General features: G+C 44.8%; 4 protein-coding genes across 13 annotated transcripts; 2 read left to right on the top strand and 2 right to left on the bottom strand.

Annotated features, from left to right (window-relative positions):
* Positions 1-33560: 33560 nt before the first annotated feature.
* Positions 33561-65038, bottom strand: ARL15 (ADP ribosylation factor like GTPase 15). Of its 2 annotated transcripts, none has more exons than XM_061553611.1 (5): positions 64749-65038; positions 57514-57658; positions 54379-54438; positions 52851-53059; positions 33561-40824 (listed from the first exon to the last, which is right to left on the bottom strand). In XM_061553611.1, exons 1-5 carry the CDS (start codon positions 64800-64802, stop codon positions 40660-40662), a joined length of 633 nt encoding a protein of 210 aa, XP_061409595.1. In that variant the 5' UTR covers positions 64803-65038; the 3' UTR covers positions 33561-40659. The 2 variants fall into 2 exon arrangements, with proteins under 2 accessions (XP_061409595.1, XP_061409596.1); XM_061553612.1 differs by lacking the exon at positions 33561-40824 and adding an exon at positions 45824-48356.
* Positions 65039-68749: 3711 nt separating this feature from the next.
* Positions 68750-84762, top strand: NUDT17 (nudix hydrolase 17). Of its 3 annotated transcripts, none has more exons than XM_061553608.1 (10): positions 68750-68890; positions 72779-72883; positions 75380-75484; positions 77089-77214; positions 77704-77887; positions 78857-78882; positions 79585-79677; positions 81203-81301; positions 81864-82009; positions 83759-84762. In XM_061553608.1, the coding sequence occupies exons 3-10, from the start codon at positions 75419-75421 to the stop codon at positions 83925-83927; spliced, it is 909 nt and encodes a 302-aa protein (XP_061409592.1). In that variant the 5' UTR covers positions 68750-68890; positions 72779-72883; positions 75380-75418; the 3' UTR covers positions 83928-84762. The 3 variants fall into 3 exon arrangements, with proteins under 3 accessions (XP_061409592.1, XP_061409594.1, XP_061409593.1); XM_061553610.1 differs by having other exon boundaries at positions 75377-75484; XM_061553609.1 differs by lacking the exon at positions 68750-68890 and adding an exon at positions 69079-69100.
* A 2893-nt stretch (positions 84763-87655) lies between these two features.
* On the bottom strand, positions 87656-99236 carry FEM1B (fem-1 homolog B). Its single transcript, XM_061553606.1, has 4 exons — positions 98728-99236; positions 95274-95639; positions 93629-94114; positions 87656-91717 (listed from the first exon to the last, which is right to left on the bottom strand). Exons 1-4 carry the CDS (start codon positions 99187-99189, stop codon positions 91004-91006), a joined length of 2028 nt encoding a protein of 675 aa, XP_061409590.1. The 5' UTR covers positions 99190-99236; the 3' UTR covers positions 87656-91003.
* Positions 99237-117168: 17932 nt separating this feature from the next.
* On the top strand, positions 117169-143968 carry LOC133343591 (uncharacterized). Of its 7 annotated transcripts, none has more exons than XR_009755267.1 (5): positions 117169-117399; positions 118581-118724; positions 119204-119319; positions 129024-129131; positions 132818-133394. XR_009755267.1 is itself a non-coding variant. In XM_061553279.1 (5 exons), the coding sequence occupies exons 1-4, from the start codon at positions 117191-117193 to the stop codon at positions 133030-133032; spliced, it is 648 nt and encodes a 215-aa protein (XP_061409263.1). In that variant the 5' UTR covers positions 117169-117190; the 3' UTR covers positions 133033-133039; positions 143727-143968. The 7 variants fall into 7 exon arrangements, 6 of the variants coding, with proteins under 6 accessions (XP_061409263.1, XP_061409264.1, XP_061409265.1 ...); XM_061553279.1 differs by lacking the exon at positions 118581-118724 and adding an exon at positions 143727-143968 and having other exon boundaries at positions 132818-133039; XM_061553280.1 differs by lacking the exon at positions 118581-118724 and adding an exon at positions 135641-135761 and having other exon boundaries at positions 132818-133039.
* The last annotated feature ends 211 nt before the right edge of the window (positions 143969-144179 follow it).

The raw sequence follows: 144179 nt of genomic DNA, 5'->3' as shown, positions 1-144179 counted from the left end.
GGATTGGCACGCTTGCGTGGCCGCACCCTTTGCGCACCGACTCTCCCGTCCGCTCCGATCCAGGGGACGCGACAGCGCGCATCGCTTCATCCCAAGCGCGAGGCAGCCTTGCGCGAGTACCTGGAGCGGCGCGTACACATCGGCACTGGGGAGACAAAGACGGCCGGGCGTGCTATTGACCAACCACCACCCTCCTCATGTGCCGTGCCGGCCTGTGCGTAGGGTGCCGCTACTCGCTAACAGCAATTGCTCCAACCGCCGCGTGTTAACGGGCTATAGGGGGGCATCTATGTCTTTGTGTTTACATCGGCGCATACGTGCAGCGCTCAGTGGCAGCTGAGGTCGATTTCCAGTCACACGGTTAGCATCAGTAACGGTCCTGGCCCCATCCTCTCCATTACCACCCACGCTTGCCAGCGTGGTGAAGCGTAGTGAAGTTACCCCAAGGACTGACCCTGCGTGGTAATGCGGCCTTCGTCCACCAGCAGCGCATCGACAAAACTTTGGAAGTTTTTATTATTTTTATTTACGATTGTGTTCACTTGTTACACACCGGGTGTGTATGAGAGGATAGCCTGGAAGGTTTGAGAATGGCCACAATAATTACTTTGTTTATATCTATTACATACATTTATTGTACGGTTTTATATATATACAATTCGGAACGTAATAGTGAAAAGCAACATACATATGTTCCCACAGAATAACGCGTTAAATCCATGCTGCCACCGTGACATATGAGAACCCTGGCCCGTTCACAACAACAGCAGCAGCAACGAAATGGAACAAATAAGTCGACGGTCTGCTGAGATGCGCACGCGCGGGCTTGGGGGATTGCAGCTGAGAGGACGCACGGATCGGGCGAGCAACGTGCGAGTTCGTGATTGGCAATCGTGGCGACTCTCAATAACCAGCAGTCGCGGGGAGCTTTGGGCAGGACGCGTCGCCAGAACGGACGACGGCTGGCGGTGTCGACAAACGATGGGATGGTGACAAGGGAGGGGGGCGCGGCTGGGGGGGGGGGAACACGACGAGAGAAGGATGTCCATCGGTTTGTTTTTTTATTCCCGAGGTGCCATGCGAACGATTGCATCGCGACCGCCGGCTTCTTCTTTGTCGTAGGCCGCCGATGCAACACGCAGGAGCAACAGCGACAGTTCCACAAGCCAGGTGTGGCCAAGCCGCAGACTACGGCATCGGGAGCAGCAGAGTGCGATCTCCGTGATGTATCCTTCGTATTCGTGGATCTGACATTGCGTCGTGAAACGCTGTACGGTCTGTTCTGGATGACCACAGACGCACACGGGAGAGTTTTAAAAAAATTGTGCATCAGGCAGAGGTGGGACAAAGTCATTGTTATGCAAGTCCAAGTCGAGTCTGAAGTCATCAAATTCATGACTCGAGTCTGACTCGAGTCCAAGTCACATGACTCGAGTCCACACCTCAGAGGTGGGACAAAGTCATTGTTATGCAAGTCCAAGTCGAGTCTGAAGTCATCAAATTCATGACTCGAGTCTGACTCGAGTCCAAGTCACATGACTCGAGTCCACACTTCTGGCATCAGGTATCCGCATCTGCCATGGGTTGTTTCATCAGCTGTGTCGATCAAACAGTTCTGTGAGAAACGGTGACGGCTTGGGGAGGCCTCCATCCAGCAGTGGAATTGATCATTGCTGCTGCTGCTGCTAATGACGATGAATTACATAATTCGTCCATCGAGATAGAAACTCAAAAAGAGCCGAATATCACGTTGATGAAGATCATTTCTGTACCTCCTCATCAACACGTGCATGCTGTTTTACAACAACAACAACGTCATTGGCGTCATCTGGTCCAACACCATCTGAGACTAGGCTCTAAGGAAAGCTGTCTCGGGTGTGGACTAATCAACTTCAAGGACATGGCATACATTATTAGAGTTATGTTTTTTGCTTGCATTATGACTGCAGGTATTGTGGTCTATGCAAACATGACTCCTTGTAAAAAAAGGTGTCAGTTTTGTTGCCAGATAAAAGGGTAAAAAGCCAATTATCAACAACAACGATTGTTCAATGTTAAAAAGGTTCATTTGAACTTGGATCGACTCCAATGGGAGTCACCAGCAACCCATGACCAGGCAGTGCGCGCGCATTCAGGTGCGCGCGCGTTCAGGTGCGCGCGCGTTCAGGTCCGCGCGCGTTCAGGTGCGCGCGCGTTCAGGTGCGCGCGCGTTCAGGTGCGCGCGCGTTCAGGTGCGCGCGCGTTCAGGTGCGCGCGCGTTCAGGTGCACGCGCGAGAATGCCGGAGTGCCGACTCCTCGTGAGGTTCCGTGGCCACTGCCTCCGACGAGACGAAATCGCCCGCAGTGTGGCCCATCTCATCCGATCGCAGCAGCTGAGCGGCATTGGAGCCTTCGTCGTGCCTGCAAGGGCGACCACAGTGCATTAAGCAGGTGCTCGAGGCTGCCGTGGAGCCAACGTGTGTGTCTGTGGGCAGTGGAGCAACATCCGACGTTGAGCTGCACTCATCTCCCACTCATCTATGCTCCTTTCATCTTCTTGGTTCTTTCGGTAAAGTCACGTAGAAGGGAAATAATAAAATAATACAAATAAAACATAATAAAATTATTTTATTTCATTGTTTTATTTTTTGTAGAAGGTAAATAATAAAATAATAAAAATAAAACATAATAAACAACAGGCTTTTGTCAATCCACCGCTGGATGAGGACCTCGCGATGCCGTGCGGATCGTTGGGGCTATATGAGAATAATTCAGCAGGCTGCCTCGTGCGCGTTGGTGAATGAAAGGAGCATAACATTTCGATTTAAAGCTTTCGTGACTGCAGGGATTCATCTTCTTGGTTCTTTCGGTAAAGTTACGTAGAAGGGAAATAATTAATTAATAATAAAATTTACATTATACATTTATTTTGTTATGTTTTATTTCGGTAAAGTCACGTGTACTCGTACCGGTTACGGCGATATTTCCCATCGCGTGCTCCCAGAGGGGAAAGCGAACTTCGCACGAGGGCTCGTTTGTCAGTGGCTCACGGCAAGTCTGCCGCGAGACGCACTCCCGCGTGCCAACATCTGTCTACGCAAACCAAAGGGAATTCCTTCCACTGGAAACATTTTTTTGTTGCAATGCGCCAACACCTTATCAATGTCGTGCGCCACCGCCGCGCTGTTTTGTATTTCAATTCGCTCCTGGAAAGTTAAAGTTGTCCCAGAGGATGGCGAGGATGTATTTTTGGTTTGCCCGAAGACAACTTTAGTTGTCCGGGATGTCCTTGGTGGCGGCGTGATTTTGCACGCCGGTGGAAGAAGGGACACGGAGGGGGGTGGCGCAGTGCTGAGCGGCATAATCGACCTGTGTCCAATGCCAGGGCCACGGGTAGTAACGTCAGCGGCGAGTGAATATCTGAACTGGTCCTGGATTCCCCCCCACCTCGCCGCCCCAAACAAAACCACATAAAATGTGGCGCGGACCACAATTACGATATTAAATCTGCGCTGATGTACGCAACCTCCTTTGCGCGGTGGCCCAGGTAGAGATCGAGAAACTCATCGCCCTCCCCCCCACTCCACCCGGGCAGGTATTCTCACTGCGACGTATTCTCTGGATGCCTCTCTCGCTCTCTCCGTTCCTGTTGTCGCAGCCAGCGGAGTTTCTAATGTGCGGTATGCAGCCACAAAGTCCCATACATATATTCTGGGAGCGCTAACAGGTATGCAGCCACAAAGTCCCATACATATATTCTGGGAGCGCTAACAGGTATGCAGCCACAAAGTCCCATACATATATTCTGGGAGCGCTAACAGGTATGCAGCCACAAAGTCCCATACATATATTCTGGGAGCGCTAACAGGTATGCAGCCACAAAGTCCCATACATATATTATGGGAGCGCTAACAGGTATGCAGCCACAAAGTCCCATACATATATTATGGGGAGCGCTAACAGGTATTGCTAATGTGGTATGGACAGTGGCGGCGCAGTGCTTAAAGGCATGCGCTTCACAGCAGACGGCACATCAAGAATTACAGGACAGCTGTGCGAATCAAACTGCTGGCACTGAATAAAGTGGCCCGGTGGTGAGGGCATATATACGTATATATATATAGGTCGACTCAGCCTCAAATGTGTACTTGGCATGGTGTGTAAGCATCACCACTGAGGAGACAAAGGCGGCCGGGCATGGTGTTGGCCGTACGCCTACTCGTGTACTGTGCCGGCCTTCATAAGTGCTCGCTCACAGCACTCGCCCCAAGTCTGTTCTGGCTACACGGGATATTTTTGGCTATAAATATGCACACATCCATGTTATTGCTGTGATGATTATGGAGGTAGAAGTCTAACTTAGAACAATCCAGAAAGGGAATGGGCACATTTTCAAAGGTGACAGCTTGATGAAGGAAGTTCTAGAAGGAAGGACGTCAGACAAGTGGAATACAATAAATGCAATAAATGCTGCTCGTTGACTTGAAAGGGTGGACGCGGACCAAGCAGTGACACGATAAAGAAGAAAGCTCAAGATCGGGCAGGATGCAGGAAGCTCTGAGTCAAAACGTCTGCCCCTGGGCAGAGGACTCACGCAGAAAGCCGATGAAGGAGGCGACACCGTGCGCGACAGAGCCGTGTTTGTTCCCTTTCACCGATTCGGAGATTTCCGAGGCCACCGGCGCTTTGGTATCCCACGTGGTGCAACTCTCGAGCTCACGCCAGTAATAAAATAATAAAAATAAAACATAATAAAATAAATTCTCACGACGTTTCGACCACAACGCAAGCAGCCGTCCTCATGTGGAGAACAGGTCTGTCGAGAAGACAGAGTCTGAATGTTTTATTTTTATTATTTTATTATTTCCATTCTACGTGACTTTACCGAGAGAACCAAGAAGATGAATCCCTGCAGTCACGAAAGAAGCTTTAAATCGAAACTCACGTCATTCGTCGCTCAAAAACACCCAAAGCGCAATGCCACACGAGACCAATTTCATGCACTGATTAAAACAGCAAGAAGTAATCCGTGCGATGTAAAACATGGGATGCGATGGGAAAATGTTCCCTCGGGGATGTTTTGTTCTGGACTGAAGGCACGCCTGCCTATCTTGCAACCCTCAGTCTTCCCATGTCGGCAGAATTTTCTGGAATGGGCCACATCCACTGACTTCACTGCAGCTCTGCACAACAACAGGCAAAAAAAACACATATTCCACACTCCCCAGGCAATGTAGATTATCTAATAATGCGTAAAAAGGCTAATGCACAACAGCTGCAAATTTTGTGAGTCCAAACGAACTCAGCATTCGTCGCCCCACAGGTCAAATGAGGCTTTTGCGAGGAGACTGTCAGGTGTGGAAAATAGATTAATTGGATGATGAATAGGTCTGCATTCTGACGGCGCGTGCATTACATTCGCTACACATTGACGATGGCAGGTTCCAAAAAGCTCGCATTGGCACTGCGATCGGTTGCACAGCACCCCGGTACCAGCCCTCGACTGAAGCAAATGGACGCAGATGAACAGACAAAATAAGCGCCGTGAGAGTGAAATAGACAATGACGTATCTTTGTGCCGTTCCTACATTTTCAGCATGGTCTTTAAACGCGCGAAGCGGGCGCAAAGGTGACACGTGCACAGGAAAAAAAGCGTTATACCTACTCACTCACTCTGCCGATAGGGTATAAATATTTTTTATTGTAAACTTTTCGAGTTGGCATTATTATTAAACCCCAGTGTGGCATTAAAATGTCAAAGCCCAAAAAGCGTGTCTTTGATTTGTCTCTGGCTCTAAAAAAAATCCATACCTTTTTTATGTTCCAGTAATGAACAATTGGCAAAACGTAGAAAAAAAACTAACTCGTGGCCTTAGAGGATTTTGAGCGTCGCGGAGAACAGGTGGGAGCTGGGATTGCTGGTGTTGGATGTGCGCGATGCTAATCGCCGAGAAGGTCGTTAACAGACGTCCAATCCCATATTACGTCAGCTGCCTCTTATCGTGATGACTCCCACAACTGCTGTCAATTACTTCAGCGGCAGAGCGAGAGAGACGGCGAGGGAGGGGGGGTGGGGCCTTTCCCGTACCGCGCGGCCACACGGGTAAGCACCCCGGCACCACCATTCCACCCGTTTCCAGAAGAGACGCTAATCCCGTAGAATCGTGTGTGGTATATTTGTGAAAGACGATGCTGCTGCTGCCACCGCCGCTGTTGCTGCTGCGGCTTTCATTTTCCAGCACTCCGAATGGGGGGGGGGGGCTTAACGTTTTAACCAAAGATAACAATGGCTAATGCCCCAGCCCGTGCGTCTCGGCGTGGCGTGCTGGACACGGCGTCTCAGCACGCGCCGTGTGGACGTGGTGTGGGGTCGGAACGTCGGTAGCCCACCACCCCCCCCCCCCAGTGTTGTTCGCAGCGTTAAGTGTGCTTGCGGAAAGGAGGCAGAGCGCCTCCGTGTACTCCACTCCCTTTCAGCGGAGAGCTATGGACTGCTCAGTAAACCAATTAAAACGTGTAGACGTAGAGACTCGTGGGTGTATATGAGACCCATGCAGCTACATTGAAGACACAGGTCACAGTATAGCGCGACCGTGACAACGCAAGCCAAGCCGTGGACCATTTCTGTCGCAATTGTGTGACGAGACGTTAACTACCTCGCCTGGTATATCAGGAGGCCGTGGGTTTGATCCCGACCCTGACGTCTGCACATTTGGAGTTTGCGTGTCCTCTCTCCGGGTCCTCCGGTTTTTCCATTCCACATTTAGAAACACGCGTTTAGAGGATTTGGCAGATATACATTTCCACGTGATCAGCCGCTTCGTTGAGCTATCATTTGTGGCCAGGTCGCTTCTGAAAAAAAGCGTTATAGCTCAGTGGGCCTCACCTGGTAAAATTAAATATATCTTCATGAACCACTGTCGGCTGGGCTCCTTCAGCGGAGGAGGAACAGCAGCATGACACGAACTCTGTCCTAAAGCCCTCTCGTCGTGGCTAGCAGACATCGATTTTGGCATTTAGCACCTGAACTAAATTAGAAATAGTGGATTGCTCTTTTTTTCCAAGCTAAGCTATGATCTATGACTACGACTACTACCACCTACAATGACATACAGTTAAGAGACGGGACCGTCGAGTGGAAGATGGAACAAAACCGAACAGCGTGCGAAGAGGCGTGGACACACGGCACGGTTGGGATTACACTGGACAGACGCGAACACGTGAGATTCGAGAACGCGCGCAGGTTAATGACTTGGTCCAGACTGTCACCAGGGACGTCGGTTGGCTTTGAGCAGGACGCGTGGCTCGAAGGGCCCGCGGCGGTCCGATGTGTCAAGAATGACGATGAAGGAGCAGCCAGGCAACGTGACCGCGGCGATGGAGTGATTCAATTCATTCCAGATTTGAAGCTTTCGTGACTGCAATGATTCATATTCTTAGGTTTTTTTCGGTAAAGTCACGTGGGTAAAAAATTAAAATTAATAAAAGTTAAATAAAAAATAAAATAAAAATCACGACGTTTCGGAGGCAACACAAGCTTCCGTCTTCAGGTGGAACCGTCACAGCACGATTGCTGTATCACTTGTGTTGCCTCCGAAACGTCGTGATTTTTATTTTTATTTTACTTTTATTAATTTTAATTTTTTACCTACGTGACTTTACCGAAAAAACCTAAAAATATGATTAAATTCAACTCATGTCAAGGTGACAGATGGATTGTTACATCATAGCAGCACAGTGAGAGATGGCGACGGCTCGGGGGGGGGGGCGGGTAGGCCTTCATCTGGCAGTCGATTGACCATGGCTGATGATAACGATGCTCCGATCATTTGGTCGTTGGGTTCTGCGTAACACATGGCAATTACTAACTCGCATGGCACGTGCCACCATGGGGCAAGGTATACGGATTCCTCAAAAGCATCAATTACTTCACGTGGAAGAGATTGGCGAATGTCGAGAGGCAGTGGAGAGTGGTGTTTGGGAACGGCTGATTTCCCACTTTTCGGCAGCGGCGGCGGCGGCGGCGGCGGCGGCGGCGGCGGCGGCGGCGGCGGCGGCGGCGGCGGCGGCGGCGGCGGCGGCGGCGGCGGCGGCGGCGGCGGCGGCGGCGGCGGCGGCGGCGGCGGCGGCGGCGGCGGCGGCGGCGGCGGCGGCGGCGGCGGCGGCGGCGGCGGCGGCGGCGGCGGCGGCGGCGGCGGCGGCGGCGGCGGCGGCGGCGGCGGCGGCGGCGGCGGCGGCGGCGGCGGCGGCGGCGGCGGCGGCGGCGGCGGCGGCGGCGGCGGCGGCGGCGGCGGCGGCGGCGGCGGCGGCGGCGGCGGCGGCGGCGGCGGCGGCGGCGGCGGCGGCGGCGGCGGCGGCGGCGGCGGCGGCGGCGGCGGCGGCGGCGCGGCGGCGGCGGCGGCGCGGCGGCGGCGGCGGCGGCGGCGGCGGCGGCGGCGGCGGCGGCGGCGGCGGCGGCGGCGGCGGCGGCGGCGGCGGCGGCGGCGGCGGCGGCGGCGGCGGCGGCGGCGGCGGCGGCGGCGGCGGCGGCGGCGGCGGCGGCGGCGGCGGCGGCGGCGGCGGCGGCGGCGGCGGCGGCGGCGGCGGCGGCGGCGGCGGCGGCGGCGGCGGCGGCGGCGGCGGCGGCGGCGGCGGCGGCGGCGGCGGCGGCGGCGGCGGCGGCGGCGGCGGCGGCGGCGGCGGCGGCGGCGGCGGCGGCGGCGGCGGCGGCGGCGGCGGCGGCGGCGCGGCGGCGGCGGCGGCGGCGGCGGCGGCGGCGGCGGCGGCGGCGGCGGCGGCGGCGGCGGCGGCGGCGGCGGCGGCGGCGGCGGCGGCGGCGGCGGCGGCGGCGGCGGCGGCGGCGGCGGCGGCGGCGGCGGCGGGGCGGCGGCGGCGGCGGCGGCGGCGGCGGCGGCGGCGGCGGCGGCGGCGGCGGCGGCGGCGGCGGCGGCGGCGGCGGCGGCGGCGGCGGCGGCGGCGGCGGCGGCGGCGGCGGCGGCGGCGGCGGCGGCGGCGGCGGCGGCGGCGGCGGCGGCGGCGGCGGCGGCGGCGGCGGCGGCGGCGGCGGCGGCGGCGGCGGCGGCGGCGGCGGCGGCGGCGGCGGCGGCCGGCGGCGGCGGCGGCGGCGGCGGCGGCGGCAGCAGCGGCAGCGGCGCAGAGATTCCCAGGAGAAGAATTCCCCCCCCCCCCCCCCCAACTCTGCCGGCAATTTGAAGAATTGCTGTGATGCAGCATCGAGATTCTATAGCAGAGTCAATTCCTTGTTTGTGTGTGTGTGCTGCCATTGCCGTGAATAGTGGCTGCTCGAGTAGCCGCCGGATTTACGCAAATCCGTTGCAGATGCAACGCGAAGCAATTTATGAATCTGGAAACGTTGCTTAAATTACACAAGCGATTTGACGTACGTATCATAGATAGCTTAAGAACGTATATGAATCGATTGCTGTAATCGATGCATCATTGCACCCCTGTGCACGCCCTGTGTAATGGGTGTACACAAGTGTTTGTAGACGAGGGGGTGTTCGGGGGAGCCTGCGGTGCCCCTCACAACCATTTACGGACTTCGGCCTGGAAAGTCACGAAACAAGTAAAACCCGTAAAAACAAAGTTTTTCACTATAAATCCTTTATATGCGTGGCGGCTAGAGTCCTCTCGTCCTCTGGCTTGAGATGGCTGCAATTGGTAATTAAATATATTTTTGTCCTAAAAAGTGTAAAATTTTGGAAAACATGTTTCACGAACATTAATTGTCACGCACAACGAGTCTGTGTGGAAAATGTCAGCTCGATTGGATCACGGGAAATGGGTTAAAAAACGACTGAAAGATTTGCACGGTCCTAAGCAAGTAAGCAAACTTAATATAAAGGATTTAAAAAGTTTCATACGAACGACGCATTCACGCAAGCACCCGATTCTCCGTTTTGAAGTTTTAAAATGAAACATCTTTGAATTGTGTTATGTTTTTAATTGGATAATTTTATTTCTTCATTAAAAGTTTATATCGTTTTACATCTGGAAGACTTCATTGAAAAGGACATTTCGTGCGAATTTTCTCTCGTCGTTAAGTAGATGGCCTTGCTGGGGGTTCGGTTCGATGCGGACTTTCACCTGTTTGGGAATGCGGGATCGAGATAAGGCGACAGACCTGGCCGTGCGAGAAGACTGCCGTCTGCAGATCGATTCCAACGTAATCGAACGTCTGTCCCTGCGCCTCCGTCGTTCATGCAGGGGGTGCGTAGGTTTGCAGCGCCCCCTGCATGAAAACTACGTAAAGTGCAGCGTTCATCACAGATAAAGTTGTGCGCTTATATAAGAGTATAAGAGTACAGTATAGTGAACTGCTTTTCGTGCTTCGTTTGTTGTCTTTCCAACGCGCCTCCGATTAGCACCGTTGGCAATGTAGGGTGCAAAAAGACGTTCACCATACATGTCAACACGGCGCTTGTGCCAGGCTAGGCCACGTGAATCGTGGTGTCGAAGGCTTGTTGGTGGGACAGGTCCAGGTGTAACCGGTTATATGACCGGCAGATGCACCACGTGTACTTCCCAGTGTGCCAACTCGCTGTGGTTTGACCGTGCAGTGCTCTGGTCCTTGGCTAGAAAGCCATGCAGACGCACACAACAAGACAAAGAACCCCCTATAGTCTGAACAGACTGTTGGGGCAAGTGCTGTTCGCGAGCACCTATGAAGGCCGGCACGGCACACGAGGGGGTGGGTGGCCAGCACCACGCCCGGCCTCCTTTTTCTCCCAAGTGGCGATGTTTACAGACCACACCAGATACTAATTTGAGGCTGAGTCGACCTAGAAGAGGCCCAGGACGAGTTTAGATGTTCGTCGCTCGGTGTTGGCTGTGAGCGGCAATCGAACTCGGGTTACTGGGTTTGTAGCGCTCCCCATACGCACACAAAACACACACACACATGCTGCACGCAAGCACTCGTGACAGCTTGTGAAAATTAATGCGTATGGAATATATTTACGAGTGGAGATCAAAACGTTTGGGGGGGAAAGCGACGGTAAAAATTTCACACAAGCGTACCGTCAGGCTTATTTTGAGAGCCGCTCTTCCAATGTTAATCATGAAACGTAATAAGTGTCACTGAAGGCTTGTCCTGTATTGAAAACGAGCAGAGTGAGAGTTTGAGCATACATTCTCAAATCTTTGTGACCGCTCCTGACATTCACACAGGAGTGTACATGCATGCATACAGCACATAAGCTAAGAAGTAAAACTTCCATGACGTTCCTTTGAAGTATTATGATATTGACTTTTGACCTATGATCTGTTCACCTACACAGCAATTGAAGACTAAAGTGTGTAAATCTGGACTCTCACCGGTAATTTGGTTCTGGATGGCTGACAAGTTCCACAGATACAAGTCGGGCCACTCACACGTGGCTTTCAGGGTTAGGGAGGGTTGACCTACCGTGACACCGACACTTTGACCTAAAAAGCAATCTTGGTTGAAATATTGTCGGCATGGCTCATCGGCAAAAATTTCACCGCTGTTCATGAAATAAATAAATAGCCGCCATAAAAAGGAGACAGATGGGTGCAGTTAAAATTGATGACATCATCATCATCACCACCACCATTATTAGTCCTCATCATTACGACCCAGCGTGAGTTACGCTTCAACGTCAATGCTTTATGAATGGAGAAAAGTGTTGGACGAATTGGGGTGGCGTAGCCACGCTGAACCCACAATACGTTGCTGATCTCGTTAAGGCGCATAACCCATCACGTGGACTCCGGTCATCCTCGCAGCAACGGCTTTTGGCTTAGCCATCGAACAAAGACGGTCGCTGCATCGCGCGCTTTCAGATGCGCTTCTGCGGCCGTCTGGAACGCTCTTCCTTCTGATATTAGGAAGCCACTGGAGCTATGCATTTTTTAAGGTAGATTGAAAACTAATTTCTTGAGAACTGCTTTTTGTGATTAGTTTGTTGTCCTTCCCCCGCACCTCCGATTAGCACGGTTGATTACGTATGGTGCGAAAGAAGTTCAATATACAAACGTCCAAGCTGCCACTCGATGCAGGTTGCACTCATGTGCAGTCGCGTGGAGTCCTCGGTGGATCCTGTGTAAGAGACGACATTTGATGAAACTCTTGCCGAAATAACAGAGTCAGGTATGGTACATTTACGGGTGTTATTTTGTTTAACCGAGTGAAAACTCAAGACAACGGGATGAGTCTCATTTGCAAGTGTGACCTGGATCACCAAAAAAAATACAAAATGGTGTAGCGACGCATCAATTCACCAATTGATATTATAAAGCTTGCAATACATGCATAGAATTAATTAGAATAAATAATTTGAGATTCATATATGTTGTGCGGAATAGGTTCACACGACAACCGAGAGCAGTGGTTCTTAACCTTGACTGCAGCCTTGCACCCCTTTAGTTCTCAATCGGTAAAACATGTACAATATTAATAAACACAGAGGTTTGATGAAACAAAGTAGTTGTAGTATTTACGTGCCCCCTGCTTAATTTGTTTCGATGATTGGCCTTCTAAAAGAAATCTGGCATTTTTCGCAACCCCGGAAAGGGCACCAATGGCCAAGAGCCACAAGAATCATCGACACTCTTCACAATGGCAACATACAAATATAAATATATTCTGGAATGTAATTGTAGCTGGATCCCAACGACTGATTGAATCGTGGTGGTGGTGGGGATGGGGGGAATTGTTGAACCCCCATTAAGCGGCGTAAGCATGGGTGGCATGGGCCATGGTGTAAGCAATGATATTGGGTCCCATGTCCGATTTCCATCCCCTTCCTAGACCAGCGCATGGGCCCCCTCTGGATTGTGGGTTATAGCGCGGCTGCACCAGCCTGCACACCCTCCCAACTCTCTATCACGTCTTCATCATCGTCGTCGTCATAATCATCATCACCATACAGCATGCGTGCGATTCATATCAGGGAAATAGACTAAACTAAAACTAAACTGTTTTATGATAATTGTTGTTTTACCCTTTTATCTGGCAACAAAACTGACACCTTTTTTTACAAGGAGTCATGTTTGCATAGACCACAATACCTGCAGTCATCATGCAAACTAAAAACATAACTCTGATAATGTATGCACTGTCCTTGAGACAGCTTTCCTTAGAGCCTAGTCTCACATGGTATTGGACCAAATGACGCCAAAAGGCGCACAACTCAAAGACAATGCACCATCAGAGTATGAGAGCTCGGGGTAAGCATTTACACCATTGGAACCTCATTTGCCAGTAAAAAAATATGATAATTAATTTTTTACACTTTAAACTGTTTTTATTTTTTTTCTTTTATCAGGTAAGGACCATAGAGCTATTCAGTTATTTTTTTCAGAATCAACCTGGCCACAAATGATAGCTCAACGAAGTGGCTTATCATGTGGAAATGTATAGCAGTCAAACAGTCTTATGTGGAGGGGGCGGGGGGTGGGGGGAAACTGGAGGACCCGGAGAAAAATCCACGCCACCACGGCCGGAGAGACATGTAAACTCCAAATATACAGCAGGCGTCAGGGTCGGGATGGAAACCCACAGCCTCTCTTGTACACCAGGCGAGGTAGTTAACATTTCGCCACCGTGGCGCAGAGAGGCGTCGGTGTGGACGGTCACAGGCTGCTCCCCATGCTCTCACCGGAACGAGAGGAATAACACTAATCGTGAGGAGTTGTGTTTAATCTTGAAATAGAACGACCTCCAATTCTCTTAATCTCGACACGATGCTGATTTTAGTCTGAACAATGTTCTCAACGCGCAACGTGTGGCTTCTCGCCACTGGCGCGTCTCGCAATATTTCACTCTTATATATATTTATTTTACAAGGCCAGCCCTTGGGGAAACTAAGTCATTTATCCACAAGACCCTTCTAAGTTGTGTTCGCGCAACAACAAAAAATGTGAACATTAACTCTCGCTTGGAGTGTTTCGCTGCATAATGCAGTTCAAAACATTTGAACTTAGCCAAAACACAGTCTGGAGGCTGCCTTGCCGTCCCGTGGCAATCGGTTGCAGTGGCCGACTGTTGGCAGCGTGTCAGTATTCGTGAGTCCCACAGCTCTGTGTGGCCATGCATCCGTCCTTTCAGCAGAAACACAACTCTCTCAATCAGCATCATCATCATCAGCATCATCCGTGGATAATCCAATGCTGGATGATAGCCTCCTCAAGCCATTGTGCGGATGATAACTTGTTAACAATGTCTCTGATTTTGATTTAAAGCTTTCGTGACTGCAGGGATTCATATTCTTGGTTCTTTCGGTAAAGTCAGGCAGAAGGGAAATAATAAAATTATAAAAATATTAAACAATACAAATTCTCACGACGTTTCGACTGCAACACAAGCAATCATCATCACCTATTATTTTCCTTCTACGTGACTTTACCGAAAGAACCAAGAATATAATGTCTCTGATGTTTTTGTGTGTGTGTGTGTGTGTGTTGGACCGTGTGTTGCTTGGCAAGATGCCCTCAAATTTTATCTAATCGATTGCAAAAGTGAGCGACTCAAACCAATGAAAATGGAGATGCTTTCGGCGTATGGAGCAAAACGTCGGACATCGTGCCGGACAACACGAGGTACGACCCAAAAACACAATCGGAGAGGTTATACAGTGCAACAGTGAACACCTACGCAATGCTTCGTATAAACTAAATACCAGCGAAGCTATAACTAACTAATGGTAATACAATATATATTCATATTCCACACCTCTGTCAATTCATTGCTGGGTCAAGGCCTTCATGCATTGTGCAGATAATCGATGTTGTTTAGTAATACTTCCCCACTCTGGCCAGTGCGGTTTTGTGAAGTTGGGGCTCAAGACTGGTTCAGAGATCAATCGCCACTATTGTTATTAGGCATGGCTGCGAATTTAACCCGGGTTGTCGGATTCATAGCGCAGCGTGCAAACCGCTGCGTCGCTGCACCACCCCCGAACAAAAGGGTATTTATTACAAACGAATTCTTTTCTCCTTTGATGAAATCGTTTATTTAAAATGAAGGTGTTGTTTACCACAGGAGGACGTGAAAGATGTAATTAGTGTCATCTCCTCATATACTTTGGGGTTTCTCCAGGAGCCTTGACTTCATGTGACACAAAACAAAAATGCCAGAACGAATTTAGCAAACAAGTAAAATCCTTTTTTATATATATATAAAAGTCCAGTGGCTCAGTAAATGTTCTCCTGGGAAAATGAATGACTGAAATTATTAATATATTTAGCGTATTTATGTTATTTATTTCTAGGAATATTTAATATTCGGATAAATAGCTGCACATCTAAAGTACGCAAAACACAGAGAGAACGAGTTCTGTGCACGCTGCACATTGAAATCGTAAACGACTGGTTTTATTTGCGAAGGGGAAAAACAATGACAACCGCATCGCAAGACAACAGTCAAGGCTGTGTCGTGTAGAATCTAGAAGACAAAAAAAAAACACAAATCTTGGTCACAATCTGTTTCTGAGAAAAACGCAGTCCTAAAAAATGTGCGGAGCACATTGCATTATTGCGCCCGGAGTTAAAGATGCTGGTGGCACGGGGGGGGGGGGGGCAAGGCGGGGGGGAGGGCTGTTGTTTCGGAGACAATGCCCGGAATGTTACCCCTCAACAACTCTACGGCCTTTTGTGGCAGGGCGCAATCAGTCACTGGTGTATCGGGCGTGCGACGAGATAGCGGCGCGCGGGCTGCCACTGACGGTGTCCGCACCAGCTGGGGAGGGAGAAACTACAGCCGGGGTGAAAGCAAAGCTCCCCCGCCCCCCCACCATCGGCTGCCCGGTGGCAGGCGGTGGGCTAAGAAAGAATAACACTGCTGTCTAGAGAATGGGCCTTTAATAATTATTTGGCACCGACAGTTTCTCCGTGAGAAGTCGTCTGCGTGGAGGGGAAAATGGGGTGAAAAAAAGTGAAAAGTAACGGAAGTCCTGTTCCGTTGGTATTTTTTTTGTCGGGTGAATAAGAGACCAGACGTCAAGTAGTACGAGACTCGTGGAAACCACCCCCCCCCCCCAAAAAAAAAAAAATCCGTGGTTTTATGCCCGCAAGGAAATTGTGCAAGTTGCACGACACATCGAATTGTGTGCACCATCGTCCTATCATTTAGCCATTCAGATGATCTCTTTCGCAATGCAGACCCGAGTCATCTTGGTTAACGAGGGGCAGATCATTATTTGTTGAATACATTTGTCATTTGAAAGTTTGACCCCATACACGAACACAACTACTGGCAAATGAAGCCACGGGCACTTGAACATTCAGTAAACAGGCGGTTGCCCGTGTCAGTATTGACTGGCGTCAACTTGGCTGGAGCAGTAGACACGGTGGTGGTGTGTCAAGGAACGGTGCCAGTGATGACGACCTCCCGAGTTCAATTCCTGCCCACCGCTAAGAGAAGTCGTCGGAATGAAATCTTCACCAACTCGACCAGCGAGGTGAAATTACGGCCTTCATCCGTCCGAAGATTTTTTTTTTTCAAAGGGCCGATTTGTTTTTTCAGAATCTACATTTTCTGGCTGGACCCAGGAATCGACACAGCAACACAAAGTGTCAAAATAAAGAATCGCCACGTGTATCTATACTGGAGGAATCCGATCAGCTACGAAGCTCTTTATCACAGGGACCCAGTTGGTGCGGTTGAGCACATCACAACAACCCAGGATGTGACCTAGGATGCCCAGTCGCCTGCCGGCACGAAAAGTGTGTTGGTTGCACGCACCGATCGGTCGGTCGGTCGGTCGGGCGGTCTAATGCGCAAGAAAGCAAAGCGTAGGATGCGCCGCGCAGAGTTTGCGGTGAGTAAGACTGTTTAGTGCAGCCATAACAAATTGTGCAATTTCCCACCCCTCCACCCACCCCACCCCATCCCATCCTAATTGAACGTATCTCATTATCAGCATAATGAAACGGGAAAAAAATACGTGGGGAGAAAATTTTGAGTTGTCAAGAAAGTTACACGCTACGAGCTGATGAAGGTCAAGCAAGGCTACAAACTTTCGGTAACGATGCAAAGCCGCGGCGCATTGTTTGCACGGAGTATTTTTTTTTAAAGAAAAAAAAACCCCACTAAATTACAATACCTACAGATTTTAATTAAAAGTGTAATGCATTCGCCGGGGATTGTGAACGGTAACTTTTTACTTTTTACCATTTTAACGCGACATTGTCACACGTTTTGTTGAAAATCATCTTCTTGTTACAATGACCAACGTTTGGGTTGAACTCTGAGTGATTATCCTGGCTCCACAGCCAAATTTTACACACAGAAATACCACGCTTGCATATTAGTTTTTTACGTTTTAATATTATTATTTTTTTAAACAAATTTGGCCAAATACATTTTGTTCAAACGTTCGAGCAAACCAAAAAAGTGCGATCCTTTAAGCGTTGTCTTGTCAAACTCGTATTTTGCACGTCTGAAGTTATTCCAATCCATGCTATGTACGTTGGAAATGCTTAAAGCATAACAGTGCCGTGTGTAACATTTTAAACTTGTATGTTGCATCTTGTGAATGAATGCAATTGTTGTAATTATTATAACAATAAGCCTTTTGTTTCACCCAAAAACACCTTACTCAGTTTCAAGGATATCCAGGAGGGTCCGGTGAGGAATGTTGGACCCATTTAAAAATTCTCTCGTGAGTGTGTTGTACGGAGCAACTGGAATGACTGCAGAACACCCACTCATTAACAGCCTATTTGCTGTACTGCCTGCAAGTTGGGGTGTCTCGTGCACACGATGGCTTCTGCGTGAAAGTCCACGTAGCTTTCCCTAATTATGCGTGCACCTTGTATATATTCACTGCACCCCCATGACATCATAAACATCAGCCAGTATCTATCTACTGCTAGATGAAGACCTCAATCTGTCACCATTTCGCGATGTATGGAATCCTGCACACGAACCGACGGAGCGTCGTCTCCTTTGATCGCCACTCCATTATTAGTCCCGACCGCCGGCCACCATCAGTATTGTCACATTCGATACTTTCAGCACATTCAATACCAAACACGTACACATCACACATATCCATTAGAAAACCCCAACACGTTGGATACAACCTCGGGGATGGCGACGGAGAATTTTGATGTGGGTTAGATGACCCCTTATAAAAACGCCCCGCGGACTCACGGTGTTGCATCCCCCGAGATATCACGCGAGACTCGTGCGAGCGGGAAGCCGGTTAACTTTATCATCTTATCCGTCATTAAAGCCACTGACCCCGCGACTGGCCTCTGGGTAACGTGCTGACAGAGATCACCGACGGAACAAGTCTGGCCGACGCTCGCACGAAAATCGGGCGGGAACTTGCAAACAAGAGAGCAGCAGAGGGAAGGAAGGCTGTCTCCCAGGAGGCCGGGGTCAAAGCCCCCCCCACCCCCCGCTGCTCCCCCCCACATGGCACAGAGAGGAGCCCTTGTTTTTCTTTGCCGAATTTTCCTAATGAACCCAGTTTCCTCCCTGGTCCCTGGCACGGCCCTTTGACGAGTGCGGCGTGCTGCCCGAGGCCTCTGCCCGCTGGCTGCCCCGAGCCAGGCGAGAGGGGATTACCCTGGAGCCGCGATGTTTGCGAGAGGCGAGAGGGCTCCCAGATGTTGGATTATCCCACTCGTCTCGTCCCCCCCGGCTGGCCACAGAGGCTGGGAGAGAACCAGGATTTTTGTTGTTGTTGTATTCTTCCTTCGCGTGCGTTCGTGGCGGGATTTGAAACGGCCGTAATGCTACACTCGGGGTATTTGTTTTGCTTGCCCCGTGCATTCCCTTTAGACGGCCATGAGCACGAGGTATCATTGCTTCTCTTAAGCCACGGCTTAATCCGTCTCGGACCTGAAGAGCCGCCTGCAGGCTGGCATGGCAAGAAGGAAGCCGCTCATCTCAGGGCGTGATAGGAGCCTGCACAAGCACCGACTTAACAAAGTGTCACTCGTCTCCCAGCACGACAAAAAATACATCCTTAGCAGACGCACAAAGTTTGCAGAGTTTTGAACTGTCTCTTAATGCCCAAAAAAATCATTCCGAATGTACAGGCATAATGATTAGGTGGGAAATGATTCACGCTGTGAGCAGTTTGATGAATTGTCAAGATTTTGGGGTCACGATTTGATTTTGTTGCGTAGTCACGTGTTTACTATCTCAGTTGTATTGTTTCTTGTTCTATTGACTAATTATTTGTATTAATCGTCATTGTTTATTCCATTAGCCTCAATGTAACAAAGTAATATAATTTGCATCAATCATAACAAAACTGAATCTCAGGTGCACAATTCAATGCAAGTATCATGAGCATAATAATGGCTTTTAATCCATAAATCGATGTATGGCACATGCCTAATAATGAGTGGACGTCTTGATGTGTTTCTGTTTATTTCTACCCTGGCATGAATAACGCACAATGGGAGTTTAACATTCTTTGCACCTGCTCGTCAATCATCACAATTTAGAATTCATATAATTAAGTAATTGTTAAAGTAGTCTGTGTAGTTTCTCAGCAATTGTTAAATTATCCATAATTGTTTAACAACATTCTGAACTTCCTGCAGGCACTATATCAAAAATAAATTAATTCGGCATTCATATAAAGTGCACATATCTGCAGGTGTGTTTCAATAAACATTATTATTAAATACAACAACCATTAGCACAGGTGAATTTTTTTTTACTTAATATAACATACAGGCCTGCAATAAATCACCACTCTAGCTCATTGCTCCTTTTCTCTCTCTATCTAAAATACGGCTCGATGCCAGATTTAAACGAATGCAAAAATTACGCTTTGGCTTCCAGTGAGAGCAGTAAATACACCCAAATACAAACGCAGCTCACGTGTGCTTCGTTTCTGGAGGGGGGTCAACCGAGAGGCAGGCTGACCGTCGGACGAAAACACCACGGCCACACCAGCCGGTCAGCCAGCCGGCCAGCCAGCCAACGAAGCCCCCCCCCCCCACACACTCCAGCCCCCATTGCTGCCACGACTCCCGCAGCACCCTCGAGAGAGGGGGGTGGGGGGGGGGCACCGTGACCCTCAACAGCAGCAGCCGATGCCATCGCACGCGAGGAGGAGCGAGAAGGAGGAGGAGGAGGCTGCTGCCGCGCACTATCAATCTTTTTTTCGTTCACACAGGAGGCTCCACGCCCGTCTCCTAATGACTTCCCCATGCACGAGCGCGCCTCGCCGAACGGCGTCTGCGCCCGGGTCCCGCAGAGATGGGAAATCCAGAAGCGGAGGGAGCCGCCGTCTATTTCGGCTTGGGAAGATGGGGCATCCCACCGTTCCGGTGATTGACCCCACTGTCTGAGCGCAGGCAGACACGGGGGCAGCGAGAGGCTTTCATCTCTCGAGCGCCGGCATCTGTGAGCCACCGTTCCCGCGCCAATGCGAGGAACCGGGCCGGGGTGCGTGGGGCCTACGGGAGGGCGAGCCTTCGCAGAACGTGGCACGGTGGAGGCAGGCTGGCCGGCCGGACACTGTTATCATCGCAGCGTCATCACAATTTGATCCGCGTGAAGTGGCGAACGCTGACAAGGGGTTTTTTAAAAATCGTAATCTTCATATTCGTCGTCATCATCAGCGTTATCAGCAGGGTATGCCACGGATGGTGCCAAATATTGGGACCGGAAGGTCTGGGAAATCGGCTCTGACACGAAAGAATTTGCCCAAAGGAAAACACACAATATTTAGATTTGATATTTGTGAGATATTTTCATTGTTTTTACATTCATGTGCCCAACAAGACAACACTTTTGCTGTTACGAAGCTAATGTCCTGCAGGAAATAACACAACCCATGTGGGGAAATGCATTCGCCATAGAAAAGCATCGCACACCTGTTTTACGAGTAAATAAAATGTTGAGATATTTTCTGATTTATATGTGAAAAAGAAAAAAAAGACTATATAACGATTTCACGGAAACACGTTCATTTTCTGTGACATCGCTGTTCTACTCGGGTTCTTTATTTATTTCGTGATCATCCGTTCCGCAGACATTGACGTAATTTACTGGCTTAGGACGTGCCTAGCCAATTTGTTTATCAACAGATGTGACTACATGTGCTGGTAATTGAAGGTCTTTTAAACAGATGGTTTATTTTTACCTAAACTATTTTTATTTTACCAGGTAAGGCCCACTGAGCTATATAGCTCTTTTTCAGAAGCGAACTGGCCACAAATGATAGCTTAACGAAGTGGTTTATCATGTGGAAATGTATAGCATTCAAACACTCTAAACGCAGGTTTCTAAATGTGGAGGGAGAAATCGGAGGACCCGGAGAAAACTCCACGCGACCACGGGGAAAGAGACACGCAAACTCCAAATATACGGACGTCAGGGTGGGGATCAAACCCACAACTTCCTGTATACCGGGCGAGGTAGTTAACATCTCCTAGCGCCATCAGATGGCTCGGGGGTCAGAGCATTGAACTAGCACCGCCGAGATCCTGGCTCGGAATCCGGAATTCATCTGTCCATCATAAAATTTGGTATTTAAGTGTAGCGAGTTGATGTTCTCAGCCCTGAAAAAAATTAACCAGTAAAAACAAAGTTTTTCACTATAAATCCTTTATATGCGTGGCGGCTAGAGTCCTCTCGTCCTCTGGCTTGAGATGGCTGCCACCTATGGGTCAGATGATTGCCTGCCACCATTAAGCAATTGGTAATTAAATATAAGAATTTTTTTCATAAAAAGTGCAAAATTTAGGAAAAAAATTTTCACGAAAATAAATTGTCACGCACAACGAGTCTGTGTGCAAAATGTCAGCTCGATTGGATCACGGGAAGTGGGTTAAAAAACGACCGAAAGATTTGCACGGTCGTAAGCGCGCAAGCAAGCAAGCAAGTGAACTTAATATAAAGGATTTTTAAAAAGCAATCCTTTTTTACACGCTTTTTTATTAACTCACTCTGTCTGTTGTCGTTGTAGTTGTATCCTCAAATCTTGTAACTCAATTTTAACCCATTTCCCAATGTGGTATCGACTGAAAACTTGATATACTTATGTCACACTGATGACAACACTATATTCTATCATAAAAATACAAAATATCTATTTTTAAACATTCTTTATTATATGGTATGTTTCGGCTTGGGTCTAATTTTCCATGGTCAAATGATGTTGGCTGTAATTGGCCACGTCCCCTGACGTGGCAAGCTTCGGGGCCACTTCCTGGAGTCGTGGAGTTCTGCCATTACTAGTACATCTAATAAAAGCGTGTTTTTAAAAAGTTATTTTTAATATATATTAGTTATTTAAATTTGGGTTTTCACCTACGTTGCTAAAAACAAGGATCCTAGTTCTGAAATTTGAAAAATGAGAATTCGGTTTTGACTGCCATGCGTTCAACAAATCTTTGGCACGACAAATGGGAAAGTTCAGCCCTTGGGGAGTGAATAAAAGTTCACTATATCGGATTTCAAAAGTACTTCTGTGATAGCACCTTCCACAGGCCGTTACACTGCTCTGCATACTTTGTCTTATGGTAGGAAACAGCACAGTTGGAATGAAATTGGAAAAAAATCAACCCTGCTTTTAATGAGTGAAAACTCTGCCTCATAATTGTTTGCTTTTTTGCTTGTTTAGATTGTGTAGGTATGTCAATTTGAGCTATAGCCCTCCACCAGCCAACACAGCCAAACAAATTGAGTTGTCACTAGCGAAAATGTGCCAATTGATTTTGTTATTCAGAAAACCGGTTACGTTCAAAGGCACAAGCAAAATGTTGACAATATTTTCTGACTTTCACACAGCATCACGAAGCATTGGCAAGAGCTCAGATCTAACTCGAGAACATTGACATTCTAGAAGGGAAGTAATAAAATAATAAAAATAAAACATAATAAAACAATTCTCACGACGTTTCGGCTACAACGCAAGCAGCCGTCCTCAGGTGAAAACCAGGTCCGTCGAGGCGACAGAGTCTGAATGAAACAGCACACGAGCTTGGAGCATATATATAAGCTGGGCGCATTGACAAAGGAATTTGCATATCAAAAGGAATTTAGCATATTTATGGGAAATGCAGGAATGTGATTAGTACTGCATATGCATGTGCATTATGCAGGATTAACAGCATCAAAGGGAGCTGCAGTTACTGCTGCTGCTGCAGTTGCTGCTGCTGCTGCAGTTTCTGCTGCTGCTGCAGTTGCTGCTGCTGCTACAGTTGCTGCTGCTGCTGCAGTTGCTGCTGCTGCTGTTACTGCTGCTGCTGCACTTGCTGCTGCTGCTGCAGTTGCTGCCTTATCCATTTTAATATAACACTATGTATTATTCTACCCACCCTAATGTGTATCACACTGCTATATGTTTACTATACAATTACGACACCATACATTACTCTGCACACTGCACCATGCCAGTGAGTGGAACGCGGTCTGAAAGTCACCGTAAACGTGAACACAATCAGTTAAGATCCGAAATGGTTTATTACGTCCTTCCAATGATTGCTAAGCCAGAATCCATCTTCTCGGTTGAAATTGTCTCTGTGTTTGTATATGTGGATCGCCTCATGAACGAATCTCTCATGATAGCCAGATGGCTTGCAGAGAACCTCTGTCTTGGAGAAGTCAATATCATGTGAGCCCACTGAGTTGTAACAGTGATCTGCCACGGCTGAGGTGTTTGTCCTACCGTGTTTCAGGTCTGCCTTATGTTCACGGATGCGGTCCGAGACATGTCGTTTGGTTTCTCCAATGTAACTGCTACCACAGAGGCCACTTAGTTTGTAGACGCCAGGGTACTGTATGTCTGGAACCACATCTTTTACAGACGGGACCAGATCACGGATTTTATGTACTGTGTTGAATCGGACCTGGATCTTGTGTTTAATCAGGATTTTGGAGATCTTTTTTGTGACCCCAGCAATGTAGGGTAAGGTGATGGTCTTGAAAGGCTCCTCAACAGGATCCTTCTTGATGGTTGGAGTGATGGCTTTGCGGATTGTGTAGTCGGAGTAACCATTAGCCTTAAGAGCTTGGCGTACGTGTTTGAGTTCACTGGAAATGTGTTCATGGTCGGAGATGCATTGGGCTCTATGATATAGAGTCTTGATGAGGGAATTCTTCTGGGATGGATGGTGGTGGGAATCCGGTTTTAGATAAGCATCCGTGTGGGTGGCTTTCCTGTAGACAGAGTGGCTCATTGAACCATCAGGTCTCCTTTTGATTAGGACATCCAAAAAGGGTAGCTTGCCATCATTTTCGACTTCCATGGTGAATCTGATGGCTGGGTGTATGGAATTGATGTGGTCGAGAAATTGGTCTAGAGCAGGCCGGCCATGTGGCCAGATGACAAAAGTGTCGTCTACGTACCTCTTCCATAAGGTCGGGCGTAGAGTGGCAGTCATGGATGGCGTCCGTCTCAAATTTCTCCATGAAGATGTTGGCTACAACCGGAGATAGGGGGGAGCCCATTGGGGTGCCCTCAATTTGCTTGTAGAAGGTTCCATTCCAGGTGAAGTATGTATTGGTTAAGCAGTGTCTCACCAGGGGGGGTACCCCAGCATTCAGTCCTTGATGAACCAAGTCTTCAATGATTGCGATGGTGTCAGGCACAGGCACCTTGGTGAACAAGGAAACCACATCAAAACTGACAAGCAGGTCGTCTGGGGACAGGGCAATCCCCTTGATTGTCGATACCAGGTCAGTAGAGTTTAGTACTGCAGAGGTGGTTTTTCCAGTGAAAGGCCGGTAGGATTTCGGACAAAAAACGAGCCAGTTTGTAAGTGGGGGAGTTGATAGTAGAAACAATGGGACGAAGAGGTGTATCTTCTTTATGTATATTTGGCAAGCCGTACAATCTTGGTGGCCTGGCTGCAGAAGGTTTCAACGAGAACTGTTTGGTCTGATCAATTAATGCGGTTGAAGCAGAAATTATGTTGTTGGTTTTGGAGACGAGGCTGTTGGTGGGGTCTCTTTTTATTTTTGTATAGCTGCCATCGTTGAGTAGTTCTTGAATTTTGTTGTTGTATTCTATTTTGTCCATGATGACAGTGGCATTGCCTTTGTCGGCTGAGAGGATGACAATGTCATCCCTCTTTTTTAATTGAGCTAATTCAAAACGCTCATCTTTGCTGATGTTGCTAGCTGGCATCTTAGCGTTTTTGAGGGTTACAGAGATTTCAGATCTTGCTACGTCTGCAGCGATGTGACTCAAGCCCTTGAGAGCTACATCTACTCGAGCAATTATATCATTAACTGGTATGTGTCTAGGTGTGACTGCAAAGTTTAGTCCTTTAGCTAAAACGGATTTCAAACCTTCAGAAATAGGACTGTTACTGCGATTAATTACGACTTTGTTAACATCTAGCTTTTCAATGTGTGGGTCCGGTTTCTTGTTTGAGAGGCGGTTGAATTTGGAAATCAAGTTGTCCTTACATTTAGTCGACATAGCGGCAGCTGAAGAGGCAGTCATTTTTTCCACATGTTCCCAATCCGATGTGGACATTGTTACACTCAAAGATAAGTGTGATTTGTAGAGTGTCTTGTCTAACTGATCTAGTTCGGTGCGCGTAAGTCTGATTTTCTCTGAGATAAGAGCTAAGCTAGTTCTAGACAGAATTCGTTTCGCATTAGAAGACAGAGGTTCTCTGCAAGCCATCTGGCTATCATGAGAGATTCGTTCATGAGGCGATCCACATATACAAACACAGAGACAATTTCAACCGAGAAGATGGATTCTGGCTTAGCAATCATTGGAAGGACGTAATAAACCATTTCGGATCTTAACTGATTGTGTTCACGTTTACGGTGACTTTCAGACCGCGTTCCACTCACTGGCATGGTGCAGTGTGCAGAGTAATGTATGGTGTCGTAATTGTATAGTAAACATATAGCAGTGTGATACACATTAGGGTGGGTAGAATAATACATAGTGTTATATTAAAATGGATACGGCAGCAACTGCAGCAGCAGCAGCAAGTGCAGCAGCAGCAGTAACAGCAGCAGCAGCAACTGCAGCAGCAGCAGCAACTGCAGCAGCAGCAGAAACTGCAGCAGCAGCAGAAACTGCAGCAGCAGCAGCAACTGCAGCAGCAGCAGTAACTGCAGCTCCCTTTGATGCTGTTAATCCTGCATAATGCACATGCATATGCAGTACTAATCACATTCCTGCATTTCCCATAAATATGCTAAATTCCTTTTGATATGCAAATTCATTTGTCAATGCGCCCAGCTTATATATATGCTCCAAGCTCGTGTGCTGTTTCATTCAGACTCTGTCGCCTCGACGGACCTGGTTTTCACCTGAGGACGGCTGCTTGCGTTGTAGCCGAAACGTCGTGAGAATTGTTTTATTATGTTTTATTTTTATTATTTTATTACTTCCCTTCTACGTGACTTTACCGAAAGAACCAAGAAGATGAATCCCTGCAGTCACGAAAGCTTTAAATCGAAAATTGACATTCTACCCACACGGTCATCTAACCCAAAGAACCCCATAATGAATTGTAATATCGGTCGCGAAAGCCAATGTATAAATTGATTCCTCTGCCGTAATTGTTTTGCATTGTGTCATTATGCGGGCTTAACCTGTGAAAACTTTAATCGTGAACAATTATTTAATTTAAAAATATAGATTCGTTTTTTTGTCATTTATAGGTTTTTATGGTAAAATATCTACACATCGTCCACTACGAGCTATTAGTTAAATATTAATTACTCTTCATTTAACTCTCCATTAAATTATCTAGAATTCTATTTGTTATTAACTTGCTATATTATACCTCCACTTTACTATTAGATGAATGTGTACACTCCAAATATATATGTATAGTCTACAGTATGCACGTTCACAAATAAATAGTGAAACATTACTTTAAGTACATAATACTTCTGTAACATAGACACATACATATAGATGATATACAAATGCAAACATTCACTCTTTAAAAAAACTCAACTACATAACAGCAACTTCAGATATAGTTGCTGCCCGGTAAAGGGTAGACTATACTGTATCTGAATCGTACGTTTAGAGTATTTGGCAAATACACATTTCCCCGCAACAAGCCACTTCGCCGAGCTGTTATTTGTGGCCAGGTCACTTCTGAAAAAGAGCTCAGTGGGCCTTAACCTCGTAAAATGAAATTACTTAATCAAATAAAATAGTTGAATCGTACGTTTCTGCATGGATAGAGTGCGAATGACACTGTATTCAGAAGCATAGAAGCAGCACCCACGGGGAAAAGTGACATCAGCATGGGAAGTTACTCGTGTGTCTCTATCCAACGCATTGTCCCCCACGTGTGTGTAAACATTGACATGCATGTGCACCTGGTGACCGTCAGATACATTTGTCAATCACGCTACGACATGAACGCCGAGAAGACCTCAGGGTTGAGCTTATGGCTTTGGCCCAGACGCTCATAATGAACGGCCACAAAAAAATGGTTTTGCACTCAATTTTCCAAAAATTCCGGCTCTTAGAATGTCACATATTGGTTTGACCGCCATGCAATAAGCATGTTTCTGTGTACCAAAAGGGAGGGTGGGAAAGTCCTGCCCTCGAGTGTGTGGATCAGAGGGCACTTGAAGAGATTTCAGAAGCAGTTCTGAGATTTCGATTTAAAGCTTTCGTGACTGCAGGGATTCATCTTCTTGGTTCTTTCGGGAAAGTCACGTAAAATGGAAATAATAAAATAATAAAAATAAAACATAATAAAATAATTCTCACGACGTTTCGGTCGAGGAGACAGACTCTGTCTCCTCGACAGACCTGTTCTCCACCTGAGGACGGCTACTTGCGGTGTGGCCGAAACGTCGTGAGAATTATTTTTATTATGTTTTATTTTTATTATTTTATTATTTCCATTTTACGTGACTTTACCGAAAGAACCAAGAAGACGGTTCTGAGATGTTTGCTTCTGCAAGGCTATTCTCGAGCATGGGGGTGAAGCACTGCCCCGTGAGTCCACAAATGTGTTCTTGGTCTCATGACGTGCTCGCCTACAGCTTAGATCGGTTAATAAAAACCTAACATGCAACCAAAGTAACCGAGTCCAAAATGAAAGCCGAGTGAGCGGGTGGATCAGCGGTCAGGGCACCGAGCCGGAGTCGTTGAGATCCAGCTCTTCGATTCCGGCTTTCAGCCGCCCGTGATTAAACTGGGTTCTCAAGTGTCGGGAATTGATGGTGTCAGCCCCGTCATGAAATAATTGCACAACATTTGGTTTTCACTTAATTCGGAAGGAGAAAAAAAAGTCCACCCTTGCGAATTCAAAGTTACATTTCCGTTTGACTGCCATGTGACTAAGATGTCTCTATATATCACGAAGCAGAGGAGAATGCCAGTTCCCGCGTGTGAACAAGAGGTCACACCTTCCCCGCGGGCTGTTCTCCGACACCGAGGGATGCACTGCACCGTGAAGGTTCCACATGGACGCTGTCTCGTGACACATAGCACAGTTGGAATAAATTTGGGAGCGCCCCCACACACATTTTGAACAACCACTACTTAAAAAAAACTTTTATATTCAACACACTCCACACTCAAATGAGTATTAGGATGCATTCATTGCTGGTGTAGATATTTTGAGCTAGCAATGGGAATTTCACATTCCTATGTGGACAAATCTCTCCATATGGCATCCACTGATGATATCGCGCAAAGTGGTATATATTTTTAATTAATATTTTATATATATTGCATACAAGTCTATATCAATGCATTTTGAACAATTTTAACGTCATTTTATTTGTGAAACAGTTATTCTCATATCATACGTATGCTCCTTAAATAGTTCTAGCCAATGTAGATGTTTTACCTTTCCTGGGCAGCAAAACATAAAATATTCGCTGCTGGTTGGAACAAAAATTAAATCACTTAGGGGCGGCGGGCGGGTAAGAAGCAATGTTCGTTTGCACGGGGTTCATGGCACAACGCATTAACCACTGTGGCATTGCTCCACCCAGTGCTATGAATGTAAACACGACAAAATATGTTTGCAATGCCGATATGGTGGTGTAGAAAATACATTTTTCGTTTTTACATTTTACTATTATTGCATTAATTAAAATAAATGTTGCTTCATCTTTGACTCCTGTATTCGCTTTGTTTTGCCGTGTACTTGTGCGTCGTTGTTATACTTTTGAGTTCTGTATTGGAATTGTGCTCCTGGCATCGTGCCACGTGATGAAGAATCGATTTATAAATCTCACGGGGCAAGGCACCCGGTATTTACGAAAATGGCTGCGAACGACGTTTTTTGTTTACAGGAATACACCCGAAAATATCCTTGAAGTGGTCGGTTTTTTAAATATCATTGACCACGGCAGGGTCATTGGCGAGGAACTTTCGCCACACACTCTGCTGCAAGACTGTTTGTCACGTTAGTGTCAAACCAATATTATTTTCTTTCTTCTGAGCTGGAATTTAGCCAAATTAAGTGTGCAACCAAATTGAATGTGTTTTTTTTGTGTGTATATTCATTATTGATGGGTCTGTGGCCCATCGACTCATTCTACTTGAGCACCCAGTTTATTCAAGGATGGCTGAAACCCAGGTTCGAACTCAGTACCTCAGCGTGCTCTGTCCTCTGAGCCACCTCTCACCACATTTCAAGCTGCTTTATTCTTTAGGTATTTTTTTTTGCAGTTTCTCTTCTTTTTTTTAACCGAGGGCTTTCTTTTGCAAAAGAGACGTTTATTCTCAACGAGCTCTCCCACCTGGCGATAAGCAAAGGGCCACTGACGAAGATGACGACCGTGCGTTAAACAACCTTACAAGGACCGCGACGATCGACTAATTTGACTTCAGGCAGAATTATTTTTTTTACTTGTAAAATGCCCTGCTGTTTGGTTTTCATCAAGAGAATTATAACGGAATGATAGATGCAACTGTTAGGTCATAATGTGTCCGTGATACATAGTTGCGATGCTACACAAATTGCTCTCGTTTATCAACCACTGCTGTGATATCAGAAGTTTTTAGAGGTTCTTGATAAAAGATAAACATTAAATTTAATTTAAAAAAAACTGTTCCGTTAAACGAAATTCCTCGAGTTAAAGTTGTTATAATATTGCATTGCTGTATTTGTGGGACAACCCCTCAGCCCTTAAGTCCTAATTATGGTGCTACTTCACACACACACAGATCATCATGTTTTCAAGCAGGAGTGTTAGGATTACACTGACCACCAAACCACACATTCACATTGGAATTCCCAACACACCATGAGTACATTCTCTCGAGTATGTAGTTTGCGTCACTGATTTATACAATTACATTCTTGAAATACTCTCAGCTAATACTTTGAATGTTTTTGGCGAAAAAAATACCCCCTAAATGTAAATGTTACTACAAATTGTAAATATCCAGTAAGGTTCAATAAGTTATAGTAATGCCATCATAAATAGAATGTAACGGACCTGTGAAATCAACATTTTTTTGCCTGACCAAAAAAAACATCTACCAAAGGCTTTGTTTTTCTTAGGTAAAGAAATGGACCTTTTAACTTTCTTAATTTACTACTTCATACTAGCACAACATTTTTAGAGTCAATTTGTGGAATGTTTAAGAATGTAGGAAGGGGTATAGAATTTAACACGTAGCGGGCTATTCAATGAACAAGGGGAGTTGGGTGTGTGTGGGGGGGGGCTAGGATGGAAACAAAACAAAAAAGAGTGAAATTGAGAAAGAGGGGAAAATCCCAATCTGATTGTGGGCATTAACCTCAGCACGTGTGCCGCTATAATCGGGCAATGCGATAAATACCCCTTTAAATTGCCATCCAAAAGGTCAAGTGATCCATGTTTAGGTCGGATGTGGTGGCAGAGACAGTGTGTGAGAATTGCGGGGCAGGCTATTGCACAACGGTGACCTGTGCTGGCCGTTCGTCATTCCGGGCTTGTGATCTAAGGGCCTAAGACTTCAGAGCTGAGACTGGGCGGTAGTGAGGGAGGTTTGGCGGTTGGGTGGGTTGTTGAGGGGGGTGCATGAACTGGGGTGGCGGGATGGAGAGTGGGGGGGGGGGTGTCTTGAGAAAACACAGAGTGTCTCAGACGGCTGGATCAAGTTCTGTCTGGAAGTGTGTTTTGTCTGCTCCTTCTGGTGAAATACAGAGCGGGCCTCTCAGGGTTCCGACAGGAGAATGGTGTCTGCAGTAGGGTGTCACAATGCAGCAGAACACACAGCCAACCCTACCCACCCACCAAGGGGCCCTCTGAAGCCATTTAGGGACCCCTAGATATTTTCTCTTTTATGCACCTACATTTATAGAAACGTTTTTTTACACTCGCTTCGCGATGACCTCTGCTCAACTTCACTGCGTGGCAAGACCTTTGCAAAAACAACACACTACCATCGAGTGTTAAGGTTTGACACTGATAGCCGGTCTGCAGCACTATTTACATTGCACAAGGAACACGACTTAAAACACAAAACCAACTTTGCACACAATTTCAAGTCAGGGGTAATGTATGTTTTTGTGTGTTTATAGTGAGCAACTTTCATTTTTTGTGCCATTAAATAATTTAAAACCTACAGCCATATTGCATTTCAAAAAATATATACGACCAAGTCATTATAATTCTTATGAGTTTCAACTTACGGTATGTGTCTATAGAATGTGGTATTTTTTTATCTCAAACAAAACCAACTATGGTAATTGTATAATTCTATTATATATATATCATTAAACTATACAAAGCAAATATGCGATGTGGATTTCGCAGATCGACTAAACACCACTGCACCTCAAGACACGGTGTAAATCTGTGCAACACCATGCAACGCAGGGAAGACAAGGGCATTCAAATACTAGTTCGCAAGAGAAGAGAGTCATGGGCATAAAATAATTTTTTGTATTTTTTCAACTAAGATTTTCTTTTACTAAAACACATTTTTTACATTTAAAGCATACCTATATTTTGAGAAGAAAAATAAGCAAACACGCTTCACCAGCGAGCTAAAGCCAACGCAAAGTGGCTGCGATTGTTCTGCACGTGACCTCCGTCGGCAGTTTGCGACGCACTGTGGGAATAAACTATGAACATGAGCCGAAGGCAATGAAACAAAAGTCAAGACCTGAGAACCTGCGGCTAAGAAAAGACGCGGCGAAGCTATTGTTGCGAGTTGATCTCTTGGAGAGCAGCTGTCAAGGCTTCCCTGTCCTTATTAAGATGAGTCTCGGCAAATGTATCTCTTCCTTTTGTGGTCTGTACGGATCGTCTCACATTCTCCTTCGGCTAATGTATAGCTCAAGAGGTGACAGGGCCCCTGACTTCCTCCTCCTTCAATCACCACCGGCGTACAACTTTGCCCTACAGCAGTCATCTCAACAAAATGAATCCAAAGCCATTCTTTGCAGAGATGGCAATTTGCGTGACCTTGCAGGCCTCAGGAAATAATTACGTACAGTACTTGGGTTATTCCTAACTAGCAAGTGCATTTGGTTGGTTTGCACAGCTATAATCACCATTAACGTCGGAGAAAAGAGTTTGGGGGGGGGGTGGATGGGGTGGGGGGCGTAAAACTTTGCAAGCCAACATCACCCTCTGGCAATAATGAAATCTGATCTGGGTTAAAAATGGCTCCGTTTAGGGCCTTCAATCTTGCTGCATCTGTCATGATTTGACCTTACTTGACTAACTGCGGCACCGCGAGGAACTCTGCGCTAACGGCGCAATTACACACGTTCGCAAAATGCAAAGCCGTCGCGTTGCACAATCAACAGACCGCACGTAGATTTGGTGGCCGTGGCTCGCGTTGGTATATGTTTGCCGCAATACCAAAATTTGTCAAACGGATTAAAAACAAAAAAATGGGCGATTCAGATTACACGTCCAGAGATCCGAGAGCACGTTGAAATAATCTTGATTTGAAGCTTTCGTGACTGCAGGAATCCATACTCTGTGGTTCTTTCGGTAAAGTCACGTAGGTATTAAATAAAATTAATCGTAAATTATTGTATGCCTACGTGACTTTACCGAAAGAACCAAAGAGTGCACATTGAAGTACCCGACTCAAAGCGAATAAATCAGCAAACGAGCAAAAAACTAAAAGTGCATGAAGTCAACACCTTTGCCTACTTTCAAGACCGAAAAGTTTTACAAATGTTTCTTAATTAAATCGCGTCTGTGTCCGCCGATTTGTGTGGGACGTAACCCTAGCAGCAGCGGTGGGGGAAAATAGTGCTGTGGCACTTGCGAGCAATGCAGCTAAGATGTCCATATGCCCCCCCACTACCCCCCTGTTGTGTGCACGCATCAAGGTGCAAAGCCTAAATAAATGTCGCTCTGACCGCAGGACACCGCCACAAAATCAAACGCAGGCTTCCGCTCGTGCACGTTAAGATATTTAAGCTGGGTAATGACTTCAAAAATACACCGCAGTGGCAATAACTTGAGTAAATGCATCCAATGACCAGGTTGTCGCCCCCATTAGTTTCTCTTCCAATTGCTTTGAGATATATGGAGAGAGAGAGAAAAAAAACACACAGCGGCAATGTTTATGGCAAGGAACGTTGCACACAAACTCATGAGGATCTGTGCTGCGTGCGTGCGTGCTCACTGCAATGCACCAGCTCGCCGATATACATTATCGTATTCGAGCGACGTAATTGAGTGTAAAAATGTAATTTGTGCAAATATTGAAACGTGCATATGTATTGTTTAAAAGAAATAATTAAAATTGGCACCGACAAAACAAAGTCCACATTTAGTTAATAAAGCGCTGCTACATGTGCTTTCTGGCTCACTCCCCGATATATTGGCATACTGCAACAATTACCGTCATGTGAGCTGGGAGGTCTGAATGAGAGCAGAACACCCAAACCCGTGCGTGCACCGCGGGGCCTACAGGCAGCTGCCAGTCTGCGGAGAAGCAGTAAATTATCCCTGTGCAAAGACGGAGGCCACATGGAGAGAACAAACAGGATTAAAACACCCAATGCCAAACAAAGCCACCAACTCTCTCGTAGCTTCACAATTAGTCACTGTGGGATATACATCGACATATGGCAGTCAAAAAGTTTTGAGAATTAGCAATGAAGATGCGAATTTTAAGCGGTTGCGTTGTGACCTAACACGAGGTCTCCTTTATGCACGAAGGGTATGTAATATTGAAGTGTGCTGCTGTATGGGGTGACTATTAAGAATGAGTGCACTATTTTGCATATCCTAACAGAAAGCTTCAACAGCCCCACATATCGACACACAATACCGCATCTGCAATGAGATGATGGTTATAAGTTGCCAAAATAAATCAAGGAAAATAGAGTAGACAATGTTAATGCCGTATTGCAAGTTTAAGAAACAATTATCATAAATATATAACGTAAAGAAATTGTAAGTCTGTTCATAATTAAGGATGCACTGTTGTATGAATGCAGCTCAAAGTATTATTAATGCAGGCCAACCTGCTATTGATTGCCATTCACTCAATATTAATACTTCCAAAGCAGTAATGCTGGTATTGCTGAAATTATTCAATAAAAAGTGGTTTTCATTACCCACCAACCTCCCAAAAATCCACCCCAGTTATTTAAATCAATTACGCTTCCAAAAGTAAAACACATTACATTGTTTCACATCAGGTGCAATGCGGCAGAAATTGAGCCTGAACCCTGCAAAAGTTGGTTTGAGAGCAAGTCAAATAAGGACAAGAGGCAGTCACCTAGACGATTGTTCAGGGTGGAATTCAACGGCGTGCCACATTCATGCACCTACAAAAGATTTTGTAAACGTTTAAAGCTACCACATGAAAAATGAGTCATAGCAGTTGGACCCCACAGCCTCAAGTAATTACAGCTCTTTTTTAGAAGCGGGATGTCACGAGAGGTTGGAGCTCTCATCAGTGTTAAGGACAACTGGCATTAGCATTACCAATAATGTTTCAGTCTGCTGCAAAAGGAAATGGGTTGAAACATGCTTTCATTCACGGAGGCAGAGACATGCTTTTATGTCATTTACATCGTTCAAACTTTTATTAAGTACTGCCTTGCTGTAGGGATAAAAGGTCTTATGGCACAAAAATATAACCCAATATAAACAATTATACACCGCTATACTATGAAGAATTTATCAACGTGGCTTGTAAGGAAATTAGATTAGTGCACCCCGCTCGCTAATATGAACGTATGCCCCTCAATTTTATTTTAAATGAGATCTATTTTAACCCCACGTTTTATCGCTACAATTTTCTCGAATGCATTTTTCTCACTTAAAGTTATTTGTGCTCTTGCAACGCATTCAATGCGTGTGAAAAGAAGAAAAAAATCGGAAAAGTGGAGCTCTCTAAATTTTGCATGGCGATAAAAAAAAATATGAAAAGCAGGTTTTGCCAGAATAGGTTCACATCAGGTCACGCCACGAGAAACTGCTGTGGATATGATAGAACTGCAGGCACATCCCAAGCTGACGTGATATATGTAGATGTTTTTGCCTGTGAACGCTATCTTTTCTTTGTTTTGTGTTAAACAGATTTATTAAAAATTCCCTGAAAACTGGTACGGTGGAATATTTATAATTCATCTGCAAGCGCACAGCATTCGTCCAAAAGAAGTAACTATGCATTTGACTAAGAAGTAGACGTCTATTGGAGTTGCCTCACCTCAACTCTTGTAATCCAGAAGTGTATAGTGTGAATTGTCTTCAAGGCAAAATTACTCAAACAGCAGTTTCAATTTCTCTGAAGATAGTAAATGGCTGTTATACCAAACAATAATTACGTTTCTAAAAAATAAGTTAAAAAAAATCAGACCCAATGGATCGTGTTTATGTATATTCAGTAACAACACAGATCCAAGGTGTTCTGAGCAAGCTCATGAAGAGCACTGTCTTTTAAACATTACAAAACAAATAGTACAATTAGGTTCCCATTTTGCACACAATTAATTTGACGCTGTGCAGATTCTAAGACATCCGCTGGGCAGACGATCACTGCCGTGCAGAACACTGCACATTACGTGAAGCAGCCTGACATTTTGCTCAAGCCAAAATGTTTAGTGGCACAAATTGCAATGCTGCTTTTAGAAGTATAGAGCTATGTAACGTCACGCATGGAACCTCCTTGGCTTTGTACTGTGAGCCAGACAAAAATAAAAGGTACTTTTACTAACATATACAACATATTAAGCGTGTACAATATATAAATGTACGTGGTCAGCACTTAGAAAATTTGTACGATTTTAACCGCACCAAGATACACTGTTTTTTTTATTACCATTTCTAGCAAATGTTACTTTTGTCCAAAAACATGCGCAGCTCATTTGTTTACGCAGCAGAATGGAGGGTTTGGATTAGGTAACAATAAGGTTCTTTTTTGAAAGCATAACTTTCATGTGTAGCTGTTGTGATTAAACATGACAGCGAGGCAATTCTGACTTTCTATGCAATACATGCATGTCTGAAACACAATACTGCCCGAGAGGTACCTTTACAATGTCGTTTCCCACACAGGGCATGTGCAGTTAGAATAAAACTAAATCCTGCAATTTCAAATAAATACTAAAAAAACCTGTCTTTTAAAATCAGTGTAAAACTATATATATTCAAAAAAAATGTTTTGTTGTTGTTTATGAGAGTGTTTGCAAGGTCCCAACTTGTGTTATTTAACACAAGAACGATGCACATATATATGCACAAAGCCCCATTGTTAAAAACAATCAAAGTAGCTGGAAATAGATGAAAATAAATTAGACATGCCGCAAAAGCTCAAGTTTTCAATGCTGGGTCTTTAGTATTGTCATTAAATTAGAGCAACACATGTGGAAAAAAGTTAAGAGATTGGCAATCTCAAGCCCGATATGATCCCATAAACAATCAGTAATATTATCAGGCCTGCAATAATTGATGAATACATTAAAATTGATTATGTTAATAATCAATTACAACTATAATTGGTCGATATCAGTCCTCGGGCACCAAAGGGAATGAGTAATTGTCCTTGTCTGTCTGTCCGCCCATTGCCATGGCATCTATTGAGCCATTTCACCAATCTTGGTCAAATGTTAAGAGATGTTCCCAGACCACAATAGCTCATAGTATTGATTTTTGTGTTACTTTAAAAGGTCAAAGGTAAGGTCACAGCCATCAAAAAACAGTTGCTGTATGTTCGTGCCCAAATGATCGGCGCCCCAGGTTCATGTTATATTGCTTTGATTGAGTTCAGTTGGAGGTGCAAATGTCAGTGCTGGAAGGTCAATGCCGTAATGTTGCATCACCACAATCCCCACGCGCAAAGCAGATGATTGAGGTGTTTGATATCTGCTACGTGGACGTGTCTGTATTAGTGTAGCACGGGCAGCCGAGTTCGCAGCAGCCCTTTTTAAACGCTGTACTCCATTTCACGCCACCAATTCTCCCCCCCCCCCGTGCAGATTTACGCGACTACCGAAGAACAGATGCGTGCAACGTGCTTTATCTATTTTAAATCTGAACACAGATCAGTAGACATGGGAGTTCGGAGGATGGAGTAAGGGGGGGGGGGAGAGACACCGCAAATGTCATTTGAGAACCACTGCTTCACAGCAGAGATTATGTTCATATACCTCTGAGTGTATGTACATATACCTCTGAGTGTATGTACATGCGCAATTTTTTTTTGTCAATCCACAGTTGAAGGAGTATTGCCTCGCATGTGCGTGTCCTCACGGGCCATTTAACCAAATTTCACCCAGCTAGTCAGTGCCGCCTGGAGGTATGGAGCATAGATGTGAATGCATAGAAGTACTGTACAATAATATAATGTGCTGCACTGCCATCACCCCACAAGCCTTTTGGCAACCTGTTGGTGCATGGTGGTCATCCATCCAAGCACTATCCAGACACCAACCTGCTTAGCTTCCGATACCTGATGAGGTGGAGCGCATTCAGCGATTTGGTCAGAGACGTCAAGTATATACTGCACATAAAACGCGATTTAAATGTTGCTGTTTAGGATGGAGTTTAATGCTTAAGGGGCTGTTTTAATTCCCCGTCCCTGTACAATTGACCAAGTCGTTAAATAACTTTAGTAACAAGTTAACAAGAATTAACATAAACCAACAATCAAAATGTGTCTAGAACTTATTTGGCACCGTATGTAGCCAACCGTGCTATCAGAGGTGCGATATCAAATACTCCAACATGGTATGTGCTGTCTGATAATACTCCTACATAACCACATTGGGGAGTTGTTGTTTTTGTTACACATGCAAAACAAATACGTTAAAGAAAAAATGTTAAACTTTATAGAAGCCATTGTCAATGCAGTACACCTTTTAAATTAACATGCTGACGAAATTACAGAACAAAAATCACCATTTAGTCACACTTGGGTAGTTCACACTTAGGTTTAGCATGTTTCTTGTAACCGTGGTATGAAAGTTCGGCATGTGGTTGACCCCGATCTGAAGAACACTTGCTTACTCAATATTAGCATCACTCACACCGTCGCTTGCTTTCTGCCAGGTTGCGGTGATGAAAGACTTTGCGGGCAACTACACCAAATGGAATTTCGTTTGCTCGCAGTTGCAATGCTGTTTTTCTTCACAGATGCGTCGACACGCTCGGTTTCCTCTCCCCCGCCCTCTCTTTCTTCCCCTTCAGAAGAATCCCATGAGGTAGAGGGCTGTGGAGTTAGCCGGTAAGACTCACACTGGAACAGACGGGCAGGTGCAAGTGGCCATAGTTGCTGAGAGTGTGAAGAGCGGCAGAGAATGTGGACGAGGAACTGGGTTTGGTGTCTGAAGAGAGCATCCAGCAACATCAGTGCGACTGCTGCATGGGGCATTGCCAACAGCTGCAGCAGCCAGGTAGTACCATAAACAAGTAAACCCGTAAAAACAAAGTTTTTCACTCTAAATCCTTTATATGCGTGGCGGCTAGAGTCCTCTCGTCCTCTGGCTTGAGATGGCTGCAATTGGTAATTAAATATTTAATTTGTTTTCCCTAAACAGTGTAAAATTTTGGACAAAAATTTTTCACGAAAATTAATTGTCACACACAACGAGTCTGTGTGGAAAATGTCAGCTCGATTGGATCACGAGAAGTGGGTTAAAAAACGACCGAAAGATTTGCACGGTCGTAAGCAAGCAAGCAAGCACGCAAGCAAGCGAACTTAATATAAAGGATTTAAAAAGCCCATTTACCTGCATTCGCAACTTTCATCGAGGACCACATTGAGCACTTTTGAATATATGACCACAGTTTCACTTACAAGTCCTGAACTTCATCCCATATCTTGACAACCTTTAAACAATACCACAGTTGAATCCACCTTTAGTCATTTCAGATTTACAATGACAAGCATTCATTTAAACTGGCATGAATACTTATTTCGCCGAACAGATTTCTAAATAAACGTTTACCATTTCAGAAAATGTGCGAGGTGTGTAATATGTATTTGCTTGTGTCTTTTACTTTTCAGATGTAAAAATAATAACTGGCTTAAAATTAATGTGTGTGCACAACGCATCATGAATCCACAAAATGTTAAGAGTCAGAAATGACAAAGTGTATGTTATTTTAAATAATATTAATAATACAGAAATAAATCAGCACAGTACCACAAAGTTTCCAACTTTTCAACATTGTACGTTTCTTCATCCAGAGATTAATTTCTAGCAAGTTCCCCTAACAGCGTGACAACACCCCCCCCCAACCCCCCTGCCGTCTTTTTGGATTCACCCCCTCTAAATGCAGCAGCCCACCTGGTACCAGACAATGCGAACATCTGCGCTGCAAATTGAGTGTAAAACACCAATGTCAACGGCGGCTCCATTCCCTCGTGGGAGGCGCGCGCGCCTGTGCTGGCCCTTACAAGCGTGCTCCAGCATGCTGGTATGCACAGGTGCTTTCACAGTTATTGTTACAATATTTCACGAGTGAACAAAGAGCACTAATTGGGGGCAATTGAGGACTCCGATAATTAAGGATGCATGGGCGCATACCAACGCTCAACTAGTGCACTGTAACGCACAGGCTGGCTACGCTGTCTGCATAGAATTGGGCCTCATTAACAATTACAGAGCCCTGTGAGCTGCAGTGATGGGAGCAGACAAGGAGGGGGGGTGTTGAGCAAGTCTGGAAGCTATACATGAAGATCCCACTAGTAGAAAAACCTACAAAAATATAAAAGACGTTTCGAAGACGAAAAAATCCGACCACTATAGTTGGAATCCACCAAATAATAGCCCGTCAATCTAAGTGCTGTTATGTACACTGCACGCACACATATTCGCCAACATGGCAAACGGTCAATTTTACCCCAAGTCCACACAAAGACCAGAGGAGATTTGTTGCAATTTTAGGTTTCAGTCCAAGGCAGCTGCAGTCATTTCAAAAAATGTAGCAGGGCAATTGAAAGTGCCCTCTGAACTGCCGATGAAGTAATCTTCTGGAAGGAAAAAGCACTTCTTGTGGTCGTTTATCGTGTTGGTTTGCGGTTTTCTGAGTGCCACCATCGTCTCAAGGCCCCCATGCATGGATGAATAGTTCAAGAAGCGGTGTGACGAGGCCTCAACATACATTGTGATGTCTATGCACACCTCATAAAATCGCCAGCTTGCGGAGGCTCATCAGTCAAAGCAGTCCTGGGTATCCTCGAAAGATTCCGGCTCTCCGCCTATGCTGCCCTGTGCCTTTTCACTTGGGAAAAGAAAATATATGGGCAGCCCAAGCAGTTATTCCCATCGGTAGATCCCAACAAGAGTAATCACTTTGTCCTTGAGCCCTCGAGACCAAAAACTGTACGATATGCAATGCTAAAGAAGTGATAGTGGCATCATATCCTGCCCGTGATGAGGGCGCCATGAAGCTGTTCTTCTTCCAAGAGCTGGAGGAACTGACAGACGCCTTCTCTGACAGCTTCCAAGTCCTCAAACGAACACGGATGCAGGATCCACTTCTTTCCTTTAGCAAGAGGCTCCAACTCCAGGTACTTCTTGATCTGCATCAGAGAATAAAAGGCATGTGTGTGTGTGTGTTAATTGCTGCATTCCGATTTTTTTTAGATGCTTGCAATTAAAAGTTTCATTGTTAAGTAGCAAAAATTATCCCTGAGAAACTATAGTGTATTTTTTTGTACATATTTATTGCTTGAAAGAAATTTAGCAATGATGGAAATTCGGAAGTATGCCGTATATAAAGCACTGTTGCTAAAAAAACAAACACTATTTTTACAAAACAAATACAATTACATCATGCGTATTATTTTAGAGCACCTGCGTGTTGGGAAAATTGAGAACCCTTGATGAGCATAATGTTTTCATTGGATATTTAGCAGAAATTGGTTGCAAGAAGCACGCGCAACCAATGTGCGTAAAGTTACAATCCAATTAATAGCCGCGCAAATACATTAGACCTTCAATCAGCAATTTGCTTTTCGCAGCTGTTGTTGAATCGTTTTCAGCCTCAGTTTCACCAAGTGCAAAATTACTTCAAGTAACTTGAGAGCGTATTTCCAGACTTTCGAACATTTCACACCACATCCGATACACGTGCTGCGTGCAAATGCGTGCTCGCGAAACATTAACGCATACAACAACGGGGGGAATATAACACTATGAGACCTCTCCTTTACCAGTGGCAAAATATAGTAGTAGGTTTTTACCCTTTCAACTGGTACAAAAACTGACACCTTTATACAAGGTATCATGTTTGCAATAACCATAACACAAGCAGTCAAAATGCAAAAAAAAGAAACAACTCTGATGATGATAATGATATGCAGTCCTTGAAGTTGATTGGTCCACACCCGAGACAGCTTTTCTTAGAACCTAGTCTCCATTGGTGTTGGACCAGATGACGCCAAAAGGCGTATAACTCGAAGACAGCGCACTATCAGAGTATTGAGAGCTCGGGGTAAGCATTTACACTATGAGGGGAAACTACAAAGAAGAGCATTCAACAATGGCGGTCAGCCCACAAGGGAGTGTGTTGTGAGCACACAGCCTCAACAGTTGGATACGCATCAGGGCGGTATAACCCTGGATGCTGTACAAAACTTTTAACATTCAAATATCGTTTTATCGATTCTGACGCAAAATCCTCATGCCGATGTTGCTGCCAGGATTGAGCCAATTTGCCAAAGAACAGGATGCAAACAGAAAAAAAAAACTTTTGTTTTGAAAAGTCTGAACTTGTAATTGAATGAGGGGGGGAGTGGAGCGAGGCGCTCAGCGGGTAAACGAAAGTCAAATTGACCTACGCAAAGGAAATGCAATTTAAAATATGCATTCCCTACAAGTGTGTAAATGTCGAGGCACAATTAACCTGATTTTTTTCACCTGCACAAGTACTTCGCAATTAACTTCCTATGAGTGAACCAATCAATGGAGAATGTTTTTGTAACCGTTCAGGTATTAATTACGCAGGTGTGACGCACAGGCTACAAAACAAGACCGTTGCGAATTGGCACTTTTAATGAAGACGGTTTGTTTTGTTACCGTGGTTTCATGGGAGCATCGAGCTACAGCTTGGCGTGCACCGAAGAAACAGCGGAAAAGGCGGATTCGGTGGCCACAACGGCGTGAGAGCGGCGCGCACGCACGCACACAGGCCCTGTGCAGGCACGCACACAGGCCCTGCGCACGCACGCACACAGGCCATGCGCACGCACGCACACAGGCCATGCGCACGCACGCACACAGGCCCTGCGCACGCACACAGGCCATGCGCACGCACGCACACAGGCCCTGCGCACGCACGCACACAGGCCATGCGCACGCACGCACACAGGCCATGCGCACGCACGCACACAGGCCATGCGCACGCACGCACACAGGCCCTGCGCACGCACGCACACAGGCCATGCGCACGCACGCACACAGGCCATGCGCACGCACGCACACAGGCCCTGCGCACGCACGCACACAGGCCCTGTGCACGCACGCACACAGGCCATGCGCACGCACGCACACAGGCCATGCGCACGCACGCACACAGGCCCTGCGCACGCACGCACACAGGCCCTGTGCACGCACGCACACAGGCCATGCGCACGCACGCACACAGGCCCTGCGCACGCACGCACACAGGCCCTGTGCACGCACGCACACAGGCCCTTTGCACGCACGCACACAGGCCATGTGCACGCACGCACACAGGCCATGTGCACGCACGCACACAGGCCATGCGCACGCACGCACACAGGCCATGTGCACGCACGCACACAGGCCATGCGCACGCACGCACACAGGCCATGCGCACGCACGCACACAGGCCATGCGCACGCACGCACACAGGCCATGCGCACGCACGCACACAGGCCATGCGCACGCACGCACACAGGCCATGTGCACGCACGCACACAGGCCATGCGCACGCACGCACACAGGCCATGCGCACGCACGCACACAGGCCCTGCGCACGCACGCACACAGGCCATGCGCACGCACGCACACAGGCCATGCGCACGCACGCACACAGGCCATGCGCACGCACGCACACAGGCCCTGTGCACGCACACAGGCCATGCGCACGCACACAGGCCCTGCGCACGCACGCACACAGGCCCTGTGCACGCACGCACACAGGCCATGCGCACGCACGCACACAGGCCCTGCGCACGCACGCACACAGGCCATGCGCACGCACGCACACAGGCAATGCGCACGCACGCACACAGGCCATGCGCACGCACGCACACAGGCCCTGCGCACGCACGCACACAGGCCCTGCGCACGCACGCACACAGGCCATGCGCACGCACACAGGCCATGCGCACGCACGCACGCACACAGGCCCTGCGCACGCACACAGGCCATGCGCACGCACGCACGCACGCACACAGGCCCTGCGCACGCACGCACACAGGCCCTGCGCAATGGCAGGCGGCCGGGGGATGGGGGGCCCACTCGCCATGTGTCAGCTGTCCAATTGATAACTGCCACCCAGCCAGACATGCGCTTCACCAGACTGTGCAAACAGCTTCTAGACCATCCAATGAACTGCGCACCAGCGAGCCATCTGATTATGTAAAACTCTATCACTTATTGGCCAAAGCATCCGTGTGCAAGAAGCCACTTACTGACAGACACACACACATTGTTCGTACGCCATATTGAGTCCGGCATATACTCTCCCATTTTTAAACACCGATAGGCACACAGCTACAGCTACCTGTGCTGAAATTGCAAATATGATCATGCAAATCACGACCAAGTTAGCCCCTGGAGGCAGACACGAGCAAAAACTATTTTGCCGAGAGCCGTGTAAATGTACGGATGTTTCAGTTTCTTCGCGAGTGTAAACCTGCAAAAACGCAGGGTTTGTTAAAAGGTGTTAATAATACAGTCTTTGGCACGTTGTTCATTACGAAGTGTCGGCAAATTAATTTTCCCAAAAAAAAAACCTCGCGTTAAGATTAGGCTCAAGAAAGTAGAAGGCAGAAGGGATTGAGAGCCCGGGGGGGGGGGGGGTAGTGGTGGAAATAAAACAAAGAGGAGCAGGTGCAGGTCAGCGCAAGGACACGCACCCATCAATACTCGTCTTCATGCACACACGCCGCACTAAACTGTCTCATTTCAGGCAATGAGCCGTCTTCCCCGCCCGTGTAATAACCTCCAGCCTAATTATAACGTCTGCCCATCTGGTGTCTGCAATCCTCCTGCTGGCATATATGCCACGCCTAGCACAACACAGCTCTCCCCAAAGTTGTTGATCTCATCCCCCAATAATCATAATTGAAAGCCTTCATCGTGACAAGTTGCCAATTCATTTAATGTACTGGGAATGGTGCCAAGCAACGCCGCAATACAGACACTGTCTGAACAACTTGCTCTGCTATCTTTCCGAATTGTGCATGCAATGCGTTACAATAGATATTTCACTCAGCCACGCAGCTTTTTTTCAATGCAGGCTATATAGGTATATGAGGTAATTTACCACCATTACTGCACAATTGACTAGCACAGGAACAACATATTAACACTGGAATAAAAGAAGTATATACGGGTAAACATTTGTCATCAAAGTTCGATAAATTATTACGGCTAAGACCGACTTTTTTCTTAGTTTTCATTGAACTTAATTCCGTTACTGTAAGTAAACACGTCAAATGTGGCATTTAAAAAATAAATCTAATATACTCCATTGAGTTCGTTTTCGTGGGTCCACAATTCTGCTACATAATATGTATACACGTAATTTAGTTTGTTTAGCTCAAGTCAGATGTTTCGTATAACAACAGTGGTGAATAACATTGGTGAATAACAAAATGATCTTCCAATTGTGACATCATACTCAGGCACTGCCAAACACTTCAGCTGTGCTACAAACTCTTAAATCTTGACTTAAAAGTTGTCGCGACTGCAGGAATTCATATTCTTTGGTCTTTCGGTAAAGTCACGTAGATAGGTTCAAAGAAAATAAAAAAACAAAAAGCTACTATCTCCGTGACTTTACCGAAAGACCCAAGAATACTCCAAACTCTGGTGTCTGTGGTTTGGATGAGCCTGCAGCGTGCGTTATACACATGAAACACATTAGTTTCATGTCAAATGAAAAGGGGCCCTTATGAGAGTGAAAGGATAACAAAATCAATGGAAGTTTAACGGCTCTCACAAAAATAATAACAGTCTTATTAGAAATGTATTTCTTGTGAAAAATTTAAGCTTATCTATTGTTTACTTGAAAATAAAAAATAAAATATTTTTCAAAAAACCTCATTAAGTTTTACAACATTCACATTTTGTCCTAGTCAATGGCTGATTAGATTTTTTTTTATACGCTCCAGTTTTTTTCAGCCACTCGACCGTGCGTTAGATAGATCGCACTAAAGTTTGGTAGCTGAAGCTCATGAGATCTCTCAACCATCCCCAAAAGACGAAGAGTATCACTTACGGGAACGCACGCCGCCTCTCGTAGCACAGAAGTGGGTCATTGTGACCACCGCAGGCATCACACGCACACCCAACACAACTAATGAACGGAACTGCTGACAAGTGTTCATCCAAAACAGACAACATTTTAATATCATCTTTCAGGGAACTGGGTTTCCATTTTATTTTCCGCAAGGCAAACACGGGTCACGAGATGTTTCAACGCTCGATAACGATCAGTCACCTACCACGAAAAAGCTATCCTAACCTCTCGCTCTTTAAGCATCTTTATCAGTGACCTCTGAAGACTTAACAATAATCCAGAGGCATGATCCACAATTATCATCGCCTTCGTCAACTGTCAAAAATCCAAAACCAACCTCTACTGGGCGAGCAGAGATCTTCTTTGTTTGCAATTATCATTGTCATCCCGACAGAATTAACTAACAAAAAACACTTTTTTCTGATACAACTAGTAACCTGCATTAGAGCCAATTTAAAGTGATTCAAATATGCATTGAACAAATAATATATTTTAAATAAATACTTTACTTGTGCCACGACCATAAAACGATTGGTTCAAATCTAGCTTTCAAGATGGCTTACAGACAAGGGGTGGCAACAAAAACACATTTGACAAGAGTAAAAATGGGTACATCTACCATTATTTAATGTTACAATATCATAACCCCTCTATTAGTTATTAAATTACATCATTACATTGGACTAAAAAAAGTGTTTAAAAATAAATCTAACATTTAATACATGCCAAGTTTTTAGTAAATATCGCCAACATGTTTTCAGTGTCTGCAGTAATTGTGTACTACAATTTGAGATTTAAAAGTCAGCCAAACACTCCACGAAAATTAAACTGAAAAACGTGAAAAAAACATTCTTCAGTGGTGAAAAAGTGTAATAGAAAACAAGAAACAAACATCTCTAGAGTCTCGAGTGATCGGAAAGGACTGTTCGTGTGTGAGTGGCGGCGTTTTATGCGCGCAAGAATGTTTCACCATGCAGTCTGCGTACCTTTCCTGATTTAGGAGAACGCACGACCAAGCCCAAAATTAGACAAGCACAAAGATGCCAGGGCATTCCTCCTTGTGCCGTCACAGAGCGAGCACAGATTTGCAGAGCTTCCCACTGCTTGTTCATCACGGCGGAGAACAAAAAGAAACATCAACAACCCCCTGAATTTGTTAACTTTAAAACAATATTTCTGTGCACCTCTACATGGTACGTTCTTGGCCATTCTTGGAAATAAGATGTTTTTAAACGTCATACTCCCCATGCTAACTATTGCAATAAAAATGCGTACAATACGCAATGCTTAATAAGTGGTTCAGCATTGATGGGTGGATATCCTAGGCTGCGTAGCACTTTAACAGTACACTTTCCAAAGCTTTGCAACAAAGCAACAGCTGAAAGTGTACTTTCTATTGTAAATAGGATTCCGAAGAAACACGAGACAAGAGCATGTTTTCTTTTGTGCCTTCATGAGCTGGTAGATGCATTTAGGAATAATAGAGGTTTTTGGGTTAGATCGCGTAAATATATAAATGTGTCGTTAAAACCCGCCACCACCCGACACAGCCAACTAGTAAGGGTTGTCACGTAAACAGAACATGCCAATTCGTCACTAGTACAGCACACCGATGTGTTGGAGAGCCGAAGCCACAGCATTTACAATCCGAGTACGACGTTTCGCCAGTAATTACAACTAGCTTCATGAGGCGACAGCCAAATCTGACTATATTTACACGATCTAACCCAAAAACCTCTATTATGGATGATATTGGTCGCGAAAGCCTACGTGTTAAACATTTTGGAATATTTTAATCACATGTCAGTGGTTCGTCAATGGCACAGAAAACATTGTCAGGCCTGGCTTTCCTCTAACAGAAACAATTTAGATACAATCAGTTGTGTTCAGTAAGACATCACACTTTTGAATACATGTGCAAGGCATTTTCCATTACTTACAAATATGTCACACAAAGATGATTTACTCAGCTGTCAACTTGAACATCCAGAAAATAAATTAGTGATGGCATGAAGAGTTAGTTATGCATACTTAAGCAGGCAATGTATTTGAAAACTATACAGTATTGCCATGTATGTGGAATGAAGTTGTATTACATTAACATTATGAATATAACAAAACTGAATGTTACAAGATGCAATAAATAGTGAACACAATAATTACTGCACATATTTAATGCCGCTGCCATTTGTGAACTGCCAATCATCCAACACTTTTGCGGATTACAAATTCCCATTGCTAACTATGACATCCTCAATCACTTTTGTGTTACGACATCTCCGATTTCACTGCAGATTCAATGTCCTACAATAAAAATTTGTCCCACCCAAACGAGCTTAACCAAGCAACATTTTCCTTCTTATTCGCGCAAAGGTGTCATGTGAAGTCTGCACAGTGTGAGCTGCCGGAAAATCATTTTGTAATATGTACGGTCAGGCGCGGGGGGCAAACCCCCTTCATCTTTCGCGCCTACGATTGGCGGCGTGCTTGCTCACTCGTCTGACAACCTGCTAGCCTGTCTGAGCATTTTTTGTGGGCTTTCTGCCAACCATCTGCAACTTTGCTCTCCGTCTTGCGCAGACACCACCAACTAGGCTGTGTGTCAGCTTCCAAAACCTGAAAGTTAAAAAAGATTTGTAGAAACAAAAATACAAATTAACATTTGTGAATGCTAATGAGATTCTGTTGCATTTTATTGCCGTTTCAGCTGTTTGCGTGCCAATCTTGACTGAGAATAGGCTAGGGGTTTGGCTTAGACATGACTTCAAGAGCTCTTCCGTATGTTTGGAAGTTGACGAAAGATTTTTTGTAACGGCTTCATGTCCACAGATGTAATAAGCGGAAAGATCTTAAGGGCCTGCACATGTGATAAACATTAGCTAAAATGCATGCATTAAACTCAGTCTCTTCATCTGCAAGCTAGTCAGCATTGGATATAAAATCATTTTTGTTGCCTTTATTCAATGATTTAATTATATCTTTTAAAAAACCGTTCTACGAACATATTACAGTAGATACAAATGTATACCCATGAGTAAATGCCTTTTATTGTGCACGATCTGATCAGATCTCAGAAGTTAAGGAGGGTTGAGCTAGGATATTGCTTGAATGGGTGACCGCCATGCATGATAGTTACTTGATGCAAGGCGAAGCTTTGGGCAGCAGAGAGCAGTGCAGAAAAATCCAATGTTGTACTGTAATTCTATGTTCCCTGCCTCCATAAATACCGCACCTCCGATTATCACGGTTGGCTACGTACGGTGTGAAACAAGTTCAACATACGTACAGAGTTTAAATTTTCTGTAACTTAATTTTCCTGTGATCAATCTAAAAAGAATCTGGCCAAGCCGACTTAACCTTCTCGGGAATTTATCACTTTATTTTATTTGCTTTGCCCCTTTTGGTGATTAGTCACTCTTGCAAATGAGACTATAGTGGTCTCGAGTGTTCAACTGGTTAAACAAAATAAATATAACTTGAGCAATGTTGTCAGGTATGGTCAGCCCACAATCTGTACAGCCTCGGGTTAGCACTCATCCAGGAGTGGATTGACAAAAATGCATAAGTTGTCTTGAGAAAATCACGTGTGAAGGAAATAAAAGCATAATACATGGGGGGGGGGGGGGCATGAATGAAGGTGCCCATGTATGTATGAAAGCAGGAAACTGTCAAATCTGCTCTACCACATGTCAAAACACACTCGCGCATAAAAAAACAACGTTTGTGCATGCATTGGCTTATATGTATGAATGTATGTTGAACTTCTTTTGCACCGCACGTAGCCAACCATGCTAAAATCAGGTGAGGGAGAACATACTTTAACAAGCATGCACAACCAAAGAAACACTCTCATACTTGCAAATGCGCATTCGTACTTAAAACATCTCCGGGGGGAACAAATGTTAGATAAAGATTCAAAGCCAAAGTTCTGCCTCGTTATAGCGTTCATCTTTAACACATCGTCGAACAAACAACAAAACACACACGTTTCATCCACTTCAAAAGGCGATCGCATTGCTCCCATTGGCGAGGCACCTGGTTTGGCCATTGGAGAGTCCAGCAACCAATGAGATCATGGCAGGTTAGAGTGACCCACCCGACCCATGCTCGGATCACGATGGTAGCCAGCAATCCCATTCCTCCCCTGCTGGGCTAGGTAGATCACACATCACACATTTGGTGTGGCACGAGAACCAAATAGCGCCAAAACTGCGAGTCGCCCATGCCCCCCTCCCCAAGTATTTTTATGCTCTCAGCTCCATTTCCCACAACACGCAGACACGAGACATACCACTCAGCCGAAGCTGCCATGTTTGCCAATTACTAAGCACTCCTTAGAATCCAAAACAAATGTGGCAAAGACCGGCCCGATGATGTGCTGGCAACCGAGGTAAATCAATTAGTACCGACGAGGAAATGGCACTTAGCAGGACTGTGTTTGCATCTGGCTTCTTTCACTGCAAATGTAACTCCATTCGCACTTTCTTATTTGTTACTTCTAGAATGAGTGTGACGAGTCACTTGAAATAATTGTGCACTCTTAAAAAAGTGATATTGGAGCCGAGAACTGTTGTGTAGACAAGAGACGTACACTGTTCTTCACCTGGCATTATCTTTTACGACCATAACTAAGGTCACAAGAGTTGAGAGTCTTGCTCGGTGTTAGCGCGTCTTGTTGATGGTTAAAATCAGTCGTGATTTGTGTCATGAATAAGCAACGCATTCAGAGTAAATCTATGGAAATATAAATGCTGTAGCACCAGACAGTACAAATAATCTGAAGTTATTTCAAGGATGTAGCTTTGAGCCGTCATCCAGTGTAAATTCCAAAATGTGGCTCTATGGACACGCAAGGTCTGGCTGTTATCAGACTCCAAGAAGAGACACAAGAGTTGTGGCAGGCTGTGGGAAAAGCTTGTATATGCTTTGCATGCTTGTGTCTCAGTCAACTGAAAGGACAGTATCTATTTGACTACCTGTATGCCATATTATAAGCCTGATGTCCCCCACTGTCTTTCTGTCGCAACATGACCATGACAGAGGTGCGATTCATTAAATGGAACTAAACAATTGTGATTCTAGATTTGAAGCTTTCGTGACTGCAAAAATTCATACTCTTTGGGATTTTTGGGTAAAGTCACGTAGGTAAAAAATAAAATAAATGCAAACAACTAAATTAAATCACGATATTTCGGAGGCCCCACAAACTTCGGTCTTCAGGTGGAACCGTTACAGCCAAAATCACTGTTGTTGTCGTTTTTTTACCTACGTGACTTTACCGAAAAAAGCCAAAGAGTATAAACAATTATGGCCATTAATGCAATAATTGAGAAGAGTTCAGTATTGTCTTGTTTGCACTGCCTTATTTTGATTTGCAGTTTCATATATTATTGTCGAAAAGTATATTAACATGTAATTTATACGGTGTAAATATAAATTCATTGGATGCACTATTTGATGCATGTATCATGAGCTTAAAAATCGATTTTAATCCGATTGATGAATTGTAGCATTCCTAACATAAAGTGGGTCGGATAATGGAGGTTAAATCTGACAAGGTTACTTCCTGATCACTGTAAAATATCAAGCTTGGTGGGAAAACGCACGAAACAACAGCATCTCCAAATGCAGGACAGGTGAAAGCATCACGTGGAAAGTGAAGCTCAACAGACCGTGCAGACCTAACTAAGCCACCTATCAGGTTAACACGTAGGCTTCCGCGCGGCCAATATCATCCATAATAAAGGTATTTTGGGTTCGATTGCGTAAATATAAATGTGTCGTTATGGTTAGCAACCTGTATTTATGATACGCGCCTGTTTTTAACAAATCAATTGTACTTTGGGCTCCATTCAAATGTAATATTTTTGATTAACGGTGACCAGACAGGAATTTAACTGTGGTGTGTGTATGGGGTTAATGTACACAACCCACACACAAAGAAGTGGGTGTGCACGTGCTCAGACAGCACAAACCACCATGAGACAGACAATGGAGTTAAACTGTCAACATTAGAACTTGGCAAAAGTAGTGAGATTTTGAAACTTTGTTTTTGAAACATCACAATAAATACTGAATCACTGCTTTACTGTATTCCAATCTTGGCCCACAGCTACATAACAGACATCAAAGCAACAATGATATACTGTTTGCACATAACCACTTGATAGGAGACCTGAAAATCAATTTTATGCACTACAGGGCAAAAACAATCCATGCCATATACATGATTTTTACCGTTTTCCTCCCCAACCACTCACAGCCACCCCACCCCTTAAAAAATAACTCTACAGCAGACATACATACCATAACCATATTCAAAAGTATGCTATTGTGCTGTACCATTTCAATACCTTGACCAAGGAGCTGACATTTATTTTAGGACTTTAAAAAAAACCTCTTAACACGTAAAATTATTGAGGGACAATGAGATTCCTATACTTTGTTGATGCCAAGTAATGCTGCCATTGATCATTTGTCATGAAGTGTTACGAGTTGAAATAGCCTGTCTGGACAGAATAAAAAAAACACTACGTAAACCCTTGTATGCCCAAGGCCCCCCCATGCCGACACCGTAAGCTTCACAAGCCCATCATTCATCTGCCTGCTGGGAGATCAAATTCCTCCTTGATGTGACACCATAACATGCACCACAGCATAGTGCGAGTGCTGTGTAAAGCAAGTTAAAAACCATGGGTTTACAGCAACACCTTGCACTCGTTATAGATCAGAAATAGATGTGTTCCTAAACTTCCTACAAGTTACCTGCAAATCCACGATATACATGCACACAGGAAAACTTAGGGAATTGCGTATACGGTGCTCCATTGCAATTTTATTCGGAGATATCACAACTAAAAATGACCTGCAATGATAGATTTAATACCTGCCTTTAGAAAAGGGCATTTAAAGTTTTATTCCCACAACACTATCTATTTCCACCTGGCAGCGAGCGGTAAAAAGATGTGACAGGCATTACGAATCGCTCCGCATTCAGAACCTTAACAATTTTCCCGTGGGATAATAATCCCGCGACACGGCAAGGAGACTCTTTTGTGGAAAAAAGCAAGGGCCCACCACCAGACTCTGTGGCCGGTGGCCGGGATTTACCTCCTGCTGTGACCGAGCGCCCAGCTTGTCCTGGTGGCTTGCCAGGATGAGGAAGGGCAAGGTGCAGAGCTGCGGATGGTGCAGTGCGGCGTGCAGCTCGGAGCGTGCAACCTCCAGGTCGTCCTCCATTGCCGCGCTGTCCAGTACAAAGATGAGGCCTTGCGAACCCTGGTAGTAGCGGCTCCAATATTTGCGGATCGCATCCCCACCTACCGGAGCACAGTAACGTCTTTCTCCAAGACTGCAAGCAGTGTGGGGGGCGGGGGGGTAGAGGATGTCGCTGTCTCACAAGTCGAATCAATCTATAAAATGTGCACGTGAGGACACATACTTCAATGCGTAAAAAGTCATTGAGAAGAAAAAGTTGACGTAAGGAAGAAAAGGAAAGGGAAAAAGAGTTTTTCAAAGTAAAACATCTGTAGCCACTAAACCTATGACATGGAGTTCCTTCCGATGCAATAAACATGTTCAGACATCTGAAAGTGCTGTCTATAAAATGTTTAAATAAACAAGGTATATAAAAGTGCCACGTGACAAACGTTTTTCCTTTTTAAATGGCAAATACTAAAAACTATTCAGCAAAATTAACACAAGTAAAAAAAACACCCACATAACACAAGCCAATTTATATCGACCAAAAAAACATTGACTACTTCATGGGAATTGGAGTGGTAGTAGTGGTTGCACACTCTACGATGACCCCAACCACAAGAGTTCGATTTGTGGCAATGGCTGACATCAGTGACAAGTTATATCTCAACAAATACCGAGTTTCCTGACCCGCACTGACTAGCGTGGTGATGTATAGTCAAATATCGTTTCTGACCAACACGGTATTCAGAGGCCTTCAACCAGCAGTGGATTAATAAAGGCCTGTAAAGCAAAACAAGTTAAATAATACCAAAGTTTGTGACTAAAATAAACTTTTGAAAAAGGAGATTTGAACATTGGTAGATTACGCAAGCAAAACTGACAATGTTTGAATGGATACTGTTAAAATGACTGGTGATTGTATGCCTAACATCAGTGTGAATATTTAGATGGACATCATGATACTCTACCCAAAGACGAATAGAAAACGATCATGCCAGTGCAATAATAGCATTATTTGTTAACAGTTACAATTGTGCAGTCTAAACCATTATTGCCAATTCTTGTGATCTGTGGTGAATGTATTTTCAATGAATTCCTCAAGATTGGTCTGGGAAGTATTTTTTTTCTTCCCCATTATGTTCCGTAACAAATGGAAAACCTATATTGTCCATGTGACATTTGACATTTAAAACAATTGTAACTGGCACATTGCAAAAGGTTACATGCTTGTTGCCAATAACATGAATGGAGCCCTGTTTTGATTATGATAGTTTACCCTGTAGAAAAATGATCCCAAACATTCGACTCTTGGTATGCACTTACTCGACTGCAAAAACTTAGCAAGTCGAGCAATATTTTAGCAAAAGTAATGGCAAATAAGTGCCTTATAAACGAGTTACATTTCAAGAGAAAAAATACTTTTTTCATGAATTACCTCCAAGTTCCTTCACATTGAGGATAACATTTTGCAGTGGGATGGCCTTTATACTAAAACCTGAAAAACGAACACATCACGTTAGATTGCCTTAAAGTAAAAAAAAATTGACATAACAAAAATGGGTTAATTCCTGCATTGTTTATGCAAATATGCATGCAAATATAATCTACACAATTTATAACACTAAATATACATTTATCAGGCAGGAACTAATCCAGAACAGGTTATTACTAAAATAAACTTTTAAGAAAGAGGATTTGAACATTGGTGGATTACGCAAGCAAAACTGACAATGTTTGAATGGATACTGTTAAAATAACAGGTGATTGTACAGCTCATTGAGATTTTGTGTTCTTGTTTTTTAATTCACCCTGGTGTGGAATTTCAGCTGTCTTGCAGATCTCATTACTGCTGACCACTGATCATTGGAGAACAATGCGGCCCATCCAGATCACAGTTTAATGCGTGCCTTTCCGTGGCCATCCGTACATCAGCCAAAGCAAGACAGCTAAATAAGTTAATAAAAACAGCTAATTCCTTGCACATGAAAATCAAAATCAAAAACAAAAGAATAACTGTCCAAATTGTGTTAACATTCTGCCGAGAACTCGCGTATATACATATTTATCATTCATTAACAATATATACAACATATTCATAATTAAAAGCAGTGGTTTTCTGAACCCTAGGAGATCCTGTGTTCAAATCCAGACAACCACCCCAGATTAAACCATGGCCTCAAGTATGATAAAGTTATGGTGTCAGCCATAACATTTGATTTGTCATTTATTTAATCTTATTCCAGCTATTTAGAATAAACACATTTTAGTTGTATTAATATGCAACAAACATTACTCAGGGCAAAGAAACATGTGGCCAAAGTTTGGATAAAGAGGCCCTTTAAAGGGACTTCGGAAGTCGATCTATGTCATCTTCAAGGACTCTTCTCTGATGCAAGGTGGTGCATTAACTGCAACACTTTTGAATGGAAATTTCTGTGTGTCATGACATGACACCAGCACTACTACTGGAATAAAGTTTTAGAAAAAATATCCAGACAACCACCCCAGATTAAACCATGGCCTCAAGTGTGGTAAAGTTATGGTGTCATCCATAACATTTGATTTGTCATTTATTTAATCTTATTCCAGCTATTTAGAATAAACACATTTTAGTTGTATTAATATGCAACAAACATTACTCAGGGCAAAGAAACATGTGGCCAAAGTTTGGATAAAGAGGCCCTTTATAGGGACTTGAGAAGTCGATCTATGTCATCTGCAAGGACTCTTCTCTGATGCAAGGTGGTGCATTAACTGCAACACTTTTGAATGGAAATTTCTGTGTGTCATGACATGACACCAGCACTACTACTGGAATAAAGTTTTAGAAAAAATATCCAGACAACCACCCCAGATTAAACCATGGCCTCAAGTGTGGTAAAGTTATGGTGTCAGCCATAACATTTGATGTCATTTATTTAATCTTATTCCAGCTATTTAGAATAAACACATTTTAGTTGTATTAATATGCAACAAACATTACTCAGGGCAAAGAAACATGTGGCCAAAGTTTGGATAAAGAGGCCCTTTAAAGGGACTTCGGAAGTCGATCTATGTCATCTTCAAGGACTCTTCTCTGATGCAAGGTGGTGCATTAACTGCAACACTTTTGAATGGAAATTTCTGTGTGTCATGACATGACACCAGCACTACTACTGGAATAAAGTTTTAGAAAAAATATCCAGACAACCACCCCAGATTAAACCATGGCCTCAAGTGTGGTAAAGTTATGGTGTCAGCCATAACATTTGATGTCATTTATTTAATCTTATTCCAGCTATTTAGAATACACACATTTTTATTTTATTGATATGCAACAAACATTACTAAGGGCAAAGAAACATGTGGGCAAAGTTTGGATAAAGAGGCCCTTTAAAGGGACTTCGGAAGTCGATCTATGTCATCTTCAAGGACTCTTCTCTGATGCAAGGTGGTGCATTAACTGCAACACTTTTGAATGGAAATTTCTGTGTGTCATGACATGACACCAGCACTACTACTGGAATAAAGTTTTAGAAAAAAAACACTGCTGGCTCTTTAAAAAAAAATTCTTCATGGAAATAAAACCTTTCAAAAGACTTCCCAAAATAAATTGAAAAATATATTTGAAATGCATACCAGTGCCGTAAATTTGAATGAATGCAAGCAGTAGAGTGTGTGCCTCAACCCAGACATGTTTGCCATATTTTTGCATGCCAGGATCAAGCAGCTGAAGCACTCGAGAGGCAGATGGCAGCTGTGTAGGGCCATCCCAGGCACCGCGGTAGGTAAAGGGTTAATAGATTTATGGCATACAACTAAGCTTGGCAAAGTAGCAGAAAAGCAGAGCGATCTTTACAACAAGTGTTTTGCATTAGACAAGCATGTGGTAAGGAGCAGTTTGTGCAACAGTTAACATTTCCAAATTGCACTTCACCATTATTTTTTTCAAGTGTGCCTATCCATGGAAACAGTACTTTAAAAAAAGTCAATCTTATCCACAAAGCCATGATATATCTGCAATGACAAAGCCCCTGCTTTTAGTTCACACGACATGAACTGTGACTTAAAACAAATGTTCTAAATTCACTCCTCCTATTTAACTTCAGGCCATTTACAAATGTGACTTGTTCTGTACGTGCACACAAATTATCACAGCAAGGTGACATCCTTGTTTACCTTTGTACCTTACAGTAAGACAGAACCCCAAAAAACTAATAATTATTTTTCTTGTAGATAAGTACCTACAGTGTGCATCTCGGACTATGGGACATGGGTTTGAAGCTTCATGAATACGAAAAAAGGCTTTAAAATCATGGTCAAGCACTCCGTTATATCACTTGAGCGATATCACGAGAGTTCCATAAAAAAAGAGCTTGACATTAACTTAACAGTCTTTTCTCATTAACGAAGCGTCAAACTCGGGTCACACCAGGGACACAAAGCTTTGCTTAACTGTACAATAAAGTGTTTTCGTTTGTTTTGCAACCTCTTGCTTTAAACGTCATCACATCTTTCAAAGTTTAGATCTTTTGCCCACTAGACGCTGCCAAAGAGTCTTGCAGACACACACTGCCATGCGTGACCATACCCGCGGTGGGAAGGATGTCGTCGATGCTCTCTCCACACAGCTGCGCAAGCAGAGTGCTTTTGCCGGCTCCAGTCATGCCGACGCACACCACGTCGAACTCCGGGCGAGCTGGTGGGGGGCCCTTACAACACAGGACCCTGTAACACTGATCCCGGGGCAGGGCAGCACAGCAGAAAGACACACAGCAGTCTTTAACACTGCAGTGGTTCACGACCACGCAATGCAAAGTTGAGCTGCAACATTACATTCATGAATTTCAATAGCCTGCTTAATGCTTTTATTAATCAACATTTTAAAAGCGTACATTTTTTTCATTTGCATAAATGATAGTGCCAGACTGGAGGTCGATATGAGCAGGGATTAGTGACGTGACCACCATCACCTGTCATTACCGAGTCATGGTGGGCAAGCACCGCGGGGTGCTTCCAGTGTTTTGGAGGACGGATACCTCGCTTAAGCCATTTTGAAATGGTTTCCAAGGAATCCATTCTAATAGATAATGTAATACTTTTATAATCCGTTTTCATCGATTAAGAAATTCAACACTGATGAAAAATATATACTTGAGCAGATCGTCATATGCAAGGCTCGGGTTCTCAATACCAGTTTACCAGTATTCTCCCTGGTAAGCTGGTGTCATTTCGCAAAGCATGATCCTTCAATACCTGAATATGCAGCACCCTCTAGTGGCTCCAATAGAGCGCACAATTAGGAGAAGACGTAAAAAATATATATATTCCCTACCCATGGAGATGCCCATTTCGTTGTATGCACATGCGTTCGTGACCTTGTAGGGATGACCCAAAATATTTCTAAAATGGTACACGCATAAATCTTGACTTAAAGCTTTCGTGACTGTAGGAATATTCTGCCGAAAGACCCAAGGAATATGTTACACGCATGTTTTTTCTTTACATGAAAAACACATTGCCAAGAGATGTTAGTCAAAACCCAGGAGACAGATAGTTATCACTGGCCATCTCAACCTGATACATAGGTAAAATTAATTAACCTATGCCGAAATGTTACCATCAAGGGCCATTAGTAATAAAAGGGGACATTGTTTTTCTAAACATCTGCCGATTAATAACTTCACCTACTCTTTGCTTCTTTCGGTAATCACCAAAGAGTATGGATCCTTGCAGTCACGAAAACTTCAAATCTAGAATGAACTTTAACTACCCATATATTAATTCAACATGCAAACGCCTGCATTAAGATATGTTGCACTTTGCAACATTAACCCACATATGAATAATTTACTCAAATGAGAATTCATCGAAGTAATATATTGACTTTACTTTAAAAAGCATATACTTTAAGCAATTACCTACACCGTGTAAGTTTTCCCTAAATTATTGTCTTTTTTACCAATTGTATTCCCATTGTGCTATAGGCATCATGTGATGAGACACATTGCCTATGTGGTGGCTCTTGCAGACAACAGCATCATCCTGTGTTGAAAAAATAAATCTGAAATTCCTTCACGCGAGTACTTCATGTAATCAACTGTAACCACATTGGGGCGCTGCACTTTCCCAACACATCGTGCTAAAGAGAAATGTTCGTCAAAGCAATATTTGTTTAATTATATTATCAGTGCTGGAATATTGCCACGTTACAGGACAAAGCAAACGTATTAAGGTATATTGTGCGGTCATTGGTTCACAGATTAAGACTATACTTGAGAACCTAGTTAAATCACGAGCCCTCCCCAGATTCAAACCCAAGATCTCTGCAGTTTTTGCTCAAGTCTCGTGATGCACACCGCCTCCTTTTGCTTAGGTTAATTAGAACTTATGGAAAAGGAGATGTTACACTATGTTAAGACGAACAAAGAATTACATTCCATTTAGATTGTTTGTATAGCTAGTTGTTGTTTAAATTCGAGAACGAGCTTCACAGGCGTTGCTTAATCGTGGCAACAGGAAGCTTTAAACTTAGCAAGGATATATCCAATTATGTTCGTTCTTAAGCTCCCCAAGCAACGGAACTCCGCTGCCACTTTGTAGATTATCACATAAGCTGCTGAATTCCAAAAAAACGATATATGGTCCGCACAGAATAAAGGAAGAGACTTTAATTGGTAACATAATCGCAAACTACAAATTGTGTAAACCAATCATATCTTTATTCTGAAAAAAAACACAAAGTTAATTTAAAGCAAGTTCTGGGAGACTTTGCTGTTTTCTCCTGGGTTTTTCTGTTGTGTGTAATCACTTTAAGATGTTTCTTGTTCATGTTTTTGTTTTGTTGCGGTTGCAACCGAGTCAAGAGCCGCATGGCTCACAGGGTTATACCTAATACATCAAACTGAATGCACATGCTCCAGGTGGCGCTATTAGGCCACTGGATAAATTAAGAAAAATCATAATGAAAGCCCATAGAAGCCCACACCGAGTCAATAATTACAACTTAGTGTCCGACACGTTCGTACACTGTTTACGAAATATGTTTTCCATTGCGTTAACTTCTTACATTCTAAATGTTAAATGGATACTTCCTTAAATGCCTGCAATGAATGTGTTGTAAGCGTGCACCTTTTACTTTCTCTTGTGATTTGATCACATTGCTTTTCAAAAACCACAAGGTTAAATATTTTGGTCAAAACAGATGAATGAATGACTTTAGAACGTTAAAATCACACTTACAAAATACATACAGAACAGAGTGCAATAGCTGGCAAACATTCTATAATAGTATTACGAAGTGTGCATCTATATATATAAAATCGTGAATCTGTCTGTCTGTCTGTGTGTCCGTGTGTCTCCGGAACATACGCACTTTCATTGGACGGCGGTTGCCCCTGGCAACGGCTAGCGACGCCTTCGCCGCTTTCATTGGACCTGGCAACGGCTAGCGACGCCTTCGCCAAGGGCTGCAGTTTCATTGGACGGCGGTTGCCCCTGCCAACCGCTAGCCACGCCTTCGCCACTTTCATAAGCTCCGTAATTAATTAAATAATAGCCATTACACAGTATTGTTGGCGCGCTAGGGGGGGGAGGAACGCCACCCGTACCCTGCCTCTTCCAAGTCGACAATTTTAGGCGAGGCCGCAGGCTTTGCACGCTACTAGGCCCCGACACCCACCACGCCACTCTGAGGTAAATTCATCAAAGTTTTTCCTACTCTTCACTACACCCCCACCACAATGTGTGCTATTAATATTACTTTTAAACCCAACGCGCCAACAATCGATTACTTTAATGTTCACTGTACAAATACTCATTAAGCTGGGTGAGCGTACTGACAGTCTATTATGTACACTGTAGCCTGCGTATTAAGCTCTGTCAGCGTACTGCCACTCTATCATGTAGACTCTAGCCTGCTTATGAAGCTGAGTGGGTGTACTGGCAGTCTATAATGTAGACTGTAGCCTGGTTATTATAATCGATTCTTTAAATGTTCTTTGTACAAATAGTCATTAAGCTGCTTTAGCGTACTGCCCGTCTATTATGTAGACTGCTGCCTGCTTATTCAGCTGGCTGGGTGTACTGCCAGTCTATCATGTACACATTAGCCTGGTTAGGAAGTAAAGTTAGTCAATTTGTAACATGTACGCTTTCGCAAACATTATTCATAAACAACGTTATTGCGTTTAGATCGCCTTATTTATTAAGGTGTTGTCACCCTTATCCACCACCCGACACGCCCAATCTGCACAAAATTGTCACGTTCATAAAAGACTAAGACTTGACTACTTTAGCCCACCGGTGTGTTCAAGCGGAAAACCACAACAATTACCATTTCTCATGAAAAAACTACTGTATAATTATGTTTAAACCACACGCGCCAATAATGGATTTGTTTAAATGTTCACTCAACAAATACTCATTAAGCTGGCTGAGCGTACTGCCACTCTAGAATGTACAGTGTAGCCTGGTTATATTTCTGGGTGGCTGTACTGACAGTCTATCATGTACACATTAGCCTGCTTCTTACGTAAAGTGAGTCTTTTTGTAACACGTACGCTTTCGCAACCATTCTTCAAAAATAACTTTATTGCCTTTCGCTCGCCTTAATTATTAATGTGTTGTAACCCTCCACCACCCCACACGGCCAATCAGTCAAAAAGTGTCCCGTTGATAAAACACTCATAAGTCTCTGCTTTGGCCCACCGGTGTGTACAAGCGTAAAACCACAACAATTCCCATTTCAGAGTACGTCCTTTCGCTGATGCTGGATGCAATTACCAGCCAAACGTCGTACTGTTCAGTTGTCTGTCCATCTGTGTACGATCGCTTGCGAGGGATTTGCCGGGAGGCACGTCCCGTGCCCCGCGATGGGAATACGCATGTCACTGTGTATGTGTTTGTGTGTATGTATGTGTGTTTGTGTGTATGTGTGTCTGCGTGTATGTATGTGTGTGTATGTGTGTGTCTGCAGCAAGCGCGTGTATGTGTACCTATGGACGCGCGCGCGTGTGTTGTGTAGGGGGAACGGTAGTGTAGTGGTTAGCGTGCTGTCTGTGTCTGTGTGTGTGTGTCTGTGTGTGTGTGTCTGTGTGTGTGTCTGTGTGTGTGCGTGTGTGGTGTGTGGGGAGCGGTAGTGTAGTGGTTAGCGTGCTGTCTGTGTGTCTGTGTGTGTGTCTGTCTGTGTGTGTCTGCGTGTGTCTGTGTGTGTGTCTGTGCGTGTGTGGTGTGTGAGGAGCGGTGGGTGTAGTGCTTAACGCTACGCTGCGCTACCAACCCGGCGAACCCAGTTCCATTCCCGCTCACGGCCACCACCGGTGACGATTATTTGAACCTCCCCTAGGTCGACTCTGCCTCAAACGAGTAACTGCTGTGGCGTATTAACATCGCCACTGGGGAGACAAAGGCGGCCGGCCGTGGTGGATACAAGTCCCGGGCGAAGCCGGGTAGTACAGCTAGTATATAACTATTTTGTCAATCCGCTACTGGAAGAGGGCTTTCCCACGCTGTGGGCCGTAGGGGTTATTTGACTGTTTTCACGACGTTGGTCAGCGCCAGTTGAAGGCAGGGAGACAGACATGAGAGCGTATTACATTACAATGGATTTTGCTATACTGCCCCCTGCTGACGTGGTCCTGCAGCAGCCCAAAACACTCGTTTTTATGCATGTCAATAGACCACCCGGACACTATCCAGGGTCAATCCTGCTTAGGTATTTCAAAGTACAAGATTGACTTGCGATTGTATCGCTAACTACAGCATTACAGTACTATTATTGGCTTGGATGATTACGGCCGGCACACTCCGTTAATGAAACACATGCACAAACACGTTTAACCTTTGAAAGAAAGATCATTATCGGAGGTTACAGCAAATAAAACGGTCCATACCTACCTAACAAGATCACTTTTAAAATGTGGATGAAGACCACCCTTGCCTCTACCAAAACAAGTGCAGAAAGTTTATAAAGCGCATACTGCGGAGTGTGTCTGCACAATCACAGATTTGTAAAATTAGAGATCTTGCCGAGATTATTCAAATAATTACGTTACTAATGGAACGCCTGAGTTTTGGCATCTTGCCCACTCAGAATTTTAGGAAGGTCTTTGTGATGTTGGAAGTTTCTCTGCAACAAAAAATCCTGAGTGGTATACCACTCAAACATGCACTGGGGGAGGCGATTATCCCTTATTTTACAGCCCTGAGGAGTAGAAATTCCACATTCCTATGGTGGGTGTGAATCATTCCACAGGCCATCCAGTGTTGCATAAAACATGTTTGAGTCAATTGTTTACTACAGTGACACATTACAGCAAAAACATAAACGTGACGGGTTAAAATGCATAATAAACTTAACGTTTTGAATGAGAGCTGGTGGGTAAGTGATTTGGGGCATAAGAGAAATAGAGTGGATGTTGTTTGGGATTGGACGAGTTCCTTCAAGAGTACATATCGTATTAGAGTGCCGTATACTAAGTTACCAGAACATATCAGCAGAGGTTTAAGTAAATATTTCTAAATTGTGGGTGTTGAATTGACATGGGATGATTTTCTAGTAAGCAACACAGAGGAACTAGAGGGTGTGTTCTTGCAATGTTATACCAGTTGCTTTTGAAGCAAATGTCTTGGCACAAAACACAAACGGCACAACACAAACATTATCAGCACAAGCACATAAGTGGCTTATAAACTGAGAGTGTGGCTTTGCAGTAAAGTGTTCGCGATGTTTTTTTTGGCACAAAAACAAGGGAGGGGAATGTTGAAAACAGCAAACAAGGTGTGTGCTTCCTTGTTACGTCAGATCAGTCCCCAAAGCAGCAACTGACAAGTGACTACACAAACATTAGCAGCCGTCCTTGCGATGAAATCAAAATAACGTGTAGGTGAAGGGTTGAAATAAGTGGGTATATAACTTTTTGGGAGAAAGGCTGAGCAGAAGAGAAGAGGTCCTTTCTTGTGATGTCAGACAAGTTCCTTTTGGACCAAATGACAAATAACAACAAACATTACCAGCAGACGTTCACACACATCACAATGACCTTACAAGTGTGGACTTAAAGGAGCTAACTACATGGCACCTTGCTGGTGAAGCAGACACGGTAAACTTCGTGTCAAATGACAAATAACAAAACAATACCATCTTCTTGGTTCTTTCGGTAAAGTCACGTAGAAGGGAAATCATAAAATAATAAAAAAATAAAACATAATAAAATAATTCTCACGACGTTTCGGCCACAACGCAAGCAGCCGAAACGTCGTGAGAATTATTTTATGTTTTATTTTTATTTTATTATTTCCCTTCTACGTGACTTTACCGAAAGAACCAAAAGGATGAATCCCTGCAGTCACGAAAAAGCTTTAAATCGAAAAACAATACCAGTTTACGTTTACATACATCACAACAAACTTACAGCATTAGTTTAGATTTGTAAAATGTGTTTGGAAACACATTCGCAGAGTCAACAAGTTTATTTTGAATCAATTGACCATTAAACAACACCTACATTACCAGCAGACGTTTAGTTACACTACAACAAATCTTAAGTATAAGTTTAGGGTTCAAAGAAATACTATGTGGATAAATACCAATGAGGACATAGAACCAAAGGAAGAGGGGGGCGAATGGGGTCACCTCACCCTGCCGGCCAGGGCGGCAGAGAACCCGGCTTGGACATCTATCAGAGACCGGCGCTTTGTTTAGGCCTCGGCACAAATATATATTTTTAAAAATAACAGAAAAAAATACATGAGACCCAATCACGCGGAAATGATTACGAGCAAAGCGGAAAGGAAAACAAAAACAATCCGTGGCGAAGTCCTTACCGAGTAGAGGCCGATCCGGCACACAGCGCAAGCCAACTGCGCGCACTCAGACATCGCCACGGCGACTTGTGTGTCCGGGGGTGGCTCTTAGCGGACGCAAGCCGTCATCCTCAGGCGGCGGCGGCGGTCGTTCGCTCGCTCGCTCGCTGCCCTCTGAGCAAGCGAACAATCGTGGGCGATCGATCAGTTCGCGATTAATCGGCGCACCACGCACGCGAACGGAGAGTTGCCGCGAGCGCGCTACTCATTTATTAACTCGACTGCCGAAGGCGGCGTTCGATGGGCGTGTATCGATTCGTCGATTTTAGACGGTCGGTTCAGTGTAATCGATTCCTTTTCTACGTTCGCGCTATGCGTGCGGGGGGAATCGTCTCGGGCGGTTTGGGGGCGGAATCGGATCGGTGTCGAAACGCTGCAAGTTGTATGCAATTGGCGTTTGTTTGTTTATTTGTTTAGTTCGGGCTCCGGTGGTTGTGACGAGTGGCACGGGGACAGTACAGAAAGTACGGACCGGGCGGGGGGGGTAAGAAATAAGACACTCAGTGGCAATTAGAGAACGAAACCAAAATTATCCAAACGCTGTACAGGTTGGGCCAGATGTCCTGTGACCCCCCTCCCCCAATTAATTGACCCTCAACATTTGTTTTCCCTTTGACTTAAAACTTTCGTAACTGCAGGAATTAATATTATTTGTTTCTTTCGGTAAAGTCACGTAGATATAAAATAATTATTAAAAATAAAGTGAATAAAGATAATAAAAACTAAAAGCACTAATGTAGACAGATTTTTTGTTATTATTTGTATTTTATTATTTATTATTTTTATTCACTTTATTTATTAGTATTTTATATCTACGTGACTTCACCGAAAGAACCAAATAATATTTGTTTTGCCTATTACATATTTATTTCTGTTTTAAATAAACCTTACTTTAAAAAAAAAACATTGACTTTTAGAGAATTAAGTGAGGGTCACGATACATCTGGACCACCCTTTACGTAAAGTAAAAAACAGTCACAAGATGCGACAATCTCAAGCCTGATAATTACCAATACCGTACGTTTATTATGTAAACGAAAGTGAGTAATGGCAAATTACGTCTGATGGCACTGAATATCAAACACACGCGCGTTCTTTTTTTTAACACATAGAAAGGCTCGAATGAGAAAAAATGTCTCATAAAATACATCACGTGACAGAAGACGTCATAGTAAGCGGTGGCAGCAGCATGAAGATGATGGTTGGCTATTCACAAATGGTAGCGGCTCCCCCTAGGAAGAGCGATGGATCTATAATCTATTATATAGATCGAACATTTAACATTATTTGAGAAATGTTATACATCACACCGGCTCTCAGATGAAGAGGATGACGTTCCAGATGTCACACTGGATAAACCCAGAAAACATGGAACGTTGGCCCCAATATTCCGTATCAAGTCACGTAGGACTTTACCGAAAAAAAATCTAAGAGTATGAATCCTTGCAGTCACGAAAGCTTCAAATCTAGAATTCTGTATCAACCTGTATAAAATTCCTAAATGTTCCGTGTTTTCTGGGTTCATCCAGTGTGACGTCTGGAACTTCCTCCTCTTCATTTAAGAAACGGTCTGATTCCTGAGCTATACGGGGTTTTTTTTAATGTATAAATATGGGCTAAGGTTGGCGCAACGTTGCAATGTTTCCTGGGAGGTTTTATCTGCCCTTCGCAGTATGCATGAAGAGGGAGCGGAAAGCTGTGAACATCATCGGAGAAGTGGGACCAACTGCTGAAAGAAACTCATCGGACATGTTCAAACGTTTCCCAGTAAAAGCAACGCCTCGTTAAGAATGGAATTTGTGCCTCGATAATTCTTCTTTCGGTAAAATCACGTAGAAGGGAAATAATAAAATAAAAAAATATAAAACAATACAAATTCTCACGACGTTTCGACTGCAATACAAGCAATAATCATCAGGTGTGAAATCCACAGGATCTCGTTCTATTCACTTCCACATTCACCTCCACAGGATCTCGTTCTATTCAACTCCACATTCACTTACACATTCACCTCCACAGGATCTCGTTCTATTCACCTCCACATTCACCTCCACATTCACCTCCACGGGATCTCGTTCTATTCACTTCCACATTCACCTCCACATTCACCTCCACATTCACCTCCACGGGATCTCGTTCTATTCACCTCCACATTCACCTCCACATTCACCTCCACAGGATCTCGTTCTATTCAACTCTACATTCACCTCCACATTCACCTCCACATTCACCTCCACATTCACCTCCACGGGATCTCGTTCTATTTACCTCCACATTCACCTCCACAGGATCTCGTTCTATTCAACTCTACATTCACCTCCACGGGATCTCGTTCTATTCACTTCCACATTCACCTCCACATTCACCTCCACATTCACCTCCACGGGATCTCGTTCTATTCACCTCCACATTCACCTCCACATTCACCTCCACAGGATCTCGTTCTATTCAACTCTACATTCACCTCCACATTCACCTCCACATTCACCTCCACATTCACCTCCACGGGATCTCGTTCTATTTACCTCCACATTCACCTCCACAGGATCTCGTTCTATTCAACTCTACATTCACCTCCACGGGATCTCGTTCTATTCACTTCCACATTCACCTCCACATTCACCTCCACATTCACCTCCACGGGATCTCGTTCTATTCACCTCCACATTCACCTCCACATTCACCTCCACAGGATCTCGTTCTATTCAACTCTACATTCACCTCCACATTCACCTCCACATTCACCTCCACATTCACCTCCACGGGATCTCGTTCTATTTACCTCCACATTCACCTCCACAGGATCTCGTTCTATTCAACTCTACATTCACCTCCACGGGATCTCGTTCTATTCACTTCCACATTCACCTCCACATTCACCTCCACATTCACCTCCACGGGATCTCGTTCTATTCACCTCCACATTCACCTCCACATTCACCTCCACAGGATCTCGTTCTATTCAACTCTACATTCACCTCCACATTCACCTCCACATTCACCTCCACGGGATCTCGTTCTATTTACCTCCACATTCACCTCCACAGGATCTCGTTCTATTCAACTCCACATTCACCTCCACATTCACCTCCACATTCACCTCCACGGGATCTCGTTCTATTCACTTCCACATTCACCTCCACATTCACCTCCACATTCACCTCCACAGGATCTCGTTCTATTCAACTCTACATTCACCTCCACATTCACCTCCACATTCACCTCCACGGGATCTCGTTCTATTTACCTCCACATTCACCTCCACAGGATCTCGTTCTATTCAACTCCACATTCACCTCCACATTCACTTCCACATTCACCTCCACGGGATCTCGTTCTATTTAACTCCACATTCATCTCCACATTCACCTCCACATTCACCACCACAGGATCTCGTTCTATTCACTTCCACATTCACCTCCACATTCACCTCCACAGGATCTCGTTATAGTCACCTCCACATTCACCTCCACATTCACTTCCACATTCACCTCCACATTCACCTCCACATTCACCTCCACATTCACCTCCACGGGATCTCGTTCTATTCACCTCCACATTCACCACCACAGGATCTCGTTCTATTCACTTCCACATTCACCTCCACATTCACCTCCACATTCACCTCCACAGGATCTCGTTATAGTCACCTCCACATTCACCTCCACATTCACTTCCACATTCACCTCCACATTCACCTCCACATTCACCTCCACAGGATCTCGTTCTATTCAACTCCACATTCACCTCCACATTCACTTCCACATTCACCTCCACAGGATCTCGTTCTATTCACTTCCACATTCACCTCCACATTCACCTCCACATTCACTTACACATTCACCTACACATTCACCTACACATTCACCTCCACATTCACCTCCACATTCACCTCCACAGGATCTCGTGCTATTCACTCAACACGGGATCCGGATCCCTCCCGTTCGCTTGACACGGGATCCGGTTCCGGATCAGCTGGGCTCCCGGCCACAGTCCAGAGGCCCTCCGTGCGTCGCCTGCCCGCGTCTCTCTGCGCCCTCGAGCAGGTCGCGTCCTTTGCTCTTCGCTGACATTCGCAGCAAACCGATGCAGGGCGATTGGCCGTGAGTATCTTGTGTGTGTGTGCCCGTCTGGTGCCATTCAAGCACCGTCGTGGTCAACGCGTTTCTCCCACCTCCCCCCGGTCTCTTGTTGAAGCGCGCCGGGCCACGGAACCCGCGACCCGAGTTGGATTCAACACCACGGCGACGATTGTTCGAACCGTTCCTGGGCAGCCCCTAGGTCGGCTCGGCCTCAAATGAGCACCTGGTGCGGTGCGTAAGACAAACAAAAAAACACTGCCACTGGGGAGACAAAGGCGGCCGGGCGTGGTGCTGGCTACTAGGGATGAACGATTAATCGATTTCGAATCGAAATTGCAATTTGAAGCAATGCGATTAGCACATTGCAAAGGCTGCGATTTTTTGCGATTTGAAAAGTCCTGTTTCTTATTGGAATTGTTTTATTTTTTATTATAACTTTATTTATTTATACTCTTTGGTTATTTCGGTAAATGTAACAATTGTTCTATTTTTGATTGTTCTATTTCAATAAACAAAATGTAATACATGTTGGAAGCATATTCTTGGTTCTTTCGGTAAAGTCACGTAGAAGGGAAATAATACAATTATAAAAATAAAACAATAATACATTTTCACGACGTTTATTATTATGTTTTATTTTTATTATTTCCCTTCTACGTGACTTTACCGAACGAACCAAGAAAATGAATCCCTGCAGACACGAAAGCTTCAAATCGAAAAATATTGGAAGCAATTAATATTTTTTAAAGTTATCATCCATTAGAATATATATAGCAGTTCGTATTTGATGGTATCATGTGGTAATGCTCCATCACATGTTTTAAATCTGTTACACCGTGAATATTGAACTGAAGCTTGACTTAAAATTTTTATCGCAAACCAAATCGCAATATCTGTCAGAAAAATCATAATTAGATATTTTCCCCAAATCGTTCATCCCTCCAGTGGCCACCCACCCCCTCGTGTGCCACGGTGCCACCCACCCCCTCGTGTGCCACCCACCCCCTCGTGTGCCACCCACCCCCTCGTGGGCCACCCACCCCCTCGTGTGCCACCCACCCCCTCGTGTGCCACGGTGCCACCCACCCCCTCGTGTGCCACGGTGCCACCAACCCCCTCGTGTGCCACGGTGCCACCCACCCCCTCGTGTGCCACCCACCCCCTCGTGTGCCACTCACCCCCTCGTGTGCCACCCACCCCCTCGTGTGCCACGGTGCCACCCACCCCCTCGTGTGCCACCCACCCCCTCGTGTGCCACGGTGCCACCCACCCCCTCGTGTGCCACTCACCCCCTCGTGTGCCACCCACCCCCTCGTGTGCCACGGTGCCACCCACCCCCTCGTGTGCCACCCACTCCCTCGTGTGCCACCCACCTCCTCGTGTGCCACCCACCCCCTCGTGTGCCACGGTGCCACCCACCCCCTCGTGGGCCACGGTGCCACCCACCCCCTCGTGTGCCACCCACCCCCTCGTGTGCCACCCACCCCCTCGTGTGCCACCCACCCCCTCGTGTGCCACCCACCCCCTCGTGGGTCACGGTGCCGGCCTTCACAGGTGCTGCTCGCCAACAGCACTTGCCCCTCAGTCTGTGCAGGCTATACTGGGGGAGGGGGTGGGATCTTTGTTTTGCCAAAATAAGATTTTGTTGTGCTCATAAACGCGCCATATGCGCTAAGTATAGAAATGGCAGAATTGACTCACGCGTTGTCTGGTGTTGAGGAAATTGCCTTGCTGTAATGATTACACGGGTGAAATGAGGTGCTCGTGTCGTGATGGCCTGTGGTTGACGATTATATGAACCGGCGCTGGGCCTCCCCTAGGTCGACTCAGCCTCAAATGAGTACCTGGTGCAGTGGTGTGTAGTAAACACCCCCTCGTGTACCGTGCCGGCCTTCATAGGTGCTCGTTGACAGCACTTGATTCAGCAGTCTGTTACAGGTTGTACGGGCGATATTTGTTTTTGTGGTTGAGGCTAATGACAGAGTAGCAGCCAAAGGAGGGAATGCGTTCCAACGCACGTCCACCATGGAGATGGAGCGATGACATCGCCTGGTGTGCAGGAGATGGATTATTGCATCGCGAGACCTTGAGCGATGGGGGAGGGCTTGGGAGAGGTAGCTGATGGCTGATGATCGAATCACGTTTTTCGTGCTCCGTATAGATGATATCATCAACCCATGGGCAATCTACTACTGGACGAAGGCCTACATGCTGCAGTGGAATAACGTGGTCAATCAATGCCAACATTTTAAAAACAAACTGCCTTATCCAGGTCTCATTATTTGCAGTGGAGCAAGTTGCTGCCAATGCATTGCTACTCTTAATGGCTGGAATAATCCACTCAAGATTCTGCAGACGTGTATACAATTTCGCCCATTTATGTGCATGTGTCTACAGCTAGGAAACAGATGGATTGGAAGAACAGCTGGGACTCCAATGGATTTAGGGACAGTTTCACACCTTGTTGAAATGGCCGGAATATATTGGTTTGGTGAATTGGCCCATGGAGATGCTGAGGCAATTTTGCCAAAAATTGGACGAAAAGGGAAATGTTTTAAGATGTGAAGTTAAAATCCCATGGATTGAATTGGCCCGAGAAAGCTTGTTAATAAATTAACTTGCACTCATAATGTTTTGAATTGTATGCCCCTCATAAAATATCTTGCTCGTGGCATTGTTAAATATTTGTCAGGCGTGTGGGTCGTGACTATTTCCTGTGTGGTGCAATATTTGCAACGGCTGTTACCTTTGTACCTGATGTCATCAAATAAACATGTAGGGTTGTTGAATGGCCACTGCTTTGGCTTGGGAAACACTCAGAAGCAAATGGATCATTCCCTCCTTTTGAGCTGAAAATACATTTCAGTAAACTATCCCATATCTGACATCACATATCTGCTCTCATTGATTAACCACCTGCACCTAATGCAGTATTTTGCATGGTGTGACGGCATTCGTTTTTTACATATTCTCAATCTCGCGTACATTTACTTATAAAGTACTTTAAAGCAGGGTATGCTTTAGTGTTCAGTAGCCTAGTTGTGCATGGCCTATCCTTTTCGGCATCTGATGAAAGTGGTGGCTGTTAAAGTCACTCAACTTAATCCAATACGTTTTCCTCATACTCTTAGGTTTTTCGGTAAAGTCACGTAGGGGAAAATAAATAAATAATAAAAACTATAATTGAAATAATAATAGAAATAGATTTACTGTCTCACTTGAGACAGTAAATCTAGCTGTGACGGTCCCACCTGATGACAGAGACTTGTGTTGCCTCCGAAACGTCGTGATTTATTTTTTTATTTCTATAAATGATTATTTGAATTATATTTTATTTTTTATTTTTCCCTACGTGACTTTACCGAAAAACCTAAGAGTACGTTTTGCTCAGTTATTTTACTTAATATTCTGATTCTGTAGTAGATGTTGTAATATCGAGATGGTACAGTGCACCCTATGGAACACTGAAGGTCTCTGTGCCCTCTGATTTGGAGCATGTGTGTTTCACATCTAGAAATAAAAGCCAGAACCAGATCAAATTTCGTATATGTTGTGAAATTGTTCTAAATCGTCAGCCGTGTTCTATGCTTTGCTGCATGAAATGCCTGTCCACGGCGACGCCAGCCATCATGGTCTTGCGATGCCACAATACGTCTCCTGCACATTGCTCCAAACATTTCTGTACACGACCTTTGTTTTACTAATGTATCTTAATCTCAACCCATTACATTCTTCAATAGTATCCTATAGTTCATGTCTATTGGTTGTTACAATGACTTCTCGAAAAAAAAATGTGTCGTTAATATCATCTTCATTGTTTATACCTTTATTGCTCCAATCCAATTTTAACTTTGGGAGCACGCTTGTAACGGCTTGCGTTTTGTCTGTGACCGCGTTGTTGTGTAACAGAAGGTGGCGGGGCGTGCCAAGTCCCTGCTTTGCTTGTAAATGGAGAGGGTGTTCGTTTACCTGTTGAGGAAAAACACCTTGCCCGTGTACGCCAAGCTTACCCAGGTCAGCGCCGGGTCCCACAGTCACTTTGCATAACACCTGGGCTTAACCGATACATGCCACGAAAAAAATCAACAAACATTGATAATATATCTTCTTGGTTCTTTCGGTAAAGGCACGTGGAAGGGAAATAATAAAATATTAAAAATTAAACATAATAAAATACAATTCTCACGACGTTTCGGCCACAACGCAAGCAGCCGTCCTCAGGTGAATAACAGGGCTGTTCTTCACCTGAGGACGGCCCTGTTCTTCACCTGAGGACGGCTGCTTGCGTTGTGGCCGAAACGTCATGAGAATTGTATTTTATTATGTTTTATTTTATTATTTTATTATTTCCCTTCTACGTGACTTTACCGAAAAAACCAAGAAGATTAATCCCTGCAGTCACGAAAGCTTTAAATCGAAAAAATTGATAATATATCTTCTTAGAATTGGCCTTTAACATTATTTGAAAGTTATTCTTCATACAATATCTGTAGCATAATTTAATTATTTTACATTTACCAAATGCATGTCATGAGCATGGAGCTGGAAATCAAGATTGATGGTCCCAGTGGTGCTCATGCAATAACAACAGCCTGGCCACCCTTGAATGCAGCAAGTAGCCAACTGTTGCTGTACTCACTTGGGGGTCCTTCCATCATCCGCACTCTTACGTATGGAACACTTGTGCTACATGCTGTTTCTGATTAAGGCACCCTCTTCGAGAGAGGTTATGTCACAGATGTTATTTCTACATCTATAAAATGTAGTTACGTAACATGACTTGTCATGGATGTAGCTTTTCCTGTTTTTGAAGAACCAATCTGAATAGTTTTTTAAGGAATGAAAATTGTACAGTTTTTTCAAATGCCTATTGAACAATGTAACACTATACAATGGTATTCAATATTTGTGCTGCATTCCATAAAAAAAATATTTGAAAGACATGTTTCACAGACGTATGTGTCATGTTTGTGAGCATCTCATGCAAATAAACAACTTTATATATTTTTGTTTCAACCATAATGCCAAGGAAGCAAGGTACTTTTTTAATATAAGCTGGGAAAACTATTATTAAAACTTAAAATAGGTTTGAATATTCAACACAATATATAGAACGTAAATATAAAATGTTTCACTTTTATTTAAGCGGTAGTGGCAAGATGGAAATTTTGTTAGCGAAAAAAAATCTCCAGTGAGTATGCCAAAATCCCAGCGGTACACCATATGTTCAATATACAGTACCTAGTAAAGTCAAGGATCATTGCTTACCTGGCTGCAGCATACTAAATAATAATAATAATGCCTTCTAGTTAGTTGAAAAAGCCACAATGAGTATTCGTGAGTTTTGGGATGTTTGACCAAATTCCATTTTTTTGTGTTTAGCATTGTGGAAGAAAGTGCACACCTCAGGAAATCACACACTTGGGGGATAACACTCACTTGTATGCTCAAATAATTTCAACAATCCACTTGCTGTACTGCCATCTCCTAACCACCTTACCGTTCATTTCATACAACACTTGGTATTCTTAGGCAGTCTCCCATCTAAGTACTAAGCTTCCACGATCTGACGATATTGGGTGCAATCAGGTCGACACTAACGATGGAATAACAGAGAGGACACGCCTGAGAGGATGTTCACCGCAGAGATGGAGCAAGGATATCAGCTTGTGTGCAGGAGCAAGATGAGTTGTTGCATTGCGAGACCCTGATAGGTGGCTTCGGTTGGGCAGACATTCATCGAGCAGTCGATATATCAAGACGTGAAGGGTTTGGGTGACCCCAGTAAGCTCATGATTAAATAACTAATTCCCAACCATCCAGTTTTGAAATTTTATGTCCTAATTTTAGGTTTTGCGCAGCAGTTTTAAACATTTATCTGCCAAGCGTATGTGGGAGTTTACTTTTGATTCTCAGTGTTGAGCAATATTTGCAAAGGTTATCACAAGTCACCTTTGTACCTGAACGCATCAGATAAAGATAGGGATTGGCCTGATCACTGTTCTGGTTTGGAAAACAGTCGATCTCGTTGCAGTCTTTCATTAAAAGCAGGTTTGTTATGATCAGTACTGTATTGGACAGCTGGTAAATACAACCCAGAAGAGGGCCACATTCCCTTTAAAGTATTCTTAAGTTTTTTCGGTAAAGTCACGTAGGTAAAAAATATAAATTAATAAAAGTAAAATAAAATTAAATAAAAATAATTTTATTTTAATTTTACTTTTATTAAGTTTAATTTTTTACCTACGTGACTTTACCGGAAAAAACCTAAGAATATGAATCCTTGCAGTAACGAAAGCTTCAAATCTAGAATCCCTTTAAAGTGTGTAACTATGAGTATTTCATTCACTATTCGAATGACAGCAAGTTCTTTAAAGCATATGAGGTCACAGATCTTAACTGTAGGGTACTGGTACTGTAACTGAAATAAATGCATACTTTGTAGCGTCACTGACACGTAGCGCGGTTTGTAACGGCTCTCATGTGTCTGGCCACGTTGTTGTGTAGCAGAAGGTGGCGGGGCGTGCCAAGTCCCTGCTTTGCTTGTAAATGGAGAGGGTGTTCGTTTACCTGTTGAGGAAAAACACCTTGCCTGTGTGCGCCAAGTTTACCCAGGTAAGCGCCGGATCCCACAGTCACCTTACCACAATCGCACGGGCGCTCACTGAATTAAATACCCAAAACCTGGGCTTAACGAATATAGATGCTGCAAAAAAAATCGACAAACATTTCTCATCTTCTTGGTTCTTTCGGTAAAGTCACGTAGAAGGGAAGTAATAAAATAATAAAAAATATTATTTTAAAATAATAAAAAATATTATTTTATTATAATAAAAAATATTATTTTATTACTTCCCTTCTACGTGACTTTACTGAAAGAACCAAGAAGATGAATCCCTGCAGTCACGAAAGCTTTAAATCGAAATTTAAACATTTCTCACTCAATTATTTTTTCATTCGTTGGACTTTAAATGTAACAGGAAAATTTTTAAGTGATCAAACATCTGTGAACATCATCAACGGCCACAATCTGTCCACTGGTGGTGATACAACTAAATCGTAATTGATACACCTATTGCCAATCCACCACTGGATGAAGACCTCCCCATGCCGTCTCAGTCATGGAGGGTTTGATCATATTCATCATGCTGGTCAGTGCGGGTTGTTGATGCAAAGCCCCCAGAATTGGTTAAAATCTCACTTGCCACTGATGTTGGCCATGGCCAGGAATCAAACTCAAGGCACTGGCTTCAAAGCAAACGGCACAAACCACTGCAACCACCGCTCCCACCCCCAAAAAATACCTCCCGCGTCATGTAAAGACTCTTAATTTCTGCACTTGACTGTCATGAGTATAGAACTGAACGTTGTCTAGTGGTGCCCATAGTAGGAAAATCGACAGCATCGCCACCTGTTACTGTACTCACTTGGAGCTATTTTCACCACTGCCACGTTTACGGAATTTTGGAGCACGTTTGTGTTCCATGCCGTTTCTCATTGACGCACCGTCCTTGAGAGACGTTCTATATTTTTTTGTTCATCTGTAACCTGTAGGTTTGAAACATGATTGGATATGGACATAGCTTTCACTGTTCGTGAAAAACCAATCCAAATTGCTTTTAACGGGTTTATAACATTAATAGTTTTGTAATGCAAAATAACTTCATGTTATTGTTTGTCCACACAGTAAATACAAAATATTATTGGACATTATACCTCATCATACTGTGTTTGTGCAAATCTTGTGTAATTAAAATACACTTAACTGTATTATTTGTTGTTTAAAATATAAGCTTGAAGGCAGCTCAAATGACACGTACAATGTATGCATGAGAAAAGAGTTTTTCCCAACTTAAATTTCTTCCCAATTTTCTGCATAATTCGGCTCGACCTTCCTCTGCGTTAGTGTAAAAATCCACCCACTCATGAATATTAATGAGGGGGGCGGTGGGTCTCGTGTGGAGTGACGTCACGCGGGGGGGTGGGCCTCATGTGGAGTGACGTCACGCGCGGGACACACACATTTTTGGCTTATAGTAATATAATATACCACACCTCCCCATGTAATTTTTCCTGGACACCTTTTAGTGTAATCACAAACATAGCACCATGTATGATTCTCATCCATCGTAGGTAGAGATCTGATAATATTGGGCACATTTGGGGTGATTCATTGGTAAGCACAGCTGCACTATTTCACTCTACTGCTGTCTGCACAGAGCGTGACAGATTACTTCAGCAGTGATGGAGCACAGCAACTAACTGTGAGCTGCAAGCTGCAGGAAAATCGCTTTCTTATTTCGGACTGCGTGGATCTACCCGGAGCAGAGTTGGTCCCACTCAAGGCATGGAGACTAAACATTTTTTTACCGCACTCACCGCATCGTCCAACTCATGTTTAAGTACTCCAGTAGTCGATTTTGAATGATGAATCAATGCATCGTCGCTACATAGTTCCATATACCACGTGTAAAGTAACTCTTCTGTGTTGAATAATAAAAAGCTGTCTGTTGAGTGTACACACACATGCAGTACTTTTAACAATGTACTGGATGAGGGCCTGCACATGTTGTGCAGGTCGCAGGGGTTATTTAAATATACTTTACCATGCTGTTCTAGATTTCAAGTTTTCGTGACTGCAAGGGTCCATAAACCAAAGAGTATTTATCATGCTGATCAGTGCGGGTCGATTAAGGTGGGGAGCAGAGATTAGCAATAGTATAGCAAAGTAATGGACTTTGCTAATGTTGTGCACTGCCTTCTGTTAAATGCAGCAACCGCTCCCCCCCCCCCCCCCCCCGTGCGTATCCCTGATTGCTTGTTGTGCACGGTAGCGAGCTGCAGACTGCCCCATCCAGCACCTGAGCCCGGACGACGCGCGTGACCTTCCCCGCGAGACGCTGGCGCGGGGGATTGACGTCGGCGTGGCCGTCGTGCTGCAGTCTGTGGACGCGCGCGTGCTGTTGACGCGCAGGGCGGCGCAGCTCTCCATCTTCCCCAACGTCTGGGTGCCCCCCGGTATGTTGGGGACAAACGGATGACGAGCACCTGCTCTGTGCGTCCTTAATGAGCGAGCGGGGGGGGGGGGGGGGGCAGTGGGGTTGGGGAGCAGCGGCAGTTTGGTAATGTTTGTGAATTTTGGTGCGGTTTAAAAAAAAACAAAAGCGCCCAAAGTTGGAATACCGTTGTCATACCGCTGGGGAGGTGGCACACCCAGTCAGGTTGATTAATGACCCAGAACTCTTTCATTACAGTCGCTAACCGCCGACGGTTGGTGGCTTCTGTATCACTCTGCTGTTGCCACTACGGTAGTTACTGTTCCTGTGCACTTCATGCCTTAATTCGTCCACCCATGTTGCCATAATTGACTTTTCTCTCGTCCGTATTGTGTTCAGCCACCACACCGCAGATCAAACACTTCTGTGTCTGCTTCTATCCACTGACTGCTAAACGTTGGAATTTCCTCCCATCATCTGCTTCGGTTCAACGTGGAATACATTGTAGTCAATATTGGTTATTGAACCCCAATCAGGTTCATTATTATTACATACTTGGAATTAAAATCTGGAATGCTTCATGAGCTTTGTAATTTACATGATTATGACCAACTATGTGATGATAAGCATGCCAGGGAATTGAAAAATTATAGAGATCGGATGCCATTTAATATAAATCAACTTTTTTTTACAATCTGACCCAGTTGTGTGTTATTTAACAGGCACTTAACTCTGTTTGTAGACATCACATATTTTCGAGGCTGGTCCCTTTGTTTAACTGCCTTTTGGATATTCCTAATGCATTTTCCTTATATCGTTTATATATTAGGACTGTTTTACTGTAATACATCAGCATGTACAATATAAATGCGTTGTGTAAGATTTTGCATTCACCACAGATATAGTTTAAGATGAAGGCCTTTTGCTTTCTGTTGTATTATTTAAGTCAGCTGCCCATTGTATTCACGACCCAATGTTTGTGTACCCACAGGGGGTCACGTGGATCCAGGAGAACAGGTTGAGATTTTCTCTTCTATTTCTGCTTTCATGTACCTAACTCAGAAGTCTTTATTGGACACATGTTATCTATTTGTGGTCCCACGTGATTGATTCATTTGGAATTTATTACAGAATTTATGTGATGTATTGCATACAATCTATACATCTCTGTTGGAAAATGTTTTCGATTATTTTTATAGCGATATATTTTCCATCATTTTATTATCTGAATATCGTGCGTCTAGATTCAGTGCAGTGCTATGCTGTAAAGTTAGGTTACAGTTAGTGCAATCTCTTGCGGTTAATGGTGTGTGTTGAATGGTAAGCCCCAGGCAATAGTTGGACTTAGGCCACTGCAATAAAATAACCTTGACCTGCAGTCACAGGAATGCAAGCCTAATGAACCCATTAAACTAACATATTCGAATGGCTGCCTTCCACACATCTGAAAAACATGTTGCAGACGTGTTCCTAAGGGAATTATCTGCTGACAATTGAGAAAGTCAGTGCTTAATCCGATATGAAATGTACTGTCTTCAAGTGTATTGTCAAATCAAGGGTGCTTCTTTCTTAAGACCCAACACCTTTAAATGTAAACGTGTTTTGTACTCCGTAGTACTTTAAGGTAGGGTTTAGCAAAAGACCAACATTGATCTTTGTAGACATCAAATTAAGATTGCAAAAACTTAACGAATGCCGCCCGATATTTTTTTTTCTCAGCTTCTGGAAGCTGGGCTGCGGGAGCTGAGAGAGGAGACTGGTCTGCAGATGTCACCATCCGAATGCACCATCACCACCTTGGGCCTGTGGGAGGTAAGCAGTGCTTCTCACCGGGCATGTAACACTTCATGAGTTCGGTTTAGATGCTCCACAACGATGTTGTTGGACCCTCTGTCAATCCGCCATGGGGTCAAGGCCTCCCCATGCTGTATCAGTCATGGGGATCGTTTGGCGACACTTCACCATTGCTGGTCAGTGTCGGTTGGTGAAGGAGGAGGGTGGGTCCAGGTTCAGATATAAACTTTATTTTATTTCCCCAGGTGAGAAACTCATGGGACCAGGATAGACTCATTTGCAAGAGTGACCTGGGATACTTTCAGCTGATGTGAGCTTTGGTCAGGAATTGAACCTAGGTCAATGGGATCATAGTACAGTGCATCAAGCACTGTGGCACTGGTCTGCCTACAATACATATTTTATCTTGTGTCGGTAGGAAATGTTTGTTGATTACATTTTTTTAGGAAAAACAAACTCCAAAGACATTAAAACCGTGCTGCAATACAAGTGAGCAAGATGATGTAAATGATATCACAACAAATGACACAATACAAACAAGACGATACAGGTGTGACAGTACCATTGAAACAAACACACTACACAGTACAGATTAGAGAGTGCAGAGGAGAGCATTCAGGAGTAGTACAAACAAAAGAAAAAAATATGAATTCTTGAATACATTGTTGGCATGTAAACGTGTAATAATTAACCAATTAATATTGATTCTCATGTATTTTGTACACGATACATGCATTTAATAATATATTCGATTCATGCAAATCTTCCTTTTTGTCAATGGACTGAGTGAACAAGACAAAACGTGACACATTTAAGACACTAGGATGCAGTCCTGGGTTCAAGATACTCAACATGATGTTTAGTATACAACTTGGAGGCTCTTGCATGACCTCATACAAGACATTTAACATCATAAAAATAATAATAAGCCATCTTTCGTGAGAAATATACATTACCGCTTGCATGGGTCTTGCAGGCCTGACCAATGGAAGAGTGCAGACTATTTCAAGACTGCATCCTAGGGTTGTGACAGACAGTACGAGCATGACAGCACAGATGGAACACCAAAAAACATGTATTCTTGAATTTAATCATGACCCTGAACGATGACAAATCATCCTAAATCAGGGTATAGTGAATGGCTACATGTCAGACATTTGTCCTCATGAAATCAACCCGAGACTCTATCCCCACCTAAGGGGCATCTAGGAGTATTGCAGAAAATAAGAGCCCCATATTCTTGGGTCTTTCGGTAAAGTTACATCGATAGGTTGAAAGTAAATCACAAAAAATAACCAAAAAAACCTACGTTTCGATCGCAACACAAGCGGTCGTCTTCAGGACCGCTTGTGTTGCGATCGAAACGTCGTAGTTTGTTGTTATTTTTTGTGATTTTCTTTGAACCTATCGATGTGACTTTACCGAAAGACCCAAGAATATGAATTCCTGCAGTCACGAAAGCTTTAAGTCAAGATTTAAGAGTCCCATGTTACCAAGTTTAACTTGAAGGTGTGAAACTGGCCATCTTTTTCCCCTCCTGCAGTCGGTCTATCCGGGAAATCTCATCCGAGGTCTTCCCAGAAGGCATCATATTGTGGTTTATGCCTTGGTGCAAACATCCCTTCTGCACCAGCAATTACAGGTATCCGAGTCAAGCAACCTTCGCAACCATTCATCCAACACCTTACGTAAAAATAGGTATGTTCAAGTATTTCGCCTGGAAAATCCCCTTGGGATGGAAGGGTGTCCAAGATTTAGCAAACACGTAGTGACACGTATACAAACATGTAATGACACATAAATATGCATACTTGTACAACATAGATATTTTACATTCATTAGTCTTTGAAAGTGAGGATTTATATACTTTATATATAATAACCTGCAACTCATAATTAGGTTGGACACATGCTTTGGGATTTGAATGGCAGATTTCAGAACACTATAGTCTGATTACAAATTTAAGTAATGCAGTTTTTAAGTTTCTGCACATGCATACCTTATATCTGCACATTTGCCTGTCCACATTTGTCTTTGCTGCTTCAGCGGGTTCCGACTGAAGTCAGAGCTGGTCCCAACTTTGCTTAATGCATCAATGCAAATGGGAACGTTCATCTGAAAGACCCAGAGGCCGATAGACTGAAAATTGCGTTTCGCTTCAGCGGTGTAAGCCTGCCTGCCTCGGGCGCGTGCGCTTGTTGCAGGAACACGTCGCCCTGTGTGTGGACGAGGTGAGCGCTTGTGCATGGATCGACCCGGACACGGCCAGAGCCATTGTGTCATCTGCGGAAAATGCCAAGTCCCACCCACAAATAAGCCAACCACCCAAGGGTATTCCTGCTACATTCAGGTACACTGCACAACAAGTTCACCGCAACACTCGCCAACAAGGTGTGCTGTTTAATAGTAAACTGTAAATATGATTGTGAGTGGCTAGAGAAAATTGCACTTTATGAAAACCTCTTTTCCAATTTTTCATGTGCGCAAAAGCTCCTGCTGTAGTAAAAGTGCTAAAAAATGTATGCAGTTGTTGAAAACACAGGAGTCTTAAAGAATGGTGATCATTTAGCAAAACAGAGCAATTTACAGTACCGTACTGTATAAACTATATACTGTATGTATTTATTAATTACAATACTGTATTGCACAGTAAAATGTAAAACAAATAATAGGTAAATTCTTAGCCTACCTATATGAACTGCAATTTAATAGAAAGTTTTTCAGGAAACAATCCTATCTGCTATAAAAACTTTTAACATGCATTGAACGTATCGTATCGCGATCGTAAGATCGAAATATCGTAAGTCAGACCATTGTAACTCGGGGACTATCTTATATTGCGAGCATGAGAATCGATTTCAGTTGATGTCATCACATCCGTAGCTATCTGCATATGCTGACCGTGGGTACATGTTACGAGAATATTCCCTCATGCCACGTTCCCAAGACCATTGGGAATTGAGCTTTCCTGGTTTATGAACCAATCAAAGTGGACTCGGATCAGATTCCCACAATAGCTGTACTAGGCCAACAACGTCGCTGTTTAACAAGACCATGCGGCTCACTCTCCCCAAGAGGGCTGCACACTTTTAGCCAGGCCGCTTCTAAGACAGAAATGTGATGTCACGCGGGTCAACAAGGAAATGGTAAGCGTGGTCATTGGCTTTAGCTGTGGAGTTTAACTTAAGCCGCCTAACCAAGAATATGGGGTGGAGAAGTGGTGCCACAGTGGATAGCACACTGTGCTCAAAACCTGGAAGCCTGAGTGCAGTAAGTTCTCATTTAACACGATGGGTTCCTGAAAAGTGGCGCACTTTAAGTGAAAACAATTTCGCCATAAATAATGTAACGATAAAGCTTGGCGAGATACGATGTATGCGCACACGGTGAGGTGGCGGGGCAAATAACTGAGGGTATGTTATTAGGCGCTGCACAGCTCAAGTAGTTAGTCGTCGACTGCTCAGAAACTCCATTATAACGAGCGCATTTGGCTGCTCAATATCGCTCGTACTTTGTCACGAAAATGTATGCATTCCCCGTGTGTAAATCCCGTGGGGAATCGGAAATGCGAGAAATCGTGGTCTACGTAATTTACAGAGTTTGCGTAAGCCAACCGGTGGCCTGGGACCCTGGGCATCAGTTTGATTCATGGCCGAGGCTAGCATCAATGGTTCGTGATATCTGAATCAGTGCAGAAATCACTCACCGATTAGCATGAAGTATGGGTAAAATAATAACTGACCAATAATATCCAGCAGTGTATATGAAATATAATTATTACCAAACATATTACACCCTTTTTCCCCCATTCCAGCCATGGAGGGGCTAGAGAACCCAGAGGCTGAGTTCACAGGGCCACATGATAAGGAACTCCCTTCCCCCTGCCATCGACTCCCTATCCATTCAAGTCTAGGCTCAAGCTCTCAGCCTGTGAATGACAAGACTACCTCTACACACTATGCACCGCTTCTGTGCTGCATCTTGAGCTGCAGTTGCTTGTCTGCCCTGGACCGACAGGTTGCCTTCACAGTGGTGGTGGGAATGCAGGATCACTCAAAAGGGGTTGGCTCTTCCTAATTATTCTCGTGACCTCCCTCAGTGCGACGGTGATGAAGGGGAGCAGGCAGGAGCTGGAGGCCTTGCCCACTTCGTGCCTGCTGGCCCAGGTCCCCTCGTCAGGCCCCGACGTGGAACGGGTCAGCACGGGCACCGTGTACGCGCTGCAGCTCTGGTTGCAGCAGCTCCACAACCGAAAAGAGCAACAATGATGAACTTTGCTTTCTTTCGAACCCAAAAACAATATTCGGCGACTTGAATCATTTGACAAATTGTAAATGTATTTTTTTGTATTTATTAAAATGTAAGCAGTTGGACATTATTTTTTTTAGCTCTAAAAGTTTAGTTTGTGTTTTCAATTCCCAAAAAATAATTGTTTACTTTTTTACGTATATAAAACAGAAATACCAGTTTGTTTTTTAGCACCATTTATCTGGGACTTTGATAATTGTCCATGAGGTTTTTTGGGTTCTATTGCATAACTATAAACGTGTTGTTAAACCCACAACCACCCAACACAGCCAATTAAGGGTTGCCACGTAAACAAACATGCCAATTAGTTACTAGTTCAGCACACCGGTGTATTGGAGTAAACCAACATTCACAATTCGAGTATGACCTTTCACCGGTCATTGCAACCAGCCTCATCAGGTGACAGCCAGTGTGCTGAACTAGTGATTAACATGTTTTGTTTACGTGACAAACCTTACTAATTGGCGTGTCGAGTGGCGACAGGTTTAACGATACATTTATATTTAAGCGATCAAACCCAAAAAAGCCTTATGGATTATATTGATCGCGAAAGCGTACGTGTTAAATTCATAATTGTCTTGCCATGGTAGTTTTTTGACGCACCTGACTTTGGAATATTCAGAGAATATTCTGAACCTTCTTATTTTGTTCAACAGGCATGACAACAAATTGGGTGGTTCGATTTTCAAGATTTTAAGATATGACCTATATTTTGGTTAAAGGACTTGTGATTGTGTCTTGCACCTGCATATTTTTCCCCAACAGAGGCATTATTAAAAGAGTAATTGACCAAGACACCCGTGTTTTTTTTATTCCTATAAACATCATCACATCCGAAAACACTGCTTCATCACGGCATATGTATTATTGAGCAGATCTGCATGATTTGAAATCTAAAACGTAGGCATTACACGTAAGCTGATATTTATGTAATGCATATCATCTGTAGCATCACTAATGCAGTCATCCTTAATTCGCATTCTTTATACAAAATATACTATTTTTATACATCTGTACTTATATATCCGATTAGCAGTTGGCTACGAACGGTGTGAACGAAGTTCAACATACATGCGATACATATCATTTTTAGTCTGCCACTCTTTACATTTTAAAAATGAGAGTTCATTTTTTTAGGTGCAATTGATTACCCTCGAACGATCATTTCATAATTACTCAATCTAAATTTAAGCTCTCAAAATTAAAAAATATTTGGTTTGGTTGTCATGTGACAAACAGGTGGGAAATTGCTATCCCCTGCTGTTGATGAGGTCACTTAAAGGGATCTCAGAAATAGATTATTAACTTCTTCTGTGCACCCATAATGCGGGGATTTGCACTGCTCTGCAAAGGTTCCAATGTATTCTTCATCTCGTTAAAATATGCCAATAGCATAATTGGGATGTAAGTGGAGAAAAAATACAAGAGGCAGCATGGAACACGTAGATGCTGTAACACGGAACAATACTTATCCCTGTGACAGAACGTGCTGCGGCAGTAACACACTTGCGTTTCATCAGCATCTTAGACGGCACACACACTTATTGTGGGGCGCATTAAGTGGGTTCAGGACGTTCTTTACTCAAACAGGGCTTAACCTCTGGATGTCATGCCACTTAAAACGACTGCTGAGGGACCAGGCATTGTTGCTCATGTGAATGATATTTCCACATACACAATGGCAAAAACCCGCATACATAAGCAGGACCTTGAGGGTCACAACCACCAAAGTACATTTTCGCAATGTCCCGTCATGGCTCACGAGATGCCAGGTGCTTTTGCTTTAATGCTGCACAAAGCAGATGGTTCTAATTTTGAACAGACTACATTGAGAGTCAAGCTCTGGAGAAAGTTATAAGGAAATTAAATCCCTTAACAACTCCAATATATTCCCCCACTGACCTAGGCCCAATGATTATAAGTAATCAATTAGGACTCCGACTGCAGATAATAACTGGAGACATTTACCACATTTTTTGTGAAGCTGTTTTAGAATTGCAGCAATTATGTCCGTGCCAGCAAGACAGGTTATTGTACGATCCAAGCCTATCAACAGTTTGCTGCTCATTGAGACTACATGAAATCTATAGTTTGGAAAATGCAATTCTTCGCACAAAGATCTCCCGTTAAAACTTAACCGACTGTTGGGGCTAATTGCTGTTAGCGAGCACCTATGAAAGCCGGAACGGCACATGAGGGGGTGGGTGGCCAGCACCACGCCCGGCCGCCTTTGTCTCCCCAGTGGTGATGTTTACACGTTGCACCAGGTACTCATTTAAGGCGAAGTCGATCTAGGGGAGGCCCAGGACCAGTTCAGATAATTGTCACTGGTATTGGCCATGAGCGGGAAACAAAATGTCGCCAGGTTCATAGCGCAGCGTAGCGCTAACTGCTACACTCCCGCTCCCCAGTTCTGAGACCACAGACATGACATACATGTTACTGTGAATATCTCAATGTGCTAGCACTCAAGGCCTGGCTGTAAGAATGCCACTGCTAAATTTAATTCCGTAGTAACAAATACTGTTTTTTAGCCTGTAAGTCAGAAGCATGTACAGTCTATTCTCCTATAACGCGGTAGTAGCATTTCTGAAGAACACTTCTGGAAATATCGAGTTATAATTAATATAGTGTAAAGCACAGTCCGCGATAACACGTGAGATGCGTATGCAGGTTGACTGAAGCGTGTGGGTAGCATCTAGAAGCATCCAGCAGCATCCCACCTTGTGTGATGCTACGCCGAGGCAGCCGTACAACCACTTATTCCTATTCGTGCGACTTAGTTCTGTTCATTCAATCGCGTTATAGCCAATTCGCATCCGCGTTGTAAAAGTGTGTTCCCTAATACATTAATCGCGTTATGTCCAATTCGCATGATGAAAACATGTTATAAAACAGACCGTTTAACTTTTTTCGCACCGTACGTAGCCAACCGTCCTAATCAGAGGTGCGAGAAGTATGTCATATGAAGTCATATTAAAATCTTAATTAAAATGAAGATGAAAAAACTAGTTTCATCACCAACTTAAATGTACAACCATTTGCTTAATGATGGAGAACCCATTGTGCACAATAGTGAAGAGATGAGAGAAATAAGAGATTAAACTAAATTCATGATCCTCTCCCTGTTTTTAGAACACCTGGAAGCAAATAGGTTGTGGTTTGTTAGATACATTTTGTTTCAATAAAGCAGGTATGGAACGATTATCTCAAGACTCCCCTGCAATTTGAAGAACTGCCATGATTCTGGTCATGATTAGTTTTTGGCAAGTTTTTATTGCCTCGTATTTCCTATTTTGCTTCGTAGCAGCGTGTTAACCACCAACGTGCTGCTGCTCCAGCTTGATAATAAAAATCCTAAGTAACATTTAAACAAAAACCCTCTTTACTAACAAAGGTTACTATTTTTTAAATGATTTCCTAAAATGTACGCAGTCAAAACTAACATAAGAGTTGCTTTCCTATTCATACTCTTTGGTTCTTTCGGTATAGTCACGTAGGTAGAGAAATAATAGATCAGACGTTTCGATCGCAACACAAGCAATCGTCATCAGGTGGGACAACCACAGCAAGAAAAAACTGCTGACTTTTTTTCTTCAGCAGTTTTTTCTTGCTGTGGTTGTCCCACCTGATGACGATTGCTTGTGTTGCGATCGAAACGTCTGATCTATTTTTCTACCTACGTGACTTTACCGAAAGAACCAGAGAGTATGGATTCCTGCAGTCACGAAAGCTTAACATCAAGATTATTTTCCTATTGTTCAAATAGTGCAATGTAATTGTATATACGGCATGATAATCTATGTATACGTGCTGATTTGAAAACACTTGAAACATGTTATTGCATGTTTTATTGAGTTCCACAGCTAGGTGGGCTGCTTCTTATTTCCTATGTCTGATGTAGATGCAGAGCAACAACTACAAGTTCACATTCAGGTGGTCAAGCCAGATCACCGCATGATGAGTAGTAGCAGAGTGTATAGCTGTGATGTCTCCTTTGTATTTGTGGATTGGGCATCGCGTCATATGCTGTTTGGTCTGTTCTGGATGACTACAGTCGCACCCTGGACAGTTTTAAATGTTACATTTGTGCATCAGGTATCCACATCTGCCATGGTTTGTGCGGATGCGGTTTAGGGTGGACCATGAGGTACGTGGAAGATCAACCCTGGGGATCTTCTGCGTTGGGTCTTTCACAAGGTGTTTGCGAGTTATTTTGAACTCCATTCAGGTCTCCAAACTTCATTGGGGTTGAACTCAGATTTTTGAAGGCTAAGCGCATGGGTCCAAAAGGGCTTGCATGACTTCAAGCGATGACGTGGGGCGTTACCGAGGTCCTGGTGAATGGGAAGGCGACTGTTGTCCTCGATTCGCAGGACTTCCCGGAGAGTTGCAGTGTTGAGCCGGATGGGTGTGGGAGAGATATGTGCGAGTACTGAACCTTAAGGCAATCCATTTTTGAGGAACCGGGGTGAGCTGGCTTTATCGCCCATATAGACACACTCAGCATCGCCTATATCAGGTGTATTGTTTTGAGGCAGGGAATGGTCCTTGCGAACTTCAATTTCGAGCCCTTAATCCAGACTGTTTCATAGGCCGATGACTAGTCCACAAAGGCTGTGCTGGTCTTGTATTTCTTCTGGAATCTGACGTCGATGTGTGTCGCAAAGGCCAAAACTTGGTCACAGCGGTTGCGTCCAGGCCGGAATCCTGCTTATTCTTGACTTGACGAGTGGGAGTGACATCGGCCTATAGCTTCCCGGGTCGTCAGTTGGCTTGCCCGGTTTTGGTATGGCAATTACCATTGCCTCCCACCATGCTTTTGGGATGCATCTGGTTTTCATGGTTTTTGTATACATTTTTTCCAGTCATTGGAGTCTCCTAGGGCCTAAGTGATGGAGGAATTCTGGGGGGATACCATCTCTGCCGGCAGCCTTGCCTTTCTTCATTGCAGCCAGACCCTTCCTCACTTCTTCTGTGCTGATGACGGTGGGGTCTTGTGAAGAAATCAAGGCCACTGTCTGGTGTAATTGGCGATGGATCTCTCGCTTAAAATTTTTGTCGCACGGTCCTTTTGCCTTCTCCACTAGTTTGGTGGCTATAGAGTTGGGCAGGGCTCTTGCAGTCAGGTATTGTTGGATTAGCAACACCGAGGCGTTGTAGTAGGGCCCAGGCACAGCGGTTGGAGTGTGTGAAGTTCAGGCCTTCAACGCACTCAATCCATAGCTGGCGTCTGGCTGAGTCTCGAGACTATCAGGGCCTTTCCAACCTGTGGGCTGCCCGATTGGTTGTATTGTCGGAGCAGTTCCTGGGTCTCTTTTGTATTCTTTCCGGAAGCCTCGGGGGATGCTTGTGTTGGTGGCTGCAATAAGGACGCCGACAAAACGGCGATAGCATTTCAGTGTCGCGGGTATTTGACTCGCCACTCTCTCTGCAGCCTCCTTATAGCGGTCCCAGTCAGCTCTGGCCAGGTTCCACCTTGTCAATCGTTTTGATACAATCACAGGGATTTCGATGCTAATGTGGGTGGAAGTATTTTATAGGATGCGTGAAGTGGACTTCCACTTTGATCTTTGGAAACGATGGTGGTCGTAGTAGCGTTGCCAGCGATGAGTGGAAAGTTCATTGCTGCTTCGAATTGAAAACCAGGTGCAGATCTTCGGTGGACATCCAATCAGTGAGTTCTTCGCCGTCAGCCTGGTCTACTGCATAGCCCCACACAGCATGGTGGCTGTTAAAGTCACCAACGTATAGGGCTGCGAATGGTGCACTTGGGAGTGCTGACTTTGGACATTTTTAATTAAGGGCTCTATATACGTTGGTGATGTGCAGCTCCCCTATCTTGATGCTGGTGTAGGTGGCTTCTTTTTCAGTTGGTGGGAAGGCGCGTAACTCTGTGATGGTGTTCTTCACGTATATGGCCAAGCCATATTTAGGTTGGTTGTGGCTCGTCATGAGGTTGTATCCATGGATGTGGTCGCGACTGGCAAGTTACGTGTTCATTATGTTCGTGAGATACTCGCACTTCGCCAGAGAGAGTCCCTCAATGTTCCGTTGGAGGATCCTTGTCCCAGGGCCTATCTGGCGCGTTGTTTAGCCCCGAAAAGGGCTGTTAGCATGGCTTATGTTGTTGCTCTGGAGACCGGGAGATCGATGATCGATAATCGGTTGCCACATTAATGGCATTCGTCATGATTTCTCACTTAACAGAGTGGGCTGCTTGAATGCTGCCATCTGGTGATGATGCACCACATATTGGGCTTTCTGAAATTCCCATTCTTATCATGTAGCCGTTATAAATTACCAATCCCTGCCCAGATGATCGTAAGTATATAAAAATACTCCGAAGGAATAAACGTTTTACCGGAATAATCTAAAACAATTACAGCACTGAAAATGTATTTACAATTAAGGAGATTGGTTTTATATATGTATACATTATACATATACCAGAGTATGATTTATATATAGGTCATGCTCAGTTAGTGTGTGCCACAATAACACATCACATTCAATTCATTGCACCGGGGCAACCAATAACCATGTAGTGCATCCTTAGCTAGAAGGATGTACTACGTAAAACGTATTTGCAGCTTTCGTTGGAAGGGAGATCATTTAGGTGCAATGTGATCTCTGCTCCCAGTCACACACAACGAATAAGGCACAGCTCTCTGCAGCACCCTGACCCAGGCTGACCTGTCGAACTGTGGGCCACGAATACATCTTTTTCCACTGTAAAACCATTCTGATCCAGACCGGCGCAGTTCAGAAGGCACCGACATTGCACACAATGTCGGTGCCTCCTGAGTTGCATGTAAATGGGGTGACATTGTGAGATGTACTGTTACATGCAATCAATGCATTATTGGGCCTGACCCTGGTCCTGCTTAGCTCGAAACCAGATTCTGATGTCTTATGATGCCAGCATAGCGTGGTTTGGTTCCCCGCTCCGCATGCCAAATAGCCAGTTGAAAACCACCTGGACTGCGAGAGCCTTGTGCTAGCTCGGCACGGATATGCCAGTGGAAAATGGGTATCAGTGCAGGTTCACAAACTCCTCCAGTGCTTGCGGAATGAGCCCAACGTACGGAATGCAGTTCTGGCGCACAACCCTCGCCGCCAGGCACTGGAGGCTGAGCTGATTCTGCGTGCGCAAGATGACCTCCGCGACCCCTGTCCTAACGCACTGTAGTGGAGTGCGCCCACACACGTTGGCTGCGTCTGTGTGGGCGCCAGCCTTTGCGAGCAGCAGGATTATGCTATGCAGCGTGAGGAAGTCGCTGATGGGGCGCGTGTAGCGCACGATGACGTGCAGGGGCGTGTCGCCTCGCACGTCGCCCTCATTGGGCGATGCGCCACACTCTAACAGGCGGTGTGTGGCGGGCGCACTTGGGAAGGAGCATACGGCGTCCGTATGGAAGTCGTCGACCGGCGTCTCGCTGTGCACCGCCAGGTGCAGCAGCGTGGAGCCATCCCGGGTACGTGCGTCCATGCGCAGCAGCCGGTAGATCTGGCGATTGAGTCTGAGCGTCTGCTCCTCGCTGGTGCGCGTGCGTGTCACCACGCAGACCAGGTACAGCGCCGTGTGCAGGTTGGCCTCGTGCATGTCCCAAGAAGCGTGCATGTCGTGTTGGCACGCGGCCTGCACGCCCGACACGCTACGCTTCACCTCTGCGATGCAGCTCTCCAGCACCCGCTCCAATGCCTCGGGAGGCACCGGTTCGTTCAGATGGATCATCTGCGAGAAGACCTGTAGGCGGGATGGGCTGGCGTTAGTGACTGTACGTATTCGTGATCACTCCCAATTAATAAATGAAACGCAGGTCGCCTGGGCCAGGGCGTAGCGGTCTTCACGATGCATTGCCAGGCAACCCTGTCCTGCTCCCGACGTCACACCGAGTCCAGGCTGAGATTATGATGATGTCTGAGATCGGCCTCAATCATTCGAGTCCAGGTCAGCCTGGAATGCCAACCCCCCCGGCCCCCCCCCCCCCCTCAGCCATTTCCCACCATGTGGTTGGTGGTCGACAGAAGTGACAACCTAAAAACATGTAGGTGTTAGGCGTGGAATGATGCATCGAATTGTCGGGTTAAATAAATTCTTACTCACACATGACGTGCATCGAATCATGTATACAGGAGTTAATTACAATTTGTGCAAATGTCATATGTGTTTTTTTACCATACTTTACCACTTTGCTCCGTGCTGACTGGTGAAGGGGGTCCCTCAGGAAAGGTTCAAATATCACTCACCATCGATGTTCTAAACCCAGCGCCACCGCTCCCACATTGTTTTACCATATACTGTACAGTGATGCTCAAAGACGAACGTCTTTGAGCAGAGTATGTTTTTTGTTTGCATTCTGACCACAAGCATTGTGGTTAATGCAGACATGATTCCTTGTAAAAGGTTTCAGTTTGGTGTTTTAACATCTTAACACCTGTTTTGTTGCCAGAAAAATTAGGAAAAAACCTATTATTATATTCTACAATGCCATGCAGCTTTCTGCCTGTAAACAACAAATGCTATGGATGGTGTGAGCTATGAAGTCGCCTCCTTTGGATATAAAATGTCATAATTCAGTAAATAAAATCTATAACACTTGTGAAGTGGGGTAGAATTGAAACTTGGCAGGTACCAATAGCCAAAAGGAAATATATCTTTAAAATCATTTCAAATGGCAAAATATATTCAAGAAAAATGGGTACTTTTTTTAGCACGAAAAAAACAACCGGTGACTGCCTGACAAGTCAAACCAGATTTACATGGCGGAAACAAGTTCAACATTAATGGTGGACTAGGGTCAACACTGTTTACAGTATATCTATTACTATTTACTATTTTATTTTACCAGGGAAAGCCCACTGAGCTATAAAGCTCTATTTCATAAGCAACCTGGCCATAAATGATACCTTAATAAAGTGGCTTATATGGAAATTAGAGCAGCCAAATACCGGAGGACCCGAAGAAAAATCCACACGATCACGGGGAGAACGTGCAAACTTCAGGTATACACAGGCGTCAGGGTTGGGATCCAACCCCCAACATCCTGTATACCAGGCAAGGTAGTTCATCTTTGCCACTGTGGTGCTCCCTCTCGGCACCGTGGCACTCTGATCAGTGTAATTTATCAAGTCAATAATGCTTGAACTGAAATGATCAGCATTACACCTCCCCAGTAACCGCGAAACACAATTTATAATGCACATTCCCTTTTGTTAATCCACCGAGGGCTGCAGGTATTATTGTACAATGCAATACTTCACGCTGGTCAGTCCAGGTTGGTGAAAGTGGGGAGCATAGATATGGGAGACTAATACTGTACAACAATGGATTTTGCTCAACTGCCCTCTGCTGTCCACCACATAGCACTGCAGAATGTAGGGTAAAGTCAGCTTGGTTAGTCCTCGAAGACCTGAGATTAGATTCTTTCTTGGTGATTTGGTCATAAGTTCATCGTTTATGTTCTTAGATTTAGTTTATAAAAAACATTTTAAACACAGAGTAGCTTTCTAATAAAAATAAAAAGTGGCCTTCAAAAATATATACACCTAGCCGTACTTTTAACATAGGTTGGCATTAGTTTAAATTCCCTTGCGTAGTCAACAAGGGTCAAAAGTTGTTCAGGAATGCGGAAAAACAGGAGTGAATATTGCTTGCCTGCGCAAATCTCAGAAGGTCTTTCTGCGTGCAGCGATTGTTGCGCTGGCGTAACTCCAGTGCACGCAGCCACAGCTGGATGCAGCGGTCGAACTGCATCCCATCGGCGTACACGGCCCCGCGGTAGATGATGGGCTGTGACACGTCCACGTTGTCCTGCCCGAGGATCCGCTCGCGTACGATGAGACCCTCCATGTGCAGTGCGTCGAGGTCGTGCCGCATATTCTCCAGGTCCAACAGCGTGCGGCTCTCGCTGCGCCCGCCATACGCCGCCACGGGCGCAGCCACCGGTTCCTTGGGAATGGGCAGCGCCACCCCCCTGGCGTTGGTTCGCTCCGCCATGGCCAGGTAGAGGTAGTAGAACGTCTTTTCCAGGTCGTAGTGATCACGGTCGTTGGCGAACGAAGCGCCCAGCAGCTCCATGGCTTCTATGCGTGACTCCCTGTCGCAGGCACCCGAGTCTAGGAAGAGTTGAACCACATCTGCCTGGAATGGACAATGCAACGGCCAAAATTACTATGGTGGTGATCGCAAACACAAAACTAACCATCGACACCAATCATCATCTCCATCACTCTTGCAATCAGGAGCCCCTGAGGATACTCTGCTCCCTGGGGACAAGGGTCACTTTGAAGACTGCAATGCTTTAGTCAGAGCCACGCATTTTTGTGGTCGAACGACCAATAACTAGGACTTCTTCTGCAAGAGCCCAGAGAAGCTAATACTGCTTACTCATATGGTGACTGATTGCAATGCCACCCCGACCAATGAATCTGCACCTGCTACTGTCAGCGAGACTTGGGACGAGGGCATATGCAGAGGTCATCGCAGATTACACGCAACGGACCCCAGCTGTCAAAGTGAATTGATGGTATGACAGACCATAGCTCTGGACATGTTTATGCAGTAACCTAAAAAATGTAAGATTATGAAGAGAAAGGGCAGTGGGACAGAAGACATATATGTTCAACTGGAGTGTATTGTTATAAATAACCTCTGATTAATAGCTCATGAATTGTGCATTATATTAAAATCAATATTTTGCTCCACTGCCAGTACCCAAAGTTCAGACCACCCAATACTGTGGTCATGTCCAATCTAAGCTAGTCACATTAAGGATAATTAATATAGATAAATGGAAAACACAAAAATGACTTATGACCATTCTCACCTATGAATCGGGAAAAACACCAACTATATAATGAATTACCTTCTTTACAAAGGCAATTCTATTTTGCGAGTGAATATAACATGATATATTAATAACATGTGAATGCAGGCATTCAACTTGCAAATTGTGGTAGAATCAATGACAATATAATTTCAGAATCAATTATTTTGTACGTTTTACTATCTCATTTGTAATCTTTCTCATTTTTTCTATCTCGTTTGAAGTCTTGGTTAATCCATTTCCCTAAATGTACCATATTTTTTTTAAGGATGTTTTCCAACTGTTCATGTGCATCGTCCTCACATTTAAATGCTATATAATTCCAGACTGTAATCATAAATTGTATGAATCAATTTGTTGCATTGCGAGAATGGAAATTTATTTTCATCAAGGCCAACACCTCAAAACACAGAACTCCGGCACTAACGCACTATACGAGGCAATGCCGTGCACAGGGATGGGTCCCGTCCGTACCTTGCAGGTCTCGGCAGCCACCTTGAGTGGAGTCATGCCATGATCATTGGGCAGGATCGCGGCCCGCGCTGCCAGCAGCGCTGACACCACATCGGCATGGCCCACCTCGGCGGCGAAGTGCAGTGCCGTGGCGCCACAGTGCGCCCGCACATTGGGGTCGGCGCCTTGGCCCAGCAGAAAGCGCACGACCGAGGCGTGGCCACGGTAGGCGGCGATCATCAGGCATGTGTTGCCGTACTTGTTGGCGATGGACACGTCGGCCCGGTGCTCCACCAGCAGCCGCACGATGTCCAGGCGGCCGTCGAAGCAGGCGGCGCGCAGAGGGGTGGAGCTCGTCACAGTTATGTGGTTCACGTTGGCATGAGCCTGTGAAGAAGTGCAAGATCAATCTTGACAAAGCTTTCGTGACTGCAGGAATTCATATTCTTTGGGTCTTTCAGTAAAGCCACGTAGATAGAATTTTTTAAAATTATTTTTTTATATCTATGTGGCTTTACCGCAAGTGCAAGATAGTGATTTCATTTAGGATGCATGGATGTTGGATTTTTTGTCGACCGTTGATGATGGTGCTTATGGGATTTATTGCCTATTCACATCGGCACTCATTTACATCATCACCCACGACATAATACTCACCTACCCACCCTCACCATTACACTCATGCACCTGTCAAAGACAAACCTGTAACCAACACGTCACCCTCAACAACACCTGTCAACCGTAAACCCACATCACTCACCCATGCCCTCAATCTTCACTGTAGTACCACCTCAATCGCCCACCCTTGCACTCCACATACCTGTCACCCCCCTCACCTGTCAAAACTCTCATTCATCCTCAAACTTCATCTATCACCCACACCTATAAACCGTACCAATCATACTTCCTCAGCTGTCATATATTCTTGCTTATGGCAATATTGTTCAGAAGCTAAATGTCAAGGTCTGATAGCCACGAGAGGGCTTCAGGAGAGTTTGTGTAGTTTTGCTATTCCCCCATTGAAGGAGTGGAGACTACAGCGGTTTACTGTATGATCCACCTATTCCTGTCACCCACGAACCCTTCCTGCCTCACATATTAATAACCCTCACGGTATCACTCACACCATTCCTCCCACCCACAATTCGTTCTAATGTCACTCTCAACCACCTCCCTTCCACTTTCACCTTCCATGCCTTTCCATGCCTTCCTTCACACATGCCGCCCTCCCTGACCTGATGCCCTCAACTCGGACCCACATCTGTCCCTCAGACACCACGTCAATCACCACCTGTATCATTCACTGCCTCACCCGCGCCCACCTCGCCTCCTCACGTTCCAGTCACAACAACGCCTGCTTCACATAATTCAGCCAATCTCAACATTAATACGCCATAGTCAATCACGCTCACCTTCAACCACTAGCTCGATCACCCTCAACTTCTTTTTTGTTCTATTGGTAAAGTAACAGGTCTGTCGGAAAGACAGCGTCTTTCCAGACCAGGTCTGTCGGAAAGACAGCGTCTTTCCAGACCAGGTCTGTCGGAAAGACAGCGTCTTTCCAGACCAGGTCTGTCGGAAAGACAGCGTCTTTCCAGACGCTGTCTTTCCAGACGCTGTCTTTCCGACAGACCTGTTCTTCACCTGAGGACGGCTGCTTGCATTGTGGCCGAAACGCCGTGAGAATTGTATTATTTTATTATGTTTTATTATTTTATTATCTCCCTTCTACGTGACTTTACCGAAAGAACCAAGAAGATGAATCCCTGCAGTCACGAAAGCTTTAAATTGAAATTCATCCTCAACCTCTTCACTGCACCCGACTCAAATGTCATTCTCACTGCGACCTTCCCTCACCCTCACCCCTTCACCCACCTTGTCTTTTTTCTATTTGCGTGTATTTATGTCACTGTTAAGACTAAAACATTACACCAACTTGCACCTGTACCTAACTTTTTTTCTGGCGGCTCTTGCTGTCATATATTTGCACTTTTTTTTAGTCCAGTGTTTCGTTTACGACGGTCAAATACCTCGTTTATTAGTTGTGCAATATCCCTTAAGTACTCTACGATGTACTTGTAACTCTGCAATACAATATTCGTGGATCATGGGACCTCCTTTGCCAGTACCAAAATATGAGAATAGGTTTTCCCCTTTTTTCTGGCAACAAAACAGCTGTTCAAGATGTTAAAACACCAAACTTAAACTTTTTTTACAAGGAATCATGTCTGCATTAACCACAATACTTGTGGTCAAAATGCAAACAAAAACACTCAGAGTATGATTCCTTGTAAAAGGTTTCAGTTCGTTGTTTTAACATTTTAACACCTGTTTTGTTGCCAAAAGGGGAAAACTTATTCTAATATTCGTGTAGTTTTTTGCCTTTTGGGGCCGCTGTGCTCACGAACCATGGATCGCCCTTGTAAAATAGCTGGGCAACCAGCTAAACGCTATCATCCGTGTAACAAATCAAATAACACCTCTGAATAGCACGGTTGGCTGTGTACGGTGCAAAAGAAGTTCAACACATGCACAAACCCAACTTGTCACCCTCACCGCCACCCGTCACCTCCACAATCACCTTTTCGCATCACCTGCGAACCACCCACCCCCAACCACCACCACGTCTCACTCGTCCATTCTGTCACCCCAGCTTGTCAACATCATCTCAAACATTCACAACCACCCACCCCCAACCACTACCACGTCTCACTCGTCCATTCTGTCACCCCAGCTTGTCAACCTCATCTCAAACATTCACAACCACCCACCCCAACCACCACCCCCACCACGTCTCACTCGTCCATTCCCGTCACCCCCCCACCCTGTCAACATCATCTCAAACATTCACAACCACCCACCCCAACCACCACCCTCATCACGTCTCACTCGCCCATTCCCGTCACCCCACCGTCTGAACCTCATCTCAAATCTCAACAACCACCAACACTACCACCACCACCACCACGTCTCACTCGTCCATTCCCATCACCCCACCCTGTCAACATCATCTCAAACATTCACAACCAACCCCACCACCACCACGTCTCACTCGTCCATTCCCATCACCCCACCCTGTCAACATCATCTCAAACATTCACAACCAACCCCACCACCACCACGTCTCACTCGTCCATTCCCATCACCCCACCCTGTCAACATCATCTCAAACATTCCCAACCAACCCCACCACCACCACGTCTCACTCGTCCATTCCCATCACCCCACCCTGTCAACATCATCTCAAACATTCACAACCACCCCACCACCACCACGTCTCACTCGTCCATTCCCATCACCCCACCCTGTCAACATCATCTCAAACCTTCACAACCACCCCAACCACCACCACCCCCACCACATTCTCACTCGTCCATTCCTGTCACCCCACCCTGTCAACCTCATCTCAAATCTCAACAACCACCAACCCCACCACCACCTCTTCACCATCGCCACCCACGTAGTAAGCACACACCTCGGACACGAGGAAGTTCACCACGGGGTAGTGCCCCGCGCCCGCCGCGCACCACAGCGCCGTGGCGCCCTCGATCACGTATCCGTCGAACTTGACGGTGCCCGTCTGCTCCGTGTCCACGCGGTAGTGCTCCACCAGCAGCCGCACCACCCCGACGTGGCCGTGTCGCGCGGCGGCGATGAGCGGCGTCGCCTTCTGTCCGCCCAGGCGGGTGCTGTGCTCCAGCGCCGAGCGCTCCTCGTCCGCGCTCCTGTCCAGCAGGAGGGCGGCGAGCGTCAGGGCCTTGCCCTCGCTCGCCGCACGGAACACATTCGCGGCGAGGGCTTCGTAGTCTTTGGCGGCGGTCGATGTTTGTTCGGGCGGCTGCTGTTGGTGCTGTTTATGCTGCTGCTGCTGCGGAGATTTGTGGTGGTGGTGGTGGTTGTTGTTGTTGTGGTGGTGGTGGTACCCATTGACATCCATTGCGTCTTGTCACGACGGGGGAGCAGGAAGCGGCGGCCGCGCTCGCGGTGACGTCACCGGCGAAGCGGAGGGGGGCGGGGCGACGGAGGGAAGCGGGGCGACGCAAGGGGCGGGGCGCCGGAGGGGGCGGGGCGACGGAGGGAAGCGGGGCGACGGAGGGGGGCGGGGCGACAGAAGGGGCGGGGCGCCGGAGGGGGCGGGGCGACGAAAGGGGCGGGGCGCCGGAGGGGGCGGGGCGACGGAGGGGGGCGGGGCTTCAAAAGGGGCGGGGCGCCGGAGGGGGCGGGGCGACGGAGGGGGCGGGGCGACGGAGGGGGCGGGGTGACGAAAGGGGCGGGGCGACAGAAGGGGGCGGGGCGACAGAAGGGGGCGGGGCGATGGTCGGGGAGGAAGCGCTCCGGTGGCCATGTTGGTAAGGGGCAGTGCGGAAGGCAACGCGACAGATGCGATGGAGGAATTGAACGCGTCGCGAGGCGATGTGTGCAGGAGGGTGAATACCGCGACTCGTCCTCGACGGCGACGGATTCCCGCTCAGCGGCGACGGATCATCTTGCACCCTGCCCAGTGGGCCCCACCATCCCCCCACCCACCCCCACAACAAAACACCGCTACTAGGGAGACAAAGGCGGCCGGGCGTGGGGTGCTGGCCACCCTCCCCCTCGTGTGCCACCGCGCCGGCCTTCGTAGGTGCTCCCCGACAGACCTGGTCTTCACCCGAGGACGGCTGCTTGCGTTGTGGCCGAAACGTCGTGAGAATTATTTTATTATGTTTTATTTTGTTATTTTATTATTTCTATTCTACGTGACTTTACCGAAAGAACCAAGAAGATGAACCCCCCCCCACCGCCCTCAACAGCAAAGCCTTGACTTGAAGCTTTCGTGACTGCAGGAATTCACACTCGTTGGGTCTTTCGATAAAGTCACGAAAGACCCAAAGAGTATATATAAATAAGTAAGATTTAAGTAAACTTTTTAACAACACGCTTTAATGAAATGTACCGTACTAGTAATGGTAGAACTCCACGACTCCAGGAAGTGGCCACGAGGCTTGCTGTAACGTAAGGGACCGTGGACAATTAGACCCAAGCCGAAACATAATATTAAAACAATGAATGTAAAAAAAATTGATAGAATATAGTGTTGTCATTAGTATGACATAAGTATACCAAGTTTGCAGTCGATATCACATTGTAAAGTGGGTTAAAATTGAGTTACACGATTTGAGGATACGACAACAACAACAGTGAGTTAAATAAAAGTAATAAACATTGTCCTGCGGAGGGAGCTGGTAGGAACGTTGGGTTGCTCGGTCAATGGCCTGCAGGGTCAACGGCGGCGTGGTGTATTCCGCAAATATGCCCGACTTTGAGGGCGGGCACAAGCCGGCGTGAGTAGGTTAAACGTTGAGTTTTATAAGGGCACCACGGGGTGACCAGCCCCTCCCCACCCAGCCCCACCCCTCCCACCCCCCCACCCAGCCCCACCCCCCACTCAGACCCACCCTCCCCACCCAGCCCTACCCCACCCTCCCCACACAGCCCCTCCCCACCCAGCCCCTCCCCACCCAGCCCCCCCCCCACCCAGCCCCCACTCCCATTTTTGGATTCACGACGGACGGCCGGACACAATAATCCCCTGTGGACTGGTGTAACCAGAAGGTTCCTACCAGTATAAAAATTAACCCGTTAAAACAAAGTTTTTCACTATAAATCCTTTATATGCGTGTTCAATGGGCCACAACCCAGCCCACATCGGTCTTTGAAACGGGCGGCTAGAGTCCTCTCGTCCTCTGGCTTGAGATGGCTGCCACCTATGGGTCAGATGATTGCCACCATTAAGCAATTGGTAATTAAATATTTACTTTTTTTTCCCTAAACTGTAAAATTTTGGAAATTTTTTTCACGAAAATACATTGTCACGCACAACGAGTCTGTGTGCAAAATGTCAGCTCGATTGGATCACGGGAAGTGGGTTAAAAAACGACCGAAAGATTTGCACGGTCGTAAGCAAGCAAGCAAGTGAACTTAATATAAAGGATTTAATAAAGGATTTAAAAAAGCCTGTTTGAGGACGTACGGAGAGGGGGGGGTGGGAGATCATTCGTTGTGTTCGGTTAAAAGCGCGCTGCGCCTCCGAACCCGACCCACCCAAGTTCGATTCCCGCTTCACGCCCAACGGCGGTGACGACGGTGCCGTGCACACCTCCCGGGTCCTTCATAGCCGCGAATAAAGGCTAAAAACAATGCCCGCGAGAGCTTAAAATCGGTATTCATTGCGAGGACCCCTTGACACGCGGCATCAGGCAATACACAAAGAGTGGGAGCGCTCCCGTCTTGCTGTCAAGAAGCCCCATGGGTTTCGGATGTGTGGCGGGCAACTCACACTGATGCCTCATTGGCAAACGTGTACCCCTATCTGAAAATTAGTGAAGAACAACTGGCTTAATTGGTCTACGATGATGTCCGCGAACGATAAACCCGCGATATTACATGGTCTCCTGTACTGGTTGTAATTAAATACATATATTTTTTACGTCACGAATACACCTAAAAATTATCTGCTCGTATTGGCAGACTAAAATTCCCATTTTGCAGGCCTCAGTGGCAGCTGTGCCACACAGGCGACCCAGGCACCGCTAGCCAGAGGTCGCAATCGGGTACTCTACCCGATACCCGGCTACCCGTATACCCGTTTGCGACCCTGGTGCGGCCGGGTACGGGTAGGCCGTGAGTCACTGGTGAGTAACCGTTTGTCACTCATTTCCCAACGTCTTGTCTCTTCTCACAAATCAAGTTCCTAGAATCAACCCACCCGCGCATGCAACATGGCTTCATCCCAGAGGTCGCAATCGGGTACCCGTTTGCGACCCTGGTGCGGCCGGGTATAGGTATGGGTAAGGAATCAAAACCCGTTTGCGACCTCTGCCGCTAGCACTGGGAGAGCCCTTTCAAATGTCATGAGTTGAGACGTCAAGCGCTCGAAGACCCTTTGGCGTAGGTTTCAGTTTTCAGTTTCATTTGTTAGATATAACCCTGTGAGCCATGCGGCTCTTGACTCGGGTGCAACCGCAACAAACAAAAACATGAACAAGAAACATCTTAAAGTGACTTCACGCAACAGAAAAATCCAGGAAAAAACAGCAAAGTCTTCCAGAAAAAACAACGCATTTCAACGCTGTGTGCAAAATCCCATTGGGATGCAAGTCAAACAATAACCATAAGACAATTTAGATTAAAGTCATCAGGCTAACTCTGTACTACAACAAACAAACATGGCTAAACCAAAAGGTTTTCAAAATCACCAAAATAAAGCTATAAAAACAATGTAACAGTGATTATAGGAACTGTGATTCAAATTTAACAATAAACGATATACATAACATGTAAGGGAGGGCGCTCTATTAAAAAAATCATCATCTTAATCGTATGGTCTGACATTGCACTATAGCAGTTCATGCAGAGGTTTTGTCAATCCACTGCTGGATGATCACGGGGATTGTTTGACCATGCTTCACTGCGCTGGTCAATGCGTGTTGGTGAAGGCGGGGAGCATAGCACATAAGTGCAGTCCAACCATTGATTTCGCTGCAGTGCCCTCTGCTGCCCAAGGTAACAATAACATGCTCCAATAACAATGGAGATTTTTTTGTGACATCTCGCCCATAAAGCTGATTTACTTATGGCATTCATCAGCGACATACAAGATTAAAGCAAAATATCTAGCATACGATATGAAACCTATTTTCTTCAGAATTTACTTACATTACCAGAAGGCACATGCGTATTCGCTTAATTATAACCTAAAATAATTAAGTTCAGCAGCCAATTAATCTGTACCAATGTTTGCCAGCAGAATGCACAGTACCAGCACTTGACCGATGATGGAGATGATGTTTTTTTGGGAGTAGTAATGGTCTCATTTTGCACGCAAAATTCTACTTTTTTTGGCAATTCAATAGTGAATAGATCATCATTTATAGAGAGTCATTAATGTGCGTTATTAGTCTGCTCTCGAGTTCAAATATTTCTGTACATTACCAATAACCAGCATGAAAATAAAACCACCTGATTAAATAGTTAACGGTTTTGTCTATAGCAATGTTGAGGGCTTCAGTCCGATCACCATTGACTGCACAAAACAAATTATACCTAGTTTGGTACTCTCTAGGTTCCTGAATAAAAAAAAAACGTGCAATTGACACGTGATGAATGCTTTGTGTAGGGAATTGAAAGGTGTGCCCCAAATGTAGGGAAAGAGGTCTTGTGAAGTGACCTCATAATTCAGAAGTAGTTCTCTGACATCAACTTCTTGGCCCATCCTTTTATACATGGTGATGTGCTACGAGATTGCGATTTCCAAATGGTTGTGTTTTCATCATAGAACATGTAACCAACACTGCCATGATAAGTAAGACTTGAACGGATAATATCTCTTTACAACTTTATTCAACGAGCTTGTAATTTAAATATATGCTATTTTTTGTTGGGAAATAAAACAAATTCACATGAGCAAAGATAAAAAAAAAATAGTGCTCAATATCTATTGTGCAATATCTTTATCCTTTTTCAGGTCTTATATCGTACAATATATCACCGTATGATGATATAGCGGCAACACTATGAAGCACAGCTTGTTGCTTTGGTTTCCAGGAATTGCAGTTCCATGTCAACACACGCCCTGGCTCCTTGCAGGCCATGCATCAGAGTCTAGTTTGTGGGATGTACACAAAAGAAATCATCGTGCAAACTCATGTACACAAATGTCAACTCCAGAAATGGTCACTTTGTTTGAATGGAAACCCCGGCTCGGGGAATGAAGCTGCCCTGTTTGGCAGGGGGCGACGGGGGGTGGGAAACACACGAGAGATGGACTTACACTGTACAGATGCTGTGGTTTTTCTGACTCTCTCCTAACCACACCAGCTACACCATCATAACAGCTAAGACATTGCCCTTGCAGATAAATTAAACACATTGAATTTTTATGTAAACATATTTTTTACATGTATAATAACATGAATAAACACAGAAAGAACACATGTTGGTAATTATATTTTACATGCTGTGCTTAAAGAGTTTCCCAAACCCACACAGTGGCACAACAGATGGGAATCGCTTAATAAAGGTGAACAGAAAACCACCCGCTTGAAATAGTAATTATAAACTGTCACACATGGAATCTAGCAATACCAGGCTCACCTTTGGAAGGATTGTCAGGTTTCTCATAGGGCTACATGTCTTTGCAGATATACAGTGAGTGACTTTTATTTTCGATGGTGAGATTGAAAAAATAGAAACAATATTTTTTTTTGCAAATGTGATCCAAGTTAACAATTGGCAACAACAAAATGCATTTAGTGTGGCAGTCCAATGTACTAAGGTTAAAGCAAAATGTTATTCAGGTGGAAAGGTGAAGCACGGGTCATACGTCACTCACCATTGATGTTAACCCTGGCTGGGAATCGAACTCGGCTAGCCGGGTTGAGGGTGCAGTGCACTACTAACCAGAGGTGTGGACTCGAGTCATGTGACTTGGACTCGAGTCAGACTCGAGTCATGAATTTGATGACTTCAGACTCGACTTGGACTTGCATAACAATGACTTTGTCCCACCTCTGAGGTGTGGACTCGAGTCATGTAACTTGGACTCGAGTCAGACTCGAGTCATGAATTTGATGACTTCAGACTCGACTTGGACTTGCATAACAATGACTTTGTCCCACCTCTGCTACTAACTACTACGCCATCACTCCACCCCACCGTTATACCATTGTAAAATGCGTGTACAGCATATAAAGGACAGGTATTACCTATGGTCACTTTAGTTGTCATGAAAGCTTCTTTGCCAGTATAAAATTATGATAATAGGTGTTTCCCCTTTCTGGCAATAAAACAGTTGCTAAGATGTTAAAACACCAAATTGAAACCTTTGCAAGGAATCATGTCTGCATTAACCACATATACAAACTAAAAACATGCTCTGACAGTATGTGCATTGTCTTTGAACCTGTTTTATTGCCAGAAAGGGGAACAACCTATTATCATAATTTAATTCTGGCAAAGGAGGTCTCATGATGTAGCTGCTCAACCTGAGCTTTCAATGTCCTGATAGTGCATTGTCTTTGTGCTGTTCGCCTTTTGGCGTCCTCTGATCTAACACCGTTTGAGACTAGGCTCTAAAGAAAGCTGTCTCTGGTGTGGACCAATCAGTTTCAAAGACAATGCATTTAGTATCAGAGCACGTTTTTGTTTTCATGTTCACCGCAGGTATATGTGGTTAATGCAGACATGATTCCTTGCAAAAAGGTTTCAGTTTGGTGTTTTAACATCTTAATACCTGATAATTGGTTCTTTACCCTTCTATCTGGCAACAAAACTGACACCTTTTTGCAAGGAGTCATGTTTGCATAGACCGCAATACCTGCAGTCATAAATACAAACAAAATACATAACTCTGATAATGTGCACTGTCCTTGAAGTTGATTGGTCCACACCCGAGACAGCTTTCCTTCGAGCCTAGTCTCATATGGGTTGGACCAGATGACGCCAAAAGGCGCACAACTCAAGGACAATGCACCATCAGAGTATGAGAGCTCGGGGCAAGCATCTACACTATGGGGACCTCATTTGCCAGTAAAAATATGATAATTGGTTCTTTACCCTTCTATCTGGCAACAAAACTGACACCTTTTTGCAAGGAGTCATGTTTGCATAGACCGCAATACCTGCAGTCATAAATACAAACAAAAGACATAACTCTGATAATGTGCACTGTCCTTGAAGTTGATTGGTCCACACCTGAGACAGCTTTCCTTCGAGCCTAGTCTCATATGGGTTGGACCAGATGACGCCAAAAGGCGCACAACTCAAGGACAATGCACCATCAGAGTATGAGAGCTCAGGGCAAGCATCTACACTATGGGGACCTCATTTGCCAGTAAAAATATGATAATTGGTTCTTTACCCTTCTATCTGGCAACAAAACTGACACCTTTTTGCAAGGAGTCATGTTTGCATAGACCGCAATACCTGCAGTCATAAATACAAACAAAAGACATAACTCTGATAATGTGCACTGTCCTTGAAGTTGATTGGTCCACACCCGAGACAGCTTTCCTTCGAGCCTAGTCTCATATGGGTTGGACCAGATGACGCCAAAAGGCGCACAACTCAAGGACAATGCACCATCAGAGTATGAGAGCTCGGGGCAAGCATCTACACTATGGGGACCTCATTTGCCAGTAAAAATATGATAATTGGTTCTTTACCCTTCTATCTGGCAACAAAACTGACACCTTTTTGCAAGGAGTCATGTTTGCATAGACCGCAATACCTGCAGTCATAAATACAAACAAAAGACATAACTCTGATAATGTGCACTGTCCTTGAAGTTGATTGGTCCACACCCGAGACAGCTTTCCTTCGAGCCTAGTCTCATATGGGTTGGACCATATGACGCCAAAAGGCGCACAACTCAAGGACAATGCACCATCAGAGTATGAGAGCTCGGGGCAAGCATCTACACTATGGGGACCTCATTTGCCAGTAAAAATATGATAATTGGTTCTTTACCCTTCTATCTGGCAACAAAACTGACACCTTTTTGCAAGGAGTCATGTTTGCATAGACCGCAATACCTGCAGTCATAAATACAAACAAAAGACATAACTCTGATAATGTGCACTGTCCTTGAAGTTGATTGGTCCACACCAGAGACAGCTTTCCTTCGAGCCTAGTCTCATATGGGTTGGACCAGATGACGCCAAAAGGCGCACAACTCAGAGTTATGTATTTTGTTTGTATTTATGACTGCAGGTATTGCGGTCTATGCAAACATGACTCCTTGCAAAAAGGTGTCAGTTTTGTTGCCAGATAGAAGGGTAAAGAACCAATTATCATATTTTTACTGGCAAATGAGGTCCCCATAGTGTAGATGCTTGCCCCGAGCTCTCATACTCTGATGGTGCATTGTCCTTGAGTTATGCGCCTTTTGGCGTCATCTGGTCCAACCCATATGAGACTAGGCTCGAAGGAAAGCTGTCTCGGGTGTGGACCAATCAACTTCAAGGACAGTGCACATTATCAGAGTTATGTCTTTTGTTTGTATTTATGACTGCAGGTATTGCGGTCTATGCAAACATGACTCCTTGCAAAAAGGTGTCAGTTTTGTTGCCAGATAGAAGGGTAAAGAACCAATTATCATATTTTTACTGGCAAATGAGGTCCCCATAGTGTAGATCTTAATACCTGTTTTATTGCCAGAAAAGGGAAAACCCTATTATCACAAGTATTTCTATGATTAATGAGAGTGAGTTGTTTGATAACCGACTAATTTCAAATGGTTATCACACAATGCACTGTTATTGGACACATGTCAATTGGAACCACTCAAGTTATGCTATATCTTGTGGTACCAACAAGTGGAAATATCTGGTCTCGGCATGAACTACGTGACATGCTTTTCAAAACAGCGACAGTACTTTAACAATAAACCTATCAGTAGGTGGCAGTATTGTTCTGATTGTGTCATTCAGTCAAAGGAAGTTTGGCTCTTTGGCAGAGACCCCCAAATACCACAATGAGAGCTTTCGACTTAAGCGTGAAGAGTCAGGGCAAGGACATGATGCCACTGTGGAGCACAAACTTTAAAGGAAATGTTACTGCCGCTTATATTTTACAAACACGACCTTACAATTGTAACTACATTATGTACATATCATTTGTAGGGGAGCGGTGGCATAGGACTTAGCTCGCTGCGTTATGAACCTGACCATCTGAATTTTATTTCCAGAGTGGCTAACATCAGTGGTGAGTTATATCTGAACGGGTCCTGCCTTTCCTCCTTCGCTAAACACGCATTGAGCAGCGTGGTGAAGTATGGTCTAGCAGCCCTCATGACCTGCACAGTATCGGGACAGTGTTTATCCAGCAGTGGATAAAAAAGGGACTGTGACTTGAAAATCATTGACTATTGAATTTGAAATGAGCTGGCATTTCAGAAAAAAACGGCGAATAAAAAAGTGAGAAAATAAAACTTGACACTGTGGGATTTGTTCTGGCCTGACAGTGGGATAAAACTCGATTTGTAAAAAACCAACATCCTTAATAAATAACATGGATATAGACTCTTTTTTTATCCCACACCAAGTCAGCAAGTATACTTAAATAATTTTCATGTTACATTGTATCCCTCTGTTAATAGGATCCCAGTAAAATCTAAGATGCTTTTTTTTCACTGCCTGTTTTGCAGACCCCAGGAGCTGTGCTTTATTGTTTAATGGAACTGCGTGTGGTCCTTCGAGACTACAGCTCAACAAGACTTTTTCCTGATATAGTTTCCTATGCACTATTGTGTATTCTAACTATATATATCTAGCGAATAAGCTTTCCCAGAAAAAAATAGACTGTGTTTTGATACTTATCTGCATAAATTCCCATACCCAGGGCACACTGCAGAGAAATAGAGTATGCAAATGTATCTGCAAGCACACTTGCGAAATGGAAACGATCCTGAGAACTCACTTTTGCAGAATGAAAAAGAGAATGTTTGATTCGACCTTCCATCATCAGCAACAGTGATCTATCCACTTTTATCTATGAAATGCATCCAAACATTGTCACCATCCCTCATCGCAGTCCGACAATACAAAGATACCTTTCGTTGCTGGCCATGTGCTAATTTCATCGCTCCATCTCCGCAGTGCCCTTCCTCTCATGTGGCATCCTTTGGCTGCCATTCCGTAATTGATCTTGACCATCAGCCCTCATGCTTCCTACCAATATGTCCTGCCAGAATTGACTTGTTTAATCATTTTGTTAGGCTTTTAATGAATAATTTACAGCCCTTTGTCAATCCGTTGCTGGATGAAGGCCTCCGCACACCTTGTCGTTGATACTTCGCTACGCTGGCCAGTGCAGATTGGTGAAGGGGAGCCCAGGACTGGTTCACATATCACACGCCACTGATGTTATCTGTAGCCAGGACTCAAACTCAGGCCGCTGGTTACATAGCGCAGTGCACAAGCACTCTTCCCTCAATTGGCCGTGACTCGCTTAACGACAAGCAACTGCTAAAGTCGCAAAACCCAGTATTTTTGTTGTTGTTGTGCCACGTGAGGTCAAACTTTTTAGAGGAGTGATAAAGTTTTGTCTTTGTGCTGTGTGCAAACACAGACAGATATTTGTTGGGCAGCTACCCAGTATTCACTACTACATGCACTATATTTACCCAAGAATGTCTGTGTGTAATGCGCGTGACGTCACTCCACGTCGACCAGCCCCCCTCATTAATAATCATGAACAGGTGACGTCACTCCACATCGACCAGCCCCCTTCATTAATAATCATGAACAGGTGACGTCACTCCACATGGGGGGGGGGGGGGGCGAGGCACCTCCTCCCCCCTCCTCGGCGTCAACTGACAACCCTCACTACAAAGGCAGAACCCTCACGTCACGTGATCTCTGCCACGCTGTTGAGACATCAAAGTAAAAAGGACGTCATGATGAACAAGGGATTATAACCTTAAAATGAAATAAGTCTGTGTCACCGCGGCCTTACAAACTGCACACGCATTGATGCAATGGATATCACGTCGCGCTCTGCTTTTCGCTTGCAAGTTTCAGATTTACTGCAATACACCCGTCGTCCTTGGACGGGCAAAAGGCGAGTTACTACTAGCCAAGAATGCCTGTTTGTGTGTAACGCGCGTGACGTCACTCCACATGCCACCCCCCCCCTCATTAATATTCATGAGCGGCTGGATTTTTACACTCACGCAGAAGAAGGTAGAGCGGAAATATTTTTTTTCTCTCCGAATTCGCTTTAAGTTTGACATTTCTTTATTGAAAGTGAATCTAATAAATAATTATACGCAGCAACAAAGTGGATTTGGTGTCTTTATTTCTTTCTTCAACACTTGAGACAAAAGGTAAGTCTAATTTATGCTTCAACATTATGGTAAAATAGACATTTCTCGGTGATTTGCTAGATATTGTATCGAATTCCAATTTATTTCAACCCCAACGACCGAAAGCAGAAGAGAATAAAGTATCAGAGTAGTGAATTTGAACAAATTGAAGGTCAGTTATATACAGTGCTACAGTGACATGAAGTGAGGTGTTTTATGACATCGTTTTGAGGTAGATTCACTGCCATTAATACTGTGCTACAGTGAAATGCAGTGAAGTGTTTTATGAAATTCTTTCGTGTAAGATTCACTGCCATTAAATTTACACAAGATACAATTATACTCTGCTCAATTTTTTCGTAAATATTACAGCTTCCGTCCAAGGATGGGCAAAGAAGCTAGTCTTTTAATATGTAGTTTGTAATACAAAAAAAACCCATATCATGAATAAATAAAGCAACAATGTAAAGAGTGTATAGACCACTGCAATTCATGCACACATACATATGCAATGACATATAAACAATATACAAGTTCTAGATTTGAAGCTTTCGTGACTGCAAGGATCCACATACTCTTTGGTTTTTTCGGTAAAGTCACGTAGGTTAAAAAAGGAAAACAAAAAAATAAATTAAATCACGACGCTTCGGAGGCAAAACAAGTGTCATGTTCTCCTCCTGAGGAAATATATACGTGCTAACAAAAATCCAATATAGTATACTGAAATGTTTATTAAAACCTGTACGAAAAAGGATACATCAGACAGCTTCATGCATAATACTGCATTTACCAGGTGATCCATTTATAGATGTCACACTGGTTTCTAAAAACCCTCTTCTCAGCAGGCGATGGCTCCACATCTTGCAGAGGAACAGAGAAGGAAGGTGGTGGCATGGATGGAGATTCGCGGATCTGTGTCATGCACGCAACTTTTTACGGAGAAAGTTGGACGTCCACCGCCAACAAAGGAAAACAATTCAAAAATTGTATCGAAAACAGTGGAAAAAAAACTGTCAGAACGAAGGAGAATGTGTTGTGTGTACATAATGCAATGCGTTGCAGCCCTCAGGACATCGCTGGATGATGTTTTCCCTTTAGTGAGGTGTCTATAAATGGTAATGCTGGTTAGCACATTGGACTTGCAATCAAGAGGTTACAGCCTTAATTCAATTTCCCAGCGCGGCAGTTGCGACAACGGCCACGTTTTTTACATTTCCACACGCGTCTGTTCATCTAACAATACAAATGGGTACACCACGGGCAGTTGATCGGCAGGTATGGCGGGGTAAAGTGTGGTTACTTCCACCGCTTCCAAGATGTCTCACCAGCCTGGAAGAGTAGGCCAATGCCTTCTATGGGGACATTTCAGAGCTTCATCTAAGCCAGGGGTCGGCAACCAACATAACAAGAAGAGACTTTTTTTTTCGAATTCGGTACAAAACTCAATATTTCAAGAGCCGCAATCCACGTGAATACGTTCATTACGTCACGAAGCAGTCCGTAAAGAGCCGCAGGTTGCCGACACCTGATCTAAGCGGAGGCCCTTCCATCAGACAGTGGTTCGAGCAAGCAATTGCAGGGCCGCATCTTTACCCTTTTTTAATCTATAAATGGGTCACCCTGTATAACGCACCACCATGATTGGACACAGCCTTGCTTTGACTCAGGAGTCACAACACCATATGGCCGGTTAGGTCGTGCCCTGCCGTTTCGAAGTGTGAGAGCTGCAATAAACTCGCCCTGACATTTTCGCAAAGCCTGGCCAGCTCTCGGCCTGCCACGGTGAAGCAGCAAAAAATATATATATTGGCGTGGTGAGCTAAAGTCTGTGGGGCCCAACTAAATAAATGTTTTCAACCAATCGTGTTTGGTTGAGCTGTCTAGTAATCCAACTCAATGAAGCAGGCAAGATCAGATTGGGCAGGTTAAAGCTGGGCGTATTTGGTAGGAATGGCGTCAGACGATATGTCTGATGCGGTCACTAATGCCTGCACTCAATGAGCCTGCCATTTTAAGCACCGCCTGCAACCTCTAATCTTGTTCTGAGTTTCCATAGAGGGTTAATGGTAGGGTTTGATTGGTCTGAGCTAATGCAGTGCAGCAGCAATGTTTGCCAGCAGGCTTTTAGCTTGCAACCAGCAATAATATGATGGAAAGAGCAGATGAGGTCATGTTAATTAGGGTAGGAAAAAAATCCATCTTTACGCTTGCCTAATTTATAGACTGGCGAGCACGTTGCACCTTTATCAAAGTAATTTAAGAGAGATAGCAATTATGTTGTGATCCTATTATATCCCAGTTTGTACATCCTAACAATGCTGATGTGCAGCACTGGGGATCGTCGTCCTCACGACAATGATGTGCGCGTGTGTGTGTGTGTAACTGTAGCCATGTGGGAGCGGTAGTGTAGCGGTTAGCGCGCTGCGCTATGAACCTGGCGACCCGGGTTCGATTCCCGCTCACGGCTAACACCAGTGACGATTATCTGAACCGGTCCTGGGCCTCCCCTAGGTCGACTCAGCCTTAAATGAGTACCTGGTGCGGTGTGTAAACATCGCCACTAGGGAGACAAAGGCGGTCGGGCGTGGTGCTGGCCACCCACCCCCTCGTGTACCGTTCCGGCCTTCATAGGTGCTCGCTAACAGCACTTGCCCCTACAGTCTGTTCAGGCTATACGGGGGATCTTTATCTTTATGTGGAGTAGTCGCGGCTGCGGCCCCTTGCCGCCAGACACAGTGGCGCTGGGCTCTCCGGCGTTCGGTTTAACCCCTTCACCTAAGCCATTACTGTCTCTTGACCACATCGGTGGGGGGAATTGTTATTCGTCTGTGCCATTGCTTGTGTGTGTGTGTGTGTAAGTATACACGGTGTGTCCGTGTGTGGGATTTGGGTTTAGATGTCTCTTTGTGTGTGTGTGTGTGTACATGGTGTCTTTGTGTGTCTCAAATTGTGCTTTGGGTACAGTGTGTGTGTGTGTGTGGGATTGTGTGGCTCAACTTGTGTGTGTACATGCCGTGTACCATGTAATTGGTGGTGTGCGGATTTACGTACAGTGGAGTCGTGACAACATTTAAACACATTTTCTTCAAACACTACATTATAGGTAGAGAGAAACTAAAATTGAGACGGGTTTATTTGCTGATATTTTGCCGTGCCGTCCTAATGGAATAAATCAACACCTGGGAGAGCTGCATATTAGAAATGTCAGTGACATTCCTTTCCGTAACGGTGACCTGTGACACAGTATACAAAGGCTTTTGTATAATTGCAGAAAGCAAGGCCTGCACAAGCATTGGTGGACTACTTTCCTCAGAGCCCAAGACTCAAAAGGCCAACGGGATCAACATAGAAGTTAAATTTTACAATGTTCTTAACCTAAATATATAGCGATGGTTACGTTGAAGAGTAATTTATCAACACAGATTTGTACACTCTTGAATTTACAATGTGTCTATGGTGCACACGCGCGATTGAATGTAGTGCCCTCCCAAACTTAGACGAAATAACAAAAAAATCCCATACATTTTGGAACAGAATTAAATGTAAATACTTGTGTTTTTCCAACTCAATTAAATGTAAAACTTTTTCCCAACACACTGCCCATAAAAAAACGATCTCCAAAAGTGATAACACGAGGAGTGGAAAAAAAATGGGCATTTGAGATATTTCACCAATATTGAATTTCTGGCTCGCATTTATTTAAAATGAAAACTCCCAAATTTCATTAACGCAAAACTGATCCTTTGTTAAGGCCTTCAAAGCCTTCCTGGAAAAAAAAAGTAAACACGGTGGCCCCATCCGCTTCCTCCGGCGATATCATCTCTCTCGGCGAGGCTGCCTGGGTGCCACAGATCCTCCCTCGCTTGGCGCGCGAGCACTTTCATTTGCCTGCGGCCGCCGCAAATTAAAAACAGCGCCCTCCTTCACCAGCCCTGTACGCAATGGCATTATGTGTCTGGGAGCTTAACTACAAACTAATACTCCCACGACTACTACTACTACTGCAGTACTTCTGCTAGATACGAGAGATGAACTCGAGATAACATCAGACGATCTAGAAGAGATGGATGATGGTGGAAATTCGTTCGGGTCCCATCGTATATTTGTATATATGTTGAACTTCTTTTGTACCATACGTAGTAAACCGTGCCAATCGGAGGTATGGGAAGGACAACCAGCTGTACATCGTCGCAAATGAGGCGGTGGAAGGGAAAGATGACGAATCCTATTAATACAGTACAAGATTAGCTCAACAACAAAGGGAAGGTGTGGATCTTCCTCCATCGATGGAAAATCAGGAACTCACCAAACTGTGAATGCGGTGAGGTGCAAACCATGAGGCGTATTGCTGATCGATGCCCAATACAAGGCGCCTATTCTGGTGGAACAAGTGGACTCCACTCACCTACCAGCACAGATGCCGTGGGATGGCTTACAAAATGAAAGAAAAATGCACCCTATCACCTTTTACAAATGTCTTACGAAAGAAGAAGATAGGGTGCGGGGGTGGTGGTGAATCGTCCCAGACCCGGTATATATATATTCCTGTTTTTATATTAGGTCTCTGGGTATAGCATCGTGATTGCGTGACGTCAGCAAGGGCTGTAGTTTTGGAACGTTTCCTCTGTTACTCTGGGCTGTGTGCCATGGCCTATCAAAGGCAACAAGTGTATGGAGACCCGATTTATCTGGTCCCCGTGTGGACACGATAACCGCACTGATCTGAAGCATCGGAGTAGGCGTTCAACCAATCGCAAAATGCTTCGTACCGATTGATTCGGCATATAATATTGACCAAATTAATGACATTAACCCAGTCGATCTGCACGACTACAGGTACTTCAACACGGAGAAGAAACCCAGAGGCCAAGGGGGGGGGGGGGGGGGGGGGGGAGCTGGGTGTGGGGGAAAGTTCAGAACCGAGGCCACGGGGTGATTGTGTGTTACGTAAGAACGGTGGAAGCCTGGGACAGGCTGCCCCAACACGCGGTAGAGGCTGATTCACTGAGACTCTTCAAGAAACGCCTTGATGAGGTTCCAGAATTGATCGGCTACTGGGCTAGATCAGGGGTCGGCAACCTACGGCTCCGGAGCCGCATGCGGCTCTTTACGGGCTGCTTCTTGACGATGAGTACGTATGTACTCAGATGCATTGCGGCTCTTGAAATACTGAATTTTGTACCGAATTGGAAAGAAATGGCTCTTCTTGTTATTTTGGTTGCCGACCCCTGGGCTAGATGAACCCAATGTAACCTTTCTTGTGTTTCGATTTAAAGCTTTCGTGACTGCAGGGATTCATCTTCTTGGTTCTTTCGGTAAAGTCACGTAGAATGGAAATAATTATTATTTTATATAATTAATTATTATTTTATTATTTCCATTCTACGTGACTTTACCGAAAGAACCAAGAAGAAGACTTTCTTGTGTTCTTAAATGCAGAGTTTCAGTCGTCCCCCCAAGTCACCGCACCTCCTGGGGCTTCTGAGAGCAAACAAAAAACAAAACAGCCTGCACGCCATGGGGGCCAATGTTGGCTTTTCCACTTTGCAAGTTGCATTTCATTCCGTCGAAGACCACGAAAATTATCTTTATTAAATCTGTAGCGCCATAATTTGTAAATACTGCATGTTTCGTTTAGAAAAAATGTGTTATGCCATTGAAAGAAAAACATCGATTGAAGGTGGAATTTCCAACACCTGCTAGCACTTAAAAATAAGTACACAGTGTAAGGTTTGTTAGCAGTGTTAATGTAGGGTAACGTAAAATACACTTGCCTATGCCGCCGTTGTCACTAATTATAGGTGGCAATGAGCGTGCTGTCATTAGCCAGTTGCAGCAACACCTTTACAAATAAACCCGTTTGTCGCACTATACTCGTACATTTTCTATAGACAGTACAGCACCACGAAACACAATGCAGTGTTTATTTTATGATATATGTCTTCAATTCACCAGGTCCCATGACATGTAAATACGTGTGTGCGTGTGAGATTATTATTGTAATTATTGTTATTACTATGAGTAATTCAGCTAAGGGCTGAGTAAGTATATGTGTGAGTGTGTGTAGGGAGCAGTAGTGCAACGGTTAACATGCTGCACTATGGATTTGGCGACCAGAGTTCGATTCCCGCTCGCTACCAACAACAGTGACGATTATCTGAAACCGGTCCTGGGCCTCTCAGCTTCAAATGAGTATCTGTTGTGGTGTGTAAACATTGACACTGGGGACACAAAGGTGGCCGGGCGTTGTGCTGGCCTTTCACCCCTCGTGTGCCGTGCCGGCCTTCATAGGTGCGTGCAAACAGCATTTAACAAAAAAGTCTGTTATGGCTGTACGGGGGGTCTTTGTTTTTGTGGCCGACCATCGCCTGTTGAAGCCAGCACCACTACTGACAATTCAATATACACCTTGAGATACAGACTCAATTTTAATCGTATAATTTATATCCCTTTCTTAATCCACTGCTGGATGGACCTCGTCATACTTTGTCGGGCATTGGGCTTGTGAAGTGTTGATAGCTGAAGGTGGGTGGAAGCCAGGACCAGTTTAGATGTCACTCGCCACTGATGTGAGCCGTGTCTATACATTCAATGAAGGTCGCTGGGATAATAGCGGAGTGCACCGACAACTGTGCCACCGATCTAACCATTTCATAAATAGTGCATTTGCTATTCATGCCATTCTTACAGCGATAAAATCTATAATCACACAGGTGATGTGGTTATGCTTTGAAAGCTTTACTGAGCATATACGCCTTGAGTACAATATTATTAAAATAATTAACACTGTGTAACATTATTTTGTTCTTGGGTAGTAAGTGTTATTTCCTAATTTCTTATGCCTCAAAAGTCCAGAAAATGGCTATTATTCCCCACACACTTTGCTTTTGTGACCAGGACAGTGGTATTTTGAAATGTACCTATTTTCCAGAATATTCCAGATAGTTTCAATGCTGAGTAAACTTGGAGTAACTTCTAAAACATTCTAGAACTTCCAATAATACAAGGAGTAGTATAAATACAGGGGCCTTAAGCCCACCAGTTCAGTTTAGTTCCAGCTGCCTAAGTGGATCCATATCTGCATTTTTCTGAGATGGCATCAAGAGGCTGCAAGCATCCGGCAGACACATTTTGCTATGTCTGCGGCCAATTGATCAAGACAAGAGCGAAAAAGTACTCTGTGGAAGCATCTGCTAAGATGTGTGAGGCCTACAAGGCATATTTCGGCATGCCTGTCGGGGATCAAGACAAACCCTGGGCACTTCATTTCACCTGCGAGCAATGCAAAAATAACTCTGGAAGGTAAGATGAACAATTGTTGCTCGGAATTGTATGTTATCAAATTTGTAACAAAAACTAATTATTAAAGTTTTTTTTTATTTTGAAATGGTTTACAATTTTCAATGTTATAGAAAAAATATATCGTATATGAAAAATGTTGCGAGAATCTCTTACACATTAGTCATGAGGGAAATACATTTATTTTTGTAGGATGGTGCAGAGGGGAAAAAAGAGCCATGAACTTTGAGAATAGGTTTTCCCCTTTTTTCGGGCAACAAAACAAGTGTTAAGATGTTAAAACACCAAACTGAAACCTTTTACAAGGAATCATATCTGCATTAACCACAATACTTGTGGTCAGAATGCAAACAAAACATACTCTGATAATATATGCATTGTCTTTGAAACTGATTGGTCCACACCAGAGACAGCTTTCTTTTGAGCCTTGTCTCAAAACGGTGTTAGACCAGAGGACGCCAAAAGGCGAACAGCACAAAGACAATGGCACTATCAGGACATTGCGAGGTCGGGGTGAGCAGCTACATCAACAGACCTCCTTTGCCAGTATTACATTATGATAATAGGTTTTCTCTTTTCTGCCAATAAAACATGCACATACTGTCAGAGCAAGTTTTTGTTTGTTTGATGTGTTTTTTAAAATGACTTTATGTGAACGAAAAAACACAAATTCGCCAGTTTTCTCATTGAAAATACGTAAATTTCAAAAATATCACTGTCCTGGTCACAAAAGCAAAGGTTGTGGGGAATAATAGCCATTTTCTATACTTTTTAGGCATAAGCAATAACGAAATAACACTTATTACCCAGGAACAAAAATCAGTGGTTGTTTACTGATGAAAGCCTCACCATGTATCAGGAGTCATTTTCAGGAAGTTACAATTTTGACGTATTCGGTCAACGTCCCCAAATGTATTCCAATTGTGCTCTCGGTGTATTTCCATGAGTGTCGATTCAGAACTCCCACAGAGAGTGCATCACCGCGTGTGTTAGAAAAAGGACCACAAGTGTGAGAGTTATTCACATGACCTCTCATCAACATACTGGTTGGCACACATTCCCACACTCTCCGAGATCAATATTCCTCACATCGCAATCAAAATGGTATTTTTACTTCTCAATGCTGCTGCAATTCAGCCAAATTAAGTAAGACGTGTTTCCATGCGATGGCGTTTTTTGTGCAGTTATTGGCGACCGTGCTTAGACGATCAACTCACTATAATTGAGGACCCAGTTTAATCACTGGCAGCTGAAACAACAATTTTAACCCAGGAGCTGAGCAGTGCCAGCTCAGTGTTCTAGCCCCTGAACCACCCAGCCACCTCAAGGTATGTTTCTATATATTGTATCTACATTAAGTAGGAAGCCAGAGTGGTTGTAGAAAGCTGATAAAACTAGCGGGGTGGGGGATATGTATTTATTCTACTGCCTCCTATAGGCACCACCTTGCTACCCAAGAAGTGAATGTTTCACACGCAATGGCTCAATCTTCACATGATCCACCAAATATGCTTATACGTTAATGGATGGATGACAGGCTCAAATAGCCATAGTTGAGAAAGGATTGCTGGCATGAGGCTTTGAAAAGAGAAGGCTCGTTCCACCAGCATCGTCAGAAATTCCCCCAAAAAATACCCGAGTGGGGGAAGGCAAATGAAGGATAACTCGGGGGGAGAAATAAATCGATAACCCACAAACGTTTCTTGTCCAGAAAGTCGAGTTTTGTTGACAGAAGGTAAATAGATTATGGTACCATATTCACCAGATTGTGACGCTTCCGCCCCACCCACGTATTTTTAAACAAAAGGTTTGGGGACGCAGCTTATGTTTCCGGCGAGCCTTGGAATACGGAGAATAACACCGAGTGGATGGAGAGCGAGAAGTTCATTGCACGGCCAATGTCGGAAGGTGAGAACAATTCAGGTGAGACACTTAAAAAATGTCACTTTTGATTAATGTATAAATTAACCCGTAAAAACAAAGTTTTTCACTATAAATCCTTTATATGCATCTACTCCCATCATACAGAAACAGCCACATGAAACTCCGACCAAAACTATCACGTTGCCATACATAGCAGGCGTGACCAAAAAGATCTCTAAAATTCTAAACAAACATAAGATCCAAGTCCGATTCAGTACAGTGCATAAAATCCGTGATTTGATTCCATCTGTGAAGGATGTCGTTCCTGACTTACAGTATCCTGGAGTCTACAAATTGAGTTGCATTTGTGGTGATTGCTACATTGGAGAAACGAAACGTCATGTTTCTGATCGTGTCCGCGAGCACAAGTCAGATCTGAAACACGGCAGAACTGATTCTTCGGCTGTTGCCGATCATTGCTACAACTCGGTGGGCTCTCATGAAATTGTATTTTCCGAGACCAAGGTTCTCTGCAAACCTCCTGGCTACCATCAAAGGTTTGTACACGAAGCCATACAAATATACAAACACAGACATAATTTCAACCGTGATGACGGTTACAAACTGAGTAATCATTGGAAAGATGTGATTAACCATGCAAAAAAGATTTAACTACACTTATTTGCCAATCTTATTTGACAGAGAACCATTACAGTTTTACCATGTTTAATGGTGGTCCCCCCTGTCACAGGTTGCGTCACAAACCGCACCTCTCCGTAACAAAGGCTCAGCCTTTGTTATGCAGTCTATTCTTAGTCTCAAGCCTCACCTTACCATATTAATAAAAAGTATGCGGCCCTTGCCCCACCATCTTCTCCAACCATTATATAAACGGAGTGGTAGTTCCTGGAATCTCTCATTTACTTGATACAGCTGTCCTGGCTGTGACGGTACCACCTGAAGACGGAAGCTTGCGTTGCCTCCGAAACGTCGTGATTTTTATTTTATTTTACTTTTTTATGTTTTTTACCTACGTGACTTTACCGAAAAAACCTAAGAATATGAATCATTGCAGTCACGAAAGCTTCAAAGGCTAGAGTCCTCTCGTCCTCTGGCTTGAGATGGCTGCCACCTATGGGTCAGATGATTGTCTGCCATCATTAAGCAATTGGTAATTAAATATTTACTTTTTTTTCCCTAAACTGTAAAATTTTGGAAATTTTTTTCACGAAAATTAATTGTCACGCACAACGAGTCTGTGTGGAAAATGTCAGCTCGATTGGATGACGGGAAGTGGGTTAAAAAACGACCGAAAGATTTGCACGGTCATAAGCAAGCAATCACGCAAGCACGCAAACAAGCAAGCAAGCGAACTTAATATAAAGGATTTAACAAAAAGTGTTTAAATGAAAGCCAGCATGACCTATCCCCCAAAAAGCACCTATATATGTGTGGGGTTGTCAAGTTTTTTTCTCCCAGGATAGACCCTCCCCCCCACCCCCCTTCAGATTTCCTTCGTGAACGGCAGCAGTTCTGCGCAAACTCTTCGCCGTTCGATGGTTGTCAGTAAGGGAGGCCCAATGTGGACAGAACAGCCGTGGCCGCTTGCACCCGCTGAGCCCACTTGCACGGTAGGTGCAGTTTCTCGCGGCAGTCCGCCACCATAACTCGAGGAATTCTCCCATGCAGGACAAAAACACCTCACGGCCGGGAATAACGGGAGCCTTGTTGAAAACAATGGAGAGGAGGCAGAGCCAGCTCGTCCGTCCCTGGCTGTGTTTTGGCAGTAAGCGGAAGTAAAATCTGTTCGCAGTTGGGCAGGTGGCGAGTGGTTAGGAAGCAAAGCGACAACAACAAAAAAAATACCGTGTTGCCCTCCGAAGCAAAACTTCTTGTGAAAATGGGAATCTGAAAAAGGATGCCAATGTTGAAATGTAAATGTCGTGGGTTTACTCTCCAACACAGCGGTGTGCCGAACTAGTAACTAATTGGCATGTTTTGTTGTCGTGACAAACCTGACTAATTGGTCGTGTCGGGTGGTGGCGGGTTTAACGACCCGAACATTTATATTTATGTGATCTAACCCAAAAAAAACACCTCTTGTGAATGTTGATGATGTGATTTTGTTTTCTTAAAGAATCGCTTAAATGGTTCCTTTTATTCCATTCTGATTTACAAAGCAGATTTGTATATCACTCACTTTAATCTTCATTCATTATCTTTATACCCTTAGATCATTGGGGCTAAAGGTCTTGGTTGCAAAACAATCTCTAATATAGGGCATTATTTCCCTGAAGACAAAAATACGATATTAATATTGTTTTGGGACACAATCCCTCAGAACTGACATCACGTCTACATGAGCAAATGTAGGCAGGACAGTGGGGAAGGCCAAAGGATAAAAAATATATAAAAACACAAGACGAAATGGCTTCACCACAGACCATCATCGCAACAGTACAATTGTCGCGACTTGAAAGTTTACGCGTCCCGGCAAATCCTCTAGGGAATACAGGGGAAACACTATCAAAAACACTCTCTTGCCAACCATTAATCAAAGCCTGACATTTCATTATAAACTGTGCTCATTGTTGCGCTATTATGTCATGAGCCTTTTCCCAGGCCAAGGCGATATTGTTAGGGCTGAGAAATATCAGCCCAAGCCTTTCCTCGTGTAAACAATGTGCATGAAAAGCCACCCGTCTTGCGTTGACCTTATAAAAGAGTTTTGCTCACGATCACGGTGAATCTTTTTGTTGTTGTTGTTGTAGTAATAAGATTTCTGGAAGCCAAGTCTTTCAAATGTGTACGAGCACGGGGTCTGCGCCGCTCGCTCTGTCACGATCCATCGCGTGACCAGCCCGATGCGTGTTGTTTACAGGAGCGGCAGTGAGGCCCTGCAGCTCATGCACTGGGTCACGAGCTCAGATTCACACGCTTGCTTGGGTAACCAGTGTTGGAACAGTACAGATAATGTGGTGGATGATTCATCTCAAACGGTGCCCATGCTCGCATTCACGCGTCCCACACAGCACACGTGGCACTCTGAACCCATACAATCACAATCAAACAACGACATTGATCCATGTGAGGTCAGAGCTAATTTTCTACTTAAGGAGTACGTCCTACAAATTGAGAAATATTAGCCCGTTTGAAAGCACACTCATCATTTCACAGTCCTTTGGCAATTCACTGCTGGATGAAGGCCTTCCCTACACATTTCATTAAATGGCGATTGTTTCACCCATACTTCACCGCGCTGCTCAAAGTGGAGTTCGGTGAACGGAGAGGCAAGAGGGCAAGTCTAGTTCGGGTATCAATTGCCACTGACATTCGCGATGTCTGCGAATTGAACTTAGGTCGCCGGGTTCGCAGTGCAGTATGCCGACCAATGCACTGCCACCCCCACAACTCGTAAAGACAAATTAAACACGTTTTTTTTAAGCCAATGAAAGGAAGAGGAAATTTAGAATGCCTTTATCGTACGCGAGTATACTTTTTTATGTCCCTCTGTCTGTGCCCTGCAGCCTGTGCTCTTGAGAGAGTGCCTGGGGGCTGGCTCGAGACATCTGGTTTAGATATGCGTTTATTGCACGACTTCCAAGGCTGGTAATTGTATCGTTGTGCCTGCCTTTTGCAAAGAACGAGTGGGCTGGGGCAGAGTATGCGCGCGCGCGCGTGTGTGTGTGTCGATGTTGATGGCAACTGGTGGGGAAGGGAGGGGATGGAAGCAGGGAATGAGGTTTTGTTGGCGCGGGAACTTCCAGGGGGTTCAGAGGATGCGAGGGACGGAAGGGGTGCAGTGGAAGAGCGCACCCGAGTGGGTACTTATCCGAGCAGTTTGGTGCCACATTAACGGCGTTCAACAAGCTCTGCCTATGTTCCCTTTAAGTAGGGGGCCACTGTTTTAAGTCGGGCCAATATTTTGGAAAGGCACTTTTTTTCATGTTGACGAAATGAAAAGTAGGCGACGTACACCGATTGCGAAAGAAAAAAAACTCCACCAATATTGTAAATTTTGTTTGCTGAGCACAGGCGCCTGGCTTCTTTATTCGCAGTAATTTCAAACCGTCTTGTGTTTCACCTCCTCTCTGGGTTGGTGCAGGCACCTCGGGCTGGGAGGCTCGGATGATACGTGCAGACAGAGGCACCGAGAGGGCCCCAGAGATGGAGAGGGGGAGGGGGGGGGCTTTAACGTCACGGCAACAAGATTTGACGTTACCAACTAGAGCGTTCTACGAGTCCCAGAAAAGTAAATATATATTTTTTAAAAATGTATTTTGACTCGCAAATGGAGGCTGATATGCGCTCCCTTGCCGAGATAGTCTGCTTTTGAATGTAAATAACATTTCATCAAAGCATCAGGTTTTAATGCGTTAAATTAAAAAAATATTTATCCATTGCCAAAGGGGTGTCCGGCGTATGTTTCCTATTTTAAAACTAGACTTGCCACCGTCATAAATACGGTTTGTGAATGCCCTCATTATCTTTATCTTGGTTTTTGTTAATTTATGAAACAGGAAATGTCAGGGGCAGCCATGTAATTCAAAACCATAGGAATTTCCACATTTCAGCCCGAGCCAATTTAAACGTGAATTATTAGGGGACTCCGCAGTAACTGATCCAATGGAGGAAGCAAAATCAGCCCAGAGACTTACCCGACAAGCACTTGTTTTTTAGAGCCTAGCATTTTTCAGATATCAGCCGAGCTCGAGAACAGTCGCTTCTAAGAAGAGAGAGAGGGAGAGAAACCAAATCCCGCTCCGGATACACGAATGCGATTGGACGGCTATAAATCTATCCAGATGAAGCAATGTACATGACGCAGGACTTAATTGTTTTCTTAGTAAGGCGTTCAACTTTGCTAAGTGGCACTTCTGAGGTCAAATGCCCTCCAAGTACAGCAATGGGTCTTTCACGTAGCGGGGAATATAATACGCGAGTGTGCGCTGTACGTACGCCGCTGCTCAATGGAGGCTTGTGCTGCGCGTGCTCCATCATCGTGGCCTGGGGTGAATGTGGTACAAAGGTGTCAGCCGCCCTGGAGCGGCGGAACTCTCAACGCCGTCGCTTCTCCGGACAGGACGATGGCAGCGGTCGACTCGGGCACGCACCGGAGTCAATCATTGTCACTCGCCGCCTCGATCGGGAGAAATACTCGTCCAGCGGCAACGTGTGCACTCAGAATAACTGGCCCAAAAGCATTTGCGTTTCTGTAGTCACCGTTATCGTCAGTGACCGTGTTCCATCTGCTGATGGATGAAGGCCTTCCAATATGCCATCGCCGTCTCGCGATGCTGCAACCCGTACAGCCGATATCGTTGTTCCACATTCGTGGTGAATGTCCAATTGGCTGCGTTCTCTACTTTGGCTGCCACTCAGTCGTAAGTTTCGACCATCAGCCGTCATCTCTGCGAGTGACATGTCCTGCCCAAGGTCATTTACTTTGCTCAATCGTAAATGTGATATCTCTAACTTGTGCATGCTTTCGACCCCACATGAATATTGCTGGACCGTACTTGTAATGGTATTCCCTTTTCAGGTATTTCATTAAAAGACTATTATAATTTTCACATTTATTTAATGTTCAAGTTCTAATGACATCACTACAGTGATCTCAATCGCATATATCCTAACATGTTAACTCATTTACTGTGTTCTGGGAGGATGCAACCAAAAAGACAAATAGCTCTTAACCCCTCGACTCATTCCTAGACTGCGATGATGAATGACCTGAATATGACTTTCAAAGTACCCCCCTCCCCCCAATTTTCAGAGGTTGAAACTCACATCGGGCAGCTTGGGACACACCGCCTGGGTAAGTATTCACAGGGGCTATCTGTATCGTGGGTTGCTATTCTTTTACACCTCTTCACGGCTCTCGGCGTGCCAGTTTTCAAGTTCTGTCGCTTCGGCCACGTGACACTCACCTTCATCTTACTGCGGTGAGCCCTCCTCACCCTTGTCACATGTTTTTGGCTACAACTGACCACCTCTTTTGAAAATCAACCTACGGCCTCGCGGTTTAGTGCCGGGTAATTGAAACCGGCTGCATGCTGCAATTGCAGTCCTGCGCCCGGCGGAATGATTTATTACTCGCGCCGGTCGAACCCTAATTGTGGTTCACAATCCCGCGCGCTCGTAAGCTGCACGCAGAACTCACCTTCCTAGCGACCGGCCGGGCTTCACGACCAAATTGGGCATTCTCAGGCCACGGATGAAGAAAGCGTGTTCCGTTGAGACAGATTCGACGAAATATCATTTTAACCTGTTGGTAAAAACAAACAAACAAAAAAAGTCCAGGCGTATCCATTAGCAACAGTGGTGGGGTGCGTTTGCCGAAAAGCCACGAGTTTTGACTGTTTTGTGAACACGCACATCTGGTCCCGTGTGCGACGACACCCACCTACGGAGGGCAATGCGCCAACAGGAGAGAGAGTGCAGCAGCATGAAGGATGTTGGCCTGACTGCGGAGAGCTTCATGATCCTTTTTCTTCTCAAACGTGTGTGGGGGGGGGGGTTCTCCAGGCAAGTCCAGATTCCGACTGCTTGCGAAAATACTGCAAACAACAACGAATCTGCCGAATTTACTAAAAAAACTAATTCCTCGCTTGAAAATGAACATTGAGACTGAACGACACTCCCCTGGGTGAATACATTAGTCATAAGTATGAAAAGTATACAATCAACTACAGCTCCAAGAATTGCAAGTCACTGCGCAATATATATTTTATATATGATACTGTATGCAGTTGAAATTGTGTTAAACTTCATAGATAAAAATCTTGATTTGAAGCTTTCGTGACTGCAGGAATCCATACCCTTTGTTTTTTTCGGTAAAGTCACGGAGGTATAAAGTAAAATAAATCACGACGTTTCGGGGAGCAACACAAGCGTCCGTCATCAGGTGGTTGCTTTACCAGACTTTCACTGCTGCTCAGTGTGGACTGCTCAAGGGTGGGAGGGGTAAGGTCGAGATAGGCTCAGATATCATTCGCCACCGAAGTTATCCGTAGCTGACTGAGATGGCATGGCGAGTCCTTCATCCAGCAGTGGAGTGACAAAAAAGCGGTGTTTTTTTTTATAAATAAACATTTCTTAAAATTATAAGGTTTTACCTGTGAAAAGTACAGTATCAGGAAAACATGTAAAAATATGCAATTTAGCAGTTATTATGTTTGAGACTAGAGTAACAAGAAATAATAACTCTAGTAACGAGTAACAGTAACTAAGTAACGAGCAACAGGCTTTGTCTGCTTCTGTCCATACTTCCAAAAAGCACCCAAATAGCTACGTTATTGAAAATCTGATAGAATATTTGGATTCAGTTCCATTGACAACCTCCAAATCTGAGCTATATTGCAAGCTTCGGTCCAAACATAAACAGAAAGCAAGATTCACCCACGCATTTTTGTGGGCCCAAATTGGATAGTTTCATTTTCAGACTCGTCTATGTACAGCACTAGCCTAAATTCCACCTTATTTTCAGAATTCTAGCCATTTGTTTTTCTAGCCATTTGCCTTTTTAGCCATTTGTCTAATCGTTTTTTTTGGGGGGGGGGGGGGTGTAATGTGAGAGGCTCAATTTCAACATTATTGTTTTAGATTTGTAGGAAATTGTGATATATATTTTTTGCACCTTTAAAAATTCCCATATGCACACTCTGGAGGCCTCGGTTTGGACTACTCATCCAATAATTTTGGTAGCCAAAAATCTAAAATTTAGGTTTTAAAAACGTTTTGGCCCATAAGCGATGTAAATGTCTTGGGGAGGCTTTCATTCAGGAGTGGGTAGATTTTTAGATGATGGCGATGATGAGAATGTATATCGTGACAATCTTTAGTTTTCCAGTCGTTCGATAACATAATTAGAATTTATATCGATCGCTCACGATTTGTGTAATGTGTGTACTCATCTGTATGTGCATACAGATGTTTGTATAAGGTTTGATAACACAAACCTTTCAATGGCTGTGTATAAATTGTTACACAATGCCACGCTGGCTTTTTTTTTATCCTAGTTTGACATAGTTAAAAAATACTAAAAATGTTCTGCTCTAATGAGCAATGAGGTAGTGCTCATCTCTTGTTTACAGCCCTGAGCCAGTGGTTGAAATTCCACTATCCAATGGAATAGGACAATCACTGTTACCTTCCCCATAAAGTGGTATTCGTTTTAACGACCACGGAGTGATGATGGGTTAAATCAACCCGCCCAAAACCATGATTTTAACCATCCGATTGTCAGCCCCACACTCTACCGCTGAGCCACCAGGCCAGATAGTTTGGGATAAACATTGGAACCGTGTACACCTGTACCAACAAATGACCACATCAAAAGCGTGATATTGAGCATCATTCCATCACATTCGTCACTGACCTTCCACGTGAGAAAGTGGCGTGCTATTGGTAACTAGGCTCTGGTTTATGACCTCCTGTGGCCTTGTCTCCAATCACGCCATGGTGGTGAGATGTAAACTCCCTCGCCTGACATGCAGGAGGTCGTGGGTTCGATCCCGACCCTGACGCCTATATATTTATTATTTGCATCTTCTCGATTATTCTCTGGGTCCCCCGGTTTTTCCCTTTATATTTAGAAACATTCGTTTAGAGTATTTGGCTGCTATAAATTGCCACATAAACCAGGTCGCTTCTAAAAAAGAGCTATATAGCTCAGTGGGCTATACCTGGTAAAATACAAACAAAAATGTAGTTAATAGATTACGGAGGCGTATCGATTCAAATTTTACACACAGGCCCCCCCCCCCTCTCCGACAAACGCGTGATTACAAAACGTGGTAAACAGCCGTAAAAGTGGGTCAAAAGCGCTGACAGACGACTTATCGCGTGCCCTTGTGCACGCAGGTGCACTTACAGCCGCAAACACCGCGACTCAAGGTGCTGCTTCGACTCGATATTGGTTCTGACGTCGCAGCACTGCCGTGTGAAGAGTGAGATAGCTCAACAGAGCGGGGGAGAAAAATAAATAAATCGACACGTTCCAACAACAAGCAAAAAAAAACCCAACCACCCTATTAGTTTTGAACAAGAACATTTCGGAACACGGTGTAATGACAGCCGGATCAGGGAGATGTCACGTCCACTGAATGCTTTGTTGCATTAGAAGCACTCGTGTGGTCAAACGTGTATTTAAATAATAAATGCAATTCCTTGGCAGGACCATTCTGTACTTGACTTTTGTGAGCTTGCGTCGTGGCAGCAGAACACAGCCGTGTGTTTTAATCGTTCATGAATAACAAACAAAAAAGATTGCCTTCATAGCTTTTTTTTAATAGATTGTTGGAACAAGTTACGTGTGCAAGGATGGCGTGATCAACACCATCACTCATGGATCACCTTTGTCTCCACAGCGGGGATGTTTACAGCCCTGAAGAGTGGCTGAGTTTCCCTGGGAGAGGCCCAGGGAGAGGTGCTGATAGCCACTCGCCACTGCGGTTAGCTGTGGCCACGATTCAAACTCAGACTGCTGCTTTATCATCGCGCATCGCACTAACCACTGCACTGCCACTCCATTTATACAGCGCGCACACACACACAAACACGATTCGCCCGTGACCAAATCACCCAGCATGTACCCGTTGAGCCTGGATAGTGCTTGTGTGCTTGTATTGATGGCTGATACACATACTGACATACAGCCGGTGTCACAGACTGCTGCAGGGCTATATCATGGGCAGCAGGAGAGGGTGCAGCAAAGTGCATTGTTGTACTGTATTATTAACCCACATCTTTGCTCCCCACAGCTTCACAAACCCATAGCAACCAGTGCGGTGAAATAACCCCTCAGTACCCATACAGCGTGGGCAGGGGCCCTCATACAACGGTGGTGTTGACAAAAAGTGGCTGTACAGGTACATCACCACACACACACACAGATATGCATTCAGTCCAGACGTATACAGTACTGCGTGCACATTCTATGCAGCTGTAATGGCTGCTACTGATTCCTCGGCAGGGTTGGGACTGCCAACGAGAGGTTCCTCTAAATACAGCACACAACGACGATGAATATATTCTTGGTTCTTTCGGTAAAGTCACAAGGCGCCCTTCCCCCCTCCACCCCAGCTTAAATAGTCGCTCCAAGTCTGGAGTGTGTCATTCAGACGCTGTCTTCTCGACAGACCTGTTCTTCACCTGAGGACGGCTGCTTGCGTTGTGGCCGAAACGTCGTGAGAATTATTTTATTATGTTTTATTTTTTTATTTTATTATTTCCATTCTACGTGACTTTACCGAAAGAACCAAGAAGATGAATCCCTGCAGTCACGAAAGCTTTAAATCGAGACGATTAATATTGCCGATTATTTTGAGTCCCACGGTGCTGCCCCAGCACGATGTGTTTTTTCTTGACTTAAAGCTTTCGTGACTGCAGGAATGCAAATTCTATGGGTCCTTCGGTAAAGCCACGTAGATAAAAAAAAACATTATAAAAAATATCACGTTTCGATCGCAATACAAGCAATCGTCTTCAGGTGAGAGAGTTCATTCTTCTAAAGAGAAATTCGGGCCGCAAAGAGACGACCGCTCCATAATCAACGTTTTTGGGTTTAGATCGCGTTATTTATAAATGTGTCATAACCCTCCACCACCCGACACGGCCAATCAGTAAAAAAGTGTCACGTTGACAAAAGACAAATTAGTTCACTGCTTTAGCCCACCGGTGTGTTGAAGCGCGAAACCACAACATTTACAATTTGAGTACGACGTTTCGCTGGTAATTGCATCCAGCATCATCGGGAAATTCGCCAGAATGGACGACCGCTGCTGGCAAACACCTTCAGTGCTGCGACAAGACGCAGTGGCACCAAACGGATTGAGCGGGGGTCACCTGAAGCGTGCCGAAGCACAAATTTCATCAACCCCGATGCACATTCCCTCACATCAGCAGCAGGCAACAGCAGACGTGATTCGCAAACACCGTTCGCAAAAACTCTTTTGGCGTCATCTGGTCCAACCCATGTGAGACTAGCCTCTAAGGAAAGCTGTCTCGGGTGTGGACCAATCAACTTCAAGGGCAGTGCACATACATTATCAAAGTTGTGTTTTTTGTTTGCATTATGACTGCAGGTATTGTCGTCAATGCAAACATAACTCCTTGTAAAAAAGGTGTCAGTTTTGTTGACAGATAGAAGGGTAAAAAAAACAATTATCAGTAGTTTTGTTTTTTTTGTTATTTGCTTTGAACCTATTTACGTGACTTTACCTAAAGACCCAAACAATACTCCCAAACAACGTTCGTACAAGTTGCCGTTAACGCAACCAGGGACTGCCAAAGTGCATCTACGTGGAGGATACACTAATAAACGGTGTTATTTGACTTTTATACATTTAATGACAAATAAATATTGATTCGTTACTCGGAAACGCCTGGACGAGTCTCACAAGCCTTTGAAGAGGGTCCTGCATTGCGATGGTTGACCGACGCGACGAGGATGGTGGGGTGCCCGCATTTGGACAATGCCACATTTACTCGAGTGCCTTGCAAAGCTCAGCTTAAGTGGATTATTTTTTTCTGCAAGTCAGAAATCATTGATGGTGTCGTTTGTTTCTTCTTCACACAATGCACGTTTCTGCGTGTCGTTTAAAACGTGTGCGGTTTCGGCCTGCATTTTATTACTGTTATCATGGCTGGTTTTTTTTCTTTCTCTCTCTCTCGACATTTACATATTTGATGCCATGTTGGCATTCGCCAAGATAATGGGCCTCGTACCGCGGAATTATGGGCTCGACTTACATAATTTCCAGCAGCAGACTTGTCGCAAGCATCGGCGACTTTACTGGATTGATTAATGGTAATTCTGGCAAATACAGTCGACAGTGTTATATCTCCGTATCACTGCTGCTTGTCACTTAGTCACATTTGCTCAAATTTTATTTGATGGTGACGTAAGACGAGCGTATCACAATGCACTTATTCTGGAACTGCTGATGGATTTTTTTTGCAAAATGCACAAAGGCGGAGTGCTTTTTAGGCGTCTTTGTGTGATGTTTGAAACTCTCAGTAGAGGCCCTTACTGAAAGTTGTCTTGAAAACTTGAATACATGAATGACGATCATTGTTGTCAGTAGTTCAGTACAGCACTCCACAATGTAAACTCCAAACCGGTGTCCATTGGCGTGGTCCAATATTCATCCCCTGCAGATGACAACCCTTCAACAAAAAACAAAATACCGTTCTAAAGGAAGCTGTTGCCATTTCTTTCATTTCCACGTTGTTGGAATGTTTTTTTGTTGCTGCATGGTATTCACCAGGAGACCTCAATCCACAATTTGGATGCAGTTATCGCCGTTTCGCGAGACTCGACGCGAGCCAGGCTGCTCCCTTGAGCTGCCCGTGCCTCTGCTGCAGTAGCAGCGGCAGCAGCAGCGCACTTATGCACTTTTAAATAATCTAGAATTAAAATGTATTTCTTTAGAACTGCGTTTTGTGTTTAGTCTGTTGTCATTGCCCTGCCCCACACCTCCTTTTAGCACGGTTGGCTAAGTACGGTGTGAAAGAAGTTCAACATATATATGAGTATGGGTCTCTGTGGGTCTCTGTGGTTCTATACGAGTATCTGGATCTCTTTGGGTCTTTTGTGGGTCTTGTCCTTCTGATATTAGGAAGCCACTGGAGCTATGTACTTTTAAATCTAGATTGAAAACCCATTCCTTTCGAAATGCTTTTTGTGTTTTGTTTGTTGTCCTTGCATCTAACCTCCCTTGAGCACATATGGTGCGAACGAAGTTCAACAAACTGTACATACATACTTACTTCCATCGAGCACGCGTTCCAAGTGCATGGCATTTCAAGACAAAGGGCAGCTTTTAAGAATAAAGTTTAAACAAAAAAATGAGAAAATAAGTGACGCATGCAAAAACATAGCGCAACTTCTTGGATGGCGTTGATGCTCTGTTATTTCTTACTTGTGAAAATATGTCTCTTTTTTTATAGATTTCCTGTTTTTTTTAATACATTTTATATCTCGCTCATATCTCCTCTGATTCCATCTCCTGTCTCTCTTACGACTGTAATGTGCAGCTGTTGTCTTCTACGTCACTCTCCTAAATAATGAATCTTGTCGGTATTATATCTCCCGTTTTAGTCTCACTCTCTCTCTCTCTTACATATCTCATACCTATTTTGAATACATCTTGTTCCCGTATCTCTTTATTTATCATACGTCTGTGGCCAACCTACGTCAGTTTGCATGTTGTGAGTCAATGTTCCGGCACTAAAATGCAAATTTTAAAAAACAAGTTCGGACATCGGCTGCCTTAAAAGTTTCATCTGAAGTGACGGACACAGTCAGCGGGAGTGGGTGTCTGGGTGGTCATTCGTGAACAGTCCATGTTTTCATTTGCTTACAGCCAAGCCTCTGAGATCCAGGCCAGGGTAATAAATTGTCTTACACGTCCCTTCACGGTTTTTTTTACGGAGACGAATACAGACGCAAAAAGCTCCCTCCCTGTCCCCCCCCCCGCCCAGCACCGCCCCGCTGGGGAGCATTCATTCGTCATGGTGTCGGCTGCACCGTATATTTTGTCTATGGTTACAGAGAGAACGAGTGAGGGGAGCAGGAACAGAGAGATCCCCGCGCTGCACCCAGGGGATGGCGATGGGGCGACGTTCACTGATGTGCCTGACGCAGAGGTCGCAACCGGGTACCCGATACCCGTACCCTACCCGATACCCGGCTATCCGTACCCGGCCAGGTACGGGTACCCGTTTGCGACCCTGGTGCGGCCGGGTACGGGTACGGGTAGACCGTGAGTCACTGGTGAGTAACTGTTTGTCACTCATTTCCCAACGTCTTGTCTCTTCTCACAATTCAAGTTCCTAGAATCAACCCACCCGCGCCTGCAACATGGCTTCATCCCAGAGGTCGCAATCAGGTACCCGATACCCGTTTGCGACCCTGGTGCGGCCGGGTACGGGTAAGGAATCAAAACCCGTTTGCGACCTCTGGCCTGACGCCACCTGTGGCAGCACAGACGTCTGCAGACGTATCTCTATCAACGTTACAGCCATGGCCGTGGGCAGATGCGCCGCGGTGGCTAGGAGATGTTAACTACCTCGCCTGGTATGCAGGAGGTCGTGGGTTCGATCCCTACCCTGACGTCCGCTGCTGTATATTTGGAGTTTGTGTGTCTCTCTCATCATCATCATCACGGTGGCTAGGAGATGTTAACTCTCTCGCCTGGTATGGAGGAGGTCGTGGGTTCGATCCCTACCCTGACGCCTGCTGCTGTATATTTGGAGTTGGCGTGTCTCTCTCTCATCATCACGGTGGCTAGGAGATGTTAATTACCTCGCCTGGTATGCAGGAGGTCGTGGGTTGGATCCCTACCCTGACGCCTGCTGCTGTGTATTTGGAGTTGGTGTGTCTCTCTCTCATCATCGTCACGGTGGCTAGGAGAAGTTAACTACCTCGCCTGGTATGCAGGAGGTCGTGGGTTCGATTCCGACCTCTAACGCCTGCTGCTGTATATTTGGAGTTTGTGTGTATCTCTCATCATCATCACGGTGGCTAGGAGATGTTAACTCTCTCGCCTGGTATGCAGGAGGTCGTGGGTTCGATCCCTACCCTGACGCCTGCTGCTGTATATATGGAGTTGCCGTGTCTCTCTCTCATCATCATCATCACGGTGGCTAGGAGATGTTAACTACCTCGCCTGGTAGGCAGGAGGTCGTGGGTTCGATCCCTACCCTGACGCCTGCTGATGTATATTTGGGGTTTGCGTGTCGTTCTCCCCGTGGTCGCGTGACTTTTTCTCCGGGTTCTCCGGTTTTTCCATCCACATTAAGAAACATGCTTTTAGGGTATTTGGCTGCTATAAATTGCCACGCGATAAGCCACTTCGTTGAGCTATCATTTGCGGCCATGTCGCTTCTGAAAAAGAGCTACATAGCTCAGTGGGCCTTGCCTGGTAAAATAATTTTAAAGAATGTTAGTTATTTACTGCGCACCAACATGTACCTCATGTAAACCACATGTACAGTTTGCAATTGAAAGCTTAACTTCCTCATGAAAAAATGTACATGGGATCGGGCAGGACAGTTCAAGTTCAAGTTCATTTATTAGGTATAGCTCTGTGAGCCATTCGGCTCTTGAATCGGGTGCAACCGCAACAAACAACAACAAAAACACGAACAAAAAACATCTTAAAGTGAATATGTGACTAAGTGCAAACAGAAAATCCAAGAAAAGACAGCAACATATTGCAGAAAAAACACCGTATACCAACGCTGTGTGCAAAAATCCCAGTGGGATGCAAGTCAAACAACAACAACAACAACCACAAGACAACTTAGATTAAGGCCATCAGTCTAACTCTGTACTACAACAAACAAACATGGCTTAACCTAAGGGATGTGATGGCTAGGGGTCGAGACTAGCGACGGAGTGCTCGTTAAAGGAGGGATGAAATACGCCCCAGAGAGAGAGAGAGAGATGACATCCTGCGCGGAGATGGAGCGATGACATCAGCTCATGTGCAGTGGCTACATGGATTGCTGCATCGCAGAACAGTGAGGAACGGTGGCGGATTGAAGAGGCCGTCATCCAGCAGTGGCTAGATCATGGCCTTATGATGATCTGATCAAATAATTTATGAGATCAATATACTGTCCTGTACATATGGCTGATGATGATTACATAAATCACGTGTGGTGCATTTTTTGAGGAGAATAAGAAGAATAAAAAAGAACATTCACCATTGACGAAGTTTGCCAACTTTCCCAATTTCAGAAAACTTCAATGAGCTAGCCGGGGGCGGGGACTATACACGATACATAAATGCATTAATGGTTATATATACGGACACATAAATACAGGATGAAAACCAACAAAAGTCAATCTCTCCACTGAAAAAAAAACTGCATTCAATCCATCAGCCTATAGGCATTCTGAACACATGTTTAAATAGTAGGTGCAGCAATCTGATAAGGTAGGTAAACTCTGGACTGAAACCGACTCCATCAGGCAAACTCCGTGCCACGTTGTGTGCCCCACCTTACCCCGTACACGGGGCACGTGCACTCCACTCCGGGTTCCATCACGCACGCTCCATGCCGTGTTGTGGTTCGGCCCTGTACGACTCCAAGTTTTCTATCTGGTAAGAGGCATGGAACGAGCAAGGTCAAAAACCTGACCAGTCCGGTCACAAAGTGGATTGGCAACCCTAAGTGTATTAGTTTGAGTTATAACCATCAAAGTTTGTCAGGAGATGGTCTTCAATGTGGCCACTTTCGAAGTTGTTAGTAAAATGAATGTGTCCATGAAATTGACTGTGTGATTGTGTGGTCATTATTTCTTAGGCGAGATGAATGTTGGATGTTAACACAGTAATATGTCTTTATCTTGACATCGCCTCTCCAGAATGTGTGCATCATACCGTCACATAGCAAGAGTCTCCATCTGAGATGGGACATTCAACACAAAACACATCCCCACAAACCTCGTGGCACTTTGAACAACAAGCCACTGTGGACAGTTCGCGCTGGAAAGTCGACCCGCACTCTGAAGAGGGACTGGACATTTGTTTTGCCTTCTCTTCGCTGCGTGTACATCCACTTCACCACACCACGAGCTATGGCTGCAGAGTTTGGTAGTACATGTTGTTTACGTCGTTTATTGTGAAAATTCGGTCACAGTTCCTATGACCACTGTTTCATTGCTTTTATGGCTTTATTTTGGTGATTTCGAAAAGTTTTTTGGTTTGGCCATGTTTGTTGTAGTACAGAGTTAGACTGATGGCCTTAATCTAAGTTGTCTTGTGGTTGTTGTTGTTTGACTTGCATCCCACTGGGATATTTGCACAGGGTTGGTGTAAGGTGATTTTTGTGCAATATTTTGCTGTCTTTTCTTGGATTTTCTGTTTGCACTCAGTCACATATTCACTTTAAGATATTTTCTTGTTCATGTTTTTGCTTTTTGTTTGTTGCGGTTGCACCCGATTCAAGAGCCGAATGGCTCACAGGGCTATACTTAATTAATGAACTTTGAACCACGAACTTCTGGGTACACCACAAGCCACGAGCGGACAACGCAGCGTTGTCACGTGGCAATCCGTGGGCTTGGCATAGCCCTGGGTAGACCCGGTCATTATGTCTGTGGTTGGTTCCCGGAGGGCATGGGCAGTGCGGAGGAATGAGGTCAGGGTGGATGCGAGTGCTTTCTGTCTGGCTCGAAACCAGACTGCGTGAGGAATGGTTCTCGCGAGGGGCGTGGACGTCTCCTCGCTGGCTTTGACCGTTCTCGATAATTAGCTCCACAGATTTCGATTTAAAGCTTTCGTGACTGCAGGTATTCATCTTCTTGGTTCTTTCGGTAAAGTCACGTAGAAGGGAACTAATAAAATAATAAAAATAAAACATAATAAAATAATTCTCACGACGTTTCGGCTACAACGCAAGCAGCCGTCCTCAGGTGATACGCTCCAAGCTTGGTGGTGTTTCATTCTTCACCTGAGGACGGCTGCTTGCGTTGTAGCCGAAACGTCGTGAGAATTATTTTATTATGTTTTATTTTTATTATTTTATTACGTGACTTTACCGAAGGAACCAAGAATATAGCTCCACAGATTCACAGAAGGGCATCGTGGCCTTGTCCCACGTGTGACCCTGGCAAATGCAAAACTTCACCGGACACAATCGGTGCACACGCACACTGCGAGTGTGGGAAATCTTGCCCAGATTACGATAAGGGACACGGTAAACTCATAGTCTCACAAACAAGACCCACGTCATCGTGCGCCGTACTATTTTCTGTGAAATTGACACTTAGGTGCCACGCAGAATGATCTTGAACGGCCGCGTGGCCTGACACCCGCGTGACGTACGCGCGGGGCACGCTGCAAAAAGCGTCTCCGATGCGTGCGCAAATATTGAGACAGTTGCGCCGTCGCGTACGCAGCAGGGATGATAGATGCTCACAGAGGCTGTCACGTCTTCATGCGGCTGCGGTGTGCTTGGGGGTCGTGTCGCTGTGAGCCGCAGGACAGAGTCGGCACTGGCAGTGTTCCAGACCTCCCGGAGTCCCCTTCTCGACTGCACCCTCCCTCCCTCTCACGCCACCCCCCCTCCTCCTCCCCCCCTCTCAACCCAACCTCCCACAGCCTCGGCTGAAATGAAACCTGAGCAGGGGGGGGTTGCCAAACCACCCACGGACAGCTACCTCACCACACAAAAAAGCACACGTACACACTCACGCATGCCAAAGAGAGTCCCATCAGCCATGTCCGTGAAATCCCCCGTATTTTTGAAGCGAGCTGTGCCTCTGCCCACCTGTTCCCCAGCCAGCAGAGCGACGGCCATGGGGAGAAGGCAGAGAGAGAGAGCTACAACATCCATTAACATTCCTCGGCTTGCCACGGGGCCCGAGCCATATTTATTTCCCTTTTCGCTTAATCCACGCCGACCTGAGCGATTTACCACGGGGGCTGCCAGGGTTGCCAGCGGTCTTCTGCGTGTGTCCGTGCGTGCGCGCCAGTCTGTCTGTGTGTGTGCGCCAATCTATGTGTGTGTGTCTGTGTGTTTGTGTGTCTGTCTGTGTGTGTGTGCCTGTCTGTGTGTGTGCCTATCTGTGTGTCTGTGTGTGTGCATGTCTGTGTGTGTGCCAGTCTGTGTGTGTGTCTGTGTGTGTGTGTGTCTGTGTGTGTGTCTGTGTGTCTGTGTGTGTGTGCCTGTCTGTGTGTGTCTGTGTGTCTGTCTATGTGTGTGTCTGTGTGTGCCTGTCTGTGTGCCTGTGTGTGTACGCCAATCTGTGTGTGTGTCTGTGTGTGTGTGTGCCTGTCTGTGTGCGTGCGCGCGCGTGCGGGTTGTTTATGTTATGTCTGCACGTGTGTATTTCCGTTTTGTTTGGTAACGTCAGCGTCGTGTTTCTGGCCTCAGTCGCGTGAAGGACAACACTCAAAAGCGACAAGGAATATTGTTGTTTTTTTCTCTTTGGGTGTAGAGCACAGCTGGGAAATGCTGAAGAGTCCTCCACACCCCCGCCCCCCCCTAATTTTTTTTTTAACATTTCATATGAGCCAAACACTTATAAAGCACATCTGTTTGGGGCTTTCTAAATTCATTTTTTTTATTTGAATAAGTGTCGCTTATTCGAATAAACGTTGTTTGGAAAATTGATAGGATGGTTATAAATGTATGCATCCTTTGTTAGAAAAAAAACCACTTACCCTACTCTCAAAGGACATGAAACATGTGCACGCCGTTCATATGTTGTTTAATAAATACGCACATGACCGGAGTAGAGACGGAGCGGTGAGCACACGATACTAGGAACTCAGAAACCGACTCCAGGCCATGGCTCACATCAGTCGCGAGGGATGTCTGATGTATGCTAAAACAACATGATGGCCAGAGGGTTCACAGAGACATTCATCCAGCAGTGGATTGACAAAAGGCTGTAATTGTGCGTTTTTTTTATTATATACAATATCTAGAATGCAATGAATACGTTCAAATGAAGAGCAATATATCAATGTGCCTAAAGAATAATGTTCATGATAATTGAATATTGCCGGCAATGACACGCGGATCAGAAGGGTGAACATTGAGAGGTCACGTGGAAAATGCGTGCCTCAAATGACTCCAACGAAAACGGGGCATGTTTTCTTCACACACATGCACAGGTGATTTCACCCCTGCTCTTTTAATGGACACCCAGCATGCGTTTATACCACGTAGCGACTGCAAACTCCTTCCTCTCCATCACGATGACACCTTTGTGGAGGCTGCACAGATACATGCCCGTCACAGTTCCTATGATCACGGTTTCATTGCTTTCATGGCTTTATTTTGGTGATTTCGAAAAGTGTATTGGTTTAGCCATGTTTGTTTGCTGTAGTACAGAGTTAGACTGATGGCCTTAATATAAGTTGTCTTGTGGTTGTTGTTGGTTGTTTGACTTGCATCCCACTGGGATTTTTGCACACAGCGTTGGTGTACGGTGCTTTTTTTCTGCAATATTTTGCTGTCTTTTCTTGGATTTTTTGTTTGCACTTAGTCACATATTCACTTTAAGATGTTTTTTGTTTGTTGCGGTTGCACCCGATTCAAGAGCCGAATGGCTCACAGGGCTATACCTAATAAATGAACTTGAACTTAAACTTGCTCTGCTCTGAGATGCGTGCACATCGGTGAGACTTAACAGCAGCTCGTGCGTTGGCTCCAGTTGAAGCCTCCGCATTCAGGAAGTTATATTCGTACGAACATACAACGTCTCCACGTGTTTCGATTGAACCTTGAAATATTGCCATTGGAGTTTTGACGTCACGCGAACTAATATCGTGAATTTGAAGTGAGCGCAATGCACGTTGTGAGCGAAAGCAATGTCACTTTATCTGTGGGTGTGTGTGTGGCCCTTTGCAGGATGAGAGCATCCCTACCCCATGCGGGTCGTGGGGGTTGTTTGACCATACTTCACCACACTTAACAAAAATTATATAATCAATGCATTCATCAATAATACTGCCGCCTTTAAAGGGAAAAAACATATATAATAGATGACGTTTCGAGCAACGGGCCTTCTTCATATCACGTACATTGCCACCACACACGTTCGTGTAGGTTGATGAATGTTGTAAGAATAGACATGGGATCGTATAAGTACAGTACAACAATGGCTTTCTCTACAATGCCCTCTGCTTCCCATCATGTCGCTAGATAATAGCCCCATACATTTCAAGTGTCTAGGATTATCCTTACTCTGAATACTTGCGGTTTTCACAATGTTGAGTGTATCACGGTCGTGCAATGGATTATCACGTTGATTGTTCTTAATTACCTGCTGTAAAGCACACACTCAGCTTTAGTTATTACAGTACACCTGCAGATGCCGATAGTCCAGGTACTATGTAAGGGTCAGTTCCAAATGTGTGGTCTTTACTTACAGGCGGATGCGCGGACTTGCATTACGTCTCTTGGAATTGCGATTTTAGTTTACGAGATGAGACCTCCCAGTAGGTGGAGCCAGGAGCTTGACAATTTGAGTGTGACATGACTTCTTTTTTGCCTCAGCTCACTCCGAGCGAGCATCATTTCACAGCCATCTTAAACGTAATGAAATTATGAATAAAATACGACGAACACTTTAGTCCACCCGCCTATGCGCCTTCTGGAACAGGCAATTCCCACAAGCAGCGTTTTGCCGAAAACTCTCGACCAGATTCCACTTTCTGAGTCTCGTCAGCAGAGCCATGCCTCTTTAAGGAAATACTTCGTGCAGCCTGTCACAGGCAAGATCACTTCTTCAACAACAACATAGGTCCCATTCTGCAGAAGAAGAAAAACACAAATACACAAAGCCCCGTGAACACGAACAATTGTCAATATCTTACCGGATATACAATTCTCAAGAATGAAGCCATCAAAAACGACTAATCGAGGCCGGTTTAATTACATCAGAATGAAATGTCTGTAAAAGCGCACATAATTAAAAAAAAGAATATTTCAGCAGGTAAAGCGATGAGCATTTTTTCAGAGGTAACCTGGTCACACGTGACATCTCGTCAAAGTGGCTGATACCATACGTGAAAATTCGTATTACCGGCCAAATACTCTAAATGAGAAGGGCAAACCCCGAGGATCCGGAGAAAACTCCGCGCGACCGCCACGGGGGGAGTAGGGAAGAAAGAGAGATTACGTGAAATGCATTGTCAGGGTCCGGGGATCGAACCCACGGCCTCCTGCATCGCAGGCGAGGGAGATAACTACGGCTCAATTAGCGTCTTCCGTGAGCAGCTACTTTGTAGCAAATCGAGTGTTCCACGAGGATGACATTAAATTTCGATTTAAAGCTTTCGTGACTGCAGGGATTCATCTTCTTGGTTCTTTCGGTAAAGTCACGTAGAATGGAAATAATGAAATAATATAAATAAAACATAATAAAATAATTCTCACGACGTTTCGGCCACAACGCTAGCAGCTGTCCTCAGGTGAAGAACAGGTCCGTCGATAAGACAGAGTCTGAATGACACGTCCTAGGCTTGGAGCGTCTATTTAAGCTTCAGACTCTGTCTTATCGACAGACCTGTTCTCCACCTGAGGACAACTGCTTGCGTTGTGGCCGACACGTCGTGAGAATTATTTTATCATGTTTTATTTTTAATATTTTATTATTTCCATTCTACGTGACTTTACCGAAAGAACCAATAAGAGGATGACATTGTTATTATCTTGGGCCGTGCGCTGGGAAAGTGCGTCGGGCTCGGAGGGAACGCGCCGTGCGTGCGTGCGTTGTAGGAGGAGGAGGGAAGAGGAGGAGGAGCGATGTTTCTCTTGGCACGGCGGGCGACAGCGCCCCCTCGCCTCGGCCGCCTTCCTCGGGGGGGGGGGGGGGTGAGGGGGGGTAGAGGGGGGTAGAGGGGGGGGGGCAAAGGAGGCCGAGGATTTTCATCAGCGCGGAACAGGGAAGTGGATGTCCCGGAGCGCCTCTTCTTTTGAGAAGAGCTCGGAAGGGGGAACGAATGCAGGGGGGAGTTGAAACAACATCGCCCTGGGTGCGACGGGTCTCGGGTTGCCGCAGTTGTTGGGGAGTGTGTGTGTGGGGGGGGGGATGAGAAGGAGAGCGGAGGGTGGTGGGGGACGGTGATGAGTCTTGTGAGAGAGAATTCTACTGCACCCAGAGGTGTCCCTGGTCCAGAAAGAAAACAAACAGCTCCTTTAATAAACAGAAGTTGTCATTCCAACACTCGCTGTCTTCACCGAAGACACTTTGGACATTTCTTTTTGCAATGCAAATTTAAGAGACGTTTTCCACGGAGAGTAAAGCAATGCGAACGAGTAAATCATTACGAAGAATACATTAGTCGGGTATCATATAAAACATCGCATTTGAGAAGTGTCTGTTGTTAGCATTGGTGTATTCTTTAGCCAAATATTCAAGAAGGAATGTTTATCAAAGGTCATCATGGCAAGTTTGCATAAGTTAGAGGCGAATTCTTTGTGTGCACACTGATTCCTTGGCGATATTGTGAAACTTTATAGGTTTCGTGAACGACCAGTTTGTGTAAAGAAGAGTTAAGATAGACAGAGGGACTGTAAAAGCCAGCAGCATGACGCACAGATTTGGCAGTCGCATTGTGTACACAGCATCCTCCGCAGACCCCCTGCGCATATGTAATAAACGTACGCACACAGTCCAAGTACAGCATGCCAGTGAGACGTAAATACAATAGTGAGCATTCAACAATCTTAAAAATATATATTTAAGTCACAAACGAATGAAACAGAACCAAGTGAACTGCAGCAGCACCTCTGCAATGTCAGAATCGATACATTTCATCATCACGGTGGTAACGCCAGAAGTTCAGCTGGCTCCATTCCACACTGACCCCATTTTAGCCAACACGTCACTTGCATTACGGCCCACTTGCTGTGCTGCATTGCAATGGGGGGTCTGCAGCAACGGATGCCATAGAGGGCGTAGGCGGCCGCGGCAGCAGCCACAAAGCACGATGTGCCACCCACTCCACAGGGCAGGATGGCGCCGGGTTTCGTAAAAAAAAAATTAACCACAAATATTTCTGGGAGGTGGCCGGGTGGCTCAGAGGTCAGAGCACTGAGCTGGCACGGCCAAGAACCCGGGTTTTAATCCAGGTTGTAACCACCCGTGATTATAAAATGGGTTCTCTAGCAGAAATTATTACATGATCTCAGCCTGGTCACAAACAACTGCACACACACACGCACAGAGTAAAATTGCATTTGATTAATGCAGTTAATTTTCGTAAATTCCAATGCGGAGAATTTAAAGTATTAGTTTGACTGTCATGCAATGAACATTGCTCTTAAATGCAGAGCGGGTGGGCATGTGTTGCCCTCTACTTTGCGGGCACTTAAAATGATCTCAGAGTGTTGTTGTGTGATATATTTGTTTCGTGGGCTGTTCTCTAACATGAAGGTTTGCACTGCACTGGGAGAGATACGAATGCCTAATTCATCTCACGACGTGACGCCGATAGCACAAGCCGGATATACTTGGGTGAAAAAACCCATCACAATTTCTTTGTTATGTTTCAAACACACCGGCAAGTTATTTTCCTCTTCTTAACTGAGGTGAGGAGCTCTGTGTGGCTAATTGAGACAAGTCAAAAGGAAAATAACTTAAATTTCGATTTAAAGCTTTCGTGACTGCAGGGATTCATCTTATTGGTTCTTTCGGTAAAGTGACGTAAATAATAAAATAATAAAAATAAAACGTAATACATTTATTTAATTACGTTTTATTTGTATTATTGTATTACTTTCCTTCTACGTGACTTTACCGAAAGAACCAAGAAGATGAATCCCTGCAGTCACGAAAGCTTTAAATCGAAATTTAAGTTATTTTCCTTTTGACTTGTCTCAATTAGCCACACCGAGCTCCTCGCCTCAGTGAATTGGTCATCATATTTTTGGAAGGGAATGCTGCTGATTAAAATAAAAAAAACTCATTTCATTTGTCCACGAATCTGCAGACCGAACTGTTGGCGGAGCGACAAGCTGGCACGTGACAAACGAAGCCTTGAAGTGATGCGACACGTGTCGATGACATTGCAGTTCACAGGAGGACATTAAGATCTGTCACGTCAGCTGAATATGAATGATGACCCAAGACGACTCAACTACGAGGGTTTAAAATAAAAAAAATGCTGCCAGACGATTCATTCCTAATAGTTGTACTGATTGAGTTTGCTTTAAGTTTGACGTACACAATTGATGACGGACTTATATTTTAAATAAACGCCATCAATATTTGCGTATAAGGTCATTGGGCTACCTAACAAGCTAATGTGGTTACGTCGCATTCCTATTACTCCATTAAGTATTTTCTTCTGATTTCGATTTAAAGCTTTCGTGACTGGAGGGATTCATATTCTTGGTTCTTTCGGTAAAGTCACGTAGAATGGAAATAATAAAATAATAAAAAT

Source organism: Lethenteron reissneri, chromosome 18 (genome assembly GCF_015708825.2).
Source record: "Lethenteron reissneri isolate LAM-NWPU_2019-01 chromosome 18, ASM1570882v1, whole genome shotgun sequence".
NCBI lineage: Eukaryota > Metazoa > Chordata > Hyperoartia > Petromyzontiformes > Petromyzontidae > Lethenteron > Lethenteron reissneri.
This window is presented reverse-complemented; position numbering and strand designations above follow the sequence as displayed.

Excerpts from the sequence above, each read along its gene's own strand:
- ARL15 (XM_061553611.1), bottom strand. The coding sequence starts at position 64,802 with ATGTCTGAGTGCGCGCAGTTGGCTTGCGCTGTGTGCCGGATCGGCCTC. Across the intron at positions 54,439-57,513 it reads CGACATCCTTCCCACCGCGG|GTTTTAGTATAAAGGCCATC; the intron begins GTATGGTCACGC and ends TTCGTTTTTCAG. Across the intron at positions 53,060-54,378 it reads CAATGTGAAGGAACTTGGAG|GTGGGGATGCGATCCGCAAA; the intron begins GTAATTCATGAA and ends GTGCTCCGGTAG.
- NUDT17 (XM_061553608.1), top strand. The coding sequence starts at position 75,419 with ATGGAGAGGGTGTTCGTTTACCTGTTGAGGAAAAACACCTTGCCTGTG. Across the intron at positions 77,888-78,856 it reads CAACGTCTGGGTGCCCCCCG|GGGGTCACGTGGATCCAGGA; the intron begins GTATGTTGGGGA and ends GTGTACCCACAG. Across the intron at positions 81,302-81,863 it reads TTCTGCACCAGCAATTACAG|GAACACGTCGCCCTGTGTGT; the intron begins GTATCCGAGTCA and ends CGCTTGTTGCAG.
- FEM1B (XM_061553606.1), bottom strand. The coding sequence starts at position 99,189 with ATGGATGTCAATGGGTACCACCACCACCACAACAACAACAACCACCAC. Across the intron at positions 95,640-98,727 it reads TGAACTTCCTCGTGTCCGAG|GCTCATGCCAACGTGAACCA; the intron begins GTGTGTGCTTAC and ends ACTTCTTCACAG. Across the intron at positions 91,718-93,628 it reads ACCTTCTGAGATTTGCGCAG|GTCTTCTCGCAGATGATCCA; the intron begins GCAAGCAATATT and ends TCCCGCCTACAG.
- LOC133343591 (XM_061553279.1), top strand. The coding sequence starts at position 117,191 with ATGGCATCAAGAGGCTGCAAGCATCCGGCAGACACATTTTGCTATGTC. Across the intron at positions 117,400-119,203 it reads TGCAAAAATAACTCTGGAAG|GTTTGGGGACGCAGCTTATG; the intron begins GTAAGATGAACA and ends TTTAAACAAAAG. Across the intron at positions 129,132-132,817 it reads GACAAAAAGTGGCTGTACAG|AGAGAACGAGTGAGGGGAGC; the intron begins GTACATCACCAC and ends CTATGGTTACAG.